The 143,446-nt window shown below is 40.7% G+C and overlaps 2 protein-coding genes across 5 annotated transcripts; both read right to left on the minus strand.

Annotated features, from left to right (window-relative positions):
- Nucleotides 1-50,687: 50,687 nt before the first annotated feature.
- LOC105484694 (kinesin family member 14) lies at nucleotides 50,688-121,449 on the minus strand. Of its 4 annotated transcripts, XM_071077738.1 has the most exons (31): nucleotides 121,424-121,449; nucleotides 121,086-121,252; nucleotides 118,324-119,565; nucleotides 116,038-116,292; nucleotides 115,128-115,215; nucleotides 109,961-110,059; nucleotides 107,867-107,919; nucleotides 106,980-107,010; nucleotides 106,472-106,579; nucleotides 105,155-105,271; nucleotides 104,246-104,361; nucleotides 102,904-103,076; nucleotides 101,039-101,186; nucleotides 100,731-100,794; nucleotides 98,956-99,140; nucleotides 94,383-94,485; nucleotides 92,800-92,960; nucleotides 90,184-90,331; nucleotides 89,248-89,400; nucleotides 86,388-86,514; nucleotides 81,555-81,648; nucleotides 80,626-80,755; nucleotides 75,790-75,890; nucleotides 70,240-70,334; nucleotides 66,203-66,427; nucleotides 65,824-66,011; nucleotides 60,407-60,565; nucleotides 59,024-59,146; nucleotides 55,086-55,160; nucleotides 53,898-54,030; nucleotides 50,688-53,214 (listed from the first exon to the last, which is right to left on the minus strand). In XM_071077738.1, the coding sequence occupies exons 3-31, from the start codon at nucleotides 119,433-119,435 to the stop codon at nucleotides 52,835-52,837; spliced, it is 4,944 nt and encodes a 1,647-aa protein (XP_070933839.1). In that variant the 5' UTR covers nucleotides 119,436-119,565; nucleotides 121,086-121,252; nucleotides 121,424-121,449; the 3' UTR covers nucleotides 50,688-52,834. The 4 variants fall into 4 exon arrangements, with proteins under 4 accessions (XP_070933839.1, XP_011744835.2, XP_024649502.2 ...); XM_011746533.3 differs by lacking the exon at nucleotides 121,424-121,449 and having other exon boundaries at nucleotides 121,086-121,405; XM_024793734.2 differs by lacking the exons at nucleotides 121,086-121,252; nucleotides 121,424-121,449 and having other exon boundaries at nucleotides 118,324-121,065.
- LOC112427234 (large ribosomal subunit protein uL16-like) lies at nucleotides 62,557-63,251 on the minus strand. Its single transcript, XM_024793833.2, has one exon. The coding sequence runs from the start codon at nucleotides 63,085-63,087 to the stop codon at nucleotides 62,596-62,598; it is 492 nt and encodes a 163-aa protein (XP_024649601.2). The 5' UTR covers nucleotides 63,088-63,251; the 3' UTR covers nucleotides 62,557-62,595.
- Nucleotides 121,450-143,446: the final 21,997 nt, after the last annotated feature.

Here is a 143,446-nt window from a genome sequence, read left to right on the forward strand (position 1 = left end):
CTTGGGAAGCTGAGGCAAGAGAATCACTTGTACTCTGCGGGCAGAGGTTTCAGTGAGCTGAGCTCACACCACTGAACTCCAGCCTGGGCCACAGAGGGGGACTGAAAAGAAAAGAAAAGAAAAGAAAAGAAGGAAGGAAGGAAGGAAGGAAGGAAGGAAGGAAGGAAGGAAGGAAGGAAGGAAGGAAGGAAGGAAGGAAGGAAGGAAGGAAAAGGAAGGAGAAAAGAACAAAAAGAAATACAGATGTCTGGGCCCCACACTCAGAGATTCAAATTGTCTGGGTCTGGGGTACAACCTGGCTATTGGGATTTTTAAAAACTCCTTTGGTGATTGTAAAGAGCCATCAGGGATGAGAAACACTGATTTATAGTTTCCTCACATAAAGAGTTGTGTCCCTATTGAAAAGTACCATTTATTACTATTGTGAAAAGTAACACTTATTACTACAGTGAAAGTAACACTTATTATTTCCTATTGAAAAGTAACACTAGGAAATAATACTTACCAAGCAGCATTCTTCAAGGAGGCAACCATCTACTCTGAAGAACCCCTTGGAGTAAAATTAGGTAGGACCTAGCTCAGAAGGGATCATTGTGAAATGGCACTCCCTAAAGATTAAAAAAAAAAATTGCCTTTTGGGGACTGACATTTTGAGAATTTATTTGTGAACAAAGAAGCATCATTTTGTTTTTCTAGAATAGCGCTCTACAAACTTTTTCTGTAAAGGGCCAGATGGTAAAAATTTTAGGCTTTGCAAGCCATACGCTCTCTGTGGCAACTACTCAACTCTGCAGTGGAAGCACAGAAGTCATAAACAAGACAAAAGCGAGCAAGTATGCCTGTGTTCCCATCAAACTTTATTTTGGGACATTAAAATTTAAACTTCACGTAATTTTCACATTAGGAAATATTATTCTTTTGCTTGTTTTCAACTATTTAAAAATGTAAAAGCCATTCTTAGCCTTTGGACAACGCAAAAACAGGTAGTGGGTCAGGTTTGGCCCATAGGCCATTGTTTGCTGACCCTGGCTCTAGAAGGACGTTTTAAGAAACAAATAGGTGCTGGCAGGTGTCTGTAGTCCCAGCTACTCAGGAGGCTGTGATGGGAAGATCACTTGAGCCTAGGAGGTCAAGGCTGCAGTGAGCCATGATTGTGCCACTGCATTCCAACCCAGATGACAGAGTGAGACCTTGTAAGAGAGAAAGAAAAAAGACAGAAAGAAAAGCAAGGAAGGAAGGAAGGAGAAGAAGGAGGAGGAGAAGGAGGAAAGGAAAGAAGGAAGGAAGGACAGGGAAGGAAGGAAAGAAAGAAAAGAAAGAAAGGGAAAGGAGAGAAAGGGAGGGAGGGAGGAAAGAAAGGAAGGAAGGAAGGAAAGAAGAAAGAAAGAAAGAAAGAAAGAAAGAAAGAAAGAAAGAAAGAAAGAAAGAAAGAAAGAAAGAAAGAAAGAAAGAAAGAAAGAAAGAAAGAAAAGAAAGAAAGAGAGAGAGAGAAAAAGAGAGAGAGAGAGAAAGACAGAAAGACAAAGAGAGAAAGAGAAAGAAAAGAAAGAAAGAAGGAAGGAAGGAGAAGGGAAGGGAAGGGAGGAAGGAAGAAAGAAAGGAAGGAAGGAAGAAGAAATTAGAACTCTTAATAAATATACTGATATGGCAAAAGACATATTAGGGTATAATTTATTTCCTTCATCCCACACTTAATACATCTCATTCTTGCCATCATAAGAAACTCAGACTGGAATTATTTCTTGACCTGCAAGTGTACTTGAGATTCCAGGGTGTTTCAGATGGAGCTTGCCTGTCTTTTAGTTCTTTTCCTACTAGAGAAATTACAGGCTACAGGAGATGTGCAGTATGTCAGGACTGGGATGGATCTAACAAGAACTTAATAACTCAATCACAAAACGTGTGGTTGCCCTATGTGGAGGCTGCTTTTACTGTCCTTTGAGTCATAAAAAATACCAGCTCCCCATTCTCAAGTGAACGGTTTATAGGCACTGATTTACACAAACACTGGTCTATTAAATATGAGCCCAGAATATTTGGGGAATTCAGAGACATGCAAACTGGAGATGGGAGGGAAAGTGAGTCTTACACCAAGAGGCAAGCGGGCGATTTCTCTACAAGCAATGCAAGTCGAGTCTCTGGTAAGTGAAGGGCACTTTGCTAAAAATCAGGAATGTGGAAGAGAGGAGAGATGCTCTTGTAAATGGAAAAGTGTCCTTGCTTCATAAGCAAATCTTTTCTAGTTATCTATCAGTGCAAGTGGCCATGCTTAGACATCACACACGATACTCAATCATGGAGACATTGAAATGCAAAATAAATTCTCCTGGTGAATTTTCCAGAATAAATTATTGAAGATCATGGAGAAGAGAATTTGGCTCTGGTGGACAAAAGAGAGAGAGAGAGAAGACATTTGGCGATTTTTCTTTTTGGTGAAGAAAAGGCAGGAGGAGGTGAGGAGATGTGGAAAGAGAAAGACCTGCAGATTGGTATTTGGACGCAAGGAGCTGGTTTTAGCGACACCAACACCCTTTAGGGAACTTGCAATGGCGGCTCTCAGGCCCAGCACAAAACTCCTCCTGTTGCCTGGATGCGGCCAGCCGCCAACCAGCTCTGCCACGGAGGTGTCGTAAATGTGTTTTATGTGTTGTGTCGCTCGCTGCAGCCTCGTCGTCCCCAGGCTGTTGTCATCTCCTAATTGTACAGAGCAAAGACCAATGTCCGACCAGAGCGAGGAGTGAAATTACCCACCTGACCCTCACCTCTCTGATGGGCTTCACTTTCAGAAGCTTGCCCAATCCCATAGGTTGGATCCGGAGACCATTTTCGTAGCGACATTGATGCCTTTTTCCAGTCTCACAGGGGAATTTTCCAATTACACACACAAAAATAAAACCCACAAACCTGACAGCGGTAGGAGGAGGCTCCGGAACGATTGCTGAAGCACCAAAAGCTGCTTCTCATTAAAGGTGAGATTTAGTGCACAAGTTTAAACTGGGAACTTGCAAGAGAAGGTAGGTGCCGGAAGCTCTGTCATACTTATTTCTACCTGAGACAAAGCAGCGGATGGGGCTTTGGGAATGGGAGGAGCATGAGTGACCCAATGCCCTTCTTGATGACTTACTAAACAGCACCCATTCTAGGCCACCCATGGCCACCTGTCCTCCTGCACCACTCTGAGGCTTTCCTTCACACACTCCCTCCTCAAAACCCACTCTCTCTCTCTTTTTATTTTTATTTTTTTTTAGAGACAGGATCTTACTCTGTCAGGCTGGAGTGGAAGGAAGAAAGGAGGGAAGGACTTTATACTGCATATGACTATGCAGTAGCATAGTCTCTTAGACCCTTCGAGCAGGTTTTTGGTTTCACCTGCCAGATCCTCACCTCAGGCTGTCTCTTTTTTTTTGACAGAGTTTTGCTCTTGTTGGAGTACAATGGCATAATCTTGGCTCACCACAAACTCCGCCTCCCAGGTTCAAGCGATTCTCCTGCCTCAGCCTCCCGAGTACCTGGGATTACAGGCATGCGCCACCACACCTGGCTAATTTTGTATTTTTAGTAGAGACAGGGTTTCTCCATGTTGGTCAGGTTGGTCTTGAACTCCCGACCTCAGGTGATCTGCCCGCCTTGGCCTCCCAAAGTGATGGGATTAGAGGCGTGAGCCACAGTGCCCGGCCCAGGCTGTCCATCTTCACACTGCTGTGTGCTGACTTCTCAGTCTACCGCAGCTCTTTTGGGGCAGCAATCCTGTCTTCCTGACATTGCTGATTTCAGCAATTAAAATTGTCTTGATTATGTTGATTTCTTAAGGGTTATTTTAAAATGTGATGAAATATTTTATCTTTACATGACTTTATTTTATTTTATTTTATTTTCATAGAGACAGGGTCTTGCTGTGTTCCCCAGGCTGGTCTCGAACTCCTGGGCTCAAGTGATCTGCCTGCCTTGGCCTCCCAAAGTGCTGGGACTACAGGCATGAGCCACTGCACTCAGCCTTTTACATGACTTTATATAAGTAAGTGAACAAATCAATAAAAACCGTTTTCTAGAAACACATGACTATTTTTATTCTGAAAACATGATCACTATACATTTCTTCCTTTGACAAATCATTCTTGATACCTGCTGGGTATCTGACACATCTGGAAATGATGAACAAAATAGATACATCATCACTGCCCTAATGGAGTTCACAGTCTAAGCAGGGAGACAATCCAATAAGAAAACAAATATGACAGCCGGGCGCGGTGGCTCATGCCTGTAATCCTAGCACTTTGGGAGACTGAGGTGGGCAGATCACCAGGTCAGGAGATCGAGACCATCCTGGCCAACATGGTGAAACCCCGTCTCCACTAAAATATAAAAAATTAGCCAGGCATGGTGGCGTGCACCCATAGTCCCAGCTACTTGGGAGGCTGAGGCAGGGGAATTGCTTGAACCCAGGAGGCAGAGGTTGCAGTGAGCCGAGATCACACCACTGTACTCCAGCCTGGCAAGAGAGGGAGACTCTGTCTAAAAAGAAAGAAAGAAAGAAAGAGAGAGAGAAAACAAATATGACATATTAAAAAAAAACAAGGGCTTGGGTTTTTTAAATTGGCTTTGGAGCCAGATAAACCCATGTTCAAATTTTGAATCTACTATTTACTGGCCCTGTGACCTCGAACATGTTACTTAACCTCTCTCTCTATTTCCTTGCTTGTAAATTAACAATAACAATAGTATTTTTCATACCTGGCTGGAGTGAGGATTAGATGAAATAATATATGTAAAGCCTTTGGAACAGTGCCATATAGTGATATCTCAGTAAACAACAGCTTCTGTGATTATTATTATTATTCATAAAGCTCTCTTTTAAGGCATCATCTCCAACCATGTCTAATGAATTGCCACTCAGTATTTGGTTCTCTGAAGAAAACACACATAGATATGAATTAAAACTAAGCAACAAACAAAACATTACCTAACTTCCATTCTAGGCTGGACAGCCTTATGAGCACTTCAAGGATAAACACTGCTAGAAATTCTCCCATTAGCTTTCAGTAGCTCTGGATGTCTCCGAATGAATGTCTCTTTTTGTTTTTTGGAGACGGAATCTCTGTCATCCAGGCTGGAGTACAGTGGCATCATCTCAGCTCACTGCAACCTCTGCTTCCAGGGTTCAAGCAATTCTCCTGCCCCAGCCTCCCAACTAGCTGGGACTACAGACGCGTGCCACCGTACCCAGCTAATTTTTGCATTTTTAGTAGAGACAGAGTTTCACCATGTTGGCCTGGCTGGTCTCAAAGTCCTGGCCTCAAGCGATCCGCCCACTGTGGCCTCCCAAATTGCTGAGATTACAGGGGTGAGCCACCACGCCTGGCATTTTTTTGTGTGTTTGTTTGTTTGTTTTAGACAGTCTCACACTGTCGCCCAGGCTGAGTGCAGTGGCGCGATCTCGGCTCATTGCATCCTCTGTTTCCCGGGTTCAAGCGATTCTCCTGCCTCAGCCTCCCGAGTAGCTAGGATTACAGGCACCCAGCACCACGCCCAGCTAAATTTTTTTTTTTTTTTTTTTTTTTTTTTTGGTATTTTTAGTAGAGACCGGGATTTCACTATGTTGGACAGGCTGGTCTCAAACTCCTGACCTCGTGATCTGCCTGCCTTGCCCTCCCAAAGTGCTGGGATTACAGGCGTGAGCCACTGTGCCCAGTCTTTTTTTTTTTTTAAACCAGGAAAAAAATGAGAATTTTATCAGCAGCCTCAATCAAGACCAGCTCCCAAATGTGCATGGAAAACCAAGAATAGAAATCAGCCTCAAAGGGCACTCAGAAACTGACTCAGAAAACCCTGAGAGCCTCGTACATGCACAGTCAGTGTTCGTAAACTATAATAACTGCGTTATTTATATTGGCTTTAGGTATAAAAATGAATATAAAATGTCACAAGAGAACATTTTGAGAGTGTTTAGAGATATTTCTTTTCACAAATTTAAGAAGAAAAAAATTGATATTTTTATGCTGCTTCTTTCATCTCTCTTTAGTTTGTTTTAGAAGTTAGGACTTGAAGTCCAAGAGCAAATACCCATTAGTGCCCCAGAGTGGGTCATCATATTCCTGTGATACACTGCCATCTAGTGGCCAATGTGAACACAACAGTGGATGGCTAGACCTCTTTGTCTCTCATACTGGAGGTTTTATTGTGCAAACCTATGAGATTCCTTTTGCAGGTACTCCCACTGATTGTACTGCCAATAGCTTCTAGGCCCTCAAATGAATGTTTTTCTTTTCTCAATGTGAAGGGCCCAAATGGGCTATAATAAAAACTATAAACTACTTGGGTTGAAGAATTAAGTATGTTTCATATTTGGAAAAATGCTATTTGGATAGAATGAAAACCCAGCTAATTTGTAAACAGTGAAAGTGACAGCATGAATCTACTCTTTTGAGATCTGAGGGGAAAGCAAGCATTGTGTGAATTCTGTGTCTTAACAGTAATAGCAAATAATGTTGAAGACATATGATCAATGTAGAATAGGTCATTTACTACATGTATGTAAAGCATGATGGGGCTTCATATATGTTATTTCATGCAGCCCTCACCTGGCACTGCAAGCTCCATTCATCCCTACCTAGTAGCTCAAACAGATGAAACTTACACAGCTAGTAGGTGAGGATTCAAGACCAAGACTGTATTTTCCTGAAGGCAGATACCCTGCAGTCCTGTCTTCTTAGCTAGTATCTGGCACATAATGACTATTCGGTAAGTATTTATGAATGGATGAGTGCATGAAGAAATGAATGGGTCCTGCCCAGGCACGGTGGCTCACGCCTGTAATCCCAGCACTTTGGGAGGCTGAGGCGGGAGAATCACCTGAGGTCAGGATTTCGAGACTAGCCTGGCCAATATGGCAAAACACTATCTCTACTGAAAATACAAAAATTAGCCAGGTGTGGTGGCAAGTGCCTGTAATCCCAGCTACTCAGGAGGCTAAGGCAGAGAATTGCTTGAACTCGAGAGGTGGAGGTTGCAGTGAGCTGAGACCGTGCCATTGCACTCCAGCCTGGGCAACAAGAGTGAAACTCCGTCTCAAAAAAAAAAAAAAAAAAAAAAAGAGAAGGAAGGAAAGAGGAAGGAAGGAAGGAAGGAAGGAAGGAAGGAAGGAAGGAAGGAAGGAAGGGAGGAAGGAAGGGAGGGAGGGAGGGTGGGAGGGAGGAAGGAGGGAAGGAAGGAAGGAAGGAAGGAAGGAAGGAAGGAAGGAAGGAAGGAAGGAAGGAAGGAAGGAAGGAAGGAAGGAAGGAAGGAAAGGAAGGAAGGAAGAAAGAAAGAGAGAGAGAGAAAGTCCTATGGCAGAAGCCACTAGTACTCACCGATATCTGTGCTCCTCACTTCTTCCTGGGCACACTGCTAGACTGCATTTTCCAGTCTCCTTTGAGGTTAGGTGTGGACATGGGACTAAATTCTACCCATTGGAAACATTATGTCCAGACCTGGCCTATTAAAACATTCTACATGGGATGCTCCTTTTCTTTTCCCATCTGCTGGCTGGAAGGAGGGTGGAGCCACAAGGTAGAGTTGGATCCCTGCATGACTGCATGGAGTAGAGTGCCCCACTGACCCACATTAAAACGTGACATGAGTGAGAAATAAAGTTTTATTGTGTTAAGCTGCTCAGTGTAAGGGTTGTTTGTTAGAGCAATCAGCTTGCCCAGACTACTAAAACTCCAAGATAGTCCTTTTGAAATTGTGAATATTGCCTTCTCTATACTAGAAAGATATCCAACATTGTTACCACTTTAACTTAAACCCTGCACAAGTGAATAAAGATCTTTAGATTTACTTTTATAAGTAGCTCACACAATCATTGGACAGTCTTTATAAAATCAGGGAACTTCTCTCCCTCTTTCTTTTTCTTAGATTTCCACTGAGGCTGAGTTAGAACAAAGGAGGAAGAGTTTTTGCTCAGCCCGCTTAAAATGCTAAAGTTTCCATTAGGGTTTAGTATGCAGCCTGTAAGACTCCATGTTTCATGAAATAAAGCTAAATCTGCTCTCCAACACATCTATTTTTAAGCTCCCCAGCATCTGATCCTGACTCAGCTAAGCGAATCACGCTTAACTCTGTTGGTGACACATCAACCCACAGAATGGAGGGGTGTAGGACACAAAACACAGTGCGGCTGGGTTTATACTGACACAAGCTCTTTACTACCTGCACAGAGAGCATTCCAAATTATGAAGGAAACACAGCTTGTGGCCATTCTCTTGAATATGTACAATCTATTTATGGTTAAAGCCACTTTGACTCTTTTTACATACGTGTGCATGTAATTCTACTTCTGCAACTGTCCACTTAACTTTTTAGTAGGTTTTAAGGCATCTAATTTTTTTTCCTTTCTAATTGTTCTGACAAGGAAATACGTAATGTTCAATACTAGTCACCCAAGACAGCTATTATCTGCCTCTAATTTTCCTCTCTGTCATCTGCCAGGGACTTTCAAGAGGCTTTCTCCTGTTGGATTAGAATTAGCAAGACACCTGAGGAAAGAGGCAGACACATTCATGGGAGAACACTTTATTTCAATTGGTACATAGGCTTATAAAATTCAAAACTTTTTAAATTTGAAAAAAATCACTTTAGCATATATCTGAAATAATAGACAGTTGAGAATAGTTAGAAAATTCCAACAGAGAAGAATGATAAGGGAGAATCTGCCTTACCAGATATTAAAGCCAATTGAAAGACACATTCACTGAAACAATATGGTAGCGACACGAGTAAGGAAATAGATCAATGAAGTACAAAAGATGGTTCTAAAATGGACCCTAAAATATTTAAGCTATTAGGATATGGTATGGTATTTTTAAAATCACAAATCAACGAGGAAAGGTACAGTGTGAAATAAATACGGTTTTCACAAATGGTTAACTACTTGGGGAAAAATCCTCTTTACAACTCATTACACAGCAAAATAACCCCCAAATACATTAAAGAATTTAATGTGGATGGACTCGGTGGCTTATATCTGTGATCCCAGCATTTTGGGAGGCTGAGGTGGGAGGATCACCTGAGCCCAGGAGTTCAGGACCAGCCTAGGCAACATGGTAAGACTCCATCTCTACAAAATATACAAAAAATTAGCCAGGTGTGGCGGTGCGTGCCTGTAGTCCCAGCTACTGGGGAGGCTGGGGAGGCTGGGATGGGAGAATCATCTGAGCCCAGGAAAGTTAAGGCTGAAGTGAGCCCTGACTGTGCCATTACACTCCAGCCTGGGCAACTGGAGTGAGACCCTGTCTCAAAAAAAAAAAAAAAAAAAAAAAAAAAAATTAAAGTGAAAGCATTAAAAAGAGTAGAAAAATATAATGGTGACTATTTATACAATCTGAAGATGATGAAAGATTTTCTAAGCATAAAATTTATGGAAACAGGCCAGGCTCGATGGCTCACACCTCTAATCCCAGCACTTTGGGAGGCCGAGGTGGGCAGATCACAAGGTCAAGAGATCGAGAACATCCTGGCCAACATGGTGAAACCCCGTCTCTACTAAAAATATAAAAATTAGCTAGGCATGGCAGCGCACGCCTGTAATCCCAGCTACTTGGGAGGCTGAGGCAGGAGAATCACTTGAACTCGGGAGGCAGAGGGTGCAGTGAGCTGAGATGGCACCACTGCACTCCAGCCTGGTGACAGAGTGAGACTCCATCACACACACACACACACACAAATATATGGAAAGAAACAATTAAACAATGGAACAAGATACCAATTTTGACCCTGTAAAATTTTAAATTACTGATTTGCAAAAATATAACAAAAGGCAAACTAAAAACTATAAAAACACTTGCAATGCATATGATAAAAATGTAGTATTCTTAATGTAAGTAAAGCCATAAAAATGAACCAAAACAAAAGCCAAACTAAAATAACAACCAAATGAAAACCCATAAATGGCTTCATGGAAAAATGATCAAAAGGCATAAACAATTTCTTCATAAAAGAAAAAATATAAGTGTTTTCCAGACACAGTGGCTCACGCCTGTAATCCCAGCACTCTGGGAGGCTGAGGTGGGCGGATTACCTGAGGTCATGAGTTCAAGACCAGCCTGACCAACATGAAGAAATCCCATCTCTACTAAAAATACAAAATTAGCCACGCGTGGTGGCACATGCCTGTAATACCAGCTACTCAGGAGACTGAGGCAGGAGAATCGCTTGAACCCAGGAGGCAGAGGTTGCAGTGAGTCAAGATTGTACCATTGCACTCCATCATGGGTGACAGAGAGAGACTCCACCTCAAAAAAAAAAAAAAAGGAAGAAAGAAAAAAATATATATAAATGGTCAATTAACACATGGAAAAAAATGTGTAACTTCATTGATAACTGAATCATGAAAGTGAATCAAAAGTAAGATGTAATTTTTCACCTATCAAAGAGCTTAAAATTTTTAAAAATGGTAATACTTATTGTTGATAAGGTTATTTTGAGACTGATGCTTTCATATAATGGTGATGGAAGTATAAATGTATTAATGTATATTAAACTTCTTTGCAAATTTCATATCTAGCCAGGCACAGTGACTCACACCTGTAATCCCAGCACTTTAGGAGGCTCAGGCAGGAAGATTGCTTGAGGCCAGCAGTTTGAAACCAGCCTGGGCAACATGGCAAGACCCCATCTCTACAAAAAAAAATTAAAATTTAGCTGGCATAGTGGTGGTTGCCTGTAATTGGGAAAGTTACTCAGGAGGCTGAGGTGGGAGGATTGCTTGAGCCCAGGAGGTTGAGGCTGCAGTGAGCCATGATCGTGCCACTGCACTCCAACCTGAATGGCATAGCAAGACCCTGTTTCAAGTCAAAGCAACAACAAAATAACAAATTCCATACCCTTGGATATTATAATCCCACTCCTATGAATATATCCTCAGGAAATAATCAGAGATGTAAGTATTTATGTACCAAAATGCTTGCTGAAGCATTATCTGTAGTAGTGAGAAATTGGAAACAACACAAATCTCCCAAGCTAGAAGAACGGTTAAACAAATTATGGTGCACTCATAGAAATGGATTTATGCCATCAGTAAAAATAAGGCTTTAAAGGAATATTGAATGCTACGAGGAAATGCTGATAATGAGTAAAGAAAAGCGGGGTACATATTACATATATAGGTACATGTATTTGCATATATATATTATATTTGAGACCTAAACAGATATAACAAGATTCCTAAATGTTAACATAATTTTCCTGGGAAGTAAAATTGTGGATGATTATTCTGTTCTTTTTGCTTTTCTACCTTTCTAAATTTTCCTACAGCAGAACTTAATTATTTAAAAAAATTTACATTAAAAAAAAACTATTGGTGTGGCTATTGTTCCTTCAACATTAGTTTGAAATGATCTTTAATATATTTGGGAAGTGAAGGACACATTTCTTGGGATTCTTTTTCAGATGATTCTTACTCAAAAAATATCCAAATGACATTTTCAGAAAAATTATTCCCGTTGTTTATGATGTGGTATCTGGAGTACACATGGGAATTTTTTTTTTAAGGGACAGGGTCTCGCTCTGTCGCCCAGGCACTGGAGTACAGTGGTGGGGTCACAGCTTGCTGTAATCTCAAACTTCTGAGCTCAAGTGATCCTCTTGCCTCAGCCTCTGGAGTATCTAGGACCATAGGCGTGTGCCACCTCACCTGGCTAATTCTTTTTATTTTTTGTAGAGATGGTGTCTCCCTATGTTGCCCAGGCTTGTCTTGAATTCCTGGCCTCAAATAATCCTCCAGCCTTGGCCTCTCAAAGTGCTGGGATTATAGGTTTGAGTCACTGAGCCCTGCCCCACATGAGAATTTTCTTTTTTTTTAGACCAAGTCTCACTCCATTGCCCAGGCTGGAGTAGCAGTCAACCTACACAGTATGGCCGGGACATCATTCCAGCTCTGACCTCTTCCCCTGCAACTGCTCACACAATCACTGGTCCCCAGTATCTCAAAGACCTACAATCTGACCCCAAACCTCCCTTCCCAATCTCGCCTGCTCCTCTCTCCAGCATTGCTGTGATGTTCTCTGTGTCTGGGGAGCACACCTCCCCCTCCCCCTCATTTGTTCTGTTCCATCCACCTACAGGGAACAATGCCTGGGATTCCCCCAACCTCAGTTCTGCCCAGGAGGTATTCTCCAAGCCCACCTCCCTCCAGGAAGTCTCCTCCAAACTACACAACCATAATGGCGGCCCTCTCTTCTTCTCCGATTAGTAGCAAGATCCTTTAGAGCAGGGATTTTGGCACAGGGCTTGCATAGGACAGGCACTCAGTAAAGGCTGGTTACTTGGTGGTTGATGGAAGGAAAAAAGGAAGAGAGGGAAGAAAGCAGGGAAGGGGAAAGATGGGAGGAAGGAAAAGGGAGGGAATAGAGCTCACCAGTAGCTGGAGGCTCAGATTCCTTTTGAAGCTAAAGGCAGAGGACTGGTAGTACTCTAGTGTTTAGAGTGTTCAATACCTATTCTTGATTCTTTAAAAATACAAGAAAATGGGATCGAGTAAAGAGAAAGGATAAAAGAAGTCTTGGAGAACGCAAGTACCTCAAATTGACTGCTTTGTAGCTCTCTACGTTGATCAGATAGCAAAGAGCTAAGCACTGAAATTCAGTAATGCCTACGCTATGCTATTTACCCTATTAGACACTCACCTGGGCAGGCTAATTTTGTTTTGTTTTGTTAAAAAAGAGCTGAACCCTGTCTTCCCCCTCATTTCAACATGAAATGATATTTGCCTCAATTCATCCCATGCCTTTCAAATTTTCAGATCCATGTAGTGAGAGGCCAAAGCGTATATTATTCCCTCATACATATAAAATAATGAACTACACTGTTATTCATTGAAGCATTGTAATGATAAAAGATTGAAAAATCTAAATGTCAATTAATGAGGGGTGAGGCCAGGTTTGGTGGCTCATGCCTGTAATCCTGGCACTTTGGGAGGCCAAGGCTGGAGGATCACTTGAAGCCAGGAGTTTGAGACAAGCCTGGGCAACACCACAAAATCCTGTCTCTACAAAAAATACAAAAATTAGCCAGGCATGGTGGTGTGTGCCTGTGGTCCCAGCTACTCGGGAGGTTGCAGCAGCAGAATTGGTTGAGCCCAGGAAGTCGAGGTTGCAGTGAGCTATGATCATGCCACTGTACTCCAACCTGGGCAAGAGAGTGAAACTCTGTCTCAAAATAATAATAATAATATAATAATAAGGGATGGATTGACTATATTATGGCCTAGACAATTAAATACTAGGCAACTGTAAAATAGAATTGGAAGCTCTTTATGAACTGCTTTTGAAATGATTTCTAAGACATTGCTATGGGAACCAAGCAAGGTAGAGAAGAGTATACACAGAACACACTATTTGATTTAAACGGTGAAAAATATATATATTTGCTTATAAATGCATAAATATCTATGGAAGGACACATAAGAAACTGGTAAAACAAGATGACTGGGGAGGGAAGAAGGCTTTTTTTTTTTTTTTTTTTTTTTTTTGCCACCCTTTTGTGCCTTTTGGATTTATTTTTATTTTTATTTTTTGAGATGGAGTCTCCCTCTGTCGCCCAGGCTGGGGTGCAGTGGCACGATCTCAGCTCACTGCAACCTCCGCTTCCCTAGTTCAAGTGATTCTCCTGCCTCATCCTCCCGAGTAGCTGGGATTACAGGTATGCGTCACCACCCCTGGCTAATTTTTGTATTTTCACTAGTGACAGGGTTTCACCATGTTGGCCAGGCTGGTCTTGAACTCCTGACCTCAGATGATCTGCCCACCTTGGCCTCCCAAAGTGTCGGGATTACAAGCGTGAGGCACTGCACCCATCTGCCTTTTGGATTTTTGAACCAGGTGAATGCATTGCCTCTTAAGGAAATGAGTAAATAAAGCCTCTTATCGGGGACATTTGTGGATGGGTTTTGGCTGGGTATTATACACAGTGACTTACACAGATATGGCCTCTGCCTGCCAGGAACTTGGGACAGAATCAAACCTTAGTGAGAGGAAAGGCCCAAACAAGAGCCCCACTAAGAGAAGTCAGTGATGGGCAGCCGGAGGGCCGGAAGTGCCCTCCCACCCAGAACAGAGCTCTGCCCTGCGTGCTTCCCTCTCCGGGCTCTCAAACATTCGTGTGTCATGAATCATTTTAGGTTTGTTTTCTTTGCGTTACAACTTGACCTGTTCTAATTTGTTCTAAAAGAAATGCAGTATATGGGTTTGTACTCATGGATCTGGTGAGTCTACAGGAATAAGAACAGAACTGTCAAAGGAGATACTTCAGGGCAGACCTGTGGTCCAAGACTTCATGTCTGATGTCCCTGGAGTGTAGCAGCACAAATCAGGGAACCCAAGCTGAAACATTCTGTGAATTTATCATGGCTGCTAACAAATCATTATCATGGTCTTTACATTATTTTTATTTTATTTTATTTTATTTTATTTTATTTTATTTTATTTTATTTTATTTTATTTTATTTTTTTGAGATGGAGTCTTGCTCTGTCACCCAGGCTGGAGTGCAGTGGTGCAATCTCGGCCCACTGTGACTTCCACCTCCTGGCTTAAAGCGATTCTCCTGCCTCAGCTAGCTGAGTAGCCAGGACTACAGGTGCACACCACCATGCCCAGCTAATTTTTGTATTTTTAGTAGAGACAAGGTTTCGCCATGTTAGTCAGGCTGGTCTTGAACTCCTGATCTCAGGTGATCCACCCACTTCAACCTCCCAAAGTGCTGGGATTACAGGCGTGAGCCCCTCGCCTGGCCTATTTATTTATTTTAGAGAAAGAGTATCACTCTATAGCCCAGGCTGGAATGTAGTGGTGTGATCATAGCTCACTCTAGCCTTTACCTCCCTGGCCCAAGCGATCCTCCTGTCTCAGCCTCCTGAGTAGCTGGGACTACAGGCATGCGTCACCACACCTGGCTGATTTTTTAATTTTTTGTTGAGACAAGGTCTCACTACGTTGCCCAGGCCAGTCTCAAACTCCTGGGCTCAAGTGATCCTCCCACCTCAGCCTCCCAAAGTGCTAGGATTGCAGGCGTGAGCCACTGTACCTGGCTTATGGTGGGCTTTATTAATGTCATTGCTGGCTTCTTGCCCAGTGTGCTCTCAATTTTACTATCTTCAAGCCTCAGGAAAAATCTAAATTGACTAGGATTTTTATTTTCTTCTGGTAATGGGGAAAAACTCATTATTATGAGAAACAGTTTATTAAGTGGTGTATTAAAATACACTTAAGTTTTAGTGTGAGTTCTGCTGACACTTCATTTTCAGTCAGGTCACCTAGCCCTGTGACATCATCAATGGAAATTAATGTTCTGGAATAATGACAGTGCACACAGCCTAAGGTACCAAGGAAAGATCTGCTTGTGCATGTCCATATAAGGACATTTAAATCATATTCTGAGAAATATTTGATGACACAGGAAAGTATTCATGAAACAGAAAATGTTGAATAAGAAAAGCAAGATGCAGCATGTCAAACATGGGAAAGACTGGATGGCAATTAAAATTTTAAAGCTGTTATTATTTCTGTGCAGTAAAAACTATTGGTGGTATTTATTTTCTTCTTCTTTTTCTTATCTTCCACATTTTTACAAATGAGCATTTTGTTTTTTTCTTTTTTTTTTTTTTTTGGAGACAGAGTCTTGCTCTGTCTCCCAGGCTGGAGTGCAGTGTTGTAATCTCGGCGCACTGCAACCTCCGCCTCCAGGGTTCAAGCGATTCTCCTGCTTCAGCCTCCTGAGTAGCTGGGATTACAGGTATGCACTACCACACCCAGCTAATTTTTATATTTTTAGTAGAGATGGGATTTCACCATGTTGGCCAGGCTGGTCTTGAACTCCTGACCTCAGGTGATCTGCCTGCCTCTGCCTCCCAAAGTGCTAGGATTACAGGCATGAGGCACCACACCCGACCTAATATTTTCATAATTAGACACAAAGTCTAATTTTTAGAAAGATTTCAGCCTGGGAAACATGACAAAACCCCATCTCAAACAAAATACAAAAATGTACCAGGCGTGGTGGCACACACCTATAGTCCCAGCTACTTGGGTGGCTGATGTGGAAGGATCACCCGAGCCCCGGAGATTGAGGCTGCAGTGAGTAGTGATCATGCCACTGTACCCCAGCCTGGGTGACAGAGTGAGACCCTGTCTCAAAAAAAATAAAAAGAAAAGAAAAAGAAAAAGAAAGATGTATTTGTATTTAGTGTACTCTACTAGCTAGGAGCAATAAATTTGGGCAAGATATCCAGCAACTCTGAAGCGCTGAAAGAAAAATATTCAATTTACTAAACCGTTGCTCTCCCCTACTCACCAATGAATTGAGGGTTCCTGTGCTTTGAACAACATTTCTGTGATGAACAGAGTTTGCTGCAGGGATCATAAACACCTCAGGTCAGCTGCTCACCTGAAGACAACCTAGTCTATGGACATGCGTGGGCGGTGGCCAAGCCTCTCACCAACAAAGGAGGTTGTGTGGCATTTCTTGCAACCTGACGCCTCTCGATTGATTCAGACCTGTTAGGGGGGGACCATTAAGAGGATAAAGTTAATGAATAATAAATAACATATTTACACAGCCCTCGCTATCCCCAAAGAGCTTAAAGTGCTTTATAAAAGAATGATAAATTATATATTGGGGACACATTCTCTGCTACTGAAACGCAGCCTCTTCTGGGGAGAAAAGTGGCAGTTGTTAAATGGCGCACAGTCCAGAGGGACAGGAAGCCCAGAGCTGCTTTTTTTTTTTTTATTTTTTTTGAGAAGAAGTGTGCTCTGTAGCCCAGGCTGCAGAGCAAACAGGGTACAGTGTACAGTGGCACAATCTCGGTTCACTGCAACCTCCACCTCCAGGGTTCAAGAGATTCTCCTGCCTCAGCCTCTCCAGTAGCTGGGATTACAGGCGCGCACCACCATGCCTAACCAATTTTTTGCATTTTTAGTAGAGACAGTTTCACAATGTTGGTCAGGCTGGTCTCAATCTCCTGACCTCAAATGATCCTCCCACCTCGGCCTCCCAAAGTGCTGGGATTACAGGCATAAGCCACCGCGCCCAGCCTCCAGAGCTTCTTTTAAAGTTAACTTTACCGTTAGCCGGGCATGGTGGTGCTCACCTGTAGTCCCAGCTATTCAAGAGGCTGAGGCATGAGAATCGCGGTAACCCAGAAGGCAGAGGTTGTAGTGAGCCGATATGGGACCACTGCACTCCAGCCTGGGTGACAGAGTGAGACCTTGTTTCAAAAAAAAAAAAAAAAAAGTTAATTTTACCAGAGGAATGCAGATTAAAAAAAAAAAAAAAAAAACCCGTCACTGGACAATCAAGGAAAAAGGTAGGGGCACCCAGCCCTTAGCAAATGTAAGGAATAGAAAGAATGAGCCCACATTCATACAGAAGGAACCAGAATCCCACCTCAGCCTGCTCTCTCATCTCTTCAGAGCCTGTGACCAACGAATGCATCTTCCCGGTCAATTGACAGGCATTCGCTGTTGCTGGGGAAATCACCTGAATTGCACAAGCCTCGGTTTCCTCATCTGTAAAATACAACTGAGGCTACAATTGTGCTGGAGGAATTAAATCAGATAAAACAGGAACAATGCCTGTCTGAGAGAGGTGGTAAAGGAACAAAGTTGTTTTTTTTTTTTTGAGACGGAGTCTCGCTCTGTCGCCCAGGCTGGAGTGCAGTGGCGCGATCTCAGCTCACTGCAAGCTCCACCTCCCGGGTTCACGTCATTCTCCTGCCTCAGCTTCCCAACTAGCTGGGACTACAGGCGCCCGCCACCACTCCTGGTTAATTTTTTGTATTTGGCCGGGCGCGGTGGCTCAAGCCTGTAATCCCAGCACTTTGGGAGGCCGAGGCGGGCGGATCACAAGGTCAGGAGATCGAGACCACAGTGAAACCCCGTCTCTACTAAAAATACAAAAAAAAAAAATTAGCCGGGCGCAGTGGCGGGCGCCTGTAGTCCCAGCTACTCAGGAGGCTGAGGCAGGAGAATGGCGGGAACCCGGGAGGCGGAGCTTGCAGTGAGCCGAGATCGCGCCACTGCACTCCAGCCTGGGTAACAGCGTGAGACTCCGTCTCAAAAAAAAAAAAAAAAAAAAAAAGTTTTTGTATTTTAGTAGAGACGGGGTTTCACCGTATTAGCCAGGATGGTCTCGATCTCCTGACCTCGTGATCCACCAGCCTCGGCCTCTCAGGATTACAGGCATGAGCCACAGCGCCCGGCTTTTTTTTTTTTGTTTTTTTTTGTTTTTTTTTTGAGACAAGGTCTCACTCTGTCACGCAGGCTGGAGTGCAGTGGTGCCATCAGAGCTCACTGCAGCCTCAATCTCCCTGGGCTCAGGTGATCCTCCCACCTCAGTGTCCCAAGTCGCTGGGATACAGGTACATGGCACCACACCTGGCTAATTTTTGTGTTTTTTGTAGAGATAGTTTCACCATGTTGCCCAGGCTGGTCTTGAACACCTGGGCTCAAGCAATCTACCCGCCTGGGCCTCCCAAAGTGCTAGGATTATAGGCGTGAGCCACCGTCCCCAGCCAGGAGTACAAAATATTCTATCACCCAGATTAGTGGTGGAGGTGGGAGGTAAATCCTAAAGCAATTCTCTAGATCAAAATAAGAGCAAAGCTATTCTGGATATTACTACTAATGACAGCCACCACCTCTGGAACACTTACGATATGCCTAGCCTGTGATAAACCTTTCAGATAATCCTGGCAGCTCACGGTGTGATCCATAGACCAGCAGCATTGCCGTCACCTGGGAGCTTCTTAGAAAGGTGGACTCAGGCCTTGCCCCAGACCCACTGAGTCAGATCTGAGTTTAACGAGACCCCCAGGTGATTCGTGAGCACACTATGGAGTGAGAAGCACCAAACTGCAGATCTCAAAAGCAGCCTCTCAAAACACTTTTGCAACTTCATCCCACGTGGTCCTTACAACTCTGCGATGTGGAGTTTCGAGGAACCACAAGGAAACATTATTTGCCCAAGATGGCACCAAAAGATACAGAGCTGGGCCTGGAGCAGTGGCTCACACCTGTAATCCCAGCACTTTGGGAGGCCAAGGCGGGTGGATCACCTGAGGTCAGGAGTTCGAGACCAGCCTGGCCAACATGGTGAAACCCCATCGCTACTAAAAATACAAAAAAAGTTAGATGTGGTGATGGACGCCTATAATCCCAGCTACTTGGAAGGCTGAGGCAGGAGAATTGCTTGAACCTGGGAGACGGAGGTTTCAGTGAGCTAAGATCGTGCCACTGCACCCAAGCCTAGGCAACAGAACAACACTCCGTATCAAAAAAAAAAAAAAAAGAGGCCGGGTGTGGTGGCTCACGCCTGTAATCCCAGCACTTTGGGAAGCCAAGGTGGGTGGATTGCCTGAGGTCAGGAGTTCAAGACCAGTCTGGCCAACATGGTGAAACCCCCATCTCTACTAAAAATACAAAAAAAATTAACTGGACATGGTGATATGTGCCTCTAATCCCAGCTATTCAGGAGGCTGAACAGGGGAATTGCTTGAACCGGGGAAGTAGAGGTTGCAGTGAGTCGAGATTGCACCACTGCACTCTAGCCTGTGTGACAGAACAAAATTCTGTTTCAAAAAAAAAAAAAAGATACCGAGCTGGAACCTAAGCTCAGGTCGCTGATTCTCTTTCTTATGCTGTTTTTAGATTAAAGTTGTCCTAACCTGGTTTTCCTTCTTTTTTTTTTTTTTCCTTTTTGAGACAGGATCTCACTCTGTTACCCAGGATGGAGTGCAGTAGCGTGATCACCACTCACAGCAGCCTCAACCTTCTGGGTCCCAGTGATCCTCCCACCTCAGCCTCCTGAGTAGCTGGGACTACAGGCATGCACCACCACGCCTGGATGGTGTTTTTTTGTTTGTTTTTTGAGGTTTCTTTTTGTAGAGATGAAGGTCTTACTATGTTGCCCAGGCTGGTCTTGGATTCCTGGGATCAAAGGATCCTCCCACCTCAATCTCCCAAAGTTCTGGGATTACAGGCATGAGCCACCACTCCAATGGCTATAACGTGGAGGGTAGAGTGGGGTACGATGGAGGCCCAAGTGACCCTGGCACCCAGTGTCCCCTTGCTAGGCAGGTCTGAAAGATCAAGCCACTGCTTCCCTTCCTGATGTGAGTAAGTTTAGCCAGACTTTTCTTCCCTGAAACTGCAGTTTCTACTCAGCACCACGTCACTGCCTCTCCAGATTGGAGCACTGCAGCTGAGTGAGTAAACAACTAATTCACAAACGCCTCCCAGAGCCTCTTCTAACTCCTAACTGTTCCCTGATACTCTTTAGCAGCAGGTGGGCTCCAGGTCGCTGGAGGAAGGACAACAGGTGAAGAGCTCAGAGGAGCTTTTGAGAGTGTGCTGGCTGTGAGGGAGGCCCTATACTAGGTGCCATGGGGTAGTTGGGAAGTGGTTACCTCTAAGAAGCAAGAATTTGAGAAAAGGAGGTAAGGAAAGAATAGGAAAAAAAATGAAAACAGCTTTGATTTTTCTCCAGACTTTGACATCTACCGATTTAGCCTCTAATTTTGCACAGATTTCCACAATTTAGAAAGATACTTGGGCCAGGCACGATCGCTCATGCCTATAATCCCAGCACTTTGGGAGGCTGAGGCGGGCGGATCACTTGAGGTCAGGAGTTCAAGACCAGCCTGGCCAACATGGTAAAACCCTATCTCTACTGAAAATACAAAAATTAGCCGGGTGTGGTGGCTCATGCCTGTAGTCCCAGCTACTCGGGAGACTGAGACTGGAGGACTGCTTGGACCTGGGAGGTGGAGGTTGCAGTGAGCCAAGATTGTGCCACCCCACTCCAGTCTGGGCAACAGAGTGAGACTCTGTCTCAAAAAAATAAAAATAAAAAAGTTTAAAAAAAGATATTTGATCCTCAAAAACTAAAATAAATGAAAATAAAAGTAAAATAAAACCCCATTCTGGATGCACAGGTCTTTTCACTTCTGTACCCACCTACCACCACCTAAATTCTGACACCAAGTCATGACTAATGGTGGAAATCCTAGCACTGGAGAAGGCCACTTAGATATCTGGGGAGCAGAGAGCTCTTTCCAATCCCCTAGCGATCACGCCACATGGGAAACGGTCTCTGTTTGTAAGCCCGCATCCAGCTGCAGAAGGCTGCGTCAGCCAAGAGCCTGTCATGTTTGAACTTAGGAGCCTGGAAGTGAGGATTTTTGAAGAACACCTTCAGGAGCAGTGAAGTGACTCCAGGAGAGACAAGAGGATTTGACGCAAAAGAGGCTAAGTGAGCATTCCAGGCATCACCAAGAACAGCATTGGTTGCCTATAAATCAGGCCTCATTAACTAGTGCCCTGCCTTTTCTCTTCACAAATCTATTCTGAAGTTAGCTGAATAGACAAAAAAAAGAAAAGAAAAACCTTTGGAGTTCTCTGTTTCCCATCGTGTACTCTTTTAAGTAAAGGGCTTCTCTACATTGCCAAAAATCCCTGCAAAGATAACTTCCCCAGACTTCTTCCCGAAATGCCTTTTTAATACAGTGTGATTATTGCTCAAGGGACATCCAGGAGCCAAGTCTCTTTGCATAAATCACTAGAAACTTTAAAGGAGACCCATTCTTACTCTGAGGATTTAGAAAATACCTAGTGAGTAAAAAATCTATTACATCACAGTGCGTGCATTTTCCAGCAATGATTACCAGGGTTATATTTTGTGGCTGGTAGATTAAAACGTGTCACCGCCAATACTTCAAGTTCTTCTAAAGAATAAGTCAGGGAAACCAGCCACTGAGAAGACAGCATTGTAACTGCTGAGTCAACTCCATTAATGTTGTTGTGCTTATTCTAATTCTTAAAAAAAAGAAAGAAAGGAAAAAGAAGAACTACGGAAACATGAACTGTTACTGTTCTAGAAACCACTGAACTTTCTGATAATTGCATGTCTACTTTAGAGGCAATGAGGGTAAACTGGAAAATTCTAAGCATGGATAAAATAAGGCAGGAGCCACTGGGAAGCACTCGTGTATTTGTTACTAACCCAGTCGACTAATCCCATGACCAATAAGGTCCACATTGATCTAGGTTTCACCAGAAACATGGTAGCTTCACTTACAGTGTTTCCTAGAATTTTTTTTTTTTTGAAATGGAGTCTCTGTCACCAGGCTGGAGTGCAGTAGCTCAATCTCGGCTCACTGCAACCTCTACCTCCAGGTTCAAGCGATTCTCCTGCCTCATTCTCCCGAGGAGCTGGGACTACAGGCATGTGCCACCACACCCAGCTAATTTTTGTAGTTTTAGTAGAGACAGTGTTTCCCCATGTTGGCCAGGATTGTCTCAATCTCTTGACCTCGTGATCCACCCGCCTCAGTCTCCCAAGGTGCTGGGATTACAGGCTGTGGGCCCCTCTCTGAACCCCTCTCTGAGCCACCACGCCCGGCCTAGTGGAAATATTGATACAACCTTTAATCAAATTTGACATTTTGCATGTATTTCCCAACAGTGTTTTCTGATATTGGGCCACGGGTATCAAATATATGAAATTTCAACCATCCTTCAATGCCAAAGTAACAATGCACTTAGAAGAGTCATCTGATCCAGGGTTTTGTTTTTTTTTTTTTTTTTGAGATGGAGTCATGCTCTGTCGCCCAGACTGGAGTGCAGTGGCGCGACCTCAGCTCACTGCAAGCTCCACCTCCTGGGTTCACACCATTCTCCTGCCTCAGCCTCCCAAGTAGCTGGGACTACAGGCATGCGCCACCACGCCCGGCTAATTTTTTTGTATTTTTAGTAGAAACGGGGTTTCACTGTATTAGCCAGGATGGTTTCGATCTCCTGACCTCATGATCCGCCTGCCTCGGCCTCCCAAAGTGCTGGGATTACAGGTGTGAGCCACCACCCCCAGCCTGATCCAGGTTTTAGACCTTCATGGAAGGGTTATCCTATAAGTATCAGAACATCCTTACAATGATGTAAAGTAGATGAGTGAAAAAGCATTCCTTTTGACAGTGGGTTGCAGAATGCCCAGCCCCACTGTAGGACAATGATAAAGTACCAAGAAGCACATTTACACCCGCAGCAGATGCCAGGCGCTAACAGTTGAAGGTGTGCTTTGCAACAGAAAGGGCAATCACTAGAAACACTCCTCAGGGCCACCCAAAACTTGACAAGTTGGGCTGTGCTTGTTCCAACAGCTGGCTCACTACCCATCTGCCGGTCCCCCGTGGGGAGCTGAGAACTGGAGCACCTGTGAATCAGCCCGGGAGCCTGGGGAGGCATTGCACCCCCGCAGCTCTGACACCCACACCTCCACTCCACTCTGAAAGCCAAGCTCTGAGAAGTCAAGGCCTGTATGTCTTCCTGAGTTCCCCGGAGGGACTAGAGGTCAGAAGCCTTATCTTTCCTTAGACAAGCTGCCAGTAGAGTTGTACTGCTTTCTGTCTCCATACTGGCCACCATGCTGTTTTCTGGAAAAGCTAAAGATACTTGCTCCAGCCCACAGCCCTGTCTTTCCTGGGATAAGAAAGGCTTTTCAGGCAATAGGTGACTGGGTTCAGAGAGGGGCCCACCGCCTGCCAGGCCCCCACACTGGGGGCTTCTGGGCCTGGCTGTGGGCAGAAACGGACTGTCTGGACTCTGTCCTATCACGGAACTGCTTGCCTCTTTGCCCGGTCTGATGACCACATGCACCAGTTGAGCCCCTTCAGCAACCTTTCCCCAACCCCCAGACATTAGCACTGTTTTGGTTGTTAGTCACAGAAACGTAATTGCCGTAATAACCCAAAAGTCCAGAAGAGCAAACCCTCTCTTCAGACACAGCTAGATCCAGGAACTCAATTGACATCCTTAGGCCTCTGTTTCCTTTTCCCTCTCCTTGGTCAGGCCTAGGCCACATGACCATGGCCCAGGATGGAACACTGCAACTGGAATCAGATTCACATGATTTAGAATAAGGAAAAAGCAGTTCACCCAATGCATGAGGGATGCTAGACAGAAATTTTTTAAAAATCACTGTTCAATACAAGACACTCAGGAACCTCTCAGACTGGGGATTCTACTCTCAGCTACTGTGGCCATCTCTAAGGAAATCTCTAAGGGAAAATGTGCCCCACCATACTCCAGATGACAGAGACACTCAGGGCACCCTCATTAGGCACGCCACAGATATGTGGCTGGCTGTCAGTCATGTCTTATGCAGCCCATCCTCCTGAGGCTCAGCTCTTTTACACGATGCCTTTCTACTGCCTCTCCTGAAGGCATTTTTGTGATTTCTTATGCTACTACTTAGAGACACAACATTTATAGCCAATCACACAAGAATGCTACTGTGCCTGCTGGACTGCCAACTGGCTATGTGACTTTTGGTACTTTAAAATCAAGAAGTAACCGGGTGCAGTGGCTCATGCCAGTAATCCCAGCACTTTTGGGGACTGAGGCAGGAGGATCGCTTGAGCTCAGGAGTTTGAGACCAGCCTGAACAACATAATGAGACCTCATCTCTACTAAAATTCAAAAAAAATTTAGCCGGATATGGTGGTGCACACCTGTAGTCCCAGCTTCTCAGTGGTGGGGGTATGTGGGTGGGAGGTTGAGGTGGGAGGATTGTTTGAGCTGGGGAGGTTGAAGCTTCAGGGAGCCCTGATTGTGCCACTGCACTCTAGCCTGGATAGCAGGGCAAGACCCTATCTCAAAAAACAATAATAATAATATAAAATAAAATAGGTCAGGCGCAGTGGCTCACACCTGCAATCTTACCACTTTGGGAGGCCGAGGCCGGGGGATCACTTGAAGTCAGGAGTTCTAGACCAGTCTGGCCAACATGGTGAAACCCCGTCTCTACTAAAAATACAAAAATCCCAGCTACTCGGGAGGCTGAGGCAGGAGAATTGCTTGAACCCAGGAGGCGGAGGTTGTAGTGAGCCGAGACTGCGCCATTGCACTCCAGCCTGGGCGACAGAGCTGAAACTCTGTCTCAATAAATAAATAAATATATAAATACATAAATAAATAAAGATAAAATAAACAAAGAGGTGTAGCACATGACTTTCATGTTCTTTCCGTCTCCGCTGTTCTGTGACTCATCAGTCCTAGACGTCATGTGGTCTTTGCTAAGGGAACTAGGATGATGCTGTCATTGAACTGTGTTTAGTAACTGTTCCAATTGCACTTATGCTTTAAAGAATTGGGAAGTTAACTCTATCATTACCTTAGTGTGCGATCAGTTACCTTATTCTGGGATTGTCTCCACAAAAGCTGGGTTGTTGCCCTCCAGGAATCCTTATCGAAGCCAGGTCTACTCAAATGAAAGTGGCAGTCACTGGGCCATGCCCAGCTTGGACTGAGCACATGAATCACACGGCTCTGGGTGATTGCACCAGCCCAGGACAGTCCCCTGCTTTGTCCTTGCCCATGGGAACTGAAGAGCATCATTCAAAGAATAAAGACCAAGCCCAGAGCTGACAACTAGCTGCCTAGTTCATCCATGGCTCAAATTCAAAAGAAGAGAAGTGCAAAGCCACTTTAAGAAATAGTAAGTGTCAGCAGAAAATCAGGTTTCCAAAAAAAAAAAAAAAAAAAAAAACTGCGCAACTGAAAACGCCATGAGTGACTCTGTGAAGCTCTCCCATTAACATAAGGTCTCAAAGAGGTTGCAAGAGGGGAACAGGACCCCTCGGTTGTGATTAGAGCCACTAACGTAAAGCAAGCCAGATTTACTGGAGTTTTTGTTTGTTCTGAAAGCTCAGAAAGGTGAGGTGGCCTGATTTCCCGGGTACTATGCAGCTGGGGGAAACCTAAGAGTTGTAACACTGGTTCAAAGCTGCCTGCATGATTTCATATTTTAAAAGTGAAGTGTGAAAAATCTTTCTTTTTAAATTTTACCTGCATTAGATCACCTTCCAAGGTTACTAAAGCTCCTAATTAGCGGGCAGGATTCATTTAGAATGAAAAGTGGTTACCATTTTAACCAGTGATAAAAGCTGGCAGACCCTAAGAAATTACTAACAAGAATGCAAGTAATCAAGAAGCCCTTGTGTTTTACTAAACTGTAAGTATCTTTTGCAAATCTTGCTAAGTGGTCACCTCCAGCAGCGAGGTAGGATGTTTGAAGGTGAGACGTCTCATCAGAGTGCACTGGGTTCAAATCCCAGCCCTGGCCCTTGTTAGCTGTGTGAATTTTAACCTTTTTTCCGTGTATAAAATGGTGAGCTTAAGGGGCTCCTGTAAAGATTAATGAACAGTGTCAGGCAGTATGTGAGTGTGTGGGTATCTCTTTAAATGAGCTTATCCACCAAGTATGGTGGTTCACTCTTGTAATCCCAACATTTTGGGAGACTGAGGCGGGCAGATCACTTGAAGTCAAGAGTTCGAGACCAGCCTGGTAAAAAAAAAAAAAAAAACCCCGTCTCTACTAAAACCCCGTCTCTACTAAAAATGCAAAAATTAGTGGGGCGTGGTGGTGCACACCTGTAATCCTAGCTACTCAGGAGGCTGAAGCAGGAGAATCACTTGAACCTGGGGGGCAGAGTTTGCAGTGAACCAAGATCGCGCCACTGCACTCCAGGCTGGGCAACAAATTGAGACTGTATCTCAAAAATAAATAAATACAATAAATGTGTTTACCGTGTTTCCTGAATTGTGAAGCATGTACACTCTCATTTTCGTGGACTGCATTGGTTGGCTCTGTGTTCTATGTCATTTTTCTGCCTCTCCTAGAGTCTTTGGTGTTTGCAAAAGGAATTTCAGGCTTCTCGACTTGATAGGGGAAAAAAAATGCCGGGGCTAAAGGGCCACCCTGTAAACCCGACCCCATTAGGTAATTGCAAACCTTACAGAAATAAATGAACATATCAGTGCTGGTTTGTGTGTCAAGTGAGGTGTGTTCCCTAACCTGTCAGCAAGCCATATTTTATTTGGATAAAGACCCTGAAATCAAGCACCTTTACAGGTTGTTGCAGCCACTCCCATTCTGCTCAGCTAAGCGGCTGCACCACCAACGTCCCCACAGTGCAGCTGTGATCCTTCCTAGGGGCCCTAGGCTCCTGTATGCAAACTAGTTCAAAGCATCTAGGCCACACCACCACATCCTCTGCACTCCATAGAGGCGAAGTGGAACTGAGCCCACATTAAGCCAAAACCTCCAAAGAAACAAAATTTTGCATTTTGTAATGGCTGGTGATCAGCATCCATGCTGCTTTACCATGCCCTATCCTGGGGAGATCCCAGAGAGGACACTATTAAAGTCTCCCACACCTCGCCCATGTCACTTCCCGGAGTATGATGTCAGGTGACAGTAGGGTCCTATAGCAGAAGACAGGCATTTGTAGTAGAATCTGCTTGTGACTGCATGTGTGTGTGTGAGTGGGTGGGTGTGGGTGTGCGTGTGAGAGAGAGGAGAGAGAAGAAAGAAAGCCACAGTTAACACTTACTTGGCACTGACTTTGCACCTGGGCACAGGCTAAGTCACTTTCACACGGTCTGCCTCCTCCTGCAACAGACAAAAGAGCCTTTTCCCTTTATGCCCTCTCTTTCTGAAGACCTGTCTCCTTCTGCTCTCTGCAGACTTTCTTTCCCCAATAAGTGAACACGTTTCAAGGGTATTGCATTTTTCTCAGCCTCTGGTGGGACGGTGGGCCCCAGCCTCCCTCTCCGTTTCATTTCGCTGCTGGGTAGAGGAGATTGGAGCAGCTTCTAGTCCCAGGAGGGAGGGGAGAGGGCAGGGAAGAAATGATGTGGGATGATTCCTTTTCTGCTTGTTGCAGTTTGGTAGATTCCCTCCCCTCCATTTGTTTTTCTTTGATTATCACTTAGGAAAAGGGAAAGTCAGGCCTATTAATAACCCTCATCAAGTCTTCATTCAAGATCAACTCCTCTATTAACATGACTTTGACTTTATTATGTGAATGAAACATCTGTCCCCTATTCCACCTAGCATTCCTTACAAAGTCCTATATAATTAATTTCACACTGGAAGGCAGGCACTAGGCCGAATCTCTCTATCCTAATTCATTTTTTTTCTTTTTTTAGCAGAGTTTTTACTCTTGTTGCCCAGGCTGGAGTGCAGTGGCGGGATCTCGGCTCACTGCAACCCCCGCCTCCCGGTTCAAGCAATTCTCCTGCCTCAGCCTGCCAAGTAGCTGGGATTACAGGCACCCACCACCACACCCAGCTAATTTTTATATTTTTAATAGAGACAGGGTTTCACCATGTTGGCCATGCTAGTCTCAAACTCCTGACCTCAAGTGATCTGGCCGCCTCAGCCTCCCAAAGTGCTGGGATTACAGGCATGAGCCACTGCGCCGGGCCTCTCTATCCTAATTCTTGAATTGAATTCCCCTTCCAATGGGGGAAGAGGCTGGGAAGGGCATTTCCTCCACACTCCCAATAGGACCTTGAAATTGTTTGCTTTTCTGGGTCTAAACTAAATCCTCTTCCACTTGGCTCTATACTGGGGAGGCTGACCCATATGGCCCATTCTAGGACGTTCCCTTGCCTTATCTGGCTTCTTATTGGATTTGGCCCCAGAGGGAGTCTGGAGGGAGGCAGGAGAGTGAAGATGAGGCAGTCATTTCCCCTGCTCCCTTCCTCGCTATGGTTTTACATCAGGCCAATTAGATCCCTGACCAAAGGAACTATCAGGTAGACCACTCCACAAAGCCCACTCGACTTTGTTGTTGCTGTTGTCTAATTAAGAACAGCAACAGTTAATCAATTCTTCCTGTGTGGGTTTATCATACTCAAGACACTTTTTTTTTTGAGACAGAGTTTTGCTCTGTCGCCCAGGCTGGAATGCAGTGGTGCAATATTAGCTCATTGCAACCTCCACCTTTCAGGTTCAAGGGATTCTCCTGCCTCAGCCTCCTGAGTAGCTGGGATTACAGGTACCCGCCACCATGCCTGGCTAATTTTTGTATTTTTAGTAGAGACAGGTTTTCACCATGTTAGGCTGGTCTCAAACTCCTGGTCTCAAGTAATTCACCCGCCTCGGCCTCCCAAAGTGCTGGGATTGCAGGTATCATCAATTATATTTTAAAAGCTTATCTGTTTCAGTTTCCAAAATTATGTATGTGTATCTTATAGCCTCATTCAGCATTTCAATGTTAATAGAGTTTAAAGGTTTGGGCTAAAATCAAATATTGCACAGAAAGGTCTACACTCTGTATTAGCATTGAAAAGCTTAATGGTCAGTTTCAGGTAATTTCACCTGGTTATATTGCATAAAAACATTAATATATTAATATTAATATATTGTTCAAAGAATTAGTAATATTAAGATGTTAATTTTTATCTGCATTCTGTCCTTATAACATCGAAAACCCTTGGAAGAATGACCATGTTTCCTGATTTTTGTTGCAAATGCCAAATGGGTGTGTGAATGAATTGAGTTTGTGCCATTTTCCATTTGGCCTGCAGTGTAGATTGGAGCTGTCGGGCAGCAAGAACTAGAACAAGGCGGCATTAAGATTCCCCACGCAGGGGTAAGTGGGCACACCCACGGGAAGGGAGCCCCTATACAAATGGCATGTGGTTCTGTCTCAGCTGCTTGAAATGACAGAACACAAGCTCTGTTTGTCATGACTGCTATGAACTATGAAAGGCATCTCCATTGAAACAAAATATTCATTGCCTTTGAGATAAGGAGAAATTTCTAAAATCTTTCTAAAAATCAGTGTTAAGTTTAAAAAGTACTTTTACTTTTAAAGTATTTCTACTCTTTTTTTTTTTTTTTTTTTTTTTTTTTTTTTTTTTTTTTTTTTTTTGAGGTGGAGTCTCACTCTGTTGCCCAGGCTAGAGTGCAGTGGCGTAATCTTGGCTCACTGCAACCTCTGCCTCCCGGGTTTTTTTTTTTAAGCAATTCTCCTGCCTCAGCCTCCCAAGTAGCTGGGATTACAGGCGCCCACCACCACACCCGGCTAATTTTTGTATTTTTAGTAGAGACAGGGTTTTACCATGTTGACCAGGCTGGTCTCGAACTCCTGACCTCAAATGATCCTCCTGCCTTGGCCTCTCAAGGTGCTGGAATTACAGGGCATAAGCCACCACGCCCGGCCCACTTTCTTCTTTTAAAAGGGGCCCATGACTAATATTAGACCCTGTGAGTCTGCTGGCATCTGATTAGCTGGGCAAAGCATGGTAATCTGCAGTTGTTTACTTCGCCTGTGGGTGTCGCCATTGAGCCAATGAGTGACTCTACCCAGGTGACACTGCCTCTCGCTTGTTGATTGGAAAGTGGTTTCTGCCCTTTTCAGGTGTATTTGCATTAAAATATTATAATAAAAATAAGTACCATTTATTGACAGATATCGAGTTATTTCTCATTTTGCCTGCACAATAGAAAAAAGGCTGCAAAAACCTATTTAGAGGCCATTGCTATCCCAGATCAATTATAAATCAAAATCTCTAGAAGTCAGGTTTTGTTTTTGTTTTGTTTGTTTGTTTGTTTGTTTGTTTTGAGATGGAGTCTCACTCTGTCGCCCAGGCTGGAGTGCAGTGGTGCAATCTCAGCTCACTACAACCTCCATCTCCCAGGTTCAAGCGATTCTCATGCCTCAGCCTCCCTAGTAGCTGGGGTTACAAGCACCATCCATCACGCCCAGCTAATTTTTTGTATTTTTAGTATAGATGGGGTTTCACCATGTTGGCCAGGCTGGTCTCGAACTCCTGACCTCAAGTGATCTGCCCACCTCGGCCTCCCAAAGTGCTGGGATTACAGGCGTGAGCCACCGCACCTAGCCAGGTGTTCGTATTTTTAAAAAGCTACCCAGTGCTGGAAGCAGTGGCTCACGCCTGTAATCCCAGCACTTTGGGAGGCCAAGACTGGCGGATCATTTGAGATGGGAAGTGGAGGTTGCAGTGAGCCAAGATCATGACCATTGCATTCCAACCTGGGAGACAAAGCAAGACTCTGTCTCAGGAAAAAAAAAAAAAGCTATCTGGGTGATACTGATGTGCAGCTAGGTTTGGGACTCTGCTCTTGGTGGCTAAAAGCAGAATGTCTAGATCCAGATTACCTGGCTTCATCCCATCTTCATCATTTACCTGTAGCAGCTGTGTGACATGGGGCAAGTCCCTCAACCTTTCTGTGCTTCACTCTTCTAAACTTTCAGAGAGAGCTAATAGCTCCTAACTCATAAGGCTGTTGTGAGAATTAAGTGAATCAATGGATAATTATTTAGTGTTTGCTAACATTGTTTTTATATCTAATGAAGTTGTGGGTAACCCTTGAGAGTCTCCAGAAAATTGTTTCCAAGTCTTATCAGAAGCTGTCAGTTATGCGTATGGTTGTTATGCATATGGTATAGAACAGAGCTGCTTCTGTCCTGAGCAACAAATGTAGCTATGTGCCCCTGATGTGGGGCCTAATTTATCTGAACCAACCGTTGGGGTCTGGTCATTGCACTTTCTGTATTCCCTTGTTCCTCTGCCTAAACGCTACAATTCTTCTGATCTCTGAGGTCTTGCAGAAACTGATAACAATTTATGCATTGTAACTGCTGCGCTGCTTTGTTACATAAACATTAGGTCAAGAGCAAGACCCTGAGAATGCAGTTCTGACCAGCTGAAACAGATGGTAACTGAGCCTTCCAAAGGCCACACTCCCCTCACATTTATTTACCTGGCAGGCAGCAGAATGAGCCCGTTTTGCTTTATGTGCAAAACTTTCCTCCCAGGCCAATTTTCTGGTGCCCCCGATGACATATCGCAAAATGAAATAAAAGTATCAAGAACAGTAATTTATTCCTGAAATACATCTTCCAAGAGTTACAGATATCTACCACGTCGACCTCTCTTAGCCCGAACCTGAGCTGTCACCCACATTAAATTACTTTCTAAATCAGAGGTAAACTTTATATCATAAAATACCATTCATAGCCACATCAATCCAACCTGAAATCTGCATTACTCTCTTGACCCGAACTCCTAGATATCCACAATTCACAGATCGACCAGCTTTGCTCTATCAATATGCCTCACCCTGGTGGTGTATTACACTAATAGATTACTGGAGCCGAAGCTCACTTTGTTGATGTATAAGAGCAATACGTTAAGAGAGCCCCAGCTCACTTGGATGATGTATAGTTGAAATGGTCGTCTGGGGGAAGCGTGCTGGTGATGTATGGCCCTGAGAAGGGCACCAACTGGGAGAGAACAAGTTCAAAGTGGGTTCGGTTTAACTTGTAGAGGCAAAGAGAAACACAACTTAGATCCCATCAGGCCATGTTCCCACTGGCCTCCCAAGGCCTTCTATTTGCAGGAAAGTAAACAGGTGCACATACAGTTAAAGAGTGAGGTCTTAACCACTTTTGCCATAGAAATTATTGTTTGCAATTACTATAAATCTCTCCAGAGGCTTAGATGAAAACAGAGACACATAGATGTTACTTTTACTTTTTGGATATATATTTCATAATAAAATTAATAAAGGAAATTACATACGGACATATCATTAATTTTTACATTATTGAGCAATGGGGAAAACTGTAGATGTGTGCACCAAAAGATATGTCCCAGAATGTTGATATCAACATTACTGTAATTACCAAGAACGGAGAATGACACCAAGGTCCATCAACTGTAGAACGGAGTGTCAGGTAACTATGGCCACACTAATCCCCACGGCATACAGCAATAGCATACTTTTTAGCTCATGCTTCTATGGCTGGCTCATCTAGGCTGGGCTCTGCAGGGTTCGGTGGAGCCCTGCTTTACACATCTCTCATCCTGCTCCTAGGACCAGCTTGCACCTATTTGTCTCATGGCAACAGCAGAGAGACAAGAGCTAGCAAAACGAATCTTCAGAGCACTTTTTTCAAGATGGCATAACTTCTGCTAATATCCTCATAACCAAAGCAAATCACATGGTCAAACCTATGGCAGGGAATTGCACCCTGCCCACAGTGGGAAGGCACTGAAAAGTTACATGACAAAGGGTATGGATACAGGAAGGATGGTCAGTAATGCAGTTTATCGGCCAGGCATGGTGGTTCATGCCTATAATTCCAGCACTTTGGGAGGCTAAGGCAGGTGGATCACCTGAGGTCAGGAGCTTGAGACCAGCCTGGCCAACATTGTGAAACCCGTCTCTACTAAAATTACAAAAATTAGCCAGGCATGGTGGTGTGTGCCTGTAGTCCCACATACTCAGGAGGCCAAAGCAGGTGAATTGCTTGAACCTGGGAGGCGGAGGTTGCAGTGAGCCGAGAACCGAGATCGCACCACTGGGAGACAGAGCGAGATCCGTCTCAAAAAAAAAAAAAAAAAAAGGCCCGACACGGTGGCTCAGGCCTATAATCCCAGCACTTTGGGAGGCCAAGGCGGGCGGACCACGAGGTCAGGAGATGGAGATCATCCTGGTTAACACGGTGAAACCCCGTCTCTACTAAAAATACAAAAAGTCCCAGCTACTCGGGAGGCGGAGGCAGGAGAATGGCATGAACCCGGGAGGCGGAGCTTGCAGTGAGGCGAGATTGCGCCACTGCACTCCAGCCTGGGTGACAGAGTAAGATGCCGTCTCAAAAAAAAAAAAAAAAAAGGAAAGAAAAGAAAACAAAATGCAACCTATCACCATTTATTATTATTATTGGTTTTTTTTTGTTTGTTTTTTTGGTTTTTTTTGAAATGGAGCCTCGCTCTCTCCCAGGCTGCAGTGCAATGGCACGATCTCGGCTCACTGCAAGCTCCACCTCCTGGGTTCCCGCCATTCTCCTGCCTAAACCTCCCGAGTAGCTGGGGCTATAGGCGTCCGCCACCCGCCTGGCTAAATTTTTGTATTTTTAGTAGAGACGGGGTTTCACCATGTTAGCCAGGATGGTCTCAATCTCCTGACCTCGTGATCCACCCGCCTCAGCCTCCCAAAGTGCTGGGATTACAGGTGTGAGCTACGGCACCCGGCCACCACTTATTATTAATGCAACAATAAGTCTAATTTATTATTAGATGAATAAATTGTGACAGTCATACAATGGAATACTCTACAGCAATGAAAATGAACTACCACTATATGTAACAACCTAAATCTCACAGAGATAATATTAAGCAAAAGAGGTTAAACACAGGAGTTCATAGGTATGATTCTACTTATAGAAACCTCAAAAACAGGCACAACTAATGATGGTGTTATAAGTCAGGGTGGGGGTTACCTTTGGGATCAATGACTAGGAGCAGGCATCAGAAGGGCTTCCAATGTTTGTGATATGATACACCATTTCTTTATCTAAGTAGAAGCTACATTGATGCATTCACATAGTGAAAATTCTTGTGGGACACATATAGTTTCTGCATTTTATACATTTGTTATGCTTCAATTAAAAAGTTTATTTGAAGAAAACTGAGCATGCAAAGTAGCATGACATGCCTGGGGCAGATTAAAAAATAAGAAGACATTTAAAACAGGAATGACAGGACAGATAATCAGAGGGGCAAAGAAAGGAAGGAGCTTCCCTCTGGGATTTGGTTTAGTCTTGTCCTCCTACGGTTAAAAACAAACAGGCCAGGCACAGTGGCTCACACCTGTAATCCCCGCACTTTGAGAAGCTGAGGTGGGAGGATAGCTTGAGCCCGGGAATTCAAAACCAGCTTGGCCAACACGGAGAAACCCCATCTCTACCAAAAAATACAAAAGATTAGCTGGGCGTGGTGGCATGCACCTGTAGTCCCAGCTACCCGGGAGCCTGAGGTGGGAGGATCACCTGAATTTGGGAGGTTGAGGCTTCAGTGAGCCCTGATCAGTCACTACACTCCAGCTGGGCAACAGAGTGAGACCCTGTCTCAAAACAAACAAACAAACATAAAAAATGCTTGCTAACTAAATATATACTCAAATGAAACCAGAGAGGATTTGAATCTGAGAGTGGCATCTATACTTTCAGAGTACTGCTTAATTAGCAGAGAGGATCAAAATTCTCCAAAAACCTGAGTTCTAATCCTGGGCCCTACCGACTTTCTTACCCTATAACCTAGAAGAATTACTGCTCCAAGTCTCAGTTTCTTTAACTAGGCTAGTAACGGTAACAATAGTACCTCCTTCATAGAGTTGTTTTGTGATTATATGAGCAGTTCCATATACACTGCTCAGCTTAGTAATTGCCTAATAGTAAGTGTTCAATAAATACAAGCTCTTGTTATTATCTATCCACCCACCTATCCTCCACCCACCTATCCATCCATCCACCCATCCACCCATTCATCTATTCACCCTCCCATCCATCCACCCATCTAGCCATCCATCCACCCATCCACTCATCCACCTGTCCATTTATCCACCCGTCCATCCATCCATCCATCCATCCATCCATCCACCCACCCATCCACCCATACATCCACCCATCCACCTTTTCATCTATCCACCCACTTGTCCACCCATCCATTCCTCCATTCATCATTCAACCCTCTCTTCTACCATCACCACTTCATCCACGAAGATTTATGCAGAAGTGTGGCATTTGGAGTTTATAAACCAGTATTTGAGACCTAATTCTAATTCTTTCTGCCTGTGCAATCTTGAACAAATAGTTAAAATTCTCTACATTTTTTGTTTATTCTTTGGTAAAATGAAAGAGAGCGCTTATCTTTACATTATGAAACTACTATGAGAAGTAGATGATTCAACTGGTTGGGTGCGGTGGCTCATGCCTGTAATCCCAGCACTTTGGGAGGCCAAGGCGGGCTGATCACCTGAGGCCAGGAGTCAAGACCAGCCTGGCGAACGTGGCGAAACACCGTCTCTACTAAAAAAAATACAAAAATTAGCTGGGCATGGTAGCAGGCTCCTGTAATCCCAGCTACTCGGGAGGCTGAGGCAGGGAGAATTACTTGAACCTGGGAGGTGGAGGTTACAGTGAGCCGAGATCGAGCCACCGCACTCCAACCTGAGCAATAGAGCAAGACTCTGTCTCAAAAAAAAAAAAAAGAAAAGAAAAAAAAAGAAAAAAGTGAGAGAGAAGTAGATGATTCATTAAACTCCCCTGAGGCAAAGTATCTACTTATCGGAGTGACAAGGATTGTATGACAAAAGGAGAGCTACGCCAGAGTATGGAAGTATAAAAGACCTATAAAGCAGGCCGCCTTCACACATATCCTCACCTTCCTACTGCATATCACACTGTGGCCGTGCCAAGATCCCTCACATCAACAAATTTAAAACTAAGTTTATGATGTCTCCTCTTATGAGCTGAATTGTGTTATTCTCAAAATTCATATGTCAAAGTCCTAATCCCCAGTACTTCAGAATGTGATTTGATTTGAAGACAGGGTCTTTACAAAGGTAACCAAGTTAAAACGAGGTCATTAGGATGGATGCTAATCCAATACTGTGTCCTTATCAAAAAGGGAAATTGGAAGACGACGTGCAGAGAGGGATGATGATGTGAAGGGACAAGGAAAAGACAGCCATTTGCAAGCCAAAAAGAGAGGCCTGGCTGGGCATGGTGGCTCTCGCTTGTACTCCCAACATTTTGGGGGACCGAGTTGGGAGGATCACTTGAAACCAGGAGTTCAAGACCAAACTGGGCAACATAGCAAGACCCTGTCTCCACACACACGCACACACACACACAAAATGAGGTGTGGTGGCATGTGCCTGTAATCTCAGCTACTCAGGAGGCTGAGGCAGGAGGATTGCGTGAGCCCAGGAAGTTGAGGTTGCAGTGAACCATGTTCACACCACTGCACCCCAGCCTGGGAGACAGAGCAAGACCCTTTCTTAAAATAAATAAATAAATAATAAATGTTTAAAAAGCAGGTAGAAGGAACAATTGGGAGACAGACATGCATAGAGGAATGACAATGTGATGAGACAGGGAAAAGATGGCCATCTATAAACAAAAAGAGAGGCCTTGCTGGGCATGGCGGCTCATGCCTGTAATTCCAGTGCTTTGGGAGGTTGAGGTGGGAGGATTGCTTGAGGCCATTTCAAGACCAGCCTGGGCAACATCATAAGATCCCATCTCTACATAAAAAAAAAGTAACTGGACAAGGTGGCATAGACCTGTAATCCCAGCTACTACTCGGGAGGCTCGGGTAGGAGGATTGCTTGAGCCCAGATGTGAGATGATTGCTTGAGCCCAGGAGTTCAAAGCCACAGTGAGTCATAATCATGCCACTGCACTCCAGCCCAGGTGAAAGAAGGAGAACCTATCTCAAAAGAGAGAGAGAGAGAGAGAGAGAGGACTGGAACCTCCTACCTTTCCTCACAACCATTGTATTCTCAGTGTCTCAGTGGCAGGCAGGGCACACCACAGGCATTCCATGTATATTTGATTGAAAGATTTTCATAAAGGAGGTAGAATTTGAGGGATGGCTAGGACTGGATAAGATGGAGAGGAGGGGAGATGACCTGGAGCGGACAAGGGAATAATTAAGGCATGTCATGCTGCAGAAAGACCAAGGAGCATCAGAAGCTCCAGAGATTTTTCATTTTTCTTGTGAAGACCGTTCTGAAAGTACCGCTCAGCAAATAACTCAGAAACTCCTTGCTGATTTGCACATGGGTTAGTGGGAACTTGGGTTGCTGTTCTGGAAATTTCCCTTAGTGTCTAATACATTTTCTTTTACTTCAGAAGGGATTTTCCATAATCTAATCTGTGTGAATATCACTTGAGTGCTTAAGCTTTTGATAAGTTTCTGGTCACGTATTCGGGGCCAATGTGAATTTACTTGGCAATGGGGACACATCACATTTCTTAATCCGTTAGCTTCAGGATAACATGACAACCTATTGGTTAGGGAGGATATGGAAACTGAGAGAAATGCAAAAAGAAAGATCTCTATATAAGCAAAAATTTCAGACCAGCATTAAGGCTTTTGTGTCATTCTAAGGATTCTGCAAACTGTATCCTTCCCTCTAAAAGTAATTGAAATGGGAGTTGAGGGGCCAGACTTGAACATAAATATAACACAGGCCGGGCACGGTGGCTCACGCCTATAATCCCAGCACTTTGGGAGACTGAGGCAGGTGGATCACAAGGTCAGGAGTTTAGGACCAGCCTGGCCAACATGGTGAAACCCCATCTCTACTAAAAATACAAAAATTAGCTAGGCGTGGTGGCGGGCGCCTGTAATCCCAGCTACTTGGGAGGCTGAGACAGGAGAATTGCTTGAACCCGGGAGGCAGAGGTTGCGGTGAACTGAGATCATGCCACTGCACTCTAGCCTGGGTAACAGAGCAAGGCTCCATCTCAAAAATAAATACAATACAGTATAATGCAATACAGTACAATACAATACAATACAATACAATACAATACAATACAATACAATACAATACAATACAATGCAATACAAATGATGAACTGTAGCAGGGTAAGGTAGTGGCAAAAAGTACAGAATTTGATATTCAACAAACCAAAATCTTAATCTTTCTGCCTCCTCCTGCTATGTGATCTTGCCCTAGTTATTTAACATCCCTGAGCCTTAATTTTGTCATCTGTAAAATGGTGGCAATAATGGCACATTGCGTGTTATTTTGAATTATTGTGAACATTAAATGAGATCATGTTTGTAAGACACTAGCCCATGTAAGTACTCAACAAGGTCACAGTGCAAGCTCTCAGGAAGTGTTAGCTATGACCGTATTTGTCAGGGAAGACCGATGGCCAGAGGTAAATGACGTTAACATAGGTGTGTGTCCAGTGACTCCTAAAAGGAAACAATGCACACTGGACATTCTACACTGACTGGGCTGGTAAGTCACCAGGAGAAGCAGTGAAGAGGCTACAAGTCTTTTTTTTTTTTTTGAGACCGAGTCTTACTCTGTCACCCAGGCTGGAGTGCAGTGGTGCCATCTCGGCTTACTGCAACCTCTACCTCCCACGTTCAAGCAATTCTCATGCCTCAGCCTTCTGAGTAACTGGGACTACAAGCATGTGCTACCACGCCTGGCTAATTTTCGTATTTTTAGTAGAGACAGGGTTTCACCATGTTGGCCAGGCTGGTCTCAAACTCCTGGCTTCAAGTGATCCACCTGCCTCAGCCTCCTAAAGTGCTAGGATTACAGGCACAAGCCACCATGCCCGGCCCTGGCAGTCTTTTTCTGGGTTAGAATGCTTAAAAAATGGCTGATTCAGAACTGAGGGACTGGGACTTAGCCTGCCAGAAAAACCTGAAGAGGAAGTACAGGTGTAAGTATAAAGAGCACAAAACACAGAGAGTGAAGGGAATGAAGCCTTGAGAAGCAGGTGAAGATGGAGAGTCGGGCCTCCCTGGCACAGCTCAGGGGCTGAGGCACCTGGCTGCCAGAGCCGGACCCAGCAGGGACAGGAGACAGTCCAGGCAGGGTCTGGGGCTGGAAACTGGGTAGATAATATTAATACACTCATAATAATAAATGTAGTGAAACCTGCATGCCGGTCACTCTCTTAAGCAATTCACATGGCTTAACATTTCCATTCTCTCACAATGACCCCATGAGGATGTGTGATCATCTCTGGGGACCATGAGAAAAGCAGGATATAGGGAGGCTGCAGAGTCATGCAGTAAAAGGTCAGGCAGAAACTCCAACCCACGTCTGGCCGGCCCGAAATCCCACGTTCTTGCCACTCAGTGCTGCCTCCCTAAACTCCGCCCTTTCTGCTTGCACTTTTGTGTTTCTGTGTGTTTGGTTTTTACCCTCTGCCTCTTTCATCAGCTGTTTTGGGCAGTAGAGGCCCTAGCACTGTGCTCTGCTCCAACACAGTATTCTTATATTCTTTTTAGCTTCTCCCCAAACTCGTAATTTTACTTTGTGAAAAGTGTGAAAACAAGGAAGCACTGAAAAAAAAAAAAAAAGATAGTTAAAAGTTTAAATCTGTAAACATTGAGTTCTGGCCGGGCATGGTAGCTCACGCCTGTAATCTCTTTGGGAGGCCAAAGTGGGCGGATTACAAGGTCAGGAGATCAAGACCAGCTTGGCCAACATAGCAAAACCCTGTCTCTACTAAAAATACAAAAATTAGCTGGGTGTGGTGGTGCGTGCCTGTAATCCTAGCTACTTGGGAGGCTGAGGCACGAGAATCACTTGAACCCGGGAGGCAGAGGTTGCAGTGAGCTGAGATCGTGCCACTGCACTCCAGCCTGGCAACAGAGCGAGACTGTCTCAAAAAAAAAAAAAAAACAGTGAGTTCTATTTTTAGCCTCCACTTTATATAAATAATCACCAATCCCCTCACAATGGCCATGCAATGTCTCAAGCGATTGTGAGCCCATGCCAAAGTTTGATTTCAAAGTTGCTGCCAGGAAGAGGTTTTTGAGCAAGTCAGTTCAATGAGTCCTTTTTGGTAGAGACATTTTCTGGAAAGAGAAGAGAATGGTTAGAGAATCATTGTGTGTGTGTGTGTGTGTGTGTGTGTGTGTATGTGAGACAGAGTCTCGCTCTGTCACCTAGGCTAGAGTGCAGTGATGTGATCATGGCTCATTGCAACCTCGATCAAGCGAGCCTCCCACCTTACCCTCCCAAGTAGATGGGACCATAGGTACACACTTCCACTCCTGGCTAAGTTTTTTTTATTGTTGGGTTTTTTGTTTTGTTTTGTTTTGTTTCATTTTTTGTAGAGACAAGTTCTCACTATGTTGTTTAGGCTGATCTTGAACTCCTGGGCCCAAACAATGCTCTCACTTCAGCCTCTGGGTTGCGTTAAAAAAAAAAAAAAATCTGGCCAGGCGCGGTGGCTCACACCTGTAATCCCAGCACTTTGGGAGGCCAAGGTAGGTGGATCACCTGAGGTCAGTAGTTCAAGACCAGCCTGGCCAACATGGTGAAACCTCATCTCTACTAAAAATACAAAAATTAGCGGGGCACTCGCCTATAGCCCCGGCTACTCGGGAGGCTGAGGCAGGAGAATCGCTTCAACCTGGGAGGCAGAGGTTGCAGTGAGCTAAGATTATGCCACTGAACTCCAGCCTGGCAACAGAGCGAGACTCCATCTCAAAAAAAAAAAAAAAAAAAAAAGTCTAGTTAAAGAGTGCGTAGTCAGTCAGGTGAGTGAGTAACCCTGGCTTCCCAGAAGTTCAGAATCTCTTTTTGTTCCAGTAGAACATTCCTCAAGCATTGTATCAGGAATGCTAATTCCTTCCCAGAAGGAGGTTGTGAGTTACATCATAGCCTGGGGTTGAGGCAGTTTTCTTTTTCTTAAATTCCTTCCTTGTCCACTTGAACCAAATTGTTTCTTCTGAATTATGTGGTGGCGAGGGAGGTTTAGTTTTAGAGAGGAAAGTAGGGAAAGAACCTGAACTCAAATCAAGAAGCTTAAAGAAGTCTTTCTCACTTTTCTGTTCTTGAATAGTAAATAGGTGAAGTTTTATCTAAAATCCCTAAGGGGGCCTGGCATGTTGGCTCATACCTGTAATCCCAGCACTTTGGGAGGCTGAGGTAGGTGGATCACTTGAGGTCTGGAGTTTGAGACCAGCCTGGCCAACAAGGTGAAATGCTGTCTCTACCAAAAAATACAAAACTGAGCAGGGCATGGTGGTACGAGCCTGTAGTCCCAGCTGCTCGGGAGGCTGAGGCAGGAGAATCACTTAAACCGGGCAGACTTCAGTGAGCCAAGATTGCACCATTGCACTCCAGCCTGGGCAATAGAGCAAGACTCCATCTCAAAAAAAAAAAAAAAAATCCCTAAGGGGTTTCCAGCAGGGGAGATCACCTGGAGGACATAGGAGATGCTATTCTGATGCTCTCAGAAGCAGCAGGTTCTGGGCAGCAAGCAAGTGGGCCAGGGAGGGAGGAGATGGGGGCATTGTTGGAGCCCAACTGCCCAGGAGTGAGATGGAGGAGAGGGGATGTGAGGGAAGGGGAGAGCATTACAGGGCTCTGAGAAGCTTAGAGCCTGCTGACCTGGGAGGTCTAAGGAGGTCATTAACAGATATGACCTTTATGATCTGGAAGAAAAAAATGCAAGAAGGACGACTTCCAAATCCTAAGAGCTGAGCTTGCACTAAGTATAATGCCAAACTTAAATGACAACAACAACAACAACAAGACAGAGTGATCCATCTGGACAAGTTTTCAAAAATGGAAATAACCCAGGCTTTGCTCAGCAGGTGAAAGGATAAACCCGTTGCAGTATAGCAATACAATGGAATATTCCTGAGCAATAAAAGGGCCTAACTACAGGTTCATTTAACAACATAGATAAATCACAAAACATTTTGTTGAGCAAAAGAAATCAGACACATACCTAAATATATACTGTGGCCAGGCATGGTGGCTGACGCCTGTAATCCTAGCACTTTGGGAAGCCGACGCTGGCACATCTCTTGAGCCCAGGAGTTTGAGACCAGCCTGGGCAATATGGTAAAGTCCCACCTCTAAAAAAAATACAAAAATTAAGCCAGGCATGGTGGCGCACACCTGTGGTCCCAGCTACTTGGGAGGCTGAGGTGGGAGGATTGCTTGATCCCAGGAGGTTGAGGCTAAAGTGAGCTGAGATCATGTCACTGAACTGTAGCCTGGGTGAAAGAGCTAGACTCTGTCTCCAAAAAAAAAAAAAAAAAAAAAAAAAAAAAAAAAAAAAAAAAAGCTAATATATACTGAATTATTCCATTTTTATGAAGTCCAAGAACAAGTAAAACTAATTTATTGTGACAGAAATCAGAAAGTGGTTTGGCCATTGGGAGGAGAGAAATGGCTGGAAACAGACATAAGATAACTTTCTAGAATGATAGAAAAGTTCTATACCTTATTTTGGGTGGTGATTATGTGGGCAAATACAATTGTCAAAATGCACTGAACTAAAGGCTGATGATATTTTCATATTTTGTATGTGAATTTTTCCTCAATTAAAAAAATAATTTAGGCTGGGCTCAGTGGCTCATGCCTGTAATCCCAGCACTTTGGGAGGCCAAGGTGGGCAGATCACAAGGTCAGGAGATTGAGACCAGCCTGGCCAACATGGTGAAACACCATCTCTACTAAAAATACAAAAATTAGCCAGGTGTGGTGATGCATACCTGTAATCCCAGCTACTCGGGAGGCTGAGGCAAGAGAATCACTTGAACCCAGGAGGCGGAGGTTGCAGTGAGCAGAGATCGTGCCATTGCACTCCAGCCTGGGCAACAGAGCAAGACTCCATCTCAAAATAATAATAATAGTAATAACTTAGGCCGGGCATGGTGGCTCGTGCCTGTAATCCCAGCACTTTGGGAGGCTGAGGTGGGTGGATGACCTGAGGTCAGGAGTTCGAGACCAGCCTGGCCAACATGGTGAAACCCTGTCTCTACTAAAAATACAAAAATTAGCCCGGTGTGGTGGTGCATGCCTATAATCCCAGCTACTGGGGAGGCTGAGGCACAAGAATTGCTTGAACCCGGGAGGCAGAGGTTGCAGTGAGTTGAGATCGCATCATTGCACTCCAGCCTGGACAACAGAGTGAGACTCTGTCTCAAAAATAATAATAATAATTTAAAAACAACTATGGATCTAGAAAGTTCCTCTTAGATGGTAATTTTTTAATCACACAAACTGTAACTAAGGTTTTTTCTTTTCTTTGCAATTTGTTTTGTTTGTTTGCTTCATTTATTTATTCAACAGGTATTTACTGGCTCCTACTACGTGCCAGGTGTTGTTAGGTGCTAGAGATACAACAGTATGCACAACAAATGAAAAATTCTTGCTCCCACAGAGCTTACCTTCTAGTGAAAGGAGATAAACAGTAAATAAGAAAAATAGACCGGGCAAGGTGTCTCATGCCGGTAATCCCAGCACTTTGGGAGGCTGAGGCAGGCAGATCAGGAGGTCAGGATTTCGAGACCAGCCTGGCCAGCATGGTGAAACCCTGTCTCTACTAAAAGTACAAAAAATTAGCCGGGCGTGGTGGCATGCACCTGTAATTCCAGCTATTCCAGAGGCTGAGGCAGGATAATCACTTGAACCCAGGAGGCGGAGGTTGTGGTGAGCAGAGGCACGGACGACAGAGCAAGACTCCATCTCAAAAAAAAAGAAAAATAAGAAAAAGTTATGGCATAGTATTTAACTGGTGAAAAAAAAAGCCAAGAAGACATTAAATCAGGGAAAGAGGACAGAGAGAGTTGTGAGGGAAGGGAAGGAGAGGGAGGGAGGCCTCGTGGAAATGACACTTGAGTTAAAACTTATAGGAAGTGAGACGGAGCCACAGGGATTCCTGGAGGAAGAGCGTTCCCCACAGAGGCAACAGCATGTGTACTTCTTAATTAGCTTCCAACAGGAACTTATTTTAGAATAAAGGGATATAGAGCGTGGACTTTGGCCCAGGAATTCTGGTTCTGAGATTCTGTACTGCAAAGCCAAGGGGGCTCATTTTCCTCATCTGCAAAATGGGATCATAATAGCACTCACCTCCTGGGCTTATTGTGGGGATCAGGTGTGGTCAAATAGATAATAAGCTTAAGATTTTTGGTCTGGGTGACTTTGGATGGATGGTGGATCCATCTGGGTGGATGGTGGCATTTTCAGCAAAAATAAGGAATACAGAAAGAATTAGGTTTAAAAAGTATAGGGTTGGGAGGCTGAGGCACAAGAATCGCTTGAACCCAGGAGGCAGAGGTTGCAGTGAGCCGAGATAGCACCACTGCACTCCAGCCTGGGCAACAGCGCGAGTCTCTGTCTCAAAAAAAAAAAAAAAAAAAAAAAAAAGATATAGGGTATGAGTTAATTCTTTAGATACCATTAGATTTAAGGTGCTTGTATTATGGCCAAGTAGACAATTGAATAAGAGCGCTCAAAAGAAAGAAATGTACACTTGGGAGTACCAGCTTATAAACAGTGGTTACATCACTCAAGTAGATAAAATTAATCATCATGGCCACCATTTCTTGAGTTGTCATGCATCGGATTTTCTGTGCTAAGTGCTTGTGTCTGTGAGGTGTCGTGTCACTTAGCCCTCAAAGCCATGACCCTCAGGTAGGTACTGTTATTATCACCAGTTTAGAAATAAGAAAACTGAAGTTCTAAGAGTTAAGGAGGTGGGCAGAGAGGTAGGGAGTAAGAAGCAGAACCTCTAGAATCCACGCCCTCAACAGCTTCACTATGCGTTGATCTCTAGGGAAAGTAAGGAGACTGCAAGGAAAAGGTCACATTAAGCACCAGTTTTTTTTGTTTTTGTTTTTGTTTGTTTTGAGATGAAGTCTCGCTCTGTCATCCAGGCTGGAGTGCAGTGGCATAATCTTGGCTCACTGCAACCTCTGCCTCCTGGATTCGAGTGATTCTCCTGCCTCAGCCTCCCAAGTAGCTGGGATTACAGGTGCCCGCCACCATGCCCAGCTAATTTTTGTATTTTTAGTAGAGACAGGGTTTCACCATATTCGCCAGGCTGGTCTTGATCTCTTGACTTCAAGTGATCCCCCTGCCTCAGCCTCCCAAAGTGCTGGGATTACAGGCGTGAGCCACCGCTTCCAGTCTGGGCACCGAATTTTTCTGTACAAATTTGTGGAGTACACATGACATCTTGTTAGATGTATATAATGCGTAGTGACAAGTAACTTAGGGAACTTAGGGTGTCCATCTCTTAAGTACAATACATTTTTGTTCAACCAACACACAAAATTCTAATGTTTAAAAGATGTTGTGGAGAATAAGAAGCTCATGAAAGAGATGAAAAAAGAACAATCAGAAAACTCTGGCATATTCTACTATGGAGACATGAGAGGAAAGAATTTCCAAAGAAAGGGAGCAATTAAGTGAGATTAAGACTGAAAAATTCCTTTGGCTTTTGTAATTAGAAGTTCACTGATGACCTTGGTGAGAGCAGTTTCAGCTGGGGGAGTTGAGGCAGAGGGCAGTGGGGTGACTGGGGAGAGAAGGAAGGGAAAATGGTGATCACACATCACAGCACCCAAAACAGGATCCTGGAGAGACAAAAAGGGAGAAGAAAATGGGCAAATAGCTGGCGTGGCTATTTGTGCTCATCATCACTAATCATCAGGGAAGTGCAAACCAAAACCACAATGAGATTTCATCTCACACCTGTTAGGATGGCTGTGATCAAAAAGACAAGAGGTAAGTGTTGGCAAGGAGGTAGAAAATAGGGGGCCCAATCAGGGACGGTGGCTCATGCCTGTAATCCCAGCACTTTGGGAGGCCGAGACGGGCAGATCACGAGGTCAGAAGATCGAGACCAGCCTGGCCAACATGGTGAAACTCTGTCTCTACTAAAAATACAAAAATCAGCCAGGCGTGGTGGCACTTGCCTATAATCCCAGATACTCAGGAGGCTGAGGAAGGAGAATCGCTTGAACCCGGGAGACAGAGGTTGCAGTGAGCTGAGATCATGCCACTGTACTCCACCCTGGGTGACAGAGCGAGATTGTCTCAAAAAAAAGAAAGAAAGACAGAGAGAGAGAGAGAGAGAAAGAAAGAAGGAAAGAAAGAAAGAAAGAAAGAAAGAAAGAAAGAAAGAAAGAAAGAAAGAAAGAAAGAAAGAAAGAAAGAAAAGAAATAGGGGGCCCTTGTACGCTGTTGGTGGGAATGTGAATTGGTATAGCCATTATAGAAAACAGTATGGGGGTTCCTCAGAAACGGAAAATAGAACTACCATATGACTCAGCCATCCCTATTCTGGGTATATACCCAGAGAAAATGAAATTAGCACCCTGTAGAGATAGCTGCATTCCTATGTTCACTGCAGCAATATTCACAATAGCTAAGATCTGGAAACAACCTAAGTGTCCATTGATGGATGAATGGATAAACAAAATGTTACACACGCACACAAACAGGAATATTCTGCCTTAATAAAGGAAATTTTGCCATTTGCCACAACGTGGAGGAAGCTTGAGGACGTTGTGCTAAGTGAAATAGCAGACACAGAAAGACAAATACTATATGATATCACTTGTATGAGGATTCTAAAAAAGTCAAATTCACAGAAGCAGAGAGGAGAAGGGTGTTTGCCAGGGGTTGGGGATGGGGTGAGGAAAATGGGGAGATATTGATCAAACGATACAAACTTTCATTTATCAGATGAATGAATTCTGGGAGTCTAATGTATAGCAAGGTGACTTTAGTTAACAATACTGTATAGTAGGCTGGGCACAGTGGCTCATGCCTGTAATCCCAGCACTTTGGGAGTCCGAGGCAGGTGGATCACGAGGTCAAGAGTTCGAGACTAGTCTGATCAACCTGGTGAAACCCTGTCTGTACTAAAAAAAATACAAAACTTATCCGGGCATGGTGGTGGGCACCTGTAATCTCAGCTACTCAGGAGGCTGAGGCAGGAGAATCACTTGAACCCAGGAAGCGGAGGTTGCAGTGAGCCAATATCCTGCCACTGTACTCCAGCCTGGGTGACAGAGTGAGACTCAGTCTAAAGATAATGATAATAATAATAGTAATAATACTGTATAATATACTTGAAATTTGCTAAGAATAAATTTTAAGTGTCCTTACTCCCTACACGCACATTCACAAATAGTAACTATGTATAGTGAAGGATGTGTTAACTTGATTGTAGTAATGATTTCACAATGTGTTTGTATATCAAACCATCACACTGTACACCTTGAATATATGCAATTTATTTGTTAATTATACCTCAATAAAACTGGGGGAAAAAACCTTTATTTTTTTTTTTTTTTTGAGATGGAGTTTTGCTCTTGTCACCCAGACTGGAGTGCAATGGCGCCATCTCAGCTCACTGCAACCTCCACCTCCCAAGTTCAAGCAGTTTCCTGTCTCAGCCTCCCGAGTAGCTGGGATTATAGGCACCTGCCACCACACCTGGCTTATTTTGTATTTTTAGTAGAGATGAGGTGTCACCATGTTGGTCAGGCTGGTCTTGAACTCCTGACCTCAGGTGATCCGCCTACCTCAGCCTCCCAAAGTGCTGGGATTACAGGCGTGAGTCATCGTGCCTGGCCTTTTTGTTTGTTCGTTTGTTTTTTAAATAAAGGCCAGGTCTCGCTGGTCTTGAATGCCTGGGCTCAAGTGATCCTCCCACATCGGCCTCCCAAAGTGCTGAGATTATAGGTGTCATCCACTAAGCTTGGCCCGTAAATACACACACACACACACACGCACACACACATGTATATATTTATTTTTTGAGACAGTCTCGCTCTGTCGCCAGGCTTGACTGCCATGGTGCCATCTCGGCTCACTGCAACCTCTGCCTACCGGGTTCAAGTGATTCTCCTGGCTTAGCCTCCCGAGTAGCTGGGACTACAGGCAAAGCTAATTTTTGTATTTTTTAGTAGAGTTGGGGTTTCACCATGTTGGCCAGGATGGTCTCCATTTCTTGACCTCATGATCCGTCCGCCTCAGCCTCCCAAAGTGCTGGGGTTATAGGTGTGAGCCACCATGCTTGGCCCATAAATATTTTAAAAAGAGGGAGATGTAGGGCTGTAGAAAGTGATATCCATTTTCCAAATTTCAGAGATTCTCCATCTTCTTAGTGGACAGCACAATCTGCTCTTCGTGAAAATGAGGCCCTCTAGTGGGCAGATGCTCGCTCTTTAGACAAATTCACAGGTTTTCACTGAATATTAGCCAGAGAAACGAAAGCCTGTGACTTACCACAAAATAGCTCTTACATTCTTTTTTTTTTTTTTTTTTTTTTTTGAGATGGAGTTTCGCTCTTGTCGCCCAGGCAGGAGTGCAATGTGGCCTTTTCAGCTCAGCGCAACCTCCGCCTCTCAGGTTCAAGTGATTCTCCTGCCTCCGCCTCCTGAGTAGCTGGGATTACAGGCGCCTGTCGTAACGCTCGGTTAATTTTTGTATTTTTAGTAGAGAAGGGGTTTTACCTTGTTGGTCAGGCTTGTCTCGAACTCCTGACCTCAGGTGATCCACCCACCCCGACCACCCAAAGTGCTGGGATTACAGGCGTGAGCCACCGTGGTTGGCTAAATTCTTTAAAAATCTGTGATTCTGAGTTTAGGACCGTTCTGCAACAGGAAATACGCAGTTTCCAGTTGCCATCTGCTTAATCAAAAGTTTACCCCTGAATTCTGTCTTGAATAAGTCAGCGATTCTCTGGTGGTTCTCCTGTATGTTCGAGTGTAGTGTGTGTTTTTTGTTTGGTTGGTTTTTTGTTTGACAGTCTCCCTCGGTCTCCCAGGCTGGAGTGCAGTAGCGCAATGTTGGCTCACTGCAACCTCCGCCTCCCAGGTTCAAGCAATTCTCCTGCCTCGGCCTCCCGAATAGCTGGGATTATAGGCATGAACTGCCATGCCCTGTTATTTTATTATTATTATTTTTTAGACAGAGTCTCGCTCTGTCACCCAGGCTGGAGTACAGTGGTGCGATCTAGGTTTACTGCAACCTCTACCTCCGGGGTTCAAGCCATTCTCCTGCCTCAGCCTCCTGTGTAGCTAGGATTACAGGTCTGCCATGCGCCACCATGCCCGGCTAATTTTTGTATTTTTAATAGAGATGGGGTTTCACCATGTTGGCTGGGCTGGTCTCAAATTCCCGGCCTCAAGTGATCCACCCGCCTCAGCCTCCCAAAGTGTTGGGATTACAGGCATAAGCCATTGCACCCGGCTGAGTTTAGCGTGTTTAGAAGTCTTTGACATTGAGAAAATACAATGTTATGAACAACTGGGATCCAATAAGTTGGGCCTTTCAAAAGTCCATGAGGCAATCTAATCTTTTTCAGGTTGTTATGGCTTAACACCAAAAGCATACCTAGCATTAAGTAAATAATTATTGGAATGAACGAATGAACCTAGCTATGAGATATTAAAACAAACTTAATGGCCATGTTCCACATCTAAAAATCCCATAAACTAATATTGGCTAAAGGAAGAAAGATGGAAAAGCTCAGTCTTGATTATATCATGCAATGACTGTAACTTGCAAAATCCGGAGCACAAACTTACCTGATGAATCATGCACAGGAAGCTGGGCATAGAACTGTTTTTAAACTGAACCAAACTACTGATACCTTTTCCCCTCACCTGTGATTAATTCTTACTTTCCATATTTAGGGAAAACCTTGAAATGCTTACTGGCACACAGTTAGGCTCTGTAAAGTGAAGTATGCTAGTTAGCTAACTAGACAACATAACCTTTTGCTAAAACTTTCAGATGGACTCCATGGAGGACACATAGCACATTATACCTTCTTTAAGAGCAGGAAGATAATGTTTAGTTATCTTTATTGTCCATTTATTATCATGGGACAAAATGACAGCAGATATATTTTCAAATATGCCATATTTAAAGGGCTGCAATATAATTTGGTACATTGGCAGAATGTTATAAATGGCATATGCCTGCACCAAGAGTGATCTTATATACATAGCAAGGGTTTTGTAGCTGGTAATGAAAAGGACAGAAAATAAACTTACTAATAGTCTACTACTTGCCAGGAGTTATTCCCACATTTTTCTCACTAAATGCTCATAGATATCCATGAGGTGGGTATTGCTTTTCTTTCTGCAGATGAAGGAAAGGGAGTGAAGACAGTAAGTAACATGTCTAAGGTCATGTAGTTACTAAGCAGCCTAGCTGGGATTCACACTCCAAACGTGTGAAAACCATGTCAAACTCCAAAGCTCATGCTCTTTCCACATACCACATGGTGATAAATCTATTCCTGGCATAATCAACTAAAGAGAGGCAGAACAATGTTAAAAAAAGAAAAGTAGTTGTTATGACAATATTAATATTTGTTTAGTGTTTCCTAATTATTAATTTGATTTTCAACACTAGCCTAGCTATTATCAAGGCAGAGCTATTTTGAATGAAGAGTAAACAAAGAAAATCAGTAAAATAAAAAAGCATAGACCAAGAGGCAATTCTAATGCTGAAAAGATTTATTAAAGGCATTCTCTTTATAACATTTGTCAGTGCACATGATTCCAATAGCAAATATTATTTCATCATTCATTCAAATACAGTATCACAATGTATTTAGTATAAATATATATACAAAATTTTATAAAGACACTAAAAAGTTTCTGACCAATTAAGTCATAAGTTTACAAAGCACAAACTGAAGATTAAATACTGAATATTAAGATGAAAACTACTATACAGATACTTTAGGAAGTTCTTCAAAGAAGTGCACCTCCAGGGAAATCCTCATATGTACATCTACACTCCAGCAAACTGGACAGGCAAAGTGCTACTTGCCAGAGTATTGACTAAATACAAATACACATAGAGCTTCAGAAAGAATACAAGGTCAAATGCCAAAAATAAAAAAGAAATGAAAGCAAATGTGCTACATTTTAAAGAGCTTGAAACCACCACACAGGTTCACTAATACTGTTCTGACTGCAGTGACCATATTTACTTACAACCTCTTCCTAACAAGGAAACTATCAGATTTATACATGGTACTAATGGCCAATTTCAACTAGTTATGCCAAATGTACAAGTAGTATCTGTAAATTTGAAAAGGGCAAATGAAAGGATCAGGTTATTTAAATGACTTGTTCTCTAGGAACTGCTCAATATCACTCAAGCAGAGTTAATAAGTATCTCTTCAAATTATACATACTCTTGAGGCAAAAATGTCAAACTATTTCCTTAATGTAAGATCCCACAAGTAGAATGTTATCTTTATTACTTGATCATAAATAAAGTTTTTTTTTTTTTTAAAGCTGTGGAATATAAGGATTTTTAATCTTCATCAAACCATATACAAATTATTTCATTATACCTTTAACAAAACAAGCATTATCAAGAGAAGGTCCAGTCTCTGATCTCCTAACCTCATCCAACAGTTGAGTATTATTCTGGCAACATTTAATTATTTTAAATTATATTCATAAACCCATTGTGGAACACAGATAAACACAGTAAACTATTATGCCAGAAAGCCATATTATTAATATATAATTACACTATATTTAGGTAGCTACTTATAATTTGGAAAGAAATAGGAAGCTACACCCTTGAACATACTATTCAAAATGGCAACCAGTTAACCCTTTGAGAAAAGAGTTTTTGATTAACGATGCAAATTAAGTTGTCTTAGTTAAACCTGTATAGGCCATTTCCCCACAAACATCATCCCAGCTGTTTGAGGAGAGAGAAGGCATAGGCACAAAGGTAACTGATTGTTCAGGTTTCCACTCATAAGAAAATAACCCTTTATAAACAGACTAATGAACCAACTACGGATAGTATACCAATGTTAAACACTTTAAAGATAAAAAGGTATTTTATTTATTTATTTATTTAGATGGAGTCTCGCTCTATCGCCCAGGCTGAAGTGAAGTGGTATTATCTCAGCTCACTGCAACCTCTGCCTCTCAGGTTCAAGTGATCCTCCTGCCTTAGCCCCCCTAGTAGCTGGGATTACAGGCAGTGCCAACATGCCCAGCTAATTTTTGTATTTTTAGTAGAGACAGGGTTTCGCCATGTTGGCCAGGCTGGTCTCGAACTCCTGACCTCAGGTGATCCACCTGCCTCGGTCTCCCAAAGTGCTGGGATTATAGGTGTGAGCCACTGCACCCAGCCTTTGATTAAAAGATTTTTTTTTTTTTTTTTTTTGAGACGGAGTTTCACTCTGTTGCCCAGGCTGGAATACAGTGGCACAATCTTGGCTCACTGCAACCTCTGCCTCCCAGGTTCAAGTGATTTTCCTGTCTCAGCCTCCTGAGTAGCTGGGATTACAGGCGTGCGTCACCATGTCTGGCTAATTTTTTTGTATTTTTAGTAGAGACAGGGTTTCACCATGTTGGTCAGGCTGGTCTTGAACTCCTGACCTGATGATCCGCCCGCCTCAACCTCCCAAAGTGCTGGGATTGCAGGTGTGAGCCACCGCGCCTCGGCAATAAAAGACACTTTAAAGATGAAAAGATATGGAATTTTTTGAAATATCTGTACTGATTTCTCTTTATACTCTCCTGCATAGAGAATTTTGCATATAATTTCCTGCATAGAGAAAATTGCCTAGCCAGTGTTCTTTTTCTTTCATGGGTGGTCATAAAAGTGCCTACACATCAGTATTCACACCCACTGAATCCTACTGGGTGTGCATTCCTCTGGGCTCACTGCTGGGGATGAGCCATGGAGCTCATAGACACGCTTTGGTACACCTTTATTCTTGCTGCCATCAATCCTGCTTGATTTAGATTGTTGGTGTTCTTCTTTGGTATTTTGATTATAAGTTTCCCAAGGTTTCAACAAATCAGGGCTTTCTTCAGATTCAAAACAAAAGAGGAGAGACTTAGCTAGAGATTCTAGTTCCTTGTGGACAACATTAGTTACTCTACTCTCATAGCTGTCAACAGAAGTAGAAGGCACACCGAAGTCACTGTAAAAATCACTGGCCAAGTTGCGAATACTTTCAACACAATTCTGGAGAAGATTTACATCACTACTGCATCCTATATGCGAGAGAGGGGGAAAGGTTAATTAGTCTTTTCAGTTTTCATCAGGCATTTATGACTTTTATAGACTCTAGATATCTTTCAAGTCAGAGTGACCCTATCAAAACAATTCCAAACTACTGAAGATTAGTCACATAAAGTGTTTATTTGCTAGATAAGCACCTGGTTTTTTAGGATCTAATTATTTAGGCAGAAGTACTGATAGACATATTACGTGGGAATTTAATTATAAATACAAGTTCCTATATGGGTAACTAATATCAGTGAAGTAGCATTGGGCAGGCTTCAGTTAATGACTAAAATAATGAAAAGGTTAGAAATAAAAAGGAAAGATATCAGCCGGACACTGTGGCTCATGCCTATAATCCTAGCACTTTGGGAGGCTGAGGTGGGTGAATTGTTTGAGGTCAGGAGTTTGAGACCAGCCTGGCCAACATGGTAAAACCCCATCTCTACAAAAATTATCCGGGCATGGTGGCACATGCCTGTAATCCCAGCTACTTGGAAGCTGAGGCAGGAGAATCACTTGAACCCAGGAGGTGGAGGTTGCAGTGAGCTGAGATCGAGCCACTGCACTTCAGCCTGAGTGACAGAGCGAGACTCCATCTCAAAAAAAAGGAAAGATGTCTAAGGTTCCTTAAAATATAAATTCTGATTATAAACTCCATTTGAGAATATACCTTTCAGTGCAGAAATAATAATTTCAATAGTTTTCTCTAAGCAATGTTTTAACTTTAAGAATTCTGGAGCATGATTAGCCATCTTCTTGAAATCTTGGTATTCAAAGTTTTCTTCTTGTCTTCGGAAACTTTTCTGTATAAATAAAGTTAATATTTAAAATAATACATTAACAGGTTCGATGGCAGTAAGGCTCAGTCAATATGATTTCATTTGCCAGAATCTTCTCTTTAAGAAAGAGAGTTTAATTTCCTCACCAGTGCTTAACTCTATTTCTATAAGCAAGACCAAAATACAATATTAATTACTGTTTTCAAAAGATATCAGACTTTTCAATTAATTTTCAAAGTCTGTCATCCTATTACATGAGAAAGGAATAAAGTAACAGTGCCATTTATTATCCAGTACCTGAAAAGATACATTTATTTCATTTTTAAGAGCTCAACTTTATAATAGTTCTCATTTAAATAAAAATTTTCAAGCCATAGCGATTACTCTCCTTTTTAACACATTGATCATATACTTAATTTTTCTCTTTACCTGTGACATGGGAATAATCTATCTAATTCACCTGTATTTTAAAATCTTCGAGCACAATTTTTTTTTTTTTTTTTTTTGAGACGGAGTCTCGCTCTGTCACCCAGGCTAGAGTGCAGTGGCTACATCTCAGCTCACTGCAAGCTCTGCCTCCCGGGTTCATGCCATTCTCCTGCCTCAGCCTCCCGAGTAGCTGGGACTACAGGCGGCTAGTTTTTTGTATTTTTTAGTAGAGACGGGGTTTCACCGTGTTAGCCAGGACGGTCTCGATCTCCTGACCTCGTGATCTGCCCATCTCGGCCTCCCAAAGTGCTGGGATTACAGGCTTGAGCCACCGCGCTCGGCCCACAATGATTATTAAACACAATTTTTTAGCCTATAATGACCATCCAAGCAAAAGCTGAGGTATTAAACCAGTAGCAATAAGAAACAGACACATTTAAAAATTTCTATACAATCCTTTATCCATTACTAGAACTAGTAAGTTATGACACACATGAAAAACATAAAGAGCTATCTTACATGCTACAATTAAACATATACAAGAGTTGTCTCTGGCTAAGGATAAAAACAGAAATAAAAATATCTAAATTTGAACCAAGCGAAATGATAAAAAATAAGCAAAATTAAAATCAATTTAAAGCTTCTCTTACAATTTTCGATTCGGCAAAGATGTTTTCAAGAGATCTAATCAATCCCATGGCATTAGTTTTCATTTCTTTGGTAACCTATAGAGAATGTTAAAATATTTTATTATACTTTATTATTCAGAAGTATAAAAATCATAGAATTGCATAGGACCAGACTTACAAAGTTCTAGTCTAGAAGCCCAAAGATTGGAGTTCTATTTCTGGGATTGCAATTAAATAGCTTGAGAGTACTTAAATCATTTATGTGAAATTTCTTTCAAAATAAATTGCACATTGACTTCTTTCCAAATAAGTTTATTTTACTTTTAAGAGCTCAACTTTGTAATCTCTCTCATTTATTTTATTTACATAAAAAATTTCAAGCCATAGCAATTACTCTCCTTTTAAACACATTGATCATATACTTAGTCTGTATTTTCTATTTACCTGTGACATGGGAAAATAATCAGTCTAATTCACCTGTATTCACTAATAATTTCTTTCAAAATAAATTGCACATTGATTTCTATATTAAATATGGACACCCTCTAATATTTGTTATAACAGAATTTGTTATACTTAAGTATTTATAGATATGAAATTTCTAAAATTTCCCTTGGAAAGGGGTAACATATCAAGCAAATACTATAAGAACTTTACAAATGTTTTATTATTTGATTCTCCATTATAGTCCTATGCTGCCCATGGTGTACCTCATTTTACAGGTAAGGAAACAGACCTTGGTTCCTAACTCCTAAGACGGAGAACTAGGGTGGGAGCCCACATCTAAATTCTAAGCCTTTGCTTTTATTCTATCCAATGCTGCCCCCTAAGGTGCTTTCCTGCTCAATTTCTGCCGGGGAATTCTTTTTCAGTATTTAATTGGTTTTGCTCACAGAGCTCTTCCCTAGCTTTAATTCAGATTTGTGTTACATGCTTGAAAAAAAAAAAAAAAGAATATCCAAATTATTTTTCCTTCCTGACTCCAGCTTTAAAATTGTAGCTCCAATGCCTTTTATGTTTCAGCTTATTTTCTATTTCTTTGGATATTTTATCCTTCTTCTATAGGTTCTTAGAGGAGTTTTAACTTACAAGAATAGATAAAACCCTACCATGAATAACAAAGTACAGGTTTGTCATACTATAGAAAGAAAATGAGAGAAAGGAGGGTATGTAGATAGCGTCAATTGTATACAGGATGGGCCTGGCCCTTTTGCTGCTTATTTCCTCAAAACAATACCAAGGCTAACACCTGCACCTACTTCAACAGCTTACTAAGCACATTCCCATATATTATTTCATCTATACTTTTAATTTATTCTATACCCTTCTGCACTTATTGCCAGCAGAAATTCTTTGCAATAGTGATAGACTGCAAAAGTGGTATCACTTTGCAAATATGGTGAAGTGTTTTAGTGATAAATGGTGCTGCTGCCGAGCAAAACCAAATTTGAGGTGTCAGTGGTGGTCTGAATGAGCCTTTGACAGCCCAGTATGTCCCTTTCTTCAAAGTTGCACTATGGAACTGAAATCAGCCTCATGCCTACTGGAGCGCAAGCTTGATTTAGTGACAATATGAACTCCTAAATTTAGTAACAATGTGTTATTTTTATTAATTAATTAATTAATTAATTTTTTTTTTGAGACTGAGTCTTGCTCTGTTGCCAGGTTGGAGTGCAGTGGCACAACCTCGGCTCACTGCAATCTCCGCCTCCCAGGTTCAAGCGATTCTCCTGCCTCAGCCTCCTGAGTAGCTGGCACTACAGGCATGCGCCACCATGCCCAGCTGATTTTTGTATTTTTAGTAGAGATGGGGTTTCACCAACTTGGCCAGGATAGTCTCGATCTCTTGACCCACCCACCTCGGCCTCCTAAAATGCTGAGATTACAGGTGTGAGCCACCGCACCCACCCGTCTTTTTATTTTTTAAAACAAAAAAACACAAAGTGAGGGAGACAGACATATATTGAGAAAAAGAGAACGCGTGCAAGTAAGATGAATGACTTAAGATTTACCAGGCACTACATTTTGAGTATTTTCATATATGTTGTTTCTTCATCTCATATGATCCTCAAACAATTTTATGAAGTAAGCCTGATCATCCTCATTTAAAAATGGAATGACTGAGGCTCAGGTAAGTTGTTCAAGGCTACATAGGAAATAGGAGAGCAGCTTAATGTTCCATGTCTTTCCCCTATTCTGAGATGGAGTTTTTCTGGGCAGAGAGAAATCTGTATAACCCTGCAGTATGAGCAAAGGGATGGAGAATCTCTGTGGCTTACACAGAGTTTCACCTCAGATTCTAAGATGAGCTAGAAGTACATTAATACCAAGGTTTTTCTACACAACAACAACAAAAAACTAACTTACTCCATGCCTTCCCAGAAACAACCACCCAGAGGGACAGAAGGCAATAGTCCTCCACATGATCTACTTTTCTAGATCAAACAATATGTATATAAATGAGGAGACATCCTAGTAGCTAAGATCTCAGGAACCTCAATGTCCCCAGGTAGCACTGCCCCAGCCACTTGACTCCAGCAAGAGCAATGGAATGGACAGGGATGGTTTTTGTTTGTTTGTTTGTTTGTTTGAGACAAGGTCTTGCTCTGTCGCGCAGGCTGGTATGCAGTGGTGCAATCACAGCTCACTGCAGCCTCAAACTCCTGGGCTCAAGTAATACTACTCCTGCCTCAGCCTCTGGAGTAGCTGGTACTACAGGTGCATGTCACCATGCCCAGCTAATTTCTGTATTTTTTGTAGAGACGAGGTCTCGCTGATTCCCAGGCTGGTTTCACACTCTGGGCTCAAGCTATCTTCCTGCCTTGGCCTTCCAAAGTGCTGGGATTACAGGCATGAGCCACCATGCCTGGCCAGGGATGCTTTTAATATGTTGTGACAAGACTCTAAAACAGACAAGTCTCTGAAATTCAGTCTCATAAGAATCTGAATTTTTATCTTCCTAATCCCCACTTCACTAACAATAATTGTCAATAAAGAAAATTAATCCATGAACAATAGTTTTAAAAACTTATTTACATAACATGTTAAGTTTTGGAGTCAGGCAGAATATAAAATCCTGGCTCAGGGCTTAATAGTTGTGTAATTAGGCAAAGTACTCCAATTCAATGAAATGAAGAATATAAATTCCCACCTTGAAAAGTGACATGAATATGAAATATGATATTCATAGGGCTTTTTCTTACTGACAAAGTACAAACCCATTAAAGAAATGGCTAAGATTTACCACTGTTACATGTAAAGCACCTAGTCCAGTAACTGTCAGAGGAAATTAATCAATAAATAGTTTACAGCCTGTGAAGTAGGTATGATTACATGTGACAGGTAAAGAAATAGGGTCAGAGCATTAAGTGACTTGCTAAATGATAAGTGGAAAGTGATAGAACCAGGTTTCAAATATGTGTCTTCTAATATTAAAACCCAGATCTTTCCTAAGGTACTAAGTAATGTTAGTTAGCTGGAGGATGGGAGGACACATATTTTAGGAAATCACTGAAATGCTTATTGGTTCTGTATCTTGATATGAAATATCTTATGTGAATGCCCCAGAAAAATATTTAGTTCAATATAGTGAATCAATAAATGTTACTAATAGTTTCCATTCTTAGAAGAGGCAAGGCCTAAACAAAGCTAAGGAAGAAAATGACAACCAGAAAGCGAACACTAGGTGTCACTACCACACTCCACTCTCTGCTTAGGAGTTTACAGACTGAATTCTTGAAAATAGCTGCAATAGGATCAAGGAAAGTATTAACAATAGAGGCTGCAGTGAATTAAGAATAACTTGGGAAAATATCACCATAAGATCATGATGTCAGCCTCTTCAGTGAAAAATAAAACAAATTAAAACATGAATTTACAGAAATCTAATTTGTTGATTGAAAAAAATCAACTTTACATATTATTTAGTACTATACGGAATATTCTTTTATTCATCTTACCTCATTTTTTGTACACTGCCTTAAGAGTTCATGCTGAAGTTCTTTTGCTTTTTCAAGTCCAGAATCTAATAAAATCTTCATTCCTAAGCCTACACCATCACAAATAGCATCCATGAATTCCTCCTAGAAAAAGTATTTAAGCATTAACTAGAAAATTTAGGTTTTATATATTTTATTTAAATTTAGGTTTTATATATTTTAAATTATCAAGTAATTAAGTTACATTTTCTGCTTACTTTAGGACTATAATACAGCCCAAGTTTATTAAGTTCAACTAAAGTTAGAATAAGAACTAACAGTCTGTAGTCTACAAAGAAATAAAATTAGCAAATCTGTAATTTAGTATCCCATATATAACATATTGTAAAGAAAGTTCATCATCTTTAAGCAGGGCTCTATATTGCTAGAACACAGGAATATTCTTTTTTTTTTTTCTGAAACGGAGTTTCACTCGTCACCCAAGCTGGAGTGAAACGGCACGATCTCGGCTCACTGCAACCTCCACCTCCCTGGTTCAAGCTATTCTCCTATCTCAGCCTCCTGAGTAGCTGGGATTACAGGCACCTGCCACCACACCCAGCTAATTTTTGTATTTTTAGTAGAGACGGGATTTCGCCATGTTGGCCAAGCTGGTCTTGAACTGCTGACCTCAGGTGATCCACCAGCCTTGGCCTCCCAAAGTGTTGGGAGTACAGGTGTGAGCCGACGCACCTGGCCAGAGCACAGCAACATTCTAATATAATACAATATTTTCAATAGCATAAATAGTGAAAGTAAGCAGATACAAATTTTCTGGTATTACAGGGTCTTTCATGTGTTGATTGGCTGAGAAAACACTCCACAGTAGATGGCTAGCATCAAATTAAGGATCCGAAAGGTAAAATAAGGTTTGCAAAATAATCCAATATATTTAAAAGGTTTTTTTTTGTTTGTTTGGTTTGGTTGGTTTTTTTTTTAGATGGAGTCTTACTGTCACCCAGGCTGGAGTGCACTGGTGCAATCTCAGCTCACTGCAACCTCTGCCTCCTGGGTTCAAGTGATTCTCCTGCCTCAGCCTCCTGAGTAGCTGGGATTACAGGCATGGGCCACTGTGACTGCCTAATTTTTGTATTTTTAGTAGAGATGGGGGTTTCGCCTATTGGCCAAGCTGATCTCGAACTCCTGACCTCAAATGATCCATCTGCCTCGGCCTCCCAAAGTGCTGGGATTACAGGCATGAGCCACCATGCCCGGCCCAAACAGTTTTAAATCTTATTGCAAAACTACTAAAAGTGCAAGCTATTCTGAAAACTTAAAAAGAACTTGCCATGTTTAGTACTATACTATTATCAAGTCTAATGTTCCCTCTGATGAAGTCTGTCTAAACTAACATTGTTAAATTACCTGAACGCTGGCAGCTTTATTGTTACCATTTTCTAGAAAATGTAGCTTGCTCCCTTTCAGAACTGCTAACTGCCCCACATACTTTACAGCTTGTTGTACAATTTGGATTGCATTCTTTTGAGCCTCTTTTATCATTGATGAAATATCCGAACAGCATCCCTGTAAGATAAAAATGGACAAGTGTATCAGATACATGACATTATAACAGGTGGTAAAGAAAAGATAAGGGCCGGGCACAGTGGCTCAAGCCTGTAATTCCAGCACTTTGGGAGGCTGAGGTGGGTGGATCACCTGAGGTCAGGAGTTCAAGATCAGCCTGGCCAACATGGTAAAACCCTTTCTCTACTAAAAATACAAAAATTAGCCAAGCATAGTGGCACACGCCTGTAATCCTAGCTACTCAGTAGGCTGAGACATGAGAATTGCTTGAACCCGGAGGCAGGGGTTGCAGTAAGCTGAGATTGTGTCACTGCACTCCAGCCAGGGCAATAGCGTAAGACTCCACCTTAAAAAAAAAAAAAAAAAAAAAAAAGGAAAGAAAAATGTGCCGGGCATGGTGGCTCACGTCTGTAATCCTAGCACTTTGGGAGGCCAAGGCAGGCAGATCACAAGATCAGGAGTTTGAGACCAGCCTGGCCAATATGGTGAAACCCCACCTCTACTAAAAATGCAAAAATTAGCCGGGCGTGGTGGCGGGTGCCTGTAATCCCAGCTACTCAGGAGGCTGAGGCAGGAGAATTACTTGAACCTGGGAGGCGGAGATTGCAGTGAGCCAAGATCGCACCACTGCACTCCAGCCTGGGTGACAGGGCGAGACTCTGTCTCGCTGATTTTCAAAAAAGAAAAAAAAAAAAAGAAAAATCATCTGGAGAAAATAAATTCTGCATTTATTGATATAGTGATCTCACTTCATAAACGTCTCAGAACCAGAAAACATGCAGCCCTGTGGCTACTAAAGGTGATAAAATGAGTAAGACAGTCTCCACCCTCAAAGACCATACACACTAATAGGAGACATAAGGTAAGTATAAAATTAACTAAATGTAAGGCAGAATTAATAAGTAAAAGCCAAAAGAAAGAAAAAGAAGGGTGGCTCTTTTGCCTCTGAACTTTTCCTGTTCTGATAACCATCTGACAGTTAATAAAGATATGATTTTCTCAGGAGAAAAGAAATCGAGAGGGAGAGGAAGGGGAAGCAAAAGGGGTGAAAAAAAACCCAAACCCCTTCAAACAGAAGACTTCCCACATGCACTCAGAGAACACATACAAAAAAGGAATAAGGAAGCTTCTCTTGAGCTTTTCTTCTTTCTGTTACCTGCCCCCTGTAGTGTCTCTTCAAAATACTTCTCTTGGCCTGCTTTGTGGAATATGCTCATTGTATTGCTACAAGAAAAGGATTCTCAAACTATACTTAGTAGAAAGAATAGTCACTAAATTCAGGTTTGCTAGCTTAACACAAGTCACTCCTGAGCTTAATCTAACTTCCCCTCCAAGTCACCTGGTCTCTCCATCCTTGATTCCTTGTGTAAGATTTCCCACAGGGCTATGAGTTGAAACCCACAGTTCAGTTCAAAGTGGTGTTCTCAGAAAACGAAAAGAAGGAAAGAAACTACACACCAGTTACCCTAAGAGAGACATTCTTTTTTTTTTTTTTTTTTTTTTTTTTTTGGAGACGGAGTCTCGCTCTGTCTCCCAGGCTGGAGTGCAGTGGCCGGATCTCAGCTCACTGCAAGCTCCGCCTCCCGGGTTTACGCCATTCTCCTGCCTCAGCCTCCCAAGTAGCTGGGACTACAGGCGCCCGCCACCTCGCCCGGCTAGTTTTTTGCATTTTTTTAGTAGAGACGGGGTTTCACCGTGTTAGCCAGGATGGTCTCGATCTCCCGACCTCGTGATCCGCCCGTCTCGGCCTCCTAAAGTGCTGGGATTACAGGCTTGACCACCGCGCCCGGCCGAGAGACATTCTTGTAACATTAATTCATCTGATCCTCACAGCAGTCCTGCCAAGTAGGCATTCCCAGTTTTATTTTCCTGTGAGAAACAGGAGACTCAAAAATTTAAGCAGTTTGCCCAAGGAGGCACAACTAATTTAGCATGCGTTCAAACATCGGTTTTTCTTTTTTTTTTTTTTTTTGGACAGGAAGTAGAATTTATTGGTGAGTATTAAGAAGGGGGCAGCATATTGGAAGCCCTCATGAGTGCAGGGCCCGCCATTTGTCCAGAGGACCATGATTGGGGATGTACTTGACCCCACAGCCATCTGGGATGAGCCGCTTTTCAGCCACCATGTCTTCAAATTCATCAGCACTGAACTTGGTGAAGCCCCACTTCTTTGAGATGTGGATCTTCTGGCGGCCAGGAAACTTGAACTTGGCCCTGCGCAGGGCCTCCATCACATGCTCCTTGTTCTGCAGCTTGGTGCGGATGGACATGATAACTTGGCCAATGTGAACCCTGGCCACAGTGCCCTGGGGCTTTCCAAAAGCACCTCGCATGCCTGTTTGGAGCCTGTCAGCCCCAGCACAGGACAACATCTTGTTGATGCGCATGACGTGGAAGGGGTGGAGCCGCACCCGGATATGGACGCCATCCTTGCCACAACTTTTTACCATGTACTTATTGGCACAAATTCCGGCAGCCTCCAGGGCTTCAGAGGACAGCTGCTCATATTCATCTGACACCATGTGGCCACAGAGCGGAAACTCATCCACTTTTGCCTTCTTCCGCCCCAGGTCAAAGATGCCAATCTTGGCATCAGGGACACCTCGGCAGAAGCGAGACTTTGGGTACGGCTTGTTCTTACAATACCGGTAACAACGGGCGGGGCAGCGGCCCGTGGCGACACCAGGATCTTCAGCGGTGAGCCGAAGGGAAAGAGCCAAACATCAGTTTTTCAAGTGCCAGTAGTGAGTTTTTGTTTCGTGTGTTCTCCCACTATTCTAGTACTGCCTCTAAAATCTGAGAGCCAACTAAGCACTGACCATCCTTCAACAAGCTTCCTTTCCTAGGCTCGAACTTAAGTCAGACCCTTCTCTTCTGGCTCTCTAGCTTTGCTCTCTGGCCAGTCCTACCTTTCATTTTCATAGTTCTAGGCTGTCAGAAATTCTCCTTCATCTACTACTTCATCCACACCTGTTTGCAGTCCACCACCAACCCCACCCTTCGTCTTAGTCATCTATTTCCTCATTACCTATGTCCAAAGTCATCCTTCATATGAATTCATAATTCATTCAATAACAAGTATCCAACTGAACATCTATCACATAATAGGGCCTTGTGAAAAAAGACACCCACTGTCCTCTACCTTCTCAGAGCTAACTGTCCATTGAGATGTACAGGTTTATAAATAGTATGTTATATTAAAAGTCATAACAGGTGAAGTTCAGGGTTACTAGAGAAGCAAATAAGACAGGTGCCTAACCAAGTCTTGGGGAGACCTAGAAAATCCTCCTGAGGGAGAACAACGGACATTAAAAACAATCATCTGATTTCAAGTTTACTAGTTAGATCAGTTAAAGATTTCCACATCCCAGCTAGTAAACGGCCCATTCAGGAAGTATTTGACACAACAAAAATTCTACCGCAATAATAGAATGTGGAAAGTCTTTTGATGGGCACTATAACATAAAATTTGTTCAAGTGTTCTAGAACATTTTATTACACGGTCTAATTATCCTTTTTTAAAAGTGAAATCTAACCCTCTTAGTATTTTCTTTAAAATTGTTTATTTTTTGTTATTATTATTGAGACATGGTCTCACTCTGTCATCCAGGCTGGAGCGCAGTGGTGCAGTCATGGCTCACTGTAGCCTCGAACTCCTGGGCTCAAGCAATCTTCCCACCTCAGCCTCCCAAGTAGCTGGGAACACAGATACATGCCACCACAGCTGGCTGATTTTTAAAATTTTTTTAGAGACAAAGTATCTAACAAGTTGGATACTTATTATTCGCTATGTTGCCCAGGCTCCTCTCAAACTCCTAGGCTTAACTGATCCTCCCAAAGTCCTAGGATTACAGGCATGAGCCACTGTACTCGACCATTATTTCCTTATCTGCTCCTTTTGTACATTCAATGAATTTTTATGAAGGAATTTGTTAATATGGTAGATGACTAAGTATTCTCCAATATCAATTTTCCACTTCTTCCATAGATCCCTTGATTTTTGGCTTGGAATATAGGTGTCCAGAATTGTTTTAAAAAATAAATTTCCTCATGATACTTGCAGCTAGATGTAGTCAAATGATAAAATTCTAGCCAAAGATATATAAATAGATGTGTCATATGGTGATTTCCAGAAACCTCCCTTAAAAGAAGGCAAACTTCAGCCAGGCATGGTGGCTCACACCTGTAATCTCAGCACTTTGGGAGGCTGAGGGGAGCAGATTACCTGAGGTCAGGAGTTCGAGACTAGTCTGGCCAACATGGTGAAACCTCATCTCTACTAAAAATACAAAAATTAGCCGAGCATGGTGGTGGGTACTTGTAATCCCAACTACTTGAGAGGCTGAGGCAGGAGAATCGCTTGAACCCGGGAGCGGAGGTTGCAGTGAGCCGAGATCGCATCACTGCACTCCAACCTGGGTGACAAGAGTGAGACTCTATCTCAAAAAAAACAAAAAAACAAAAAAGAAGGCAAACTTCGCCCTATCCTTCTCACCACTCCTTCTACCCTGCTCTGCTGAGCTCAGATGGGGCTCCTCCATGGTGGGTCATGAAATCAGGGGCTATACTTTGGGCATGGCGGAGGGGACCACTGGGAGGAGCCTGGATCCTGAGGACTCTGTGGATCACAGCCACTATGTCTACATCTAGATTTTATGTGAGAGACAATAAGCTTTCATCTTACTTCTTCTTACAGCCAAACCTAATCTTATCTGACACAAGATAAGCAGGAAAACAAAATTATTTCCTTGTCTCTGTGTCAGCAGGATTGTGGCCAACTGAGTCTGAGTTGAAACCCAATCCCATACCCTGAGCAAGACTCCGTCTCTCTTCCCACTATCCCTTATTGAGGGCCAGCATGGTATAATGGTAGAGCATGAACTGGGCCCGAGACTGCCTGGATCCAAATCCAACTCAGTCATTTACTAGTTAGGTAACATTGGATGGTATATTTATTTTCCCTGTGCCTCCATTTCCTCATCTACAAGACGGTGATAACAACAGTGCCCACTGCTGGGGTTGTTATAAGGATTAAATGAGTTAATATTTGTAAATCACTTAGAACTACTCGTACAGAGAGAGCCATGTAAGTCTTTGTTCCATAAATCAATTACAGACATCCACAGTCTCAGGACTTCAAAACAGAACGTACTTTTGAAAATCATACAGAGCTAATATTGGGGAAGATACAGACAGTAGAAAGTCAATAAATAATTATTAAATGAATCCTTCAAATGATAATAAGCAAATCAATTTACCTGCAAAAATAACTGTAAGTAGCCTCCCAGTTTTTTAACTTCTTGTCTCAATTCATCCTCAAGTCTTGCTATGTTGGTGGTACAAGGCAGTATATCACTCAGCCAGTGTTTCATTAGCACTACTAGCTGCTCAAAAGCACATGCAGTCTGAATGGTAAGTGACTGGATTGCTCGATCAGAAGAAAACACTTTGAAAGAAGAAGAAAAATTACTGGAAGAAATAATATCCAAATAAAATAACTCATATATGATCATCATTAAAACATTTAACACAGTTAAAAGATGCATGCCAGATGTGCCAAATAATCATTCAAAACGAAGTGCAATGTGCAGAAAATAATCATTTATGTGAGTTAAGAAAAGCAGTGGGATTGCTTACAGTTATCTTGACTTTCTTCATCTTGTTCTTCATGAGCCTTGGAAATGGCAAATAGCCCGTTATAAATTTTAAGAAAACTATTCATTAGGCTGTCTGCTATAGTTCTTTCTTCATCATAACTCTGTCCAAGAAAATCTAATGAAGAACCAATCAATTCTTTGCAAATTCCAGGAAGAAATGACTCTGCTGAATTTGAGTAAATGGTGCTTGATTTGTCCATTAAACCTAGATCAACAGAAAATAGCCATTTTAAGCTTTGTTTTTGGAATAATACTTTCTTTTTTTAAAAAATGGGATCCTTACTTTATGTATTTCCGCACGATTTAAATGTATTACAACAACAAAGCATTTTTGTGTTCGTTGTGGAATTAGAAAAACAAAACTAATAGTATATATAACATCGTATGCTATGCTGTACTTGGAAGTATATCTTCCATGTTATGCTGCATATGTTGATTTCCAGGGTGTTCCATAATGTTAATTCTGCAGAAACTACCCCTCTGCTGCTTGCAAGTGTTACTCATATACTATTTCTCTTCCAAAAATGTTCAGGCATAATACTTTCAAACAAATGTTTTAATGCAAGCATATTATAGGATCATTGATCAATAAATTCAAAGTAGGCTATACTTATTTCAATTCAGCCTCATTTCTATATGTTAAAGTGAAAACACAATTCCATTTGTGGATTAATTAACCTTTCAACAGCATCAATCAATCCATAGATTTAGTAGCTCCCTGACTGTACTATGAGACTATAGAGAATCCAAATATCCCACGTAACCATTGGTTTAATCTCTTTGTTTATTTTTTGGTAGGAATTAATTTTCTTTTCTTTCTTTTTTTTTTTTTTTTTTAAGAGACAGGGTTGGGCCAGGCACAGTGGCTCACGCCTGTAATCCCAGCACTTTGGGAGGCCGAGGTGGGCAGATCATCTGAGGCCAGGAGTTAAAGACCAGCCTGGCCAACTCGGTGAAACCCTGTCTCTACTAAAAATAAAAAATTAGCCAGGCATGATGGTGGGCGCCTGTAATTCCAGCTACTTGGGAGGCTGAGGCAGGAGAATTGCTTGAACCCGGGAGGCAGAGGTTGCAGTGAGCCAAGATCGCACCATTGCACTCCAGTTTGGGCAAAAAGAGCGAAACTCCATCTCAAAAACAAAAATCAAAAACAAAAAAAACATAATGTCTCAGTACTTCTACTTTACAATAGTTTCTCGTTGAGGTATATTACAATCAAGATAGGCTAAAACCAACTGATTATCTAGAGTTTATATAGCACATCTCTGAGAGATGGATCTTCTAAGCACTGTCTAAACCAGAAATAAATGAAAAGTTTGAAAGATTCATTCAGAACCTCTGGAAATAACTTTATCCTGGAGTTCTAATATATTGAGTATAATTATTCTTATTTAATAGACAAGATTAAGTTTTCTGGTCCATTTCATAGGTGTTTAAAAGCAGCAAACTAAAAGGAGATAGAATAAAGGCATAGGGTGGGCAATATTAAAAAACTAGAACAAAGGTAAGTTTGGCTTCTGGGCCAGATGTGGTGGCTCACGCCAGCACTTTGGGAGGCCAAGATGGGCAGATCACAAGGTCAGGAGTTCGAAACCAACCTGGCCAACATAGTAAAACCCTGTCTGTACTAAAAATACAAAAAACTAGCTGGGTATGGTGGTGGACACCTGTAATCCTAGCTACTCGGGAGGCTGAGGCAGGAGAATTGTGGGAACCACGGAGACAAAGGCTGCAGCGAGCCAAGATGGCACTACTGCACACCAGCCCAGGCGACAGTGCGACACTCCTCTCAATAAAAAAAAAAAAAAAAAAAAAAAAAAAAAAAAAAAAAAAAAAAAAAAGAAGGCCGGGCGTGGTGGCTCACGCCTGTAATCCCAGCACTTTGGGAGGCTGAGACGGGTGGATCACGAGGTTGGGAGATCAAGACCAGCCTGGCCAACATGGTGAACCCTGTCTCTACTAAAAATAAAAAAAAAAAAGAGTTTGGTTTTGTAAAGAGAAAAAAGAAAAGCTACAAAACCCAAAGCTACAGCAGGGTAACGATGACTCAATATCATTATGATGATAATGACTATAGAATAGTTAACTATATATTCTCTATTTAAGAAGATAATTGTATTAATGCATTCTAAAATCCAATAAAAACATTTTAGAAACATCTGCAAAAATACAGTAAAATATATGGCCCTGAATTTTACAAGTTAAGATACTTGCTCAACTTCCCAAAGCTCGAAAGTGCTAGACACTGGGGTACAGCCCCTCATCCCCAGGCCTGGTGCCCCTTCCACCACTCACAGCTGCCCAGACGGGGTCCTACTAAGTTCACATGTGGGTTTCCATTTCCGTCTTTGAAAACCGCAAATAAGCAAAGACCTTTTCTATCTCTGACTTCCCTTAAAATTATTTTTGTAAAGTATCTTACTCAGATAATACCAAATAAATAAGTTGCTACCACAGATATATATCTTTTTATTTTGCTGGTAAATAAAAAACCCACAGCATATTTTAATCTACCTTAGATTAAATAAGTAGTAGGATCACAATTATCTTCCTAAAAGAAACCCTAATTTCTAAAATTTTAAGTCAAGATGAGATATAATACCTTTTATGGCTACTCATATTCTATTAGAACCTTTATCAAATAGGTATTATGTTACATAATTATTTTAAAATTTTTGTTTACTAAATATGTGTACATATTTAGTGCATATATCTTAAAGTGTACAGCTGATTTATATATGCATACGTATGTAAACCCCACTTAGTTCAACGTATACAACATTTCCACCATCCCATCCCAACAGGTTTCCTCTTCTGGGTTACTAACTCCCAACAGAGGTAACCAGTATTCAGTTCTAAACTACTCTGGCTTTTGTCACCATAGTTTAGTTTGCCTGTCCTTAAACTTCATATAAAAGGAATCATGTAGTATACACTCTTTTGGATCTGGCTTCTTTAACTCAACATTATGTTTCTGGAATTCATCCAGGTTATTGTGTGAATCAGTCATTCCTTCTTTTTTATTGCTGCATAGTAATCTACTGTTAGCAGGTAGTAATTTTTTTTTTTTTTTGATGGAGTTTCATTCTTGTTGCCCAGGCTGGAGTGCAGTGGCGCCATCTCGGCTCACCGCAACTTCTGCCTCCCGGGTTCAAGCGGTTCTCCTGCCCCAGCCTCTCAAGTAGCTGGGATTACAGGCGTGCGCCACCACGCCCAGCTAATTTTGTATTTTTAGTAGAGACCGGGTTTCTCCATGTTGGTCAGGCTGGTCTAGAACTCCCAACCTCAGGTGATCCACTCACCTCAGCCTCCCAAAGTGCTAGGATTACCAGTCATGCAGCTGCCTGGCCCAGCAGGTAGTAATTTTTAAATTGTAATTATTATAGGTAGTTACACATATACAATTTACAGTGTATCCTCTCCTCCTACATTTTAAAATAACATTATAATAAATATCGGTACAAAATATTTACAGGAATAATTCCTTAACTTTTTTTAAAAAATTGAAATAATTTTGGGATAGATGATACATAGATCATTATGCAAAATTCAGAAGAAACCAAAGGGTATGCAGTGAAAAGGGTGCCTTCCTTCCTGTCCTGTCTCCATCCCCATGCTGCCATGTACAACCAGCACTTCGGGGTTTTGGTGTAGTTCTCCAGAGAGATCTTATTCATTTACAAGCACCTATGTCCACATCTTCTTTTTTCTCTTCCTCACACAATTGATAGAATAAAATACATAATCCACTGCACTTTGCTTTTTTCACTTGTAAGGAAGTAATATTCTCATACATTTTGGAATGAACACATCTTCCACATTTGAATTAGCTATTCTACTAAAAGGTTTTGAAATAAATCACAGAGCACAGAATTTTTGAAGTGGAAAGGAATTTTACAGAGGAATCGGAAGCTTCCAGGAAATGAAATGATTTGCACAAGGACAAGAAAAAATGTAATGGTAGAACAAGGACTTAATGCTTTTCTCGCCATGCAGAAAATGTGAAGAAAAAAATACCTGATGAATGTGAAGAATGCAAATTCTTAATTGGGTGAACTTGTATGTCATGTAAACAACCAGAAATTCTTCTGTTCTTCATCAAACTCCTGCTCCTGAAAAAAGACAAACCATAAGATTAGCAGTTCTATACCACATGGAATAATATTATTAAGAATACTTATAAGTTCTCTAAAGAAAATGGACATTCATGTGTGTGTTTTTCATTAAAAATTTTCATCCAAGGAAAAATTCATTTGGTTAACTGAGCAAGAATTGTACTATTTACAGGCACTGTTCTAGGCAGATAGTTAATTAAACAGAATAAATATTTATTGAGCACTACTATTTACAGGCTCTGGATATTGTGGTAAAATGTGGCAAACCTGGTTTCTGGGCTCACTAGGCTTAAAGTCTGGAACCAAAGAGATAAATTAGGCAAATAATGACAATAAAGTAATGAATGTGATGAAGGCATAGAGTGTTGTGGTAGACTCTATAAAAAAACTTCACCTGGCCCAAGAAGCCAGGGGGCCTCCTTGGAGCAGTGACCCTCAAGGATAAGTAAAACTTAGCCAAACAGAGGGCAGGCTTGGGAAACAGGCACAAGCAACAGGAAGACTTGATAAATGAAAGTAGTGTACATGCAATGAACCAAACGAGGTTCAGAAGGACTGTGGCTTATAATGTAAGAGAGAGAGCACCAAGGGATGAGGCTGGGAGGTGCACAGGGGCCAGCTTGAAGTGGTCTTTGTATGTCAATAAAGCTTGGATTTTATCCTGAGGAAATTATCCAGGGAAGGATTTTATCTTATTTTTTTAAGTGGCCGAGTTGGGATTTATTTATTTTCTTTCAACTTTGATTTTAGGTTCAAGGGGTACACGTGCAGGTTTGTTACATGGATAAATTTCATGCTGTGGGGGTTTGGTCTACAGATAATTTTGTCACACAGGTAACAGGCATAATACCTGATGGTATTAAAGAGTTTTTCAATCCTTACCTTCCTCCCACCCACCATCCTCAAATAGGCCCCAGTGTCTATTATTCACTTCTTTGTGTCCATGTGTACTCAATGTTTCAAGGAAAGATTTTAAACAGGGAAGTGATTTAGGTAAATAAACATGAAAGTAGGTATCTGCTACACTGTGTGCAAAGCATAATACCTGTGAAGTGCAGCAGTGGTACAAATGGAAGAAATGTTTCTATCTCTAATTGCTCTTTTTGCTGACCTCTTTTTCCTCAGCCTATAAAAATGCCCCAATTTCTGCTTTGAGTTTGCTTGGCTGCCTAAGCCGTTATTTTCTTTCTTTCTGTTTGCTTCTTGAAAATGGAGGCCACCCTTTCTGCTACTGGAGAAAGCAGCCTACCTCCATATTGCCATTCATCTATAAATTTTTTAAACCCAAATTCTAATTCCTATGTCGATGAAACTAACAGAGCAGTGATCTAGATCTAAATTTAGTGGATCCTTTGAAGTATTTTTTCCTAACACAACTCTGTACTACAGTTGGCCACTCAAAGAAAAATACTATTTGTTGAAAAGATTATTAAGCCAAAGCATTCTATCACTAGTAGCCTAAATGTTTCAAATATAAAATTTTCGCTATGAACTCCTACAAGAACACAGAAATAGGACTGATAAAAGGGAAAGGAAATATCAATTCTCAAATATTACAGTTTTTCTACTTAGCGGTGAAAAAAAGTATATTATTACAGCAAGTCTAAACTAGGAAAACAAGTATTCTTGCAACAATATCATAGTTAAACAATGTTTAAACCCAAGTAAAATGCTTGTCATATTACTTTCAAAGAGTTTTTACTTAACATCAGAGGGAAATTTACTTTTAACTGTCAACAGTATATATCAAAATTTAGAGGCAGCCAAACCAGTCTATTTTATTGCAGAACGACTGTGGCATATCATTGCCCAGTAGAAGTTCTATAATTAAGAATCTGTCAGTGTTTCCATTACCTGCAGGCATTCTCAGAGTTTGGAATTCTGTCATAAACATTCTTACAAGGCTGAAACTTCATATACAAGGTCTCAGACTAAGAGCAATTCATTTTTTAAAAATATGATACTTTTAAATTATAGAAGTATCCAAAAATATCTCTGTGGAATGAAAACACCCAATTTGAAAATCTTAGAAAACGCTGAGATGTTTTGATTTTTGGTAACATTTTAAATTTCTGCTGATTCCCTAATTATTAACTTAAAAGTCAACAGAAAATATGATGTAAATTACCAACATACAGGAGGCTAAAAGTTTTTTTTTTTTTTTTTAGAGATGGAGTCTCCCTCTGTCACCCAGGCTGGAGTGCAGTGGCGGGATCTCGGCTTACTGCAAGCTCCGCCTCCCAGGTTCATGCCATTCTCCCGCTTCAGCCTCCCGAGTAGCTGGGACTACAGGCGCCCTCCACCATGCCCGGCTAATTTTTGTATTTTTTAGTAGAGACGGGGTTTCACAGTGTTAGCTAGGATAGTCTAGATCTCCTGACCTCATGATCCACCCACCTCGGCCTCCCAAAGTGCTGGGATTATAGGTGTGAGCCACCACGCCGGGCCCCAGTAGGCTAAAAGTTTAATGCTCATTATTAATGGTTATATTGTGATTTACAATTCTAAATGTACAAAGTTTAAATCTGTTTATAGCCGGGTGCAGTGGCTCACGCCTGTAATCCCAGCACTTTGGGAGGCCAAGGTGGGCGGATCACAAGGTCAGGAAATCGAGACCAACCTGGCTAACGCAGTGAAACCCCGTCTCTACTAAAAATACAAGAATTAGCCGGGCATGGTGGCGGGCGCCTGTAGTCCTAGCCACTCGGGAGGCTGAGGCGGGAGAATGGCATGAACCTGGGAGGCGGAGCTTGCAGTGAGCCGTGATCGCACCACTGCACTCCAGCCTGGACGACAGAGCGAGACTCCGTCTCAAAAAAAAAAAAAAAAAATGTTTATAATAAAAATAATACAAAACTAGCAATCCTAAAATCCAAAGATATTCATAAATCATTCTCTGATGAATTTATTGGTCTGGTTTAAATTTTTGGGTTACTCTAAGTTGGCTTAAATATCTCAAACTCTATCTACTCAATTTCACCTAAGGACCATATTTAGCTCACTTCAGTGCCAGAAGCCAGCTGTTTCAAGTCCTCAATACAAATCACTTGAAGATATTACCATCTGTTACTGGTACTGGACAGAAATCAGCTTCTCTGTATTCTAAGATTTAATCTTATTCAATATATATTAAGCATCCACTAATAATCAGAGCTGCCATTTATTGAATGCCCACCCACTGTAATATGTGCTTTATATGCACTATCTCTAATCCTCGTAACAACTCTGCAACATAACCATCATGAGTTCCATGTTGTCAATCATGGTGGTCATAGTAGAAGTAGCAGGAGCAGCAGCTGCTCTATACATAGGACCTCACTTAATCTTAATAATAAATCCCTATAAAGTAGGTATATATTACTGTCTTCATTTTAGATGAGAAAATTGAAGGCTAGGGATGTAATGTCACTTGTACATGACCACACTGAGCATGGATTAGAACCCAGGACCCTGATATCAGAGCTTGTGACCTTTTTACTATGCTATATTGTAGGGGATAGAGACATGTTCCCTACACTCAACGAGCTCATTTCTGTGTAAAAGATATGCTTTGTATTTCATTCAGGATAATGCTTGCTATGTATTAGCAATTTCTTTCCATAGCTTAGAGGTTATCATATGACCAATAAAGCAGAACTAATGGGGGAAAGCTGCTATAAAATAGTTTCATCTCTTTGAGGAAAATCATAAATGAGTTTAAAATAAGCCAAGTCAAAAACAATGCTATAGGCCTAAAACAATTTAGAAACCCGAATGGATTCTGATCTGCAGCTGAAGGCAATGAAGTTTAAGAAAACAAAAAACAATTAGCTTAAACAGAAGGATGCTACTATTTCATATACAATGGAGAGGCGATATGGCATAGCAGTTAAGAAAATCAGGAGCTTTGGAGTCACCCAGACATATCAGCTCTGTGACTTTGGACGAGTCACTCAACCTCTCTAAATTCTCAGTTTTTTCATCTGTAAAATAAGGGTAATGACAATATCTACTTCATAGGTTTGTAGTGTGTACTAGGTGAGATAAGGCTCAGTAAGCATTTAATAAATGCTCTTAGAAACAATGATGCTTCTGCTGACAGATAAATACTATTGACCCTTATATCCAAAAAATCTCCAGCTCCATCCACCAAAGTTCTAAAACCAAATATACACCTGGATGTCCCCTGAGAATCTCAAATTCTTCATGTTCAAAATTAAACTCCTCTTAAATGCTCCATTTCAGGCAACACGACTTTCCTCTAGTCAGTCACCCAATTTAAAACCAGGAGTCATCCTAGCACCCTTCACACCTTCAGCCCCACAACCAGTCTCTGCATTCTATTGATTCTGCATCCTGAATATGTATAAACTCCACTTTCCTCTTCACTGCATTTAAAAATCCTTCTGTCTGGCCTCAGTTCAGGTTTTTGTCAACTGCTCCTGCCTCTACTTTCCCCAATTCCTGGTCTTTCAGGACAGGGAGTATTTTGTATTCATCTTTGCTTCCTCAGGGCATGGCAGACAGTAGTCATCAAATAAATACTTGCTTAAAAACCAAACCAAACTAGGAGGCTAAATTGGCTCCAAGGCCTTTCCAAGATACCATTTTGCCTCTCTATAATCTAAATATCTGAGATCTACGCAGAACTAGTTTTTCCTTGAAAAGCATCTATTATTCACCATGGAAGACTTTTATGTTTTGAGTTAATAAGCAACATTTGTCACATATAGAAGTTGTCTATCACCATGATTTATTCTTTTGTGGAGTTCATACTAGTTTACTGCATTTAAAATTCTGTACCTTACAAGAAAATATCATAGAATATATCAAGTTCTTGAGAAAGGGTAATTTTTTTTTTTTTTTTGAGACGGAGTCTTGCTCTGTCGCCCAGGCTAGAGTGCAGCGGAGCGATCTCAGCTCAGTGCAAGCTCCACTTCTCGGGTTCACACCATTCTCCTGCCTCAGCCTCTCATGTAGCTGGGAGTACAGGAGCCCGCCACCATGCCTGGCTAATTTTTTGTATTTTTGGTAGAGACGGGGTTTCACCATATTAGCCAGGATGGTCTCGATCTCCTGACCTTGTGATCCACCCACCTCGGCCTCCCAAAGTGCTGGGATTACAGGCGTAAGCCACCACACCTGGCCAGAGAAAGGGTAATTTAAAAGTAATTAAATACTGTTCATTTTTACGGAAAATTTAATTTATGCTACTCTAAGTTGCTCTTAAGACTTACATGATGAAACACTGAAAATCTGGTTTCTCTTCTGACTAATAAACAATTTAATGCCCTAAGTGCTGTAATTTGACAAATAACATATTATTCCTCTTATAGTTCTGGGTTTCCTATCCAGACATCTATCATGACAATGGTTCTTTTAAAATAAGGAAATAATATATATGATATACAATTTACACACACGCGCGCGCGCGCACACAGAGCAAGAAAACCACTAACAAAAATGTCTTTACCTCCTTCTAGAAAGTGAAGAAACTGGTGCATCTGTAATGTCAGGTTCCCATTCATCTTCAGGATCACAAAAGACATCTTCATCTCTGTTACTACCATTACTCTAAGAAAAATATAATATATAGTTTCAGTTAATTTGGGGTGAAAAAAATGTTTAGTAACTAAGAAAAAAAAGACTAAATCCTTTGTTACATTTAAACCATAAAAATAGCAAGATTATATATTATCTGATAAGTCTAAAAAATCATTCCTGATCAAATTATCAATCACACGATGATACGGATGATATTAAAAGACATCTACTTTTAATAAAAACAATAGAAATCATTAAATAATTCAGGAATAATAAACTTGAGATTTATAAGAATAGTAAAAACATAAACAATAAAATCCTCAGGAGAGACACAAAAGAATAATCTGACGAAGTTAAGATGTAGTCACTTCCTGGTTGAATATCTTGATCAGGATTATAGTCTATATTTTACATATTTAAAGTAATAACAATTACAGTTCTAGCAAAATGCTACAAAGAACTTGATTCAGAGACAGTATAATTATACAGAAATATAAGTAAAAAATTGCAATGAATGGTTAAAAGTAGGAGGTAAGTTAAAGCTAGGTTAATTCAACCACTAGGTTTTAAAGTATATATCAAAGCAAGAATAATCAAATGACCTCCACGCTACTTTTGTTGTTCTAAAAACACAAGCAATTCATATTAATTGTAGAAAATTTAGAAATTATTAATACATATAAACACAAAGAAAAAAATTAAAACCACTCATAAACCCATCATTTTCACATAAACATTGTCAATGCTTTGGTATGATTGCTTTCAGCCTTTTTGGATTTTTTTTTTTTTTTTTTTTTTTTTTTTTTTTTTTTTTTTTGAGACAGAGTCTCGCTCTGTCACCCAGGCTGGAGTGCAGTGGCCGGATCTCAGCTCACTGCAAGCTCCTCCTCTTGGGTTCACGCCATTCTCCTGCCTCAGCCTCCCGAGTAGCTGGGACTACAGGCGCCCGCCACTTCGCCCGGCTAGTTTTTTGTATTTTTTAGTAGAGACGGGGTTTCACCGTATTAGCCAGGATGGTCTCGATCTCCCGACCTCATGATCCGCCCATCTCGGCCTCCCAAAGTGCTGGGATTACAGGCTTGAGCCACCGCGCCCGGCCTGGATTTTCTATTATGAATATACTTCGCATTTATGACATAAACCCTACTTCTTTATGGTGTAAGAATTCTCTTTTTTTCTTTTGTAGGGAGAAGGCTGGGCTCAAGTGACCCTCTCATCTCAGCCTCCCAAAGTGCTGGGATTACAGAGCAACCTTGACCTTCTGGACTCAAGTAATCCTCTAACCTCAGCCTTCCAAGCAGCTGGGACTCCAGGCATGCACCACCACATCTGTCTAATTTTCAGATTTTTGGTAAAAGAGACAGGGTCGGCTGGGTGTGGTGGCTCATCTCTGTAATCCCAGCATTTTGGGAGGCCGAGGCAGGCGGATCACCTGAGGTCAGGAGTTTGAGATCAGCATGGCCAACATGGTAAAATCCTGACTCTACTAAAAATACAAAAAAAAAAAAAAATTAGCTGGGTGTGGTGGCACGTAAGCCAGATACTCAGGAAGCCAAGGAACAAGAATTGCTTGAACCTGGGAGGCGAAGGTTGCAGTGAACCAAGATTGTGCCACTGCACTACAACCTGGGCGACAGAGCGAAACTCTGTCTCAAAACAAACAAACAAATAAGCAAACAAACAAAAACTACGTTACCCAGGCTGTTCTTGAATTCCTGGGCTCAAGTGATCCTGCAGCCTCGGCCTCCACCGTGCCCGACCCTGCTAACATTTCTTTTAGGATTTTTATAACTGTGTTCATATTAAGATTAGTTCGTAGGCCAGGCACAGTGGCTCACGCCTGTAATCCCAGCACTTCGGGAGGCCGAGGCGAGTGGATCACAAGGTCAAGAGATTGAGACCATCCTGGCCAACGTGGTGAAACCTCGTCTCTACTAAAAATCTAAAAATTAGCTGGGCATGGTGGCGCGCAACTCTAGTCCCAGCTACTAGGAAGGCTGAAGCAGGAGAATTGTTTGAACCGGGAGACAGAGGTTGCAGTGAGCTGAACTCGCACCGCTGCACTCCAGCCTGGCGATGGAGTGAGACTCCGTCTCAAAAACAAACAAACAAACAAAAAAGATTGGTTGGTAATTCTCTTCTGAGTCATCTTTTCAGTTTTTGTGGTTTTTGTTTGTGTTGTTTATAATCACTTATTCTAGCATAAGATAAACTGTGACACTTTCTATTTATTGCTATGTTCTAGAATAGTTTAAACAGAATAAGATTTATCTGTTCTTTGGCAGTTTAAAAGAGCTTACCCATAAGAGTGTCTGAGATTAGCACCTTCTTTTCCTACACTTTTTTTTTTTTTTTTTTGAGGCCAGTTTGTTGACGAATGTTTCAAATTATTGCATGGTTATTCACCTATGAAGTCAAATTTCATAATTTATCTTTTTTCTAAAAAGTCTTTTCTTTGTAGGAAATTGTCAAATTTATTACCATAAAGTTTTATAGTAACATAATTTTTAAATGTTTTCTTTATGTTTACTTAAATGCCACTTCTCATTTCTAAAATCACATTTATCTTTTCAAAGAACAAGAGCTTATATTTATTAATTTCTAATTAATTATTGCTTTTATCTCATCATGATTCTTTTCATTGCTTTCCTTTGTTTTACTTTGTTTTTATTTTCATTTTTCCATTAAACAATTGAAGTGTTAGGCTACAATTTGGCAGCATCCTCTAAGTTTTTCCATATGATAACTTCATTACTATAATGATCTAAATAGTATATAGTTCCATACGGAGTTACATTATTTAAAGGTAGTATATTTTACAAATAGTAGCAATGCAACAATTTAATACATGCTGCAACTATTTTAGGGATAATTTTATGGATAATTAGATAATATGAACTTTAAACTTTAAATTCATACCTCTCACAAAACACCATAATAAATTCTATGTGATTCAAAGATGTGAACTTTTTTTTTAATTAAAAGAAAATGCAGGGGTTGTACAATGTTTAAGTAAGATCTCTGGAATAATAGATGGATTCAAATTTACCAAATTAAAAATGCCTGTATAACAAAATGAAACCAACAAAAAGATGATATAATTAGGAAAAAAAAGGGTATGATAAATATAAAGGCTTATCAAAATATGTAAATAACTTTTAGAGCTATATTAATCTCCTACATTTCATTTAACAAAAAATTCAAAGAGCATGAACACATACTTTACCCCTAAAGAAAAAACAGTGAAATCCCAAGTCCCTAGATTTACTAGTTATTAAAATACAGGTTGCAGCCAGACACGGTGGCTCACCACTGTAATCCCAGCACTTTGGGAGGCTGAGGCGGGCAGATCACGAGGTCAGGAGATCGACACCATCCTAAGACAGTGAAACCCTGTCTCTACTAAAAATACAAAAAAAAAAAAAAATTAGCCGGGCGTGGTGGCAGGCACCTGTAGTCCCAGCTACTTGGGAGGCTGAGGCAGGAGAATGGCATGAATCCAGGAGGCAGAGCTCGCATTGAGCTGAGATTGCGCCACTGCACTCCAGTCTGGGGGCAGAGTGAGATTCTGTCTCAAAAAAAAAACATACATACAGGTTGCGCACAATGGCTCACGCCTGTAATCCCAACACATTGGGAGGCTAAGGTGAAAGGATTGCTTGAGGCCAGCAGTTCAAGACCAGCCTGGGCAATATAGCAAGACTCTGCCTCTATTAAAAAAAAATAATAATAATAAGGCCAGGTGTGGTGGCTCACGCCTGTAATCCCAGCACTTTGGGAGGCCAAGGCGGGTGGATCGCCTGAGGTCAGGAGTTCAAGACCAGCCTGGCCAACATGGTGAAACCCCGTCTCTATTAAAAAAATACAAAAATTAGCTGGGGCTGGTGGCAGGCACCTGTAATCCCAGCTATTCAGGAGACTGCGGCAAGAGAATCGCTTGAACCTGGGAGGCAGAGGTTGTAGTGAGCTGAGATCTCACCATTGCACTATAGCCTATGTGACAAGAGCAAACTCTATTTCAAAAAATATATATTTTTATATATATAAATATTTTTTATATTTATATAAAATATATATATAAAAATATATATATTTATATATTTTTGAAATATATACACACACACATATACACACACACACATATATATGTGTAAAATGCAAACTGGTAACATTGGTAAATGGCAATATTTCTGGCAAGCAATTTGTTGGTGAGCATCAGAGTGTAATAAAAAGTTCATATTTTTAGTTTCATTTTGGAAAATATGAGAAAATAAGATATTAAAAACTACTATGTACAGAGATTTTTTAGTTGTGACTATAACAGGCAGCAGGCAGCTGGAAGCACTCAAAGCACAGCAACGGAGAAATGTAAATATGCAAAAAGGTATATTAGGCTTAGGAAGATCATTTCAAACGATGTAATATCATTTATGTCTATCAAATTTCTTCTTTCCTTAAGCTTAAATGTAAAATTTTTTAAATATACAATTATGACAACAGATTCCACTATTAAATTTCTCTATTGTACCTATAACTGTATTAAAACAATCCAATAAAACTCCATTTAAATGTAAAAATAAATATATATAATTGTTAATACTGGTTGGTTTAGGTAATTGACAGATTGCCTTTTGTTTTCCAAATTTTCTATACAGAGAATATATCACTTATATATATATATATATATTTCACCAAAAGCAGGTACTTGAACTTTTATACTTTTTTATTTTAAAAAGTTTATAGAGATTTTAATAATATTCCAAACCTCATAAAGTTCTTTCATTGCTGCAAGTTTAGATTCAAACTTTTCCAGACTCCAGAATGTTGAGATTCCTAGTTTCAGGTTACGAACCCGAATAGAAGTGTCAGAACTACTTTTATCTGATACATCATGTCTGAAAGAAAAACAAACAAAAAAAGCTTACCATGAAACATACATACCCATTTATATTAAGAGTTTTCTGGGGTAGATAATTTCCCTTAAAATTCCATCCACTGATTAAGTCTTTCCACAGTTAAGTATTTTTATTATAGTAATAATCATATAAGTATATAACATATAAAAATAACATAAAAATTTTTTAAAGTCAAAAATTTCTAATAAGGTATGTTCCTTTTGAACAATGAAATACTGATACATTTTCAACTCAAAAGAAAATTAGCAAATTACTAAAACAACTAAAATTATTTTATTTATAAATACACTAGTATGTTAATTGTTGAAATCTCTCTTACTCCAGAATGACCTCTGAAACAGTAAAGTCTCACTGCGGATTCTGATACCAGCTCTTTCCTACAGCTGTAGAACAGACTTTAGAGAAACTAAATGGTAGCTGGGCATGGTGGGTCACGCCTATAATCCCAGCATTTTGGTAGGCCAAGGCAGGTGGATCACGAGGTCAGGAGTTTGAGACCAGCCTGGCCAACATGGTGAAATCTCATCTCTACCAAATACAAAAATTAGCTGGATGTGGTGGCACACGCCTGTAATCCCAGCTACTCGGGAGGCTGAGGCAGGAGAACCGCTTGAACCCGGGAAGTGGAGGTTGCAGTGAGCCCAGATTGCACCACTGCACTCCAGCCTGGGCAACAGAGCAAGACTCTGTCTCAGGAAAAAAAAAAAGAGACAGAAACTAAATGATATAAAGGCCAACTTGTTTAAAACATTTATAATCAGGATAATTAATTACTCACCTGCCAAAAACATAGTATGTTTTCAATTTGCTGCTGATCGCATTGGCTTCCTGAATCATCATTGAGAGTTTCATAGAGCTCCAAGTTGTCTGCACTAATACAAAGCACACAGAAAAGATTCAAAATACATACATGGGCACTAACATATATCATTAAGCAAAACAATTCCTAAAAAAAAATTACTGATTATAAATGAATGGTTTTAACTCTATATTGCAGAAGGATAATGATATTTGAGTAATTTGGTGAAATAAAACATTTTTCCTGTAAAATGAGGTCTTTTGCCTGTGGAAAGATTTAAGAAAACTGAAGTTGATGTAAAAAAGATAAGCCAAAGACAATGCTTTACTTTCTAATATCTAGAAAAAAAATTTTTTTTCTAATGTCATTTTTATTTCTTCCTCATTTCTAAATTCTTTCAAATATTGGGTATTCTATAGCCTTACTTATATAGAAACATGCCCTTTTGTATTTTGTCTAAAACTTAAAAAATATATATGTGTGTGTATGTCAAGACATTAAAATAAAAAAGAAAAATAATTTAGTGCATAATTTCACTTTCCTTTTTTTGAGTCAGGGTCTCGCTCTGTCACCCCAGCTATAGTACAGTGGCTGGATCATGGCTCACTGCAACCTTGACCTCCCCAGGCTCAAGTGATCCTCCCATCTCAGCCTTCCAAGTAACTGGAACTACAAGTGCATGCCACCACACCCAGCTAACTTTTTTATATTTTGTAGAGATGGGGTTTCGCCATGTTGCTCAGGCTGGTCTTGAACTCCTGGGCTTAAGCAATCTGCCTGCCTCAGCCTTCCAAAGTGCTGGGATTACAGGCATGAGCCACCACACCCAGCTCCTAATTTGAATTTAAGATTCTGACTGGGCACAGTAGCTCATGTCTATAATCCCCACATTTTGGGAGGCTGAGGCAGGAGGATCACTTGAAGGCCAGAAATTCAAGGCCTGCCTGGGCAATATAGTGACACCCTATCTCTAGAAAATAAAATAAATTAGCCAGGCAAGGTAGCATGCACCTGTAGTCCTATGCACCTGTAGTCCTACCTACGGGAGAGCTTGAGACAAGAGAATCACTTGAGCCCAGGAGTTTGAGGTTGCAGTGAGCTATGATGGCACCCTGCACCCCAGCCTGTGTGACAGAGCAAGACTTTGTCTCAAAAAAGAAAAAAAAGATTTTACCATGAATATTTTCTATATTGTTGAGGCAAACTTATAACCAATACTCTACTAAAAATAGCTTTTTAGAAGGATAAACTCATTATTCACAAGAATTAAAAAATCAAGTAATCATTGTAAGGCACTATCTAGGCCCTCAGAAGAATAAAAGTATTTATTTCTGGCAATAGATACAAAGAGTATTGGCTGGGTGAAGTGGCTCACACCTATAATCCCAGCATTTTGGGAAACAAAGGCAGGCGGATCACCTGAGGTCAGGAGTTTGACACTAGCCTGGCCAACATGGTGAAACACCGTTTCTACTAAAAATACAAAAATTAGCCAGGTGTGGTGGCGCATACCTGTAGTCCCAGCTACTCAGGAGGCTGAGGCAGGAGAATTGCTTGAACCCACGAGGCAGAGGTTGCAGTGAGCTGAGATTGCACTACTGCACTCCAATGCACTCCAGCCTGGGCGACAGAGCAAGACTCTGTCTCAGGAAAAAAAAAAAAAAAAGAGAGTGTTAATATTTTAAAAGCTATTTTAAAGAAGATATAGAAACTACACAACATACCTACCAAGTATTCTTGCTAAAAAACTGAACCTGAATTTGATAGGCCTATAGATCTAACTACCACTTTCTAGGGAACACTGGAACAGAGAAGCCTGTTAAGCAATACCAGGGAGACACAATCAGCAAAATCCAGAATCCAAAAAACCTCTACAGGACAAATAATCTGATTTCTCCAACAAATTATTAGACGAAAGAGAAGAGTGAATTTACAGATTAAAAGAGACTTAAAAGGCACATCTACCAAACACAATGTGTAGATCACATTGGTATCATGATTCAAACAAATCAAGTTGTTTTTTTTTTTTTTTTTAAAAAAAGGATGAAACAATCCAGGAAATATGAATATGGAGTAAATGTTTGATGTGTAAGAAATTATTATTAATATAGTTATCATGGCAATGCTTAAAAGAGTGACAGAGAAAGAGAGAGAGGGAGAGCAAAAAGAGAATCCTTATCTAATTTAGAGATACACAGTGAAGTGTGTACACCTTAAATGATATGATGTCTGGGATTTGCTTCAAAATAGTCCAGGGAAGCAGTGAGTTTGAGGATAGTGGCAACAAGATTGAGCATGTGTTGATAATCACTGAAGTTGGATAAATATATAAAGGCTTACTGCAGCAATTTCTACTTTTATAGTTTGGTTAAAATTTTCCATAATAAAAAAAAGATTATATTAAAAATATGCTGTGTTTTACACAGAAATGTACCAAAAAAAAGTGCAATCAAAAGTCTCCCAGGGCTTGGCTAGGCATGGTGGCTGACACCTGTAATCCCAGCACTTTCGGAAGCCAAGGCAGGCAGATCACCTGAGGTCAGAAGTTTGAGACCAGCCTGGCCAACATGGTGAAACCCTGTCTTTACTAAAAATACAAAAATTAGCTGGTGATGCATGCCTGTAATCCCAGCTACTCGGAAGCTGAGGCAGGAGAATCGCTAGAGCCTGGGAGGCAGAGGGTGCAGTGAGCCGAGATCACACCACTGCATTCCAGCCTGGGCAAAATCCCAGCACTTTGGGAGGCTTAGGTGGGTGGATCACGAGGTAAGGAGGTAGAGACCATCCTGGCCAACATGGTGAAACCCCATCTCTACTAAAAATACAAAAACTGTACTCCCAGCTACTTCGGAGGCTGAGGCAGGAGAATCACTTGAACCCGGGAGGTGGACGTTGCAGTGAGCCAAGATCACGCCACTCCAGCCTGCCAACAGAGCAAGACTCTGTCTCAAAAACAAAAAGGTCTCACAGGACTTAATGCCTTCACTGGTGAAATCTACCAAACAATTAAAGAAGAATTAATGCTAATCCTTCTCAAACTCTTCCAAAAAGCTGAAGAGGAACATTTCCAATTCCTTTGGCAAGGCCAGCATTACCCTGATACTAAAGCCAGACAAAGACACTACAAGAAAAGAAAACTACAGGCCAATATCCCTGATGAACATAGATCCAAAAACCTTCAACAAAATACTAGCAAACCAAATTCAACAGCACATTAAAAGGATCATACACCACAATCAAGTGGGGTTTATCACTGAGATGCAAGGATGGTTTAACATATACAAATCAATAAATGTGATATACCACATTAACAGAATAAGGATAAAAATCATATCATCATTTCAATAGGTGCAAAAAAGCATTTGACAAAGTACAACATCCTTTTATGATACTGTCAACAAATTAGATATAGAAGAATGTACCTCAACATAATAAAGGCTATATATGACAAGCCCACACCTAATATCTTCAATGGCAAATAGTTGAAAGCTTTTCCTTTAAGATCAGGCACATGACAAGGATGCCTACTCTCACCACTTCTATTCAACATAGTGCTGGAAGCCCTAACAAAACCAGTTGGGTAAGAAAAAGAGATAAAGGTATCCAAACTGAGAAGGAAGAAGTAAATTGTTTACAGATGACATGATCTATTAGAAAACTTTAACACCACCAAAAGTGAAATAAGCCAGACATAGAAAGATAAATACTATATGATCTCACTTATATGTGGAATCTAAAAATGTTGAACTGATAGGCACAGAGAGTAGAATGATGGTTACCAGGAAATATAGGATAGGGGAATAGGAAGATGTTTGTCAAAGGGTACAAAGTTTCAGTTATACAGGATCAATACACTCTGGAGGTCTAATGTACAGAAAGTTGCCTAGAATTAATAATATGATATTGTATACTTGAAATAGGAGAGTATATCCTAAGTGTCCTCATGACAAAAAAAAAAAAAAAAAAAAAACTAGGTTAGATGATAAATATGTTAACAAGCTTGATTATGGTAATCATTTTGCAATATATGTAAAAACATCATGTTGTAAACCTTAAATATATATAATTTTTATTTGTTAATTACACCTCAGTAAAGCTAAAAAAAAAAAAACTCTTAAGAAAAAAGTGTCTAAGTGAAAAAGAAAACAAAGTAATCCATGATGAAGCACAACTATTAACAGATATAAAACAAGGATTAAGAATTAGAATAAGATATTTTTTTTAGAACATGCTGCACATTGAAATTTTGCTTACTATTTGCTCAGTTGCAGTACTACTAACAAATTGCCAGACTGGGTGGCTTATAATCAACAGCAATTTATTGCTCACAGTTCAGGAGGCTGGAAGTCTGAGATCAGGGTTCCAGCATCAGTCAGGTTCTGGTGAGGGCCCTGTTCTGGGTTGCAGACTACCATCTTCATGCTATGTCCTCACTTGGTGGAAGAGGTGAGGGGACTCTCTGCAATTTCTTTCACAGGGGCACTAATTCTATCTATGAGGGATCTACCTTCATGACTTACTTACCTACCAAAGGCCCCCACTTCCTAACACCACTGCCTTGGAGGTTATGAATTCAATATATTAATTTTGGGGGAACACAAACATTCAGTCTAAAGCATTGATATAATAAATATCCTAAAAACTGAATATTCAAAAACAACCATTCATACAAATTTATTTAGATCCAGAAAAGTCAAATAGAATAAAATATTTTGAATATATAAAGGCAACTAATGGTAACATTTTAGTAATTATATTACGTATAACATGCATAATTTTAGAAAATATTTGCTAAAATCAGCACATACTCACTTGTAAAAGTTTTATCCCTATTACTCCGATTCTGCTGTAGAATTTTTACTTCTTTAGCAATTTTTTGCTTTTCAGTTTCTAAAGCTTCCAGAATTCTTGCATGGCGGATGCTATGGTCTTCTAAAGCCTAATTGATATTCATTCATACAGACCCACATGTGAGAATATGCAAATAGAGAAATTATAACACCACATTGAGATGATGGATATGCTAATTTGCTTCACTATAGTAACCATTTTACAATTTATATACCCCATAACATTGTATAACTTAAATATACACAATAAGACCTATTTTAAAAAAAGATTGATAATAACACACTATAGTAAACCTCATTTTATAGTACATGTTTTATTAAGCCTATATAGTTAACATGTTTTATGTGTTTTATTAAACATGAAAAGCTTTTAAAAAATATTTATAAAATTTCCTTATAAAATAATTTTCCCCACAACAGGATCATTAGGAATTTTTGATGACATAAATTAATCTTTTTTCTTCCCATTGATAGAAGTTAAAAAAAACTAGAAAAAAAGAGGAAAAGAAGTCATTATATCAAAAAGACTCCTGCATGTGTACACTTATCACAGCACAATTCACAATTGCAAAGATATGGAATCAACCTAAGTGTCCATCAACCAATGAATGGATCAAGAAAATATGTTTTGTGTGTGTGTATATATATGTGTATATATATATTATATATATGTGTGTATATATATGTATATACACACACACACACACACACACACACACACACCATGGAATACTACCTAGCAATAAAAAACGAAATATCTTTTGCAGCAACTTGAGTGGAACTGGAGGCAATAATTCTAAGTGAAGTAACTCAGGAATTGAAAACCAAATATCAGCATGGTCTCACTTATAAGTGAGAGCTAAGCTATGGGCATGCAAAGGCATATAGAGTGGTATAATGCAGCAGTCCCCAACCTTTCTGGCACCATAGACTGCTTTCATGGAAGACAATTTTTCCACAGACAGGGGCACAGGGGTTGGTTTCAGGATGAAATGGTTCCAGCTCAGATCATCAGGTATTAGATTCTCATAAGGAGCGTGCAACCTAAATTGTGAACTGTGTGTACTCCTGGTACAATGTACATTGAAGATTCAGAAAGAAGGAGGGTGGGAGAGGACAAGGAATGAAAAACTACCTATTGGATACAATGTAAGCTACTCAGGTGACAGGTGCACTAAATCCTAGACTTCACCACTATATAATTCATCCATGAAACCAAAGCCATTTGTACTTCTAAAGCTACTGAAATAAAAATAAATTAAAAATAAGAAAACCCAAAAAAGGCAGAAAAAAAGAAGAAAAAAAGGACAAACTGTTAAAAAAAAAAAAAGAGGCCATATCCAAGAACACTTGTTGACTAAATAAAGAAGTTAAATTTAAAAGATACAAGAAATCTAGCTTAGCACAAATAAGCATTATAATCCCAGTAATAATAATTGTTTTTCAAGATTTAAACAGTTCTATGTTTTTCTCCTAAACCTCTCTGAGGTGGTTCACTAGTCACTTTGTGTCCGTGAGTTGACTAGTAGATCCATAATAACTGTATTATGGTACCAATACTTTGCAATTACTAGGAGTATTTTCTTCCACCCCAACTCCCACCCTGGTTTCCCCGACCTCACAAACTTGGAAAAAAGAGAAATAAAATTGCCATTTGAGAGAGTAAAACCTTAAGACTAAGATATAAGGAATCAAAACAGAGCTTACAAACTTTAGTGTTCATCAGAACATCCCACAGGGCTTCTTAAAATAGGTTCTGTGCCCCACTCTCAGTTTCTGCTTTAGTAGTTCTGGAGTGCAGCCTAAAACTTTGCATTTCTTTTTTCTTTTCTTTTTTTTTTTTTTCTTTTGAAACAGACTCTTGCTCTGTCACCAGGCTGGAGTGCAGTGCCACGATCTTGGCTCACTGCAAACCCGCCTCCCGGGTTCAAGAGATTCTCCTACCTCAGCCTCCTGAGTAGATGGGATTACAGGCATGCGCCACCATGCCCAGCTAATTTTTGTATTTTTAGTAGAGACAGGGTTTCACCATGTTGGCCAAGATAGTCTCGATCTCTTGACCTCGTGATCCACCCGCCTCAGCCTCTCAAAGTCCTGGAATTACAGGCGTGAGCCACCGTGCCCAGCCTAAAAATTTGCATTTCTAACATGTTCCCAAGGTGATGTTGATGTTGCTGGTCTAGGGACCACCCTTCAAGAACCACTAATAGAAAGAATGGCCCAAAATGTTGACAGTAAGGTGCCTAAAGGTATTAACATTCTGGTTTTATCCCTTAGGCTTGTGAAACTGAATAGTTGAGGCCCATGAAAGATGCCTTTATCCTCAATGACATGATAAAAGCAGGCAGGTGCCTAAGCTCGTAAGACTGAAGTAAGGAATGCCCTACTGTGAGTTCTGGAAACAGGCTGCTTGCTGCTCTTTCCACAGGCAGATGTTTCATTGTGACATCAGGATGTGACCCAGTATAAGAGCTGTGCCTTTTTTCCTTCCTCAGATGTGCCCTAGTACTATTTCAGTTATTTAAATTACTTGGCATGACCAATGACCAGATAGTTGTAGATGCATAAAAAGAGAAAACTGGAGTGGAACTAGATGGAAATAAGAAGTCTGTCTCTTTCAAAATCTCTGTGTGATGTGTGAGCAGATCTGTGAGCAGTACCAGGATTCAAGCTTTCAGGCAAGAAGTACTTTTCTCATCTACACATCTACAAACCTGGATTTGGCTCTCTTCTGTCAATATACCATAAGCAACTTCTTTGGAAAAAGAAAAAAATTCAGCTTTTTCTCAGAATAGAGCAAACTGGTTACACAATAAAATTACCTGTTTTGTAGCCAAAGTCTCCATTTCTAATCGCTTTTTGTTGACATATATTTCTTGTTCAAGATGCTGCTTTGCCTTTTCTAATTCCTCAATTATGTGATTAGCCTTCTGGTTATTTATTTCCTGCATTTTTTTCCTTTGAGACTCTTCTCTCTTTAAAGAATGATAATAAAAAATAACCCAGGCAAAAAAAGTAGCAAAAAAGTACAAAAGTCCCTTTCTTTAGCCAATGTACAAGAAATTACTCACTAATAGAAAAGTTGCCCTATTAAAGCTTCTCCACTTCATTCAGGTTAACTAAAAATAAATACCACTAGTCAAACTTTTTAAGAGTATTCTCTAAAATGGGCTTCTGGGAACCCAAGATTTCCAATAAACCATGGAGACAGCCATGACTCAAGCGGCTAGAGGACAGAAGTTTTTTATTTTTCTTCTTCTTCCGATAGCCATTGTCTATTATTGCCACCAACTTGTCTCTTTTTTTTTTTTTTTTTTTTCTTGAGACAGGGTCTTACTCTGTCAAGGTTCACTACAGCCTTGACTTCCCTGGGCTAGGTGATCCTCCTATCTCAGCCTCCTGAGTAGCTGGGACTACAGGCGCATGCTACCATGCCCAGCTAATATTTTAAACTTTTTGGAGAGACCGGTCTCCCTACATTGCCCCCGGTTGGTCTTGAACTCCTGGGCTCAAGTAATCTGCCCACCTTGGCCTCCTAAAGTACTGGGATTACAGGCATGAGCCACCATGCCGAGCTCCAACTTATTTCTTAAAGTAAAATTAAAGAGGGCCAAGACTCACTGTGGCTTTGATTCACTAATCTCTGATCTCTCCCAGTTCCCTTAAAGGGACGTAATCAACTTTATAGGCAACACATCACTTGGGGTACACTGTCGGAAAAAAATAAATAAATAAATAAAACCAATTCTGCCTTTTACCAGCTCTGCTTCCAGTGCTTTTATTTTGCTTTCATACGCAGCTTTTTGAGAAGAAAGCTCTTGCTGAGCCATTTCTTTTGCAATCTGGATTCCTTGCATCATTTCTTCCTTTGCCTTCAACTGCGCCTCTTTTATTTCTGCTTCGAGTCTACAATGTAGCAAGATGTTTACAGGATACATGTTAAGAATTCTTTATACATCGTAATAGTTCTTAATCCTACTGAAAAGTTTTCCATTGAACAAAAGTTTAAATCTTAAAACTTAATTTCTGACATTCTATCAACAGTGTTTTTAAATTTTTCACTGGCTCTACAATTGTTTACACTCAAAATTTAAACACACAGGATGAAAAATTGCTTATTTCTAACTTAGTTACTATTGAAGATGCCTGATATTTGAATAAATATATTTTTCTAATGCTTAAGGAAAATAAATTATGCAAAAATATGTCATAATAAACAGTACAGTAAAATTATAGTTAATATTATAGTAAATACAAAATAAGGTTATTTTGTGTTAAACAAACTGGTTAGAGCAAAAGCTATATTTCATATATCAATAGTTTTTATGTTTAGGTCATAAGTTAGGAAAATATTGAAATGACTAAAAATACATGATAGAAGAGCTGGTAAGGTAGAGATTGTATCATGTATTTTAAACCATTTATAATAATTTGATGTTTTGATAAGTCAAAACATGAAATCAGCTTTGTCACTTCTCCATATATGGGAGAGAAAGCATCAATGATTACAGAAAACTAAAGACTCTTTCTTCTCAATAAAATCAGTGCTTTAGTAACTACATTATATAGAAATTTCCATTCCCAATTTTACTGAAAAAAAGAATAAGAGGCCAGGCGTGGTCGCTCAAGCCTGTAATCCCAGCACTTTGGGAGGCCGAGACGGGTGGATCACGAGGTCAGGAGATCAAGACCATCCTGGCTAACATGGTGAAACCCTGTCTCTACTAAAAAATACAAAAAAATAGCCGGGCGAGGTGGCGGGCGCCTATAGTCCCAGCTACACAGGAGGCTGAGGCAGAAGAATGGCGTGAACCCGGGAGGCAGAGCTTGCAGTGAGCTGAGATCCGGCCACTGCACTCCAGCCTGGGCGACAGAGCGAGACTCCGTCTCAGGAAAAAAAAAAAAAAAAAGAATAAGAATATCAAAAAGAAGGCTAGTGGATATCACAGCTAGGGAGAGAGGAGAATGGCTATTGTTTAACAAATACAGAGTTTCAGTTTGTAATAATAAAACATTTCTGGAGATGGCTGATGGTGATGGTTTCACAACAATGTGAAGGCACTAGGGTGGGCACAGTGACTAAGCCTGTAATCCCAGCACTTTGGGAGGCTGAGGCAAGTGGATTGCTTAAGCTCAGGAGTTCGAGACCAGCCTGGGCAACATGGTGAAACCCCATCTCTACAAAAAAATACAAAAATTATCCGGGCATGGTAGTGTGCGCCTGTAGTCTCAGCTGCTTGGGAGGCTGAGGTGGGAGGATGGCTTGAGGCCAGGAGGCGGAGGTTGCAATGAACCTCCATCATGCCAACCGTACTCCAGGCTGGACAATAAAGCCAGACTCCGTCTCAAAACAAAACAAAACAATGTGAAGGTACTTAACGCCTTTGGACTACACAATTAAAAATGGCTTACACGGTAAATTTTGTGCTATTTATACTGTATTCAATAAAAAAAATATTTTTAAAGAGCAAAAGTAGGTTGAGGCTTCTTAAAAGGTGACAAAGCAGTTAGTCTAGTCTGTAACTAGTTTTTGATTCCTCCTCCTTTCATCCTCTTTAGTCATCAAGCCTTGTCAATCTTATCTCCTTTATGTTTCCTTCCTACCTAACCACACTATATTTATCTTACTTTGGTAGTCTCTTGGCTGCATTTGCAGGTTTTAAGCTTGCTCTATCTCTAATACATTCTACAGATTTGAGTGCTGGTGATCTCTCTAAAAATGTGATTCTGATTATGAGTGTCTCACGTCTGCTCAAAATTCTTTAATGTTTCCCTTATCTTTTAATATAAAGTCCAAACTCCTTAGCATTTTATTTGTATATACTTTACCATTTAGCTTACAAGGATACTGCTTATGCCAGAAATCCTACAATACTGCATGAACTAAAACTGGGGCACAAGAAGAAAAGAAAAACAAAAGTACACTTTCCCAGTCTTCCTCTGGCTAAATTCTAATCGTCTATTGGGATTCTCCTCTACGGGACGTCTTCTCATCTTCTAGAAACCTTCACTGATAACTGGTCAGGGCCAGGTGTCACCCCGTGAGCTTCCACACCACACAGTTCAGGACTCTTGTCAGAGCACTGTGTCACAGCACTGTTAGAACTGTCAGCCCCTCGAGATGATGAATTCCTCCAGCACATGAGCTAAATTTCAATCCTTGTTCTTTATATCCCCAGCATTTGGTACAGTGACAGACATATAATAGATGGTCAATAAACATTTGCTGAACTAATGAATGTACCAAGAGAAAAAATTACATCACTAGAAACCAGCACCCAAAGAGTTAATTACTAGAGACTGGCACAATATGATTAACTCTGTTGTAGATCTCTCTCATACACTTACTATTTCATATCAACAGCAATACTTACTGTGATCTCTGTGCCGTGAGCAACTCATTTTTTGCAAATTCAAAGTCTTTTGGACCCTCACTTATAGGAGTATCTCTTCCAGATGGCCTTTTTCCTTTCTGGACTTCTACTGGATGATTAAATCTAAAATAATGATCTCCACCAAGAATCACTCGATCACCCTAAAGCACACAAAAAAATGTACTACTTGAGATGAGTCTCAACCAAAAAATTATATGAGAAAATTCATTATGCCCAACAGTTCAATATAGTCTAGTATTAATGATAAACATAAATATCATAGCAATTAACATTTGTTTTTTTTTTTTTCTTTTGGCACAGAGTCTCACTATGTCTCTAGGCTGGAGTTCAGTGGCGCAATCTCAGCTCACTGCAACCTCAGCCTCACGGGTTCAAGCGATTCTACTGCCTCAGCCTCCTGAGTAGGTGGGATTACAGACGTGCGCCACCACGCCCAGCTAATTTTTGCATTTTTAGTAGAGATGGAATTACATCATGTTGGTTAGGCTGGTCTCGAACTCCTGACCTCATGATCCACCCACCTCGGCCTCCCAACGTTTATTACTTTGTATATACCAAACACTGCATTAAGCACATTACATATACAGTCATAAGTCTCTTAACAACAGGGATATGCTCTGAGAAGTACACTGTTAGATGATTTCATAGTTGTGTGAACATCATGGAATATACTTACACAAACCTAGATGGCATAGCCTACTACACACCTAGGCTATATGTCATAGCCTATTGCTCTTAGGTTACAAACCTGTACAGCATGTTACTGTACTGAATACCATAGGCAACTATAACACAATGGTAAATATTTGTATATCTAAACAGAAAAAAAATACAGTAAAAATACAGTATAATAATCTTATGGCACCACTGTGATATATGTGGTCCCTCATTGCCCAAAACATCATTATGAGGTGCAAGACTGTATGTTATCTCATTTACGATTCACAACAACTCAGTGAGATACCTATAATCATCCCAATTTTAGGAATGAGGAAACTAAAGAGCACAAAGCTTGTAATAACAACAGACATTCATCGAGAGCTTACTATTTGCAGATACTATTCTAAGAACTATATACACAAATTATTATTTCAGTTAATCCTTCGCTATCCCTGAAAGGCAGGATATATAGTCACAATATGTCTGGGTTTGCCTGCAACACACTGCTGATGTTTGTTCTCTTGATGTAATTATTAATAATGATCTCAAAAGTGTCCTGACTTGGGTGATATTGTTTAATCACCTAGTTAAATAAATTGCCAAAGGTCACATAGCAAGTGGCAAAGCCAGGATTCCAACCCTGTCTGTCTAATTCTAAAGCCTAGGTCTTTATAGGACATATAATGATGCTGTTAGTGGTCAGCTCTTCAGGTACTGATTCATATAAATATAACTTTTGTCTTTGCACAAGAAGGCAATTAATAGGAAAAAGAATTTTTGAAATGAAAAAGTACTTAATCTGCTTCAACACCTTATCTTATAGAGAAAACCAGAACTCAAAGAAATTAAATGACTTGTCCAAAGTCAAACAGTTTCTTATATTGTAGCACCCATCCACTTACATGATGTAATACTGTGAGTTCCAAAATACGTTTTCCATTTACGTATGTCTTTGCTTCCCCAAGTGGGATAATACTCACTGTCCCACCTAAATTTGTGATAGTACTGTTAAAAAAAGAAGCACATTGTTACAATTACAGAACACACTAAAAAGTAAGAAAAAGGCAATATGGGATAATTCTGCTTGGGCTATTCCTTTGGTGTTAAGGTTCATACCAACATGTAACAATAACTTTAAATTATTTTAGTTTCCTCCAACTAGATTTTTTTTTTTCCCCCAAACAGAGTCTTGCTCCGTCACCCAGGCTAGAGTATAGTGGTACAATCTCAGCTCACTGCAACCTCTGCCTCCTGGGTTCAAGCAATTCTCCTGCCTCAGCCGCCCGAGTAGCTGGGATTACAGGCACCCACCACCATGCCCAGCTAACGTTTGCATTTTTGTAGAGATGGGGTTTCGCCATGTTCATCAGGCTGGTCTTGAATTCCTGACCTCAAGTGATCCACCTGCCTCGGCCTCCCAAAGAGGTGGGATTACAGGCATGAGCCACTGCATCAAGCCTCCATTTAGATTTTTGAAGTGTGGTGAAAAAAGCCTGGCCTCTAGCAATCCGATCCACCAGTGGTGGGAACATTTTTCATTGGGTGTATTTTTATTATAACTTCTTTGAAAAAAAAAACCTTCCCCAAAAAATTAAAAAAAAAAAAAACACTCTAGCAAAAAACATTAACATACTGCCAATGATTTCTTATGAATAAAACAATTTTAAGTGTTTTTTTAATTTTCTAAGCTTCTGGTTTTACATATGAGCTTTAACAGAAAGAACAAATATTTTTCCCCTCTTGAAAATTGGGGTACTACAGAGGAAGGAAAAACATGGAGATCAAAGTGTACTTCTTAAGTCATCTAATTAACTGGATGATAAGGTGATACTGTGGAAAATCAGCTATAAGTGCTACATATTTGAGACTTTTTATTCAGATAATAGGAAAGAAACTCCAAAGTCCAATTCATCTTTGGATTAACTGGATAGAAAGAAAAAGAAAAACTGCAACAAAAGCTGAGTCCTAACCAAAGATCTTTTTAGCTGTTGATGAGGCTCCAAGATATGTGATTAGAGAATAATAGTTTAATTAAAGCATCCAGAGAAAAGTATATGGAAAAAATAGCTCATCCTTAGGCACTACATCCCTCCCACCAGTCTAGTGTCTTATCCAGGTGAAGGTTTACACAATGTGTACTTGTTCTGACCCCTTTCCTCTCCTAATTATATCTACTCTGCTCTCAAAATTCCATGGCCTACCATTCTGGACTCCCCACAATCTGGCTTCAACCACCAACCTCCCTCATCTGCCACTATTTTCCCATAAGAACCCCATTTCACACTCAGTCAACCATATGAATACTCTGAATTTGCCTTAATGTCAGCTTTCCTCCTTTCTTTGAGTCATTCCTTCCAGATAGGGCATGCTCTCCCTTCTTGCAACCATTCTTGAAGGCCCAACTTACAGTCCTCTAAGAAGCTGTTCTTTAGGGTTTAAGTTAGAAGTCAATTCTTCCTTCTCTTCACTTGTAAGCAGTAAGTATACAGCACTCATAACACTTAATATGCATTAATAGATACTGAAGTTATTTTTTTCTCTTTCACATGACCAGCCTCAGCCATGAAGTTCTTCTATTCATTAAACCTCCAAGAGCCAGGTATGTGTCAGCAGTGAAGACAGACCTGAAACCAGCTCTCATAAAGTTCATGGTCTAGTGAATGAGATAAACTGAGGAAGGTACTAAAAATGGAAGTAGAGAGTTAGAGGCAAGCAGGAGGCTTCCAAGTTCCTTACTAGACTCTTAACTCTTTGGGAGCATTTTCTGTATCTTTGCCACAGATGTTAATAATTCTGTATTTATTTGTTAAAGAAAATAATTAATTAATTAAAGAGCAAAAGAACCTAAAGAACAAGAGGATATGCCCGACCAAATATAAAGATTCATAGCCAGGTGCAGTGGCTCACGTCTGTAATCCCAGTACTTTGTGAGGCCAAAGCGGGTAGATCACCTGAGGTCAGGAGTTCAAGAGCAGGCTGGCCAACATGACGAAATTGTCTCTACTAAAAATACAAAAATTAGCTGGGCATGGTGGCATGCACCTGTAATCCCAGCTACTTGGGAGGCTGAAGCACGAGAATCACTTGAACCCAGGAGGCAGAGGTTACAGTGAGCCAAGATCACACCACTGCACTTCAGCCTGGGTGACACAGTGAGGCTGTGTCACCAGTGAGGCTCCATGAATCATTAAGATATAAAGATTCATTACAGGCTGGGTGTGGTAGCTCACACCTGTAATCCCAGCACTTTGAGAGGTCGAGGCAGGCAGATCAGCTGAGGTGGGAGTTCGAGACCAGCCTGGCCAACATGGTGAAACCCCATCTCTACTGAAAATACAAAACTTAGCCAGGCATAATAGTGGACGCCTGCAATCCCAGCTACTGGGGAGGTGGAGGCAGGAGAATTGCTTGACCCCAGGAAGTGGAGGTTGCAATGAGCTGAGATGGCGCCACTGCACTCCAGCCTGGGAGAAAGACCAAAACTCTGAATCAAAAAATAAATAAATAAAGATTCATTCCAAAGCTCAAGTAATTAAGACTATAGGGTATTAGTAGGAAGAAATAGATTCCCATAGTTTTAGGAATTTTTTGTAGGAGCACTACAGATCCCAAAAGAAGCAATAAACTATTTAATATACGTTACTGGGAGAAATGGCTATTCATGTGGAAAATAAATGAATTTAGACCCCTAATTCACACCAAATAAAAAATTCCAGACATTCAATAACTTAAATGTGAAAGCAAAACTTCAAAACATCCAGAAGAAAATTTAGGAGAAATTTTCTCAATGTAGAGGTCATAGAGACCCCTTTCTTTTTTTTTTTTTTTTTTGAGATAGAGATAGAGTCTCACTCTGTCACCTAGGCTGGTGTACAGCGGGGTGATCTTGGTTTACTGTAGCTTCCACCTCCCAGGTTCAAGTGATTCTCATGCTTTAGCTTCCCAGGTAGCTGAGACGACAGGTGCCCACCACCATGCCAGGCTAATTTTTGTATTTTCAGTAGAGACGAGGTTTCACCATGTTGACCAGGCTGATCTTGAACTCCTGGTCTCAAGTGATCCACCCGCCTTTGCCTCCCAAAGTGTTGGGATTATAGGCGTGAGCCACTGCACTTGGCCAGAACATTCTTTCTCTGTTTTGTTTTGTTTTGTTTTGTTTTGTTTTGAGACAGAGTCTTGCTCTGTCACTTAGGCTGGAGTGCAGTGGCATGATCTCGGCACACTGCAACTTCCACCTCCTGGGTTCAAGCGATTCTTGTGCCTCAGCCTCCCAAGTAGCTGGGACTACAGGCAGGCACCACCATGCCCGGAAAACTTTTTGTATTTTTAGTAAAGATGGGGTTTCACCATGTTGCCCAGGCTGGTCTCAAAGTCCTGAGACAATCCGCCCACATGCCTGTGCTAGGATTACAGGCATGAGCCACCACGCCCAGCCAGAACATTCTTTCTTTAAGACATAAAAACTGACAACCATAAAGGAAAAGACTGATGCCAGGTACTACAATAAAATTAAGAACTTCAATCAATCAAAAGGCACCAAAGAGAGTAAAAAGATGTTACACATTAGAAAAAAAGATATTTATACCAAAAAGCTCATGAAGGATTGGCAACTCCTACAAATTATTAAGAAATAAACAAATCAGTTGAAAAATTGGCAAAAGATATGAAAAGGCAAGTCACAATAGTAAACAAAAATGGCCAATCAACACATGAAAAAATGTTCAACCTTATTATTAATCAAAGAAATGTAAAATGAATCCATAATGATATACTATTTTATGTTCATCAGATTGGCATAAATTAAAGTCTGACAGTACTAAATATTGGCAAGGATGTGGAGTAACAGGTATTCTCAAGGCCAATGAGAGTAAAAATCCATTTTGGAAAATAATTTGAAATTGTCTACTAAAGTTGAACATGCACATATTCTACAACCTAGTATCTCTACTCTTAGACATACAATTTAAAAGCACTGTCTAAACTTTATAAGAGATAAAGTCATACAATGGAATGCTTCATAGCAGTGAAAATAAAACAGGACCAATATATATAAATCTTGGAAACACAATGTAGAGTCAAAAAAGTTTACATATACTATCATTCCAACAATATATACAAGTATCATTCCATTCATATGAACAAAATTCACATAAAATAACATTTTTAAATTGGTCAATCCAACCAAAAATTCTGTTATGTAAGATAGATAATTTTCATGTGCATCATTATAATTCTTCAATCAACAGATCAAGTATGCCAAAACAAAAACAGAGCTTTACACTGTACTTTATATTGACAGTAACTGACCTATCATTCTTACAACACACTCAGAATGTATGTTTTTCCTGACTAAACAACGGGTTTGAAGAATTATACTGAACAATAAGTATCAATGAATATGCCATATGAAGGAAACCACATGTTATCAAGATATAGAACAGGTGCCTTTTCTTTTTTTTTAAAGGATTAACATACCAATGATCATCAGCAATCAGCACACCAGATAACTGAATATCATGGCTTGAGTTTGGTTTATACTTTCCAACTGTAGTTGTTCCTTCTTTTATCATATATAGCAGCATCTCTGATAGTTGTGGATCTTCATTCAGATTAACAAGGTTTGGTAAATGATTGTCCATTTGAAATGTAATTCCTGCTTTCTGGTAGAAGTCAGAAAAAGAAATTAATTTTAATCACAGTATGAAATTGTTAAATTCACCTAAAACAAATGGTCTATATTAAACATTAGAACAATTCTATATGAAGTCTCACTAAATTACTTGTTTGAGACGGAGTCTCGCTCTGTCACCCAGGCTGGAGTGCAGTGGCATGATCTTGGCTCATTGCAACCTCTGGCTCCTGGGTTCAAGCAATTCTCCTGCCTCAGTATCCCATGTAGGTGGAATTACAGGCACCTACTGCCATACCCGGCTAATTTTTATATTTTTAGTAGAGATAGGGTTTCGCCATGTTGACCAGGCTGGTCTCGAACTCCTGATCTCAGGTGATCCACCTGCCTCGGCCTCCCAAAGTGCTGGGATTACAGGCGTGAGCCACTGTGCCTGGCCCTAAAGGTTTTTTAGACTCTCTCCTCCTTCCTTAGAATCTCTCCTTTGTTATCTCCCTACCTTCTTTGTCCTTCACCATCCTCAGTCTACTCATATATCAATCTACCATCACCAAATTGGATCTATTCATACTGACTGACGGTCTTTAGAATAGATCAGTTTCTTTTGTTGTATCTTCATTGCCGTCACCTTAGGCCCCTGTCAACTCACACCAAAACTATGGAAGCAGCCTCCTGATCACCATCAATAGCTTCTGTTTTCAATCCATCTTATATCCTATGCCAGTTAATTCTCTTGAAAGGATACTCTCAAAATGTAAATCCCTGGTCACTTTCAACAGCTTCTCACTTCCTATAGGATAAAACTTAATTTCCTTGGCCTGGAAATCAAGTCCTACATAAACTAATCATAGCATATCTTTCCAATTGTATCTCCTTATGATCTCATATAAACTGCTTCCAATAAAACTGATCTACATACCCTTTCTAAAGACACCTCAAACTTTTCTACCTTTACTTTCAGAATTTTCTCTTCCGAGAATGCTCTCTTCCTTTTCTCTTCCTATTAAAATCTTACGCAAACTTCAAAGCCCATCTCAAATGCCACCTCTTCTATGAGGTTGGATTGGCCACACCACGGAATTTTCCCTCCTTCTCCTGAATTCTTATAGTACTCCCCTCCTCCAATCACTTGAAATACTTTTCATTACATTAGATTCAACCATATGAAACTGCCAGTGTTCAACCATTCTTTACCTACAAAAATGGCAATTGCTTATGGCTCAATCTAATGAAATCACATTGCATTTCAGTCTTCTATTTATGTTTTGTAAATCTCTCTCTGGACCACAAGCTCTCTGAGGGATGAAACTGTATTTAATAACCTTGGCTTCCCCTGTTCCTGGCACAGCATAGACATTTAATATATATTTGTAGAACCAAAGTAAATATAACAAGATGGTTTATTCATATTTTAACTTTCCAACTAGCTTATGGACTGGCTCTAAGCAATCAGTCTTGATCTTAACATTTCTTTATATTAATTTTCCTTGTGGTATTGCTTTGTACAGAGTCAGTATACAGTAAGTATTTGAAACATTAAATTTACATGCATTGGCATATTGGCGATATTTATTTCTTGGCATATTTATTTTCAAATCAGTTTAGAAAGTTGAAATAATACCTGTAACTCTTTTGTTTCTTGAAGTTTTCTTTTTTCAGCTTGTTCAAACTTTTCTTTCCACACTCTTTCCAAAGACAAAGAAAATAATAAGAGTTAAAAACATCCAGATATATAAGATTGAGAGTCAAGAGACAATCAGTGAAAATTAAGGAACTACCTAGTAATATTTAAAATATGATAATCTGGGAGTGGGCTGCTCTATTCATAAGGAAGGTAGGGAAAAAGACTCAGTATCCTCTTGAGGTCCCTGCAATTCCTATGATTCCAGAGCAACACACTTAGCATTTAGAGTACTGACTATATTCTACCTTTGCATTTCTGCCATGTCTCTCTCCTGTTGATGCAGTTTCATTCTTAAGGATGTTATTTCTTGCCGACAGAGCCTGTATTGTTCAGGGTCAATATTCCGATTGTTTCGCTGAGCAGCTTTTAGCTTTGCAATTTCTGCCTTCAATTCTGAAGATTTATACAAAGATGCATGAATAATAACATCTAATACATAATTTCCACAGTAAGCATAATCCTCCAATCTTCTATTTCATTTGAAGTTTTAAATACAGTATTACTAAATAAATTAGAATACTGGAGAAATCAGCTTTACTTTACTTTTATAACCTATAAATCTTTACTTAGTCTTAACCTGAAATATGCTCCCATATTAATGAACTTTCCCTGTTCATAAGTAGGAAAGCTGTATAATGTATTGACCAAAGTGGGACACTTCCAAGAGGCAAAAGGGGAATTTTTTTTTTTTTTTTTTTTTTTTTTGAGACGGAGTCTCGCTCTGTCGCCCAGGCTGGAGTGCAGTGGCCGCATCTCAGCTCACTGCAAGCTCCGCCTCCCGGGTCTATGCCATTCTCCTGCCTCAGCCTCCCGAGTAGCTGGGACTACAGGCGCCCACCACCTCACCCGGCTAGTTTTTTGTATTTTTTAGTAGAGACGGGGTTTCACCGTATTTAGCCAGGCTGGTCTCGATCTCCTGACCTTGTGATCCGCCCGTCTCAGCCTCCCAAAGTGCTGGGATTACAGGCTTGAGCCACCGCGCCCGGCCTGGGAATTGTTAAAGTGAAAATAAGTTTATTTAAAAAGTAAAGAAATAAAAGAATGGCTATTCACTAGGCAGAACAGCCAAAATCAAAGATTTTTCAAGCTGGAATTCAGAATATTTATTTATTTATTTAAACAGAGTCTCACTGTCGCCCAGGCTAGAGTGCAGTGGTACAATCTCGGCTCATTGCAACCTCTGCCTCCCGGGCTCAAGCAATTCTCCTGCCTCAGCTTCCCGAGTAGCCAGGATTACAGGCACCCACCACCGTGTCTGGCTAATTTTTGTATTTTTAGTAGAGACAGGGTTTCCCCATGTTGGCCAGCATGGTCTCGAACTCCTGACCTTAAATGGTCCACCTGCCTCGGCCTCCCAAAGTGCTGGGACTATAGGTGTGAGCCACTGCGCCCGGCCCAGAATACTAATTTTTAATGAAAACAGTCCCACTTGTGAAACACAAGGGATCCAAAAGGGCAAGGATGGACCAGGATAGAGAAAACAGATTCTTCTCTGGCTCATATATCTGAAGTGTCTATCACCTTCTGCTAAAAAGGGCGAGAGGACAAAGGGGCATGAAAAAATGATAGTTCTACATCAACAAAGATAAAACTGTACAAATCAAGATTTCTTGCAGGCATTAAAGTCTATCCTAAATTGATGATTACCTAGAGATAAACAGAAAGCAGTATTTAGCATAAATGAAGATCAACCTATACTAGAAACTCAAGCTCAGATTGTCTTTGGGTCAATGAACTAAGCATGAGCAGAGCTAGTACATAAAATGTCAATGGAAGAGAGGTCATAAAAGAAAAACAGTAAATAGTTTTATTGGTTTTTTGCTGCACACATCTATGACTCAGTGTGTAAATTTATTGTTTAACGCTTACTATTTCCCCCTTACCCAGACTCTGTTTTCTATGTTCTTTTTCTAATTGTCTTTCTTCTTATTTATTATCTGTCCTTCTACCTATCATCCTCCATCACTATAGGCTGCTGACTAGAATCTATTAAAATAGTTATAGAAAAATACCTCTGATGTTCATAAATTGCATATTTTAAGACTGCAACTAATAATACCTGAGACTAAATTGTGGCAAAATAATTTTTAAATTCCGAGAAAATATTCACCTCTAATTAACTTGGCATTCATATCTTCATTTACTTTGGCAATGTTGACTATTAAACGGGCTTGGTTAGCATATCTAAGTGTGCTTAATGTTTCTTCTATGTTGCTGGCAGCAGGACTAATCGTAGCAATCATTGCAGTTTTTGAATTTCCACCCAGACTTTCTTTTAACAGCCTGCAAGAAAAAAAAGTCATAATAAGACTTTGCTTCTACAACAACTTAATAACAGTAATTATCTAAAAAGTACAAAACAAACTAATAGGGTATATAATACAGTATTATTATGCTGTATTCAAATACCATTTAAAACTTTTTCTGGTATTTGTAACTATTTCTAGATCTCATAAACACTTTTTCTCTCTTACACTTTTTATATTGTTTGAGGAGGCAACAATCTGTGCAGAGATTTTTAAATGTGGTTAATCATCAAGTATTTGTGACTGTGAGCTACCATAGGGAAGGCGCTATGTGTCTTAGTCATCTTTGTATTCCCAGTGCCACCACAACCTTTTGAAGCAGGTGCTCAATAAATGTAGAAAATGATGAATGAACATTGAAACAAAAATTCTATATTGTACTATAAGCAAAATCTTTATTTTAGAGAAAAACAGTATGAGACTTAAAACATGTATCAGTGCAAAATGAATACCACTATTTTTAACTTCCATAAGACATGAAAAAAATCAGATTTTCCCTTACAGGTTTCAAGGTGGCAACCACATTATAATAAACCAATTATAAAAACACATTACCCTCAAGTAAAGATGCAGTCCTTATCGTAAATGCCTATCAGAACTGAATATGAAATCCATACAGATGTAATCTGAATGTAACATATTGAAAATTAAATATACATTCACTAATGAAAACATTTATTGAGCACCCATATATTAGTCACTGTGTAGTAAGCAAACAAAATAATTCAATTTCTCTTTATACAACTACCAATATGTTTGATAGTACCATATATGTTCAAACATCAGGCACAAATAATAGTTAAGTACAAGAACAGTTATTTACACTCATATAGTACATATTATGTATTAAGAATTGTAACTAATAATCCTCACCCCTAAAACTAATAATCCTCACTTACCCCTCACTTACTGATTTTATTCCTATTTTACAGATGAGGAAACAGGCTAGAATATTAAGTAATTTACCCAACGTCACAGAGCTTATAAGATGCTGAGCTGAGATTCAAATCCAGGTAGTTTGGTTCTAGAATTCATAATGCTTACCACCTTTCTCCATCGCAAAGTTAATGAAGTCAGTCTATCATCCTTTTCCCCATAGTATTCGCTATATTTTATACAATTCTTTATACGTCAAAAGATACTTGCCATGTAAGAACAGATTCACGATAAGGAATAAAAACTCTCTTTTGGTTTGCTTGTTCAGAGAGTGCAGATATAACTTTTCCCAAAGTTAGCAAGGACTTATTAATACTCACACCTTCCTGCATGCAAGAAAAAAAAATTTTAACTTAAAATACTTCTTAGCAAGAAATTTATTTCACAAAATATATTTCTCCCCTCATATAATTACTGAGTAAACACTTTTTTCTTTTCTTTTTTTTTTTGAGACAGAGTCTCACTCTGTTGCCCAGGCTGGAGTGCAGTGGCACAAACATGGCTCACTGTAGCCTCGACCATCCAGGTTCAAGCAATCCTCCCACTTGAGCTTCTCAAGTAGCTGGGACTACAGACACATGCCACAACGCCTGTCTATAAATACTTTTTTCTATAAACTACCAACTTTCTTATGACTCAAACATATTTTCTTTTTTTGAGACGGAATCTCGCTGTGTCCCCCTGGCTGGAGTGCAGTGGCGCGATCTCGGCTCACTGCAAGCTCCGCCTCCCGGGTTCCCGCCATTCCCCTGCCTCAGACTCCCGAGTAGCTGGGACCACAGGCGCCCGCCACCTCGCCCGGCTAATTTTTTGTATTTTTAGTAGAGACGGGGTTTCACCGTGGTCTCGGCTCCTGACCTTGTGATCCGCCCGCCTCGGCCTCCCAAAGTGCTGGGATTACAGGCGTGAGCCACCGCGCCCAGCCATTATTTCATATTTTCTTTAAAAGTTAATCATAACCAAAAAGTACATATCTCTTTTTCAGCCACAGCATTGCAGTCTATAAACTGCAGATAAAGATGTATCTGGGGGGAGGTTAAGTGTATTCAGTTTGTATTCTCCTTAAAATAATGACCTCAGGAATAAATTTCATCCAAAGGAGAAAACCATTCCATTTACCTTTAGTCGATCTCCACTAGTGTGAGCCGTAGAGCAGCGCTCACTGCCTGCCAGATCTATTAAGTTAATTCGACTTGTTATTCTGTGATCATGTTCTTCCCCTTCCACAAATTCTGTCTACAGCAAAATGATATTAAATTAAAATAATTTAAGTTCTATGACTTCGCAAACAATATACGCTTTTTAAAGGGAAAGTTGTAAAATATTACACATCACTCTTTTATTTTTTAAATTGTCCCTTCTTGTTTTTTCAGACAGTGTCACTCTGTCGCCCAGGCTGGAGTGCAGTGGCGTGATCATGGCTCACTGCAGCCTTGATCTCCTGCGTTCAAGCAGTTCTCCCACTTCGGCCCCAGAGTAGCTGGGACTAGAGGCACATGCTGCTACACCTGCTACTTTTTTTTATTTTTGGTACAGACAAGGTCTCACTATGTTGCTCAGGCCGGTCTCAAACTCCTGAGCTCAAGTGATCCTCCTGCCTTGGCCTCTCAAAGTGCTGGAATTACAGGCATGAGCCACCGCACCTGGCCTAAAATCATCCCTTTGTGAATCTGTGATAATTTATAACACAAAAATATTCACACGGTCTACTGAAAAGAATATATTGAGCAGTGGATAGATTATGCCAAAAAACAAATTACTTTAAAGAGATTACAATCCATAACCACTCAGTTATATTAAAGAAATAACAATAAATAAAGAAAAAGTTTAATGCACAAAGATGTTGCTTATCCCAGCATTATAATAGCAAAACATTTAAAAATAATATAAATGTCCAACAGTAGAGAAAAACTTGAGAAACTGTAATAATTAATGGAATATTATGTAGCTATTAAAAATTATTTTATAAAAATTTTAATATAAAATTGTTACAGATTTTAACAGTGTGATTTTAAGTGAATTTAACTGTGATGGTAAAAAAAACTGAAAGATTATATACCAAAATGTTTAGAGGGGACTATCTGAGTCGTGGAACCTAGGGCTAAATTTCAAAAAATCTTTTACTTTCTGATGTTTTTCTAAATACTCTGCATAATTACTATACATTATTTTAAAACATACTATCATATATTGATATGATCATATCAATGGTATAATAAGCATCTATTATTGATTTAAAAATTTGGTAAATAGTATACTGCCATAAGTCATTTGGTCATTGACCAAAAGTCATTGAAACTAAGGTATATTTCCTATAATCAAATTGAATTTATATATTTATATGACTGTACTTTTACCTTTTGATTTAAAGAAGACAGTAAGAAAAACATGAATTGCTTAAATGTATTTACTATTTTGCCTGTGGAAAAAAAATACCTTGGTCTGGGTCATCACCAGGGTGAAAACTGAATGAGATCGGGAGCTTTTATCATTCATCCCAGTAGCAGCGGTAGCTCTTTGTTTATTTCCCAATTCTAGCCAACTCTTGTAAGGAAAAAGGAAGGAAGATCAGATCAGCAGACTGTAATTCATTGGTATAAAAATTAAGAGAGATAACATATTCACATTTGTAATTAATTTATAAAATGAAATGAGTACATATCTTTTAATAATTTATATTCCCATTGCCTTTTTTTCTGTCATAGAAATCTGAGGCAAGACATAATAACTTTAAAAGACTGTTTCCATAACTCTAAACTTACAGGAAGGTTAATATTTTTAATATAGAAGAGCAATTATTTTGATTAAAACTTAACAAACAAAATCAGTTTGTGACAAATTAAAGAAACTAACATTTTATTTGTAAAACAGCAATTAAGAGAAAATATTTAGGATTATGTTCTTTCTATCTAGTGAAAAGAAGACAAAATGCAATCAATCTTACCTGGATATCAGTGTAAGAACTGACAACATTCCTATTTTTAAGAAGTGAAAAGACAAAATCAATTGTACTGATGATTATACTCTTGTTCTCATAAAACAATAATAACATTTCAATTACATATTTACTCTCTGAAGGTCACAATGGACTAATTCATGAATATTATTTTACTGATTCTCCCAGAATCTTTTATTTTCCCCATTCTTAAAGGACAGGAAATAAAATAATGCTTTAATTTTAACAAAAAGTATGATTCTTCTTAACACAATGAAGCACCTTAGCATCTTAATACTGAAGTCTAAATCACAATGCCAAAAGATATACTTTAACACATATGTATATGCATAGGTATATTTATATGTGGGTGTATATGGGTCCCAATACAATCCCAGATGTATTAAATGCAGCTGAGTTAATACTTAATCACTTTTCTTTTCCTTTAAGAAAGCATTTGGAGGGTTGGAAAAGAAAGTAAAGGACTCCTGGCATGTATCAAACTCTTAACTCTTCTTACTACCTCCTTTCCTGTTTAGCTTAGAGTCATAGGTATAAAAAGCAGGTTGAGAGGGAAGATTTAATTAATGATGAACGGAAGGGGTAAAAGGGAGAAAAAGCAAATATTTACTTCATACTCAGTATAATGAATACTCCATGGCAGACACTTTACAGGTACTGTGAAAGATACAAGCAAGTATATAAACAAGTAACTAACACGCTATGAAAAGAGAGGGAAAACTCAATTGGACAATATCAAGGGTAGAAGGCGAAATAGTTACCCAGGGTTTCAAAGTTAGGAAGGCCAATGAGAATACAATAAAGATTATGGGAGAGTAACATTCACTCTATTCATTTGTTTTATACTCTTTGCCCTTGCTGAGCCAAACACTTACATTGACAGTGCTTCAACATATGGTCCATAAACAGGATGTTCCCTCACTCTCAGCTAGTAGAAGCAAATACATGCATCATTAGGAGTATGACAAATATTTCATATAATTTTAAATGATCGGCTTTTTCTATATCTTGAGTTTAAGGTAAGAGATTTGTCTTTATCCAGGAAAACACACACACACACACACACACACACACAAAAGCTCTCACAAAAACAAATCTGTGAGGCATTAGGAAACAGCTTCAATATAAAAAACTGTTTATAGTAGTACAATATGCAATAACATAGCATCAAATGTCTTACTAGTTTTTTTATTCTTAAAAACTGGTATTAGAATTGTCTAATAGACAATAATTAGAACAATATATTTTAGCATCAGATGTCTTACCTGTTTGTTTGTTTGTTTGTTTGTTTTTGAGATGGAGTCTTGCTCTGTTGTCCGGGCTGGAGTGCAGTGGCACAATCTTGGCTCACTGCAACCTCTGCCTCCGGGGTTCAAGCGATTCTCTTATCTCAGCTGCCTGAGTAGCTGGGATTATAAGACAGTGCCACCACACCGGCTAACTTTTGTATTTTTAGTAGACAGGAGTTTCACCGTGTTGGCCAGGCTGGTCAGGAACTCCTGACCTCAAGTGATCCGCCCACCTCGGCCTCCCAAAATGCTGGGATTACAGGCGTGAGGCACCGCACCCAGCTTTATCTTCCTAGTTTTTCAGTAAGACATTCGCATTTTAAATCTTGTAGTAGCTATGATTTATATACTTTTAAATGCTCTCTAAAACATATTTGTTAAATTTCAGACATTAAAATTTTTCTTTATTGTTACATTATACATTTTCAACTTTGTGAGCAGAAGCTTTAAACATACAGAAATCACAGAAGCAAACATCAAGTTTTGTTTAAGTTTCTTGATGTTGCCAATAGTAAACGGCACGACCATGGGCAAGTGAAGAAGGCAGCTGACTTTTTTTTTTTCTTGAGAGACTCTCGCTCTGTTGCCAGGCTGGAGTGCAGTGATGCAATCTCGGCTCACTGAAACCTCCGCCTCCCAGTCAAGTGATTCTCCTGACTCAGCCTCCTGAGGAGCTGGGACTACAGGCATGTGCCACCACGCCCAGCTAATTTTTGTATTTTTAGTAGAGATGGGATTTCACCATGTTGGCCAGGATGGTCTCGATCTCTTCACCTTGCAATCTGCCCACCTCAGCCTCCCAAAGTGCTGGGATTACAGGCGTGAGCCACCGCGCCTGGCTGACTTATTTAGATTTTTGTTTACTGTGCTCCAAGGTCCATTGCAAAATTAAAAATTTTAAATTCAAATAGCAGTTTTTTAAAAAAATGATATAATTGTGAAACTTTCTATTCACAGATTATCTACAAGGTATGAATTTGCAAAGTAACCCATTGAAATACATATTCTATAATAAAATATAATTTTAAAAAGTTTTACTACGTTTTGGCTTATAGACTATTAGGGATCTGGTGTTCAACTTACATGGTCCAACTAAATCTTGGAACAACTATTTTATCTTTAGTTTTACACAATTCTTTATTAAAATAAAGAGGTTAAATCTAACAACTAATTTAATTTCTACTAATGATAATGTTCTGCTTATTTTCTTTTTTTCATTTTTTATTTTTTGGAGACAAACTCTCACTCTGTCGCCCAGGCTGGAGTACAGAGGCTCGATCTTAGCTCACTGCAACCTCCGCCTCCTAGGTTCAAGCAATTCTCTTGCCAGAGCCTCCCGAGTAGCTGGGACTATGGGCGCAAGCCGCCATGTCTGGCTAATTTTTTGTATTTTAGTAGAGACAGGGTTTCACCGTGTTGCCCAGGCTGGTCTTGAACTCCTGAGCTCAGGCAATCCGCTCCCCTCAGCCTCCTAAAGTGCTGGGATTACAGGAGTGAGCCACTGCGCCCAGCCAATGTTCCACTTATTTTCTAAATAATCTAATTGGACTATAGATCCAAACATTTGCTGTCATATATTTCTAGTAAAACTTTAAGCTATATCATCCAGAGAACGCAAATAATTAGATGCATTTATAAGAACAGAAATTCAAAACAAATAATAAATTGTTTTAATCTTACTGGTTGCTTTCTCTGCCCATTTTCATCTTTACAAACCAGAAGATCATGAATTTTTTCATTATAGACTTCAAAGAAGCTCATTTCAATGTGATAGCTGACCTAGTAGAAATAGAAACACAGCATATAATTTATTTTAATGTTTTGTAAATAATATCTGTGATTAGGATCTAGCATCCAAAATATATAAATATATAAAAATATCTTACAACTCAACAACGTAACAGCCCAATTTTAAAATACACAAAGGACTTGAATAGACATTTCTCCGAAGAAGAATGTACAAATGGCAAACAAGCACATGAAAAGATGATCAACATCATTTCTCAGTAGGGAAATGCAAATCAAAATCACAGTGAAAAACCACTTCACACCCACTAGGATGGCAATAATACGAAGAAGAAGTGGAAACCAACAAGTGTGGGTGAAGATGTGGAGAAACTGGAACCCTCCTCCATTGCTAGTGGATGTAAAATGGTACAGCCACTTGGAAAATAGCTGACAGTTCCTTGAAAGGTTAAAAATAGAATTACCAGGCCGGGCACAGTGGCTCACACCTGTAATCCCAGCACTTTGGGAGGCCGAGGTGGGAGGATCATTTGAGGTCAGGAGTTCGAGACCCGCCTGGCCAACATGGTGAAACCCTGTCTCTACTAAAAATACAAAAATTAGCCAGGCGTGGTGCCGGTGCTTGTAATTCCAGCTACTTGGGAGACTGAGGCAGGAGAATCACTTGAACCCGAGAGGTGGAGGTTACAGTGAGCTGAGATCGTGCCACTGCACTCCAGCCTAAGCGACAGAGCGAGACTCCATCTCAAAAAAAAAAAAAGAAAGAATCACCATAGAAATTTGGAAATTCCACTCCTATACATTCCAAAACAATTGAGAACAGGTATTCAAACAAAAACATGCACCAGTGTTCACAGCAGGACTATTCACAATAGCCAAAAGGTATAAACAACCTAAATGTCCATCAACTGATAAACAGATAAACAAAACTGGCATATCCATACAATGAAATATTATTCAGTCATTAAAAGGAATGAAGTACTGTATATGCTACAATGCAGATGAACCTCAATACATTATGCTAAGTGAAAGAAGCCAAACACAAAATATCACATACTGCATGATTCCATTAATATGAAATTTCCACAGAACAGGTAAATTCATAGAACAAAAGCAAATTAGTAGTTGCCAGGGATTGGGGAGAAGGGGGAATGGATTGTGACTGCTTAATGGGTAGAGGGTCCCCTTTGAGGGCAATGAAAATTTTTTAGGACTAGAGGTAATAGTTGTACAACATTATAAATGTAGTGAATACCACTGAATTGTATACTTTGAAGTGGTTAATTTGATGTTATATGAATTTTATCTCAATAAAAAAATTTTTAATATGAACAACAACAAAAGTCCTTGCATTTCTTCTTAACTTCTACATAAGGTTCAATTAAATCCAATAAGCATTTCTTAAGTACCTACCTACTGTGTGTATGGCTTTAGGTTATTGTCAGAAAGACATAAAGAAGTGTAAGACAAGGTTCTTGCCCATGAGGCTAAGATCTCAGAGACATATAACATACCTTCCAACAGACAAAACATAGCAATAGAAAATTAATTAAGCAACAAAATGAGATGACTATAAATAAAATGACTAATCAGAAAAGGGAAAATTTAGATGGACAGAGAGAACAGGGAAGGAGGAAATAGAATGTGAGGCATGAGAGACAGAGTAGACTAAACCAGAAAGAGGGGTAGGGCATTCTTGGGTAAGGACAGCAGCATCTGTGCACTGCATGTGCTCAAAATAGGAAAGACACCCTGTAGGTTGACATTTTATCTGGTAAGATGGAACCTTAAATTAATTCTTCCTGATTGGGGCAGAAAGCAATCATTAGACTAAGTGGGCTGAGCTTCTCCTCCTTTTGACTCAGAAAGATACAGTGTAGAGGCCAAAAAGGGAAAACTTTGCTTCCAAACAGTTCTTCTGACAGGGCATGGTTTCCTTATCAGAGAGTAAATTTCATCCACTGACCCAGAAGTGAGTCAGCAAGCATCTAACAGAATTGGAAGCTTCAAGGGAGTGTCAAAGAGATTTAAGTTCAATTCACCAAATATTTATTGTGCCCTATGAGGTACAAAGCATTCTTCTAGGAGCTGTGGGAAAATATGAGATGAACTGGACATAGTTTTTATCCTGAAAGAACTCAGAATCTAATTGGATATGCAATATAGTACATGAGTAATAAATGACAGAATATAGTTGGTGTCATGAGAGAGAAACAAAACACTTCCAGACAAAGAGACCAGGTAGATGGGAACACCAAGTAATTATAAGGTAATTGCCAAATGCTATGAACAGGGATGGGGGCTGTCAGAATTCAATAAATATGTAATAATGCTTTTATTATGTAAAGTAGTATTTTATGTTACAGAAGCTCCAGGAAGACTTAGAAATGAAAATGTGGTGTAGGGAACGAATTAGAAAAGGTAGTTGGGGCCACATTGGAGAGGACCCACTTTTTTCTTCTCCTTTGAGGCTCCTGGCATCGTGCTTGTACGTCACCTTCTCTTACCCCCATCCACATACTATTATCTTCTACCATCCTGACGTAACCACATTTAGTGGGGTTCACTATGTACCAGGCACTCTTCAAACCCTTTTGTATAGATCAACTCATTTAATCCTCACAACAAATCTATGAGAATGATATTGTCAATATCATCTCTATTTTCTGTTCCGAAACACAGAGACATTAAGTAAATTGTTCAAGATCACATTTCTACTGCAGTGATAAAGCTTAGATTCAAATTCAAATAATGTATCTCCAAAGTCCAAGCTCTTTTTTTTTTTTTTTTTTTTTTTTTTTTGAGACAGAATCTCGCTCTGTCACCCAGACTGGAGTACAGTGGCATGATCTCAGCTCACTGCAATCTCTGCCTCCAGGGTTCAAGCGATTCTCCTGCCTCAGCCTCCCGAATAGCTAAGATTACAGGCGACCGCCACCACACCCAGCTAATTTTTGTATTTTTAGTAGAGACAGGGTTTCACCATGTTGGCCAGGCTGGTCTCAAACTCCCGACCTCAAGTGATCCGCCTGCCTCGGTCCCCCAAAGTGCTGGGATTACAAGCGTGAGCCACCATGCCTGGCTGACCATGCTCTTAAGCATTCATTACACTATGCCATCCAATGACATAGTCATTCCATGCAAAAATCCGAGCCTCCCATCCTTTGAAATAATTCCAAAGACCTTTGCCTCAACTTTGCTTCAGCTTCACTTATCTCTCTCTCCCTGGCTTTACCTTCAAATTACTATCCTTCTAAAATGTGAACAGCCAATAGAGGACTCTACCCTACAGGCCCACAGCTTTCTCACTCCCTTATGCCCACTAAACTTGGACTTGAATCATATTTCCTCTCATAGTCTCAAGACCACCAGGTTTCTATTGATCCCCATATTCCTCTTATTTTCAGTTTAATTACTGGGAATGAGGTTGAGGGTAGAAGACAGAGGACAGGCAGTATATCTACAGAGCAGACAGAACTCATCATTACTCAAATCTACTTTTCCTCTTGTGATCTCAAAAAATGACATCGATACCTAATCTGGTTGTCCAACATTGAATTCTCTCTCCCTCATCCTCCATTTCCAATAATCAGCAAGTCTTACCAGTTATACTTACTAAGATAGTCCTTCATGAGTCAAGTTCTGCTTGCCTGTCTAGTTTATTCTTTTTTATTGAGACGGAGTCATGCTCTGTAGCCCAGGCTGAAGTGCAGTGGCGCAATCTTGGCTCACTACAACCTCCATCTCCCGGGTTCAAGCAATTCTCCTGCCTCAGCCTCCCAAGTAGCTGGGATTACAGGCATGTGCCACCACACCTGGCTAATTTTTGTATTTTTAGTAGAGACAGATTTCACCATGTTGGCCAGACTGGTCTCGAACTCCTGACCTCAGGTGATCTGCCCGCTTCGGCCTCCCAAAGTACTGGGATTATAGGAGTGAGCCACCACACCCACCCTCTAGTTTCTTCTCTTTTCACTCTCCACCCTCAAATTCCATGCTCAAAGCAAAGTAAACAATTTATAGATTCCCAAAGGCTCCCTACTTTTTTGCTTTGAAAGCAAAGCATAGTACATGCATGGTACATGCTGCTCCCTCTTCCTGGAATGTCCTTCTCCCCTTCTTCACCAAGCTAATAATGCTATGTAGCCTTCAAAAATAAGCTCAGCTGCTCCTTCTTCTAAGAGAATGTCTCCCTCCAACCTTGTATGTTCTCACTTACATGTTCTATTAGAGCATCTACTTTAGTTTGCTTAGCATTTAATTGATTGTACTTGGCTGTTAACTGACTTATTTCTCCCACTACACTCCTTTGAATACAGGAACTGGGTCTTTTAACTCCAGACCCCTAATCGAGCACAATTTTCCCAATTTCCCTTATCATAAAAAATACTGGAGGAAAAGCATGAAAATTGTAAAATCCCAAACTCTACACCAGACCAACTGACTCAGAACCCCCAGAAGAGATTTTTAGCAAGTGTGCACACACACATACACATGCACATATATGTCCCTGCCAAGAATCCCCAGTAATTCTTATGACCAAGTAAATTTGAGGAAAAAAAAAAATTGATCTAACAAGCTGCCTAGCAACAGCAGAATGCTCGGTAAAAGCTAGCTGAATGTATAAATGAATAAGTGAAATAGGAAGCCAGTACAACCTATTCAGGTATAATACAGTGGAAAAAGTGTGGCTTTTGAAGTCAACTCTGGGTTCAAATCCCAAATTCACTACTCTTTCTGATTCACATTGTCCAAAAGTTTATGCCTGCTGTCCTTAATTAAGTCTGTGCACCTATCTGACTACAAAGACATGTATAATGGCACATAGCTACCATTTGTGAGCCTCTATGTATACACAAAAGTAAAGCAAAAACGAGAGAAGACAGAAGAGACAACTGCGCTATCACTGCCCACCAGGTGAAATTGATTCTGAATTTAGAATTTCCACCCTCCCTCTCCATACCACTGTTCCAAAGAATAGTGATCTATAAATTAGAACTGATCTTGCATTAAGTATTTCTTTAGTGGTCATGACTGATTTCAACTTAATTTGACTATTTTCTACTCTGATAAGAAGCTTGCAGGTACTATAAGAACATACCTCTTGGGTTTGTTTTCTGGCTACTTGAGAAAAAAGATCTTCACAAAATCTTGGAATTATTCCTGGTTCTTCACTAAATCCCATCATCCTGAAAAATATATTATGAATAAGGAGGAAATAAAACTAATTCATTTTTTTTTATTCTTTTTGGGGAAATAGGCAGGGAAGGGAGTAGGAAGCAAGTTCATGGAATCTCATAATTAAGAATGTGGACTCTGGAGTCAAATCTGCCTGAGTCCAAATCGTGACTCCAAGATACTTAACCTCACTAAACTTAAATTTCCTTTACTGTAAAATGGGAATAATAAAACTGTCTAATTCAGAGAATTGCTGTGAGAGAATATAAGCAAAGTCTTTAGCACACCGCCTGGAATATAGTAAGAACTCAAATGTTAGCTACTGTTAAAATGCTGAGTATTTCCTTCTAGGACAGGTATCATTATCATAGCTACCATTTATCAGATGTCCCCCTACTCCTTTCTTTTTAAGAGATGGCGACTAAGTTGCCCAGGCTGGACTCGAACTCCTGAGCTTAAGCAATCCTCCTACCTCAGCTTCCCAAGTAGCTGAGACTACAGGTGTGTGCCACCACATCTAGCTTAGACGCCTTACTTTTAATTCTCGCCAAAATACTTATAAGATAACCTCTCTGGGCCTCAGTTTACATAAAATATATAAAGTATAGTAAAATGGGGCCAGTGATAATTACAAGATGAACTGTATCAAGGTAAATGTGTAAACTGAAGCCCAGAGGTTAGTAAATTGCCCAAGTTTGCAGAACTAGTATATAAAATGGATGAGATTTGGGCCAAGATCTGTGTGGTTTCAAAACTATATTCTATCACCCCCATGCCACTTCTCACAAAAGTATATTTAAACACTTGGATAATTGCATTCCAATACAACTTACGTATATGATTTTCCAGAGCCAGTCTGACCATAAGCAAAAAGACAGGTATTGAAGCCTTCAAAGGCTCTTTCTAGGAGTGGTGCTGCTAGCTTCTCATAGACAGTTGTCTGGCTAGCATAGTGAGGATGACATTCATCAAAAGACCAGAATGAAACATCATAAATAAAACTATAAACTTGTTTCATGTCAGGATGTTCCACAGTTATTTCTTTCCCACTCATGAAGACCACCTGGGATGCTTTTTCAATCTTCTCTCTTGAAAGAAGCACAAAGAAAAAAATCAAGTAACTAAAATTGTCATGGGTATTATTCTCACAGAACATAATAAATACCTCAAAACTATTTAAACAATCTTCCAAGGCAAGATAATCCTTTAGTTTTATGTGGAAAATGCAGATAAGCAAACAATTTTAGTGGGTTTCCAAAATATATTTCCTGTGGCTTCAGTGCCCCCAAAGGGAAAATTCCAGATTTCTCCAGAAAACCTATCCTACTTTTACAAGATTTTTTTCCTCTTTTTTTTTTTTTCTCTTGAACTACACCTTTCCCCATCCCACCTACTATAATCTACCTATACTCTTCGTTCAAATCTAGAAACATCTTTATTATACAAAGTTGGGGGGTACCAATCTAAATAAAGCTAGCATAAAATACAAATATAATTTTAACAAACTCAGTTGACTGTAAGTTTGAATCATAAGTCTCTCTTGGCTACTAAAGATCTCTCCTCCTTCCTCTAGATTCTCTCCCTTAAAATCATGAATCTTCATGTATACCCTTTTTCCCTTTGAGACTTAGGTGGAAATCTTTCACTAACTTTAGATCTACAGAAAAACATCATCACTCCTTGTCTGGCTCCAGATATCCACTCCCTCCCCCCTCCACGCCCAACTCTGTGACTGCTTTAAATCAGAATTTATTCTGGAAAAAACACCTGCCTCATCAATTTGACAAGTACTCTACCCTGGCCCTGCTTTCAAGTCTTGTCTGATGAGTTTGGAATCAGGCATTTGGTTCCTTAATAAGTTCAGTATAGTCATCCATCTTGCGTTTTGTCCCTACCAGCTCTTTCTATTGTTTCTCTTCCTATCATGGTTCTTGAGGCTCTGTTAGGCATTCTAATTCTCTCAAACCAACTCACCCTCAGTTCTCCCTCTTAATACTAACCCATTTGCACAAAAAAGGTTCTACAGTACTGTATAACTTGCCTTTAACTACTTGACCCCTTAGGTTCAAATTGGAGGTTCCTGCCCCAATGCAGTGGTCACCATATCCTCTTCTAACTTGCTTAGATACACAGCTTCAAGTTAAACACTATTAATCCTGTGAAGTTTTTCACTGTCCCTTAAAATATTTTAAACAACTACATCAAAATATTTTAAAACAATTATATTTTGTCACATTCACATTTTCTCATGTCCATCTTTTCCAACCTTATCTTTAATCTGTGTCTTTCCCACCCACAACCACTTTTAGAGAGAGATTTTTTGCCATCAAAATCAAATCTAATGCATCACTGCATTTATAACTACTATATAGTAATCGGAGACGATGATGATGGTAATCACTACTCTGGAAAGGGTTTTGAAAGGACCTCTTTAGGGAACCAGTAGTTTGTTATGGTTTTCTTTTTGTTTTTTTTTTTGTTTTTTTGAGACAGACAGAGTCTCGTTCTGTTACCCAGGCTGGAGTGCAGTGGCCTGATCTCAGCTCAGTGCAGCCTCTGCCTCCCGGGTTCAAGTGATTCTCCTGCCTCAGCCTCCCAAGTAGCTGGGATTACAGGTGTGCACCACCACACCTGGCTAATTTTTCTATTTTTAGTAGAGACAGGGTATCACCATATTGGCCAGGCTGGTCTCAAACCCCTGGCCTCAAGTGTACTGTCTGCCTCGGCCTCCCAAAGCACTGGGATTACAGGTGTGACCCACCACACCTGGCCTGTTATGGCTCTTTTTAAGGGATAGGTATAACATTCCAGCATATATTGCAGATCTGAAAGCAGATTTCATTAGAGACCTAAGTGACTTATTCAGACTTTTTAAAAACAATATATCTAGAGAAACTTCAACATATAAAATATGGTGATTCAATTTTTTAATTTTATAGTCAGTCATCAAAAATTATCAACACACTACAACTAGACCTAAAAGTTCTCTCTATATAAAAATATTGCCAACAAGTTTCAGGTTTGAAGATGCATAAATACAGACCTTCCAAAGGCAGAGAGGAATTAAAGGTACGTTACATGTAACTGCTTGGCTTTAGATTTTAAAAGGCGTCACATACCTCTTAGTGAAAGGCCTTATGCGTACTGCCACTGTCACTTGACTATTCTCTACTTTTAAGGGGTCTTTTCCTGCAGAGGTGTTCTGAACTACAGTTTCTTCTTCAGGAAGGATTGTATTTTCTGCTGACCTTTCCTGTTTATTCGCAAGAAAGGAACTTTTTGGTCTTTGTTTAACTTGAAAGTTAGACATTCTATTCTTCAGTATTGATGGAGCTGGGCTCTTAAGCTGAGGCAGACCACACTTTGGTGTCAATTTGTGTTCTGTTGTACATTTTGTAGGTGTTCTTTTTTCTAAGCTCCCAAATTTATTTGAAGTTTTTGCAATTTCCTTCCCAATAGTTCTATGATGCAAGTTTCCTGTTCCTGACACTTTGATATCCAACTTGCTCTGAGTAGGTTTTGTTGTCAAGTGTCCTGATCTAACAACTTCAGTCTGACTCAGGGAAGCAATGGGTGCTCTATTACTTGAGTACTTAAGTGCAATATTTTCATTTGCTCTACTGGGGGCAGAAAATATTTCTTTGTATTTCTTATCAGCCATCATTTCAATGACTTGTGGATCTTTATCTAAAGGTACACAAGAGGCAACAAAAGAGTTTTTAGCATTATTTACAATCTTTACATTTGTTCTACTTTCCTTAGAAACACCATTATTTTCTGTTTCACCTCCCACATTCAGTGTCATTTTGACAGAATCTGTTTCAGCTGTTTTCCACTTTTCTTCAGAATCTGTTTTAGCACGACGTTGTAATGTAAGATGTGTTTCTGCTGTTTTTTCAGTTGTGTCTTCCAAATCCCTACCAAGCAAAGATGATTCTTTGTTCCTTGTAATTCTTCTCTGAAGTGTCAATTTACCTACAGGATTAGGGGTAAGGGGCATGTCTGCTGTTTTTTCACTGGCAGAAATAACGTAAGTGCTATTTATGTCTCTGACTTTACCTGCAGATCTCAATAATGGATCATAATTTTCACATTCTGACATATCTGACTTCAAATGCAGCTTAAGTCGGCTACTGTGGGTGAGGGCATTCAGTGATGAACTATTTTGGGAAGAAGGAATATCAAGAATATCGCCGCGGTTATTTCTATTATGAGTACTGTGTAATGACATTTTGGCAGTTATTTTAAAAAAGAATAATGACAGTTATTTTAAAAATGAATAAGACCGTAAGCTCTTCTTTGGACATTCATTTGATTTCCAGCCATTTCTTATGTATCCGTTTCTGAAAATATCTGCTAAACTGAAAGAAAAAAAAAAAAGATTTAGATTACATAGACTACAAACAAGCTTCAAAAATATATAGAGAACATCCCATTGTGTAAGTAAATTCCCAGAGGCATATATTACAATAGATCACAATCTGCAGCTCAGATACTGCTTCCAAGCAACTTCAGGCAAGTCTCTCAGAGAACTTACCATCATTATTCAACAAATATTGACTAACTTTCCACTAGTGCCAGGCCCTCTGATAGATAGTGTAGACTTCAAAGACAAGAATACAATTCCCATTTCTTTAGTCTAGAATAAATATACTGATAAGCCATATATCAGGCCAAATGTGTCAAGTGACTTAGGAGATGTAAAAAGTGCATGTCAACATAGATTTTCAAGTACTCCCAGCTTGGGGAGTGGGAAGGACTAAAGGAAACCCTAGCACCTAAATCAGAGTGTGGAGCAAAGTATTTTTATAAATACCTGCTACAAAGTATTTTTTTTTCCACCAATGTTCCATAAGAAGGTTTATTTTATTTGTATAAAAAAATATATATATATATTTGGACGGAGTCTTGCTCTGTCGCCAGGCTGGAGTGCAGTGGCGGGACCTTGCCTTGCTGCAACCTCCACCTCTCGTATTCAAGCAATTCTCCTGCCTCAGCCTCCCAAGGAGCTGGGACTATACAGGCGCCCACCACCACGCCCAGCTAATTTTTGTTGGCCAGGATGGTCTCGATTTCTTGACCTTGTGATCCACCCACCTCGGCCTCCCAAAGTGCTGGGATTACAGGTGTGTGCCACCGCGCCCAGCCCATGTATGTTGAATACAGGAATGCCTACAGAGAAGATTAAATTGATTGGTGTCAGGAGGCAGATTATTCCCAAGTACCACAGGCAGTAAGTACAATAAGAACTGTAAATTAATTGTGTTGAGAAAAACCATGCAAGATTAGATAAACAGACAACCCGCCCTTTAGCAGTAACACAAATTATACAGAGGTGTATGTAAATATACAGCAACAATATCTATCAGGTATTAACGTTTTAAAGAAAGGGAACAGCAGTGACAGCTAAGAGACCTGGCTTTTAGTCAATTTAGTATCCAACTCCTTACAAGGATGTAAACAAGACTTTAAATTTGCATGCCGGGTTCTAACCTGTCAAATGACACTGGTTCAAACTGTTGCAAAGATTATTGCTATCGAGGAACAAATTAATGGAAGGTAATTTTTAAATGAGGCTTTTAAATGTTTACATAAATAACAGTCGTTACAAAAAAAAATTCGTCAGGTTATAAGCATCTCCCATCAACGTTTCAACTCAAAATACAAAATTCTCCTGTTATGAAATGAATTTAAGGGCAAAAATAAAAGATTCTGTAAATTCTCTTGCAACTAAAAATCATTTGCGATTTGCACAAATTGAGGAGTTTCGCCATCAGATTTTAAAGAGCACTGTAAGGAATACAAGGAATCCAAACCAAAACATCCGGTGGTTGTGTTCTTTCTCTGCTAGTCATTACTAGGGGCTATGACTAAGAATTACCTCTTAATGCCAACCGACTCGGGGAGACTCGGGGAGAAGCCCGCGGGCCCAGCGGCCATGAAGTCCGCCTTCTCGGTCCCAGCAGAGACGAAGAGAAGGGCGAAGACGAAGACAGAGAGAAGGGCGCTGTCCTGCGCCCTTCGTTCGGGGACCCCTTTGCCGCCGACCTGGAATTGTGAGGAATTGAATGGGGGAACGGAGCTAAGACCACCCGCACGCAGCGCAGCGGTCGCCTGCACGGAAAGCGTCCGCACGCCCTCCCCAGTGCCGAAACTTCACCCCTCCGCAGAGTCCGACACCTTGGGGAACCCCCTCAAGACAGTCCCCACGCCACTCACCACCTCCAGCGCCGGCTCCCCAGAAGGCCGCAATTTGAATGGGCGCCCCGCCTTCTGATTGGCTGCTGGGCGTTGCGTCGGGTGCCGCGCCTTCGTTTCCTCCCGCCCCCCGGAAGTGCCGGTGGTTGGGCTCTCGTTGCAGTCCCTGAGTGCTAGACTCGCCCTACCCTCATCTCCCAGGCGACGCTCCCGCCGCTCCTCGGGTTCTGCTAAAGCGTGGAGCTTGGTCCGCTTTAAATCCGACCGGTAGAAGGGGCGGCGGTCGCGGGCGCAGCGGGCACCTCGTTGAAGTGGGTGTTAAACGAAAAGCACGACAGTGACACTCTTGTCGATCTTTAATCTAAAAGAAGCCATTACATCGAAGTCTTCACATTGTAAATGGGTATTTACCCCCATGTTAATCATAATAATTAAATTTTCTAGTGTTTCCTACGCCAGGCGTTCAAGTAGGAAATATGCTAAATGTCTTATATGAATTTTTAAACACTCAGTCCTGAAAATCTTGTAATAATAAATATTAATGTTATCCCTAGTTTACAGACGAGGAACTGAGGTTTAGAGTTAAACTTGTGAAAGATCAGACAATTAGCAGTGGCATAACTAGAACTCGAAAGTTCTTGCCGCCATACAGTGTAACTCCGTTTCAGTAAAAGTTCCCGTTTTTTGTTTTTTGTTTTTTGAGACGGAGTCTCGCTGTGTTGCCCAGGCTGGAGTGCAGTGGCCCCTGCAACCTCCGCCTCCCGGGTTCAAGCAATTCTCCTGCCTCAGCCTCCCAAGTAGCTGGGATTACAGGCACGTGCCACCACGCCCGGCTAATTTTTGTATTTTTAGTAGAGACGGGGTTTCACCATATTGGCCAGGCTGGTCTCGAATTCCTGACCTTGTAATCTGCCAGGGTGAGCCACTGCGCCGCCCAGGCCCCCGTAAGATTTTGAAATCTGAAAAAAAACTACAAATGCATTCTGAAAAATAACCAGATAAATGAGAAAGACTAGATAAATAGATATTGTAAAGCAACAATGTTTTTCAAACAGGCAAAAAGTACAGAGATATTGGAGAAGTATTCACTGAGATAGAGACCATAAGTAGCTCCAATTATATAGACAAACCAAGCAGATGATAAAGTAGTCATTCTAAAACTTACTCTAAAAATCATTCTAAAATCCAATTAAAATTAAGGTATAAGGAAACTATCAGAAAATAGAATACAATATTTATCAGGGCCAGGTGCGGTGGCTCACGCCTGTAATCTTAGCACTTTGGGAGGCCAAGGTGGCCAGATCACTTGCAGTCAGGAGTTTAAAACCAGCCTGGCCAACATGGTGAAATCCCGTGTCTCCTAAAAATACAAAAATTAGCCAGGAAGTGGCGGGCACCTGTAATCCCGGTTACTCGGGAGGCTGAGGCACGAGAATTGCGTGAACCGGGGGGTGGAGGGTGCAGTGAGCCAAGATCGCACCATTGCATTCCAGCCTGGGGGACAAGAGCGAAACTCCGTCTCAAAAAAAAAAAAAAAAAAAAAAGTATCCCATATATGGGAAAATGATCATTCAATTTAGAAACAAAGCAAGATACATCAAAGACAAACTCAAATACATAAAAATTTTAAACATATGTATAATTCAAAATAATTAAAATGTAAGGTAACTGGAAATATATATTAAACATGACAGAAAATATAAAGACCTTTTTCCATTTTAAAAGGAAACTAGGCTCATAAATAGAATTTTTTTAAATGGACTATGAAAATGGGCAAAGGTATTTCACACAAAAAAGAATTAAGGGCCGGGTGCGGTGGCTCACGCTTGTAATCTCAGCACTTTGGGATGCTGAAGCGGGTGGATCACCTGAGGTCAGGAGTTCAAGACCAGCCTGGCCAACATGGCGAAAACCCATCTTCACTAAAAATACAAAAATTAGCTGGGTGTGGTGTCACCTGCCTGTAATTCAAGCTACTTGGGAGACTGAGGCAGGAGAATCGCTTGAACCCCGGAGGCAGAGGTTGCAGTAAGCCGAGATCACACCATTGCACTCCAGCCTGGGCAACACAGCAAGACTATCTCAAAAAAAAAAAAAAAAAGAAAGAAAGAAAAAAGAATTCACATACATACAAAAATAATTTATATAAAAATGAAATGCAAACACCTGACCATTGAGTGTAACTTTAAAAAAGAATTAGCTACAAGCTTTTAAAAATTATAATTTTGGTGCTGGTGATTTGCACCAAAATTTAAAAGTATTCATTTCTTTTCTTTTCTCTCTTTTTTTTTTTTTTAAAAAAAACATAGAATCTCACTCTGTCACTTAGGCTGGAGTGCAGTGTCGTGATCTCAGGCCACTGCAGCCTCAACAGCCTGGCCTCAAGTGATCTTCCCGCCTCAGCCTCAGCCTCAGCCTCCCAAGTAGCTGGGATTACAGGCACGTGCCACCCCGGCTAATTTTTTTTTTTATTTTTTTGTAGAGAAAGGTTTTTTGCCATGTTGCTCAGGCTGGTCTAGAACTCCTGGGCTCAAAGGATCCACCCGCTTCAGCCTTCCAAAGACCTGAGATTACAGGCGTGAGCCACCGTACCCGGTCTAAAGTATACATTTCTAGTGACATAAATTGGTATGCTTCTTTGAGGACAGGGACCATGTCTGTTTGTAATGTATCCCTAGTGCTTAGTATAAGTCCTGATATATAGTAGATGCTCGATAAATATTCGCTGAGTAAATAACACCCCTTTAAGGAAGCAATGTGTTAATATATTGGGAGAATCATAAAGATATTCATACCCTTTGACCTAGTAAATGTACTACAGAAACGAATTCTAAGAAAATTTTTTAGGCCAGGCGTGGTGGCTCACGACTGTAATCTCAGAACTTTGGGAGGCCAAGGTGGGCGGATCACAAGGTCAGGAGATTGAGACCATCCTGGCTAACACGGTGAAACCCCATCTCTACTAAAAATACAAAAATCAGCCGGGTGTGGTGGCAGGCGCCTGTAGTCCCCGCTACTCAGGAGGCTGAGGTAGGAGAATGGCATGAACCCAGGAGGCAGAGCTTGCAGTGAGCTGAGATTGCGCCACTGCACTCCAGCCTGGGCGACAGAATGAGACTCTGTCTCAAAAAAAAAAAAAAAAAAAAAAGAAAATATTTTAGTAGAAACCAAAAAGTATGTAGGAATATTGTCTATCTATATTGGCTCCAAACTGGCAAAAAAAAATTGAACTACACAACCATGAAAGAATGGTTTAAATGCATAAAAATGAGGAAAACCTAATAAATTGTTACAACTATGAAGTGTCCATTACAATTAGAATTATGAATTAAATATAAATAGGACCAGACAATGCCTGGCCTATAGACTAAATCATAATCTGCCCCACCAGACTGTGAACCCAGGATGAAGCAGGACCTTGTCTGTCTCACCCTTGCCTTCCAGTGCCTGGCATGGAGCCTTCCTAGGACCATCATCTAACACTAACCACACTTCCCTCTTCCTTTTTTTTTTTTTTTTTTTTTTTGAGACAGAGTCTTACTGTGTCCCCCAGGCTGAAGTGCAGTGGTGCAATCTTGGCTCCTTGCATCCTCTGCCTCCTGGTTCAAGTGATTCTCCTGCCTCGGCATCCCATGTAGCTGGAATTACAGGCACCTGCCACCATGCCTGGTTGTAGAGACAGTGTTTCGCCATATTGGCCAGGCTGGTCTGGAACTCCTAACCTAAGGTGATCTGCCCGCCTTGGCCTCCCAAAGTACCGGGATTATAGGTGTGAGACACCGTACCCGGCCCCTTCCCTCTTCTTATTCTTTTTCTCTTAGATGCTCCCAATTTAATTCTAACCACAGGATTAATACTCCATAGAATCAAGGGTCACCTGTGAACCACCTCCAGTTTACACAAGGATTTTGATCTGTTATTTATTACACAGAGATGGCACTTCTGTCTGCAAATCCTGTTGGCAGCTGACTAGCAGAGAAAGTCACTTAACCTCTGGGTGACTCAAATTTCTCATCTGGAAACTGCAGAAGATAATACTACCTACCCTGAAGACTCGTAATGAAGATTAAATTAGATAATGTATGCAAAGTGCTTAGCATGGAACCCAGCACAGGATTAATGCTCAATAAATGTTAGCTACTAAATTTTGTATCCTAATGTAACTCTCCAAGGCACTGAAAAGCCCTGTTCAAGCTGGTGCTGAGGAACTGGGATTGTGCATTTTATGGGCTCCCTGTTATAATGATAATGACATATTTTATTTTATGAAGAATGAGGATTATGATTTAATCCCTAGAAATAACCAACAAGATGAAATAGTGAGTCCTTTTTTAATGGTCTCCCTGTACTCTATTAAAAACCAGGAGAGAGGCCTGGCGCAGTGGCTCATGCCTGTAATCCCAGCACTTTGGGAGTCCGAGGCGGGTGGATCACCTGAGGTCGGGAGTTCAAGACCAGCCTGACCAACATGGAGAAACCCCGTCTCTACTAAAAATACAAAATTAGCCAGGCATAGTGGCGCATGCCTCTAATCCCAGCTACTCGGGAGGCTGAGGCGGGAGAATCACTTGAACCTGGGAGGCGGAGGTTGCGGTGAGCTGAGATCGCGCCATTGCGCTCCAGCCTGGACAAAAAGAGTGAAACTCCGTCTCAAAAAAAAAAAAAAAAAAAAAAAACCGGGAGAGAACAATGAAACAGTCTCTAAGACAGAGCAGTCCTTATCTCTATTTTGCTCCAATTTAAATTTTTTAGAAATTCAGATCTTATATGCTTTTTGAAGGAAGACAAGAAAAAGGAACCTAGAAACTGAAGATCTGGCCAGCAAGATGTTCCTAGGGCAGGCAACCTGACGCTTCTCAATTCATTTCAAGGCTTCTCAATTCATTTCAAGGTTTAGTTCAAGGCTTAGTTCCTTAGTTCATTTCAAGGCTTAGTTCCTCTGAGTCAGTGGCTAGCATGCCAGCTATACAGCAGTAATTGCTAGAAAAATAAATTTTCATAATATATGTGAAACACCTTTTAAAATGTGACATATGGGGCTAGCCATGGTGGTTCATGCCTGTAATCTCAGTACTTTGGGAGGCCAGGACAGAAAGATGGATTGAGCCCAGGAGTTCAAGACCACCCTGGGTAACACAGGGAAACCCTGTCTCTACAAAAAATCAAAAAATTAGCTGGGCATGGTGGTGCACGCCTATAGTCCAAGCTAATTGGGATGCTGACGTGGAAGGATCACTTGAGCCAGGGAGGTTGAGGCTGCGGTGAGCCTTGTTGCACTGCTACACTCCAGCTTGGGTGACAGAGTAAGACTTTGTCTCAAAAAATAAAAATAAATAAAATGTGAAATATTACTGTATGTAAATCTAAGTTGATACATTTTGACTAGATATAGTTATATGTATTTGTGAAAATTAAAATAGATAATGTATATGAAAATAGATAACGTGTATGATAAGCTCCTTATGTTCCATCCAAGTATATTGTATGAAACATAAAGACTACATAAGTGTGAATTAAATCAGAACCAATTGAATCTTCAGTCACCTAAGATAACTCTACTGAAAATATATTTTTTTCTTAGTTTCCTATCTTATTCACCTTTGCTTCAAACTTACCTTCACTTAAGCCCTTGTTTAGTAGGGCCGGTTCAACACCTGTGTCCTGGATTCATCTCCACTATCTTCCAGACACTTCCCTACATCAAATATCCCCTACTTTCCCTCCATTTTCAGCATCTCTGTTATCTGAAAAAAATAAGAAAAGACACCCCCACCTTCCTGCTCCCCAGCTCCTGCCGTATCTATCTTGCTTCATGTTCAGGTTCCCCTTAGAGAGGGTACACCAGATCAAGAAGGGATGTGATGCCCTTTGGATTCACGCAAGAGAAGCTTGGTCAGAGCTGTTAGCCTGGGAAGTTGGACGTAGTAGCAGCCAGAAGGAAAAACACAGTAAGACTGTGTTCTAAGGAAAGTGCTGAGCAGTAAAAACTGTCATTAAACCAAGGGGAAAGTAGAGGCCACCAACACCCCAAATAAGCAGGATCCCTGTAACCACGGGAATGCAGCTGAAGCAGATGGTATAGGTGGGTGTAGTGGCTCATGCCTGTAATCCCAGCACTTTGGGAGGCCAAGGCGGGTGGATCACTTGAGGTCAAGAGTTCAAGACCAGCCTGGGCAACATGGCAAAACCCCGTCTACACTAAAAATACAAAAATTAGCCAGACGTAGGGGCACCTGTCTGTAATCCCAGCTACACGGGAGGCTGAGGCAGGAGAATCGCTTGATTCCAGGAGGCAAAAGTTGCAGTGAGTTGAGATTATACCACTGCACTCCAGCCTGGGTGACAGACGGATACTCTGTCTCAAAAAAAAAAAAAAAAAAGGTACAAATCAGTAAGAGAGTTTGCGACTTTTTCCATGAACACAACTGAGGTGTCCACAGCTCTTTCATATTGGATGCTAACCCCAAGGAACATTGTTTGGGTCAAGAGCATGTTAGGGATGAGGACAGGCCACTGCCTCTTCATTCAGGTTTCTTGAAGGTTGACTCTTACTTTCTCTAGCCACTTTTTTTTCCTTCCCTTCATTCCTCAGTTCACTGGCAGCTAACTTCTTCCCCAATGATTCGATTCCATCATTATCATTATAGTGAGAGGCAAGAAAGGTGTGATTCTAGTCAGTGAGCTTCAACATGAAACAGGGTTCTGCTCTACAAAAAAGTGCAGATACACCCTCTCCAAGGTCACCAGTAACCTCACTGCTAGCTCTAATGAAAACTAAGCTTCAGACTTCATGTTACTTCTTTACATCTTTTAAAACTCTCCTCTATTGTTTTCCGAGATACTCTCCTAAGCTCCAGTTCCCCACACCTTCCTCTCACTCTCATATCATTGTTCTTTCTTCTAGTAAAATGAGGAGCCAGAGAACAAAGGGGCAGAACTGGTTTGGGGATAGAAATGGGTTAGTTTATTTTCTGGGAAAAAAAATGAATTTCACTTGCCAGTGTAGATGTCCAACTAGATAAATATATATGATGACAAAGGCCACACCCTCGGAAGGGAGGAATTGGAAAGAGCCTGGATCCTTGATGACAGGGAGCTTGCTTTAAAACCCTGAACCTTCTACTTCCTGACTTCTTTTCATAAGACAAAAATAAACACTTGTTTTTTATTTATTTATTTTACTTATTTTGAGACAGGGTCTCGCTCTGTTGCCCAGGCTGGAGTGCAGTGGCACGATCTCAACTCACTGCAGCCTCCGCCACCCGGGTTCACGCGATTCTCGTGCCTCAGCCTCCCAAGTAGCTGGAATTACAGACACGTATCACCACGCCTGGCTGATTTCGTATTTTTAGTAGAGTTTCACCATGATGGCTAGGCTGGTCTCAAACTCCTGGCCTCAAGTGATCTGCCCGCCTTGGCCTCCCAAACTGTTGGGATTACAGGTGTGATCCACCGCATCTGGCCAACATCTGCTGTTTTAAAAAACCACTTAATTGAGTTTTCTCTTTTTGCAGCCTAATTCTAACTAATGCAACCTTCATTACCTGTCTACAAAATAAAATTCAAACATAACTTGAAAGGCCCCATGACCTGGCCCCTGCTTCCCTTTCTGTTTGGTCTCCTGCCTCAGCCTTTACCCCCTAATTTCTTGTACTTTCTTCTCAGTCACTTCAAGCAAGTGTAGTTCTTTGAATATACCATATGCACCTTCACATGTGCTTCCTGGTGCTCATGTGGGTTTAGGGAACAGGTGTCCTGGGTCTGTTTCTACCCTGCCTGAATTGGAGCTTCTGCAAAGATTCCCATTAAGCAAGGCAGTCTTCTAGAGCTTCTGCATCGTGAACCAGGAGACAACAGATGAACTCTTAAAGAGTAAAACCTATCCCAAATAACCCATACAGTACTTCTGAAAATACTAGGTTTGTGCAAAAGTAATTGCTGGTTTTGCCATTAATGGCATTTTTGCCATTCTATATCCATATACATTAGTTATATCCACAAAAATGTAGTTGTTTTTCTAATCGTTTTTAGTTTGTGTATTCACATAAATCAATCATCTAATTTAAAAAACAGCATAAAAAGGATTATGTCAAGTTATTGCTTCTCATGTTTGTGGATATAAAAGGGCAACTGTCAAGGGCATTTTTGCCATTAGTGGCAAAACCCGCATTTACTTTTGCACCAACCTAATAAAAGCAAGTATTTTTTAATCCACCAGAGGGAGACAAACAGAAAGAAAACGTGGAAAGAGTCGCAGTAAAGCTGGCACATTTGAAGCTTTCTAGATTATGTAAGATTTAAAGAAAAATGATTAACTCATGCTAATTAATGCTCTCTTAAGATGAAATCTATTACAATTTAGCCAATTTCACAATTTTTAAATTATTAAAATGTGGTATGTATTTTCCTGGTGTTTGTATCTAGTTGCACTTGGGGTCTATAACGAAAAGGTGCAATAGGAAATTAATAATTTTAAAATGCAAAGGACAAAGCAAAAGCTATGGAAAAGTGATAAGAGCACTTTGGATTCTAGCTGAGAATCTGTCTCAACCTAATGGTGAGACCAGAGATAAGTCTCCTTACTGCAGATCCCTCGCTTGTGAAACGAAAGTACTGGATTAAATCATTATAACCAGCAAGGATTGAGTCATTTCTTTGTGCAAGAGAAATAACCTAATTTAACTCCATAACCTTATAAGGTAGGTACTATGATTATTGCTGTTTTACACATGAGGGAAAGTGGGTTTCCAAGGAGTTAAATAGCTTGCCTGACATTATACAACTATCGGGTCACAGAGTTCAGTTCAGAACTCAGGAAATTGAGCACCATTGCCTGTGCTCTGAACCACTACCCTGTACAATTGTTTTTACAAAGATTCTTTCTGGATCTCAAATGTCTATGGCTTTATAATAAGGACAAGAGTTAAACAAACTGCGTGAACCTAAAGGTATTTTAAAATCTGTCACATTTTGTATTTTCCCTTCTAATTTTCTTCTTCTTTCTTTTTTTTTTTTTTTTTTTTTTTTTTTGAGACAGGGTCTCACTCTGTTTTCTAGGCTAGAGGGCAGTGTCATGACCATGGCTCAGAGCAGCCTCGACTTCCCTAGGCTCAGGTGATCCCCCTACCTCAACCTCCTGAGTAGCTGGGACTACAGATGCATGCCACCACGCCCAGTTAATTTTTGCTTTTTTGTGTGTGGTGACAGGATTTCACCATGTTGTCCAGGCTGGTCTCTAACTCCTGGGCTCAAGCGATCCACCTGCCTTGGCTTCCCAAAGCTTTGGGATTACCGGGCCCCTGTGCCTGGCCTCCTTCTAATTTCTAATACATGTTAGACGAAGAGTCTTGCAAGTATCCGCTATAAAATGCTTACACTTTTTTTTGTATCAGGTCTGGTTGATGAATCTATGAATTCAGTTGTTGTCACTTGGTGAAACTATCTAAATACATTCAGCAATACTGCCAGTGATTTTAAAAGAACAATTATGCTAGTAATCCCTTTTATTATTATTACTATTATTATTATTATTATATTTTTGAGACAGAGTTTCACTTTTGTTGCCCAGGCTGGAGTGCAATAGTGCGATCTGATCTCGGCTCACCGCCACCTCCGCCTCCTGGGTTCAAGCAATTCTCCTGCCTCAGCCTCCTGAGTAGCTGGGATTACAGGCATGCACCACCACACCCGGCTAATTTTGTATTTTTAGTAGAGACAAGGTTTCTCCATGTTGGTTAGGCTGGTCTCGAATTCAGGTGATCCGCCCCCTTGGCCTCCCAAAGTGCTGGGATTATAGGCGTGAGCCACCACGCCTAGCCTAGTAATCCTTTTTCATATATAAAGAAAAGAACTCAGGGATTAGAAAATATTATAGACTCTTTTTCTCTTTGAGTCATGCTAGTTTCATTCCAGGGAAGATTAGCAAGATTTAACAACCAATGTCAGCCCCAAAGCCTAGTGGGTATCCTATTTTTACATAAAGGAAGCTTGGGTCTTACATAAAGTTTCACTTAGAAAGAACAATTTTTTTAAGGCCTAGTTTGACCTTCAGTCAGTTGTCTTCTTCCCATTGTGCTTTGCCAACATAGCCCAAGGTCATTCTGACAGCCTGTTGAAAATGTAGCTGATTCTTCCAAGTAGAATTGTAGGTGTTTTCCTAAAGTGGAGAATGAAAAGCTTCAAGTCACTTACCTTTCAACAAATTTACAAAGAGGTATTAGACGATCTCAATAAGAGTGTTGAGTATGTACAAATCACTCAGCTGTCTATAATAACCCCAAAATAGTTCATACTCTCATTTATTTTCAGTGGTACATGTCAATACTAGCAGTGTCTAGGCTGCCTAGAATTGCCTAGAATGACACGTTTAGTTGTTTTTATAATCAGTTTTTAGTTTGTGTATTCACATAAATCAATGTCCTAATTTTAAAAACAGCATAAAAAAGATTGTGTCAAGTAATTGCTTCTCATGTTCGTGGATATAAAAGGGCAACTGTCAAGTAAGAAGCCACCTGGAATGCAAGAATTATACATCATCTCAGTCTTTCTAGAGGGGAGAGAGGGGAGTTTTTCTTCAGTCTTGTAGCTTCATGAATAATTCCACACCCATCCACATGTCGTTACCCGTTTACATAAGGCTTTTTTTTTTTTTTTTTTGGTTTAGACCACAGGCTGTTCTCTGATTCACTCAGGGGAAAAAAAAAATCTACCATCAGAAAGAGTTCTGCCTTTTTTTTTTTTCCAGATACAACAGTCTGGGGTACAACAGAGAGTTGAGTGTTCTATTTGGACTAACATTTTCTCAGTTTCCTCTAGGATACAAAGATGAATACATGATGGCATTTTTCTGTCTTCTGTGATAAACAGTGTTTTCACAAGCCATGGTGTAGGTTTATGTGGACTTTATGGGTTTCATTTAATTCACATGAAATTATGCTAAAGAATGAGCCCATTCACTGTGTCCTGTATTTCTCCCAGCTGTAGTTCTTTAAATATTATTAATAAGTTTCTGTACTACAAGCATTCCTTAAACCCAAACATCCACTCTAACTGACAGCAATTGGGCTTGGGCCATTTGAGATTATATTCCTAAGAAAATGAAAACAAACTCTCGTTTTATCAGTTTTCTCCCTTATCCCAGAAATTTAACAAGGGCAATGCAAACTGCTGTCCTGGAATTTATTCCACTGTTTGAAAGTCTAAAGCAGGACTGTGCAAGATAGTGTGAGCTATATGTGAATTTTAAACCCTCTAGTATCCACTTTAAGAAAAGTAAAAAGAGAAGGGACAATTTATTTTATTTAATTAATCAATTAATTTATTTTTTTGTAGAGATGTGGGTCTCCCTGTGTTGCCCAGGCTAGTCTCGAACTCCTGGGCTTCAGCAATTCTCCTAACTTGGCCTCCTAAAGTGCTGAGGTTACCGGAGTGTGACACTATATCTGGCTGATTTTAATAATATATTTTATTTAACCCAATACATCAGAAATATTATCATTTCAATACATAATCAACATAAAAAAATGTTCATGGCCAGGCACAGTGGCTCATGCCCTAGTAATCCTAGCACTTTGGGAGGCCAAGGAGGGAGGATCACGGGGTCACAAGTTCGAGACCAGCCTGGTCAACATGGTGAAACCCCATCTCTGCTAAAAATACAAAAACTAGCCGGGCATCTGTAATTCCAGCTACTCAGGAGGCTGAGGCAGGAGAATTGCTTGAACCCAGGAGGTAGAGGTTGCAGTGGGCCGAGATAGCACCACTGCACTCCAACCTGGGCAACAGAGCAAGACTCTGTGTCGGAAAAAAAAAAAGAATCAGATATTTTACAGTCTTTCAGGCATTCAGTTAAATTTTTACACTTAACAGCATTTACAAGACCAGCCACATTTTAAGTACCTGATAGCCACAATATTGGATGGCACAGGTCTAAGGGGTCTCTCTCTCTCCCTTTCTCTCATTGCATACAGGAAAGAGATAGCAGGGTCTTAGGATGTGGATTTGAAATGTATTAAATATCATAAGAGAACTGCATTCTAACTGGACGAAAATGGCTGGAATTCCCACATCTCCTGATGTCTCTCTGGCCACAAACTTCATGGCCCTTCTGTTCATCTCTCAGGTCTTCTGTTGATCTCTGCTGGCAAAGGGCTGTGGTTTAAAGCTTTTTGGATTTCCTGAAGTTGGAGCTTACCCTGAACTGATGGTTCTACAATAACCTGATTTTATATGTACCTGACTGTGCTGAAATTAATGCTAACTTCAAAATTATTCCATTTCCTTTCTCTCAACTTAAAACCCCCACTCTCTCCCTGTAATTTAGAAGTCTCATCTCAAAAATATATGCCAGTGAAAAGTGCCAAGTCAGCAAAAGGGTGAGGCCAAAGGCATAAAAAGAATTGTGTGGACTGGGCACAGTAGCTCAAGCCTGCAATCCCCAAGACTTTGGGAGGCTGAGGCAGAAGGATCGCTTGAGGCCAGGAGGTGGAGGCTGCAGTGAGATATGATCACACCACTGCACTCTAGCCTGGGCAACAGAGCATGATCCCGTCCGTGAATAAATTAATAAATAGATAGATAGATAAATAAAATAATTATGGGGACCCCTATTTGATACTCGTGACCCCTGAACCACAGTTTAAGGAATGATATTTTTTTGTACTCAGCTCGAGAAGAGGTTAAAAAAATGCCTTTAAAAAACATTATAGCATGTTCCTGAGTCCCAGACCAACCTTTCCTTTTTTCTCTTTTGTTCCCTTTTTAACAATTCTCAGTTTCTGGGTAGCTGCAAGCCCAGGATTGCACCCAGGATTCTAAATGAGATGTGAGAAACCTTTTACAGAGAGAAACTATTGCTTTGCTCTACAAGGAAATCCCCTGTTTGCAACTAGACCTTTGATGATATAATTATCTAGCCCTAGGGCTCTTTCCTCATTATTTTCTGCAATTCTACCTATTAGGGCTCCATTTAAATGTATCATGGATGCTACTTTGATGCATGACCTTCCAGCTTTGTGGGACTGAATTTCATTAGCCTCCTTTCTGCCCATTTCCCTAAACTCTTTAAATCTTTAGTAATCTGGTCCATTCCTAGAATGTAGCAACTGATACTTCTTCATCACAGATTCATCTGTAAACTTAGCTTCCTAATTCAGGACACAGTAAACTCCATTCTCCCTTTGTTTTAAAGGTACGTAGCGTGGAGTAATTAGAATGGCACATTGAGGACAGAGGTCTTGCTTTTCTGGGGTGGTAGGTGCGCACCTGAATGCAGGCTGCCTGGTCCTGGCTCCTCTGAGCTAAGCTCCCTTGCTGTCTCTACTCAATGCCTTGGAGTTGTAAAGAGGGCAGGCTGTTTTTCATATTCATAGATAGAGTTTTCTCCTAATTCTGGTCTTCCTGCCCTGCTATAACGCTTGGCTCTGGCTAAAGTTTCATTTCTGCTTCTATTTCTAGGGAGGGGAGAAGTTTTCATTGAGAAGTGCAGTAGGCAGCGGATGTGGGGATTCCCTTTCTCCCCACCATCCCGCCCACCCCCTCCATGTGGCCCTCTGTCTCCCCACCACCGACTGTGCTCAGAACAAAGATAAGACTGCTGGGTTTCATAACTCACAAGTCTCTCAGTACTAATTTTGACTTATCCAGGTTGCTAGCTTGGCCCAATGCTGTAGGTTGATGCCTCTGTCCCGAGCTTTTAAACCTCTGTGGTCTCACCTCACCTGTTTTTGTGTTTAACCTCAATGGCTGCGTCTGTTCAGTGACAGAATGGTAAATCGGGATTTGAATCCAGGCCTTTGTACCCTAGGTTTGCATTCAAGTTTTGTAAAAGCGAGGCTTTGAGGAAGATGACCAGACAGTTGTGCATGGTTATGAGAAAGAGAGGGATGGGGAAAGAGACTCAGGCAGGGAGGTCAGAGAAGGTACTGGGACAAGTGTGAAGTAATGAGCAACCTGACTGGCATCAGGGGCAGAAACAAGGCCATTGCTGTGACAGACATTTTGAGGTTGAGGATCAATGTAATTTGGCAAACTGATTTTACAGTGGAGGTGGGGAAGAGGAAGGTGACTGGCTGGCACTTTCAGGTCACAGAACAAGTGTCAGGAGGCCCAGTCAAATCAGTTAAACTTCTTTGATTCTATTTCTTCATGTGGGAACTGATGGGGTTGAACAAAATAATGTCAGGTACATTCTAGAACCAGAACCAGGGTTCCTTGGCTTTCATCATTGTCTGTACTCATTCTCCTCAAGTAGACAGCATTAGGCGATGTTCGTCACTTAAGGTTTGATCTCAAGACTTTGGTCAGGCTTTGGATGGCAATAGTGTCACCCAAGAGATATGGTCTGTGGGCTGCCATGAAAACACACCAGAAATATCTCTCGCCTCTTTCACGTAGATGTTAAGGGTGAGGCTCCAGGGCACATTGCCTGGGCTTGAATTCCAGCTCCACCGCTTATTAGCTGCCTGGCATTGGGCAACTTAACTAACTTCTCTGTGCCTCAGTTTCCTCATCTGTAAAATTGGCATAATAATAGTGCCTATCTCACTGGGTTGTTATGAGGATTCAATGAGATAGTACATTTGCCTGACACATAGCATTATACATTTAGCTATTATCATTTCATATTTCTTGGTTCCTGAAATCCCACCATTTATGATTTATCTAATAGGACATTTAATTGTTCCTTCAAGAAAAAAACAAAAACAGGAAAAAAAAAAAAAAAAAAAAAGGAAGCCATTTTGCCGAAGTTACAGTACAGAATGATGGGAGTGAGAGCAAACTTTAATCATGAGGAATCGGAGGACATGGTGTGGGGCACTGGTGCTGACGAGGAAAGCAGACCTGGAGGAGGGGCTTGGGTTTAGGCAGTCAGGCCACAGCAGGAGAGCACCAGCCTCCAGGGGGAGGAGAGGATGGCACTGCATGAAGGGAAATGGGCACAGAACAAGAAAGGGAAGGTGCCAAGGTTGCTTTGGCTCTCCATCCACTGCCAAGGTGTGAAGAGCTCTGAGGAGAAATGGTCACAGTCCTTGGGAAGCCAGGGTCCCTGCTGCCCCCATCTTTCTCTTTCTTTCACCCTCCCCATGGGACTGGACAGCAAGGAATGCAGACAGACCTGTTCCCTCACTGCCTCTGAAAAGAGTGGAAAAAGTGCTGTGGTGGCAGCTGAGGGAAAACTGAAGAAAGGGCCCCTTGTGGTCAGCATCTCCCGTAGCTTGGGCATTTTGCCTTCCACTATCACCCTCCACCAAAAATAAACGGGAGCAGGTTGAAGAGCGACCCAATATGCTTCAACCCACTTCGGGGCTTCCCAGTGAGACTTTAAGTCTTTTGAGGGCAGAAACCATATGTCACAGACTTTGTCTACCACAGCATCTGGGTCACTTGCTGAGCGGGTTCTGACCCAAGGCCGGTCTGGACGAACAAAAGCATGAATAACTCTCCAGACAAGTAGGTATAGTTTGTCATAAGAATTACAGAATAGAATAAACCCTTTGTTTCTTGTTCCTAGAAACTTGAAAACAGCCCTCCCAGGTTTATTTGGTTTTTAATAATGCCCACGAAGAAACATTTTAACTCCTCAGATATAGCTACTGGTGTCTGAATTCTAATAGCTTGTTGCAATTGCCACCAGTCTCTATTCTTATAATGTTTAACATTGAACATGTAAAATCGAATGCTTCATCTTCTCTTTGGTGTTATTTTCCTTTTAAAATATTTTATTATTGTTGGAATAAGAATACTGATTTGTGTATTATTTTAAATAATTTTTATTTTATTTTATATTTATTTATTTATTTTGAGATGGAGTCTCGCTCTATCACCAGGCTGGAGTTCAGTGGTGCAATCTCGGCTCACTGCAACCTCCGCCTCCCGGGTTCAAGTGATTCTCCTGCCTCAGCCTCATGACTAAGTAGCTGCGATTACAGGCGTGCACCACCACACTCGGCTAATTTTTGAATTTTCAGTCGAGACGGGGTTTCACCGTGTTGGCCAGGCTGGTCACGAACTCCTGACCTCGTGATCTGCCCGCTTCAGCCTCCCAAAGTGCTGGGATTACAGGCATGAGCCACTGTGCCCAGCCATAATTTTTATTTTAAACATTCTTGTTTTATACCTGGGATTCAAAGAATCATGTAGGGCCAGGCACGGTGGGTCACGCCTGTAAACCCAGCACTAAAGCTAAGAGGAGAGAATTGCTTGAGGCAAGGCGTTTGAGACCAGCCTAGGCAACATAGTCAGACCCTGTTTTTACAAAAAAAAAAAAAAAAAATTAAAAATTTAGCCAGGTGTGGTACTATCCACCTGTAGTTCAAGCTACTCAGGTGGCTGAGGTGGAAGGATTGCTTGAGCCTGGGAGGTCGAGGCTGCAGTGAGCCATGATCACACTACTGCACTCTAGCCTGGGCAACAGAGTGAAACTCTGTCTCAAAAAATATATATATATAATAAAATAAAGAATCATGCAAACTTATATGAGGTAGTAGTGGGGAAAAAGGCACACGTTTTATATTTATATAGACTTGAATTTAAATCCATGTTTTACTATACCCGGAATGCAATCTTGGGGAAGTTACTTAACCCTTCTGTGCCTCAGTCTTCTCATCCGTAAAATGGGATAGTAATAGTTCCTACCACATGGGGTTGTTGTAAGGATTATATGGGTTAATGAATATAAACCAGTTGGCATATGTAAGTTGTTAGTAAACATGACTTCCTTTTTCTACCACTATAAAGATTTCCATGGTAGTCAGGTTTCTGCTACAATAATGCTGCATAACAAACACCTCCAAAATTTCAATGGCTTCTGGTAACATTCACTTCCTTGGTCACAGGTCTGCGAGTTGGCTGGGGTGGCTCTATTTCAGGCTGCTGGTGAGATTCAGGTCGACTTCATGAGTCCTTCTTTCTGGGATCAGGTTGAAGGGGCAGTGGCTACATGGAGCAAGATCATTTAGAACCTCTGCTCTTAACACATTTGCTTTCATTCCATTGGCCAAGCCCAAAGTCAGTGGAGCAAGAAGGTGTAGGAAAAAGGAAATGGCTATTTGCTGAATAGTAATCTAATTTGTCACAACTGAGAGTTTAATATTTATAAATTTCTGAATTATATATCAACAAAGAGAATGAGAAAACCTAGATCAAGTGTCCATAACTATTCTCTTCCTAATATTTTAGGGGAAAAAAAAATCAATCAATCTAGAATTCAATTTTTGGCTGGGCACGGTGGCTTATGCCTGTAATACCAGGGCTTTAGGAGGCCTAGACGGGTGGATCACTTGAGGTGAGGAGTTCGAGACCAGACTGGCCAACATGGCAAAACTCCGTCTCTACTAAAAACAAAAAAATCAGCCAGGTGCTGTGGTGTGGCATGTGCCTGTAATCCCAGCTACTCGGGAGGCTGAGGCAGGAGCATCACTTGAACCTGGGAGGCAGAAGTTGCAGTGAGCCGAGATCATGCCGCTGCATTCCAGCCTGGGCAATAAGAGCGAAAACGCCATCTTAAAAAAAAAAAAATTGAATTCAGTTTTAAGGATGCTTTCCACATATTGCCAAGTATTACAGAATTTCGCTTTCCTTGGGCTCTGGTCCTAGCCCGCCAATGGGTCTGTGGGCTGCCAATCGGTCATGCACATTCATACTTTCCCTCTCTAGGGAAAAGTGGCCAGGTGGTCTCTCTGGCCCCAGACGTTCTGTTTTTGGACAGAGGATACAGTGCCTGCTTTGAGAAGAAATGGGAATACCCAAAATACAGAGGAAGGAACGTATATGTTGTCCTATCTCTACCAAAACTCAGCACAGGGAAGTGGTTCTATACACAGGTGCAAAGGCCAGACTGCCTAGGTCTGAATCCTGGCTCTGCCACTTACCTTGGGCACCTTAGGTAACCCTTCTGAAATCTGTAAAATGATGATTTAAAATGGTATCTACTTCATAGAGCTTTTGTCAGAATTAAACAAATTACTCATCAAAAGTAGTTAGAACAGGCCAGGCACAGTGCCTCACACCTGTAATCCCAGCACTTTGGAAGGCTGAGGCCTTTTATCTTATGTAAAAATACAAAAGATAGCCGTGTATGGTGGCGTGTGCCTGTAGTCCCAGCTACTTGGGAGGCTGAGGCAGGAGAATCGCCTGAATTTGGGAGGCGGAGGTTGCAGTGAATGGAGATTGTGCCACTGCACTCCAGCCTGGGTGACAGAGTGAGCCTCCATCTCAAAAAAAAAAAAAGGAGTTAGAACACTGCCTGATACCCAGGAAATGTTACAGCAGTGTTATTCATTACCTTTGTTAAACAGTTTAAAAGTTTGAGCTATTATTTTGTTCCTTAAAGAAGCACTAAATGATTTCTGATCTACAATAGCTCCTTTTCATTTGTCAGAGAAACACTATTAATTAGTAAGAAAGGAATTCTAAGTCTATTGTCTTAGAAGTAATTTAATCATTAGCTTCTCCAGTAGCTTTAAATTGTGGATAATAACCAGAGACTAAGAGAGTGCGATTACTTCAACCTTCGTCAATCCATTGCAGCTCCATCTAACTGTATATTTTTGTTTTTCCTTAACTATTAGTGTTAGTAAAAAAAATAATAATCAAAAAAAGTATCAGTCATCCTCATTTAGTTTGGTTCATTGCTTTATGGTCTTACCTTCTTTGACCTTTGTTTCTTTACTCACCTTCTACTTTCATTGACTATATTATTTTAAAAATAATTATACCATTATTTTCATTTCATATTGTTAAAAGTATTTAGGGAACTGGTCCCCTAAATACTTAACTAATGATTATTTGCTATTATTAACAGTTTTATGAAATTCACAGTTTCATTTTCATAATTACCATTTTACTATTTAGCATACTTATTTTAAATGAAATAATATAATAAAATAGTGTTTCTCCGACAAAGCATAAAACTTTATGGTAACTGGCTACTTAATCTTTCAACTGAATAAACATTTTTGTATTTATTTATGAGATTTTGCTTCCTTTCGTGAAATAAAGACCTAATGAGCACAAAAATGAAGTCTTGATGCTCATGAAATCATGATAAATGTCATCACTTTTTTCTTACTTATTGTCAAATGTCTGCCCTCCCATGCACACCCACACTCACCACCAACTACAGGGACTCACCAGTGTTCTGTGCTGTGTTCAGCAGGCCAGGATGCACCATGAATATACATGGTGAGGGGATACAGGGCTGTAACCAAGGAGCTCAGAGAGGCCAGGAGGAAACCAAACACCCAATCCTAGCTGTCCTAGCTCCTAGTCATGGCATTGCTGCCAAAGACGCCAAATGCTGTGAGGGGTTAACTCCTATCACAACGTTCACCTCTTTGCATTCTCACAAACACCCCAAAACTTGCAGACACCTCATTGCACAACTCTTGCAGAAGAGTGCCAGGCGGCACTCTTCACATACTGCCCAGCAGCTCTGTGAACTTGCTCTCATGTGTCCAATCTTTATGTCTAACTCTAGCCCTACCTCTTCTACCTTCTCCTGGTTAGCTTTTGTAGAGACTAAAAAATTAAATGCAATTAACCAGAACCCTCCGGTGACTAGCATTTTCTCGAGTTTAGAAAAGATGAGAATGAAAGCTCAAGTAAGCTGCAGAGACATGGTCTCTGCTTTCAAAAGCTGTCTGAAACTTTCAGATCTATAAAGAAATTTGACTTTCTGTAAAAGACTTTTGCATATGTTAATCATGGACACTAAGGATCATAAGGTCTGAATATCCCAAGATGTTACCATCATAGCCTATCTATACAAGTCCTATGCAGCAATAATATGGTCTGGATTTCTGGCAATCTACTAAATATATAACTGATATGACTGATTTTAAACCTGTGAAAGACCAATCACATGAATGCATTTAAATATCAGGAAAAACAAATCTTCTGTAAGATTATGTCTATATTTTGGTATTGGAATAAGTGGTTATTATAGGTATATATCTAACTGATGCAGGTATCTTGTTTATTTATTTATTTTCTTTTATTTAAGATCAAGTCTCACTCTGTCACCCTGGTTGGAGTGCAGTGGCACAATCTCGGTTCACTGCAGCCTCGACCTCCCAGGCTCAGGTGATCCTTTCACTTCAGCTTCCTGAGTAGCCGGGAGTACAGGTGTGTGCCACCATGCCTGGCTAATTTTTGTATTTTTTGTAGAGGTGTGGTTTCACCATGTTGCTCAGGCTGGTCTTGAACTCCTGAGCTCAAGCAATCTGCACACTGCCTTGGCCTCCCAAAGTGCTGGGATTACGGGTGTGAGCCACCATGTGCAGTTGATATCTGTATTTTTTTTTTTTTTTTTTGAGACAGAGTCTCGCCTTGTCGCCCAGGCTGGAGTACAGTGGCTAGATCTCAGCTCACTGCAACCTCCACCTCTCGGGTTCAAATGATTCTCCTGCCTCAGCCTCCTGAGTAGCTAGGATTACAGGCACCTGCCACCATGCCCAGCTAATTTTCGTATTTTTAGTAGAGACGGGGTTTCACCATGTTGGCCAGGCTGGTCTCCAACTCCTGACTTCGTGGTCCACCTGCCTCAGCCTCCCAAAGTAGTAGGATTACAGGCATAAGTCACTGCACCTGGCTGTTTTTTTTTTTTTTTTTAAACAAATCTATTGAGTTCATTGGTCTCACAAAGTCTATCTAGGCTTTTGGTTACTAAATTAAACTGGAAAACCAATATTTTTGCAAAACAAAATGGAAATTAATAACTTAATTAGTTATTTGAAAGTACTATGTATCCAAGATTAAAACCACACTCAAAGATTAATCAAGAAAAGCTATGGAAGCTTCAATTACACATACAGGAAATTGAAATCCTGAGAATCCTCTTTATAGATTTTCTTAAAAGGAAGCATACAGCTCAATCAGAACCTATTATCTTCAGTACACACTGAATGCTAGGAGAAGATGGCAGGAGAAATCTAAGCTATTAGACCTTCTTCACCTTGGAGCCACTACTGATTCCTCAGTTCCTGGATTGATGTATCCAGGACACCTTTAGTCTGGGTCTTTCTTTAAGCCTTCATATGAATCCTTAAATCATTTACAATGATCTCTCATTTTTAAAAAAAGTCAAAAATGCATCATGACCCAACACCTCTCCAACAGCATTAAAGTAAATTATTTTAATTTTCTTTTTCTTTTCTTTTCTTTTTTCTTTTTTTGAGCCAGAGTCTTGCTTGGTTGCCCAGGCTGGAGTGTAGTGGTGCAATCTCAGCTCACTGCAACCTCTGCCTTCCGAGTTCAAGCAATTCTCCTGCCTCAGCCTCCCGAGTATCTGGGATTACAGGCGGGCACCACCACACCCTGCTGATTTTTGTATTTTTAGTAGAGACAGGGTTTCACCATGTTGGCCAGGCTGGTCTCAAACTCCTGACATCAGGTTATCCACCTGCCTTGGCCTCCCAAAGTGCTGGGATTATAGGCGTGAGCCACCATGCCCAGCCAATTATTTTAATTTTCTAGAGGTTTGAATGATTTATAATTTTACATGTACTATTTAATATCTATTAATGAGAGTTCAAGTATACAAACTAATTCCTCTCTCTTCCTTCTCTTTCTTTCTTTTCCTTCCTTCCTTCCTTCCTTCCTTCCTTCCTTTCTTTCTTTTTCTTTCTTTCTTTCTTTCTTTCTTTCTTTCTTTCTTTCTTTCTTTCTTTCTTTCTTTCTTTCTTTCTTTCTTTCTTTCTTTCTTTTCTTTCTTTCTTTCTTTCTTTCTTTCTCTCTCTCTCTCTCTCTTTCTTTCTTTCTTTCTTTCTCTCTCTCTCTCTTTCTCTCTTTCTTTCTTTTTCTTTCTTCTCTCTCTCTCTCTCTCTCTCCCGCCACCTTTTTCTCTCTTTCTTTTCTTTTTTTGTGATAGGGTCTCCTGCTCTATCACCCAGGCTGGAGTGCAATGCCTCAAACACAGCTCACTGCAGCCTTGACTTCCTGGGCTCAAACGATCCTCCCAACCTCAATCTCCTGAGTGGCTAGGACTATAGGTGCAGTCTACCACACCCAGCTGATTTTTTAAATTTTTGTAAAGACAGGGTCTCG

The sequence above is a fragment of the Macaca nemestrina genome, chromosome 1 (assembly GCF_043159975.1).
Source record: "Macaca nemestrina isolate mMacNem1 chromosome 1, mMacNem.hap1, whole genome shotgun sequence".
NCBI lineage: Eukaryota > Metazoa > Chordata > Mammalia > Primates > Cercopithecidae > Macaca > Macaca nemestrina.

Bases quoted from the DNA above. Each gene is read 5' to 3' on its own strand.
- LOC105484694 (XM_071077738.1), bottom strand. From the start codon at position 119,435: ATGTCATTACACAGTACTCATAATAGAAATAACCGCGGCGATATTCTT. The intron at 66,012-66,202 runs GTAAGCAATCCC...CTTCTTTCAAAG, and splicing joins TGAAGAAAGTCAAGATAACT to TGTTTTCTTCTGATCGAGCA. The intron at 60,566-65,823 runs GTAAATTGATTT...TTTATCTTACAG, and splicing joins ACTTACAGTTATTTTTGCAG to GGATGCTGTTCGGATATTTC.
- LOC112427234 (XM_024793833.2), bottom strand. From the start codon at position 63,087: ATGGTGTCAGATGAATATGAGCAGCTGTCCTCTGAAGCCCTGGAGGCT.